The sequence below is a fragment of the Zea mays genome, chromosome 5 (assembly GCF_902167145.1).
Source record: "Zea mays cultivar B73 chromosome 5, Zm-B73-REFERENCE-NAM-5.0, whole genome shotgun sequence".
NCBI classification, from domain to species: Eukaryota; Viridiplantae; Streptophyta; class Magnoliopsida; order Poales; family Poaceae; genus Zea; species Zea mays.
Window position 1 is genome coordinate 225,694,812 of NC_050100.1, and position 144,179 is coordinate 225,838,990.

Consider the following 144,179-nt stretch of genomic DNA (forward strand, 5'->3'; position numbering starts at 1 on the left):
TGAAGATAACGCACTATCTGCGGCCTTCGGGAGCCGAAAAAAGAAGAGGCTAAATAGAGTTTTTGATGCTATTGGATTTATGTACCCTGACTACCGCTACCCGCCACGGGGGCAGAAGAGAAAGAGTGGAACTTCTGGGAAGGATGTTGCTTCAGTCGCCTCAAGCGAGCCCGCGCCGAAGGAGAAAAAGGTGAAGGTTCTTACTCACCGACAGCGCTACATTGAATCGGCCACAGTGCCGGACTTTGGCGATGATACCTCTTCGGCTACTGAAGCCGAAGGACCAGCCCTTACGCAGAGGATTGAAGAGCCGGCTGCAATGCCGAAGGCTGACAAAATTGAAGAACCAAGACCCAAAGAGACAAAAACATTAGAAATTCTAAGCTCTTCGGTAGGAGTGGAGGCGCCGAAGATACAAAAAGATCTGGCAGCAACCCTAAAGAGAAAAAGGATGGCAAGTGTGTTAGATGTGCTGGAGACGATAAAAACTTCAAGCTCTACCCCAGGAAAAATTTCCAAGGCTTCGAAAGCATAGATTGAAACCGAGACAAAGCTGACCAAAGCCGAAGCTACAACGAGCCGGGCCGATGCTGAAACTGGGCCTTCAGAGCCCATCAAAGAGAAATCCTCGGAAATTGAAGAAAAGGCAGCGGAGGAAGAAGCTATAGAACAAATTTTGGCTGAAAAATCTGTCGCTCCTACCCCCGAAGTGTTGAAAGAGAATATTGAATATATTATATGTCATGTTTCGGGAAAAAACTCTCTAAAGAAGAAAAGCGAGAAGCTCAACACTATGCCCAAAAACTGAAATATCCAAAGGGGGCATTGGTATTCAACGGCAGCGAAGAAGAAGATTTCTTGTATTGTCTCCCAGACAGCAAGGAGATTTCTGTCTGTCGGTAGATGAGCAGAAGCTTCGGATTCCCGACACTAGAAGACGGGCTTTTGGTGCTATCGAAAGATGAATTGGCCGACAGTTTAGCATATAATAGTTTAAAGGTGTGAGAATGAATTTTTTGTACTTAAAAACGATTTTTTTTATTTGCTTATACTTAATACCACACTTCTTTTGTAGGGCCTGATTCTTAGCAATGCCCTCAGGGCGCAGAAAATGTCGAAGACGAAGGATGCACTATAGCTCTGAATAATCTTCGTTCCGAAGTAATTGAACTAAAGAACGAAGGTCTTGAAAAAGATAAAATATTAAATTCATCGGTGAGCAAAATAAAAGAAGACGAAGCTACTTCCAAAGCCCAAGCTGAAGCCTAGAAATGTGAAATTGAAGACCTTCGGAAACAGCTTGCTGAAGCAAAATTAAAATGCGTTGTTGCCGAAGCTGAACGAGATGCCAGTGATTACTGGAAAGATTACTGGGAAAATGGTTGCAGAACTTTGCACATCAAAAGAAAAATGTTTTGAAAAATCTATAGAATGTGTGAAAAAAGATAAAAACTAGCTTCGCCAATGTTGGCGCATATTCAAGTGAAGATAACTTCGTACGAAGCGACCCCGAAGGCCTAATTGAGTGGATCAGCAACGAAGCCGAAGCTTTTGAAGAAATTTTGAGCGACCGCGGGGACATTTGTGCCTTCTCTGGTGCAAGAGGAGTTACAGCTATTTTGGAGGAAGCAGGGTGCGAACATGTGAAAATTCTGGCCCAAGCCGAAGCTGCTTTCTCTGTTGACGATACGAAAGACCCCTCGGCCGAAGCAAGCTTAACTGGTGGAAAATTCTTTACTGACGTCTGGGAAAACGGTGGCCGAGGGATGGCCCACGAAATAATAAGGAAGAGCGAAAAAGATACTCATGATGCTAGGGAAGCAACGAAAGCAGCTGAAAAAGCTACGAAACTCGAAAAACGGATAGGTATTGCTTAATGGGTTTTAACTTTATTGTTTATTTTTGTGACTTCGAACTGATTTACATTTTCTACCGCGGCTGAACTATCTCCTCTCCCCGAGCCCTTAGAGTCATTGGCCGACCCAGAGGCAAAGGAATCAGCAGAAATTATTAGCATGGCCGAAACTATTATGGACGAAGTTGTTACCCAGCTGCTGACCGAAGCTGCAGATAAAGTTTTGAAAGAACAAGAATAGCTATTTGTAAAAACATTGCCAAAATATGAATGTAACATTTGCTGGACTATGTTTGTAATATTTGGTGCTCATGGGTTTTGAATGTAATATATAAATGGTTTTGTAATTCATTTCTTTGCGATGCATGAAATTTTTATGTACATACCGTTTTTGAGCCTTCGGCGAAAAAACACATTCCCTTCTTTCATGCTTTGTAAAGAAGAGCTTTTATGCTTCGTGAAAAATCCTCCAATCGTCGCAAAAAACATTAATGCTTCGTCAACAATAGATTTTTTCCTCCACATCAGAACTGATGAAGCTGTATTTCTTCAAAACTTATTTTGTGCCTTAGCACAATTTCACTTTTTCGAAGCATTCTCCGACGATCAACATTGTATCCCCTTCTTGTGCCATTGATGCAACATGATGTATGATGTTATGTTATGCGAAATGATGTGATGATGTTATGTTATGCAAAATGATATTTGTGCCGAAGACACACACACATCCCCATAGTGGAATACACAATCTCTTTGCCGTTTATTTTTCGGCTTCACCGCTTATTTTTCGGTGTATCAGCGCTGACTTTTCGCTGTAAGTTTTGCATTCTCTTAGGAACGTCTTTTGAACTTCTTCGCCTTCTATTTCGGTGGTATTCGCGTTGACTTTTCGCGCTTCGCCTTATATTTCAGCGGTATTTGGCTCTGCATTCCCTTTTTGGAACGACTTTTGAGCAGAAAACTTACACTGCGCTCCCTTAGGAACGATTTTTTGTAGCTTCGACAACTTACGCTGCGTTCCTTAGAACGACTTTTTGTAGCTTCAGCGAGTCTGTGGAGAAGATATATTCCTACTATGGCAAGAACGAAGCTATTACAAGAAATGGAAAATGACGAGAGAAATAAGTTTTCAATAATTGTTCCTGATTAAAAAAGAAAATGGCAATAAATGTAAAAACTGTTTCAGGGGTAGGATATCTCTCAGTAGATATGCTTCGATTCTGGCACAGTACTATTGACTGTACGAGCTTTGGACTCCTCCCTGAAGTCTCGCTGCTGATGGGTCTGTTGGCTCCCTTCTGGCTGCTGGCTTCGTGAATACACAGGTTGTAGTGGTGGCGGAGGTGGAGGTTGTTGCCATGATGCCTGTGGCTGGCTAGCCGAAGCAACAGAAGCCGCAGGATGGTTACCCACATACTCTGGTATGTAGGGTGAGTGATATGAAGCAGTGTGCATGACCTGCTTCAGCTGGTTCTGTTGGGCTGCAGCTTCTGCTATTTCCTTCTGTTTTTGAATGGTGACATGGCACATCCTTGTAGTATGGCCCTTGTCCTCACCACAGAATAGGCAATAAATTTTTCTAGGCTGATCCCCAAACCTTCCTCCGAAGCCCCTGGCGCCTCTGCCTCTTGGAGCTGGCGGCCGAAGATAGCTTTGTTGCTGCCCCGAAGCTTGCGAGGAATATTGTGGCCTCTGTTGCTGACTTCCTCTATCGTCATTCTGGGTGGAGTGGATTGATCTGACGTGCCTTGGGTGGATTCTCCCTCCGAAGCCCCTGGTCATCTCAGAGAACCTGTAGGCTTCCTCCCTTCTTTGACGAAAGTCATTGTCAGCGCGAATGTATTCATCCATCTTTTGAAGCAGCTTCTCCAAAGTCTGTGGAGGCTTTCTAGCAAAATACTGGGCAGTAGGTCCTGGGCGAAGCCCCATGATCATGGCCTCAATGACAATTTCATTGGGCACTGTAGGCGCTTGTGCTCTCAGACGCAAGAACCTTCGGACGTATGCCTGGAGATACTCCTCATGATCTTGTGTGCATTGAAACAGAGCCTGAGCCATGACTGGCTTCGTCTGGAAGCCCTGGAAGCTTGTCACCAGCATGTCCTTGAGCTTCTGCCATGAAGTGATAGTTCCTGGCTGAAGAGAAGAATACCATGTCTAGGCCACATTCTTAACTGCCATGACGAAGGATTTGGCCATGACAGCTGCATTGCCTCCATATGAAGATATGGTTGCTTCATAACTCATCAAAAACTGCTTTGGGTGTGAATGCCCATCATACATTGGAAGTTGAGGTGGCTTGTATGATGGGGGCCACGGGATAGCCTGCAGTTCTGCTGCCAAGGGAGAAGCATCATCAAAAGTAAAGGTATCGTGATTAAAATCATCATACCATCCATCGTCGTTGAACAAGCCCTCTTGATGAAGCTCCCTGTGCTGGGACCTTCGATCTTGCTTGTCTTGAGCAAGGTGACTTACTTCTTCAGTAGCTTCGTCAATCTGCCTTTGAAGGTCAGCTAGTCGAGCCATCTTCTCCTTCTTCTTTTGCACTTGCTGATGAAGCATCTCCATATTTCTGATTTCTTGGTCCAACTCGTCCTCCTGGGGTGTCGGACTGGTGGCCTTCCTCTTCTGGCTTCGGGCCTCTCGAAGAGAAAGGGTCTCTTGATTTGGGTCCAGTGGCTGCAGAGCGGCAGCCCCTGGCGCTGAAACTTTCTTCGGTGGCATGACGAAGGTCAATGCTTGCCGAAGGTGGTCGAAAAGAGTTCACCGGAGGTGGGCGCCAATGTTGGGGACTTGTTCTCAAGTGCTATAAGTTAAGAACAAGGCAACACAAGAAATGTTAAGCGTTAAAGCCCTTCGTCCTTCGAGGCATTATCTCCCTTAGGATATAATGATCTTCGGACAAAGGTTATGAAGGACATACCTTCATCAGTTCAACATACAATAATGAAAAGAGAATCATATGGAATATAAAGAACAACATGAATGATTATGTATTATTATCAACCCATTTATATTTTATTATTATGGAAAAATAGAAATGATATCAAGTTACAAAATGTACCTTTGGCTCGAAAGAAGGTAAGGGTACAAGCGTGACGCAAAAGCAAATGCCAAGTCAGCGTGAACAGTACGGGAGCACTGTTCATCTATTTATAGGCACATGACGCAGCCCATGTAAAATTAGACTCATGCCCTTTACATTTGCTAATGACTCTATAGTAATCCATCGAGGTCTAAATAGCCTTTTCCCTTTTAAGTCGGTTCCCCTTTCTGCTATCATGCCGAAGGTCCCCTGCACATAGCTTCGGCTCTGCGCCAACCTTCGCATTCTTTGTACTTCTTCATATTGTGGTTCTGATCCGAGTTCGAAGGTACCTGTTCATGTATTATACTCCAGAAACATTGTTAAATCATGCTTTTTGAGGACCTTCGGCAGACGAAGGCCCCCAACACTGGTCATGCTCGAAGTGATGAGGAGCTTCGCTTGGCTCGGTAGAGACGTGATGATAGGATGCTTACACTGTTTGAGAACATTTAGCATCACCAGGGCATGTTTTAGCAGCAGTTGCTTGTAGATAGGGCAGAGCACTGAGCCTTCATGTAGTATATCTTTCAGCACACCGGTCTCTTGTGCCTCCAGTTTAGTTAGTTCCGCCCCTCCTCTTTAGACTGTAGTAGTCCCAGCTATCTAGAGTCAAACTTTTGGACTTGTAGTTTCCCCACTCTAGCTAGTCAACCTTGACTTCTCCATACAGATCGTCAGAGTTGGGAGTGTCTAGGAGACAGCGCCACCTATGTGTTCAGCAGTGTCTACCGCTTCAGTGGCAGTATCCAGTGGCGGAGTCGGGATTTCTCTAAATGTAGGGCCCGATATAACACTAACAAAAATTTATATCAGCTAGAAAATCTTAAATCATGCAAATGCATAGATAATGGCACATATGACCATAACGGATTATACGAATTCTCTCATTCCTTCAAAACATATTTGGGCCCCTAGAAATTTTTCTACCCAAGAGTAGGGCCTGAGCCCCAGTGGCCCCATGCCTGTCTCTGCCACTGGCAGTATCTATGTCAGCATTAGCTCCAGCACTAGTACCGGCTCCAGCTCCTCAGGCTTAGACATTAGTTGCTTCTGAGTCAGGCCCTACTGCAGCCTCTACCGTAGATCCTAGATCTGACTCTGACTTGGATCTTGATGATGTGTTTGAGCTTTCTCCTTGCCCTCGCACTGATGCACCTACTGCTTTGCCTTAGAATCAATAGATCAGGGTGTACATTTTGGTGCTTGTGAAAGGGAAATGTTCCCTTGGACCATTTCTATTTTGTTTTGGTGATTAAATGCTCAACACATTGCGTTTAGACTAACATCATCTTGTATGAGCAATGAGCATAGGTAGTTAAAGCAAATTGAGAAAAGAGCACTTCTAGGCTTGAAAGTGGGCATAACACAAATCCATATGGTAGTAAGTGAAAAACGTAAGCTCCGAACATCTAGTCAATTGTTTTCTAGCGACCTTGGCGTCCTCTATAAGTATGTTGGTGATTAGATGTCCAACACATTATTTGAGTACTTATGTGCTAAATATGTGAAAGGTGCAAATCAAAGTAAAAGGTATGTTTCTAGACTTAGTACATTGTTTTTGTGAACTAACATTGTTTGTCTAAGTGCTAGAAACAGTGCCGAAAAGAGAGGAATCAGATTGCAAAAGACTTGGCTGTGAGCAGCAAAACTTCAGCTCAGCCTGACACACCAAACTGTTTGGTGGTGCACCGGACAGTGTCCGGTGCGCCAGCCTGGTCCACGGTGAACTCGCCGCTCTCAGGATTCGACGGCGGCGTACGGCTATAATTCACCGGACTGTCCGGTGGTGCATCGGACTGTCCGGTGAGCCAACGGTCGCCAGCGCAACGGTCGGCCGCGTAATCCGCGGGCGACGCGTGGCCCACAGCAACGGTCGGTTGGGCACACCGGACTGTCCGGTGCGCCAATCGACCCCAAGGACCAACGGTCGGATGCGCCTGATTCGACTGTCCGGTACACTACCCAACAGAAGGCAAGTTTGGCCTTCCAAGTTGGCCTCCAACGGCTCCTAACTGCCTTGGGGCTATAAAATGGACCCCTAGGTGCATGGATGAGTCACCCAAGCATTCACTAAGCATTCTAAGACTCCCACACTCTGTCTCCACGCATTTGATCGATTGTGTTAGTGATTTGAGCTCCGTTCGAGTTGCGAACTCTTTGTGCTACGTTTCAAGCTCAAGTCTTGGATTGTGTGCGTGTGTGTGCTGTGGATTTGTGTGTGTTGCTCTCCTAGCCTTACTCTTTTGCATTCTTTGAGATCTTTATTGTAAGGGTGAGAGGCTCCAACTTGTGGAGATTCCTCGCAAACGGGAGAAAGACTATAAGGAAGAAAGTCGTGGTATTCAAGTTGATCATTGGATCACTTGAAAGGGGTTGAGTGCAACCCTCGTCCATTGGGACGCCACAACGTGGAAGTAGGCAAGTATTACTTGGCCGAACCACGGGATAAAAATCGTGTCACTTGTGTTGCCTTCTCTGTGATTGTTGAACTCGCTTCAAAGCTACTTAGTCGTACTAACACTTTAAACTAAGTTTTGTGGCTATTAGTGTTTGATTTTATAGGATCACCTATTCACCCCCCCTCTAGGTGCTCTCAATTGGTATCAGAGCCATACTCTTCATCTAAGGGACTAACCGCCCGAAGAGATGGATTCTAAGGGAAAGGGGATGGTGGTCAACGACAAGGAAAAGGAGTCTGTCCTCAACGAGCCAAGAGACGACAAGCCTACTGACTCAGGATCGAGTCAAAAGAAGAGATACGTGAAGAAGAAGAGGCGCATCAAGAAGATCATTTACTACGACAGCAATGCCTCCTCTTCTTCACCAAGAGACGACGACGATGACGATTCTTCATCAAAGAAAAAGACGGTTAATCAAAACTATTCTTTTGATTATTCCCGCATGCCGTACAATTCAAATGCGCATCTACTTTCCATTCCCCTTGGAAAACCCCCACACTTTGATGGAGAGGATTACTCATTTTGGAGTCATAAAATGCGTAGTCATCTATTTTCTCTCCAACCTAGCATTTGGGAAATTGTGGAAAACGAAATCCATTTCGATAGTACGTATAACCCTGTAATGATAAAATGAACAAATTCATAAAAATGCACAAGCCACTACTGTCTTGCTAGCTTCACTTTGCAGGGATGAGTACAACAAAGTAAGTGGCTTGGACAATGCCAAGCAAATCTAGGACACCCTTAAAATATCTCATGAGGGAAACGACGCCACTATGATTACCAAAATGGAGCTAGTGGAAGGCGAGCTAGGGAGATTCGCCATGATCAGGGGAGAAGAGCCAACTCAGACCTACAACAGGCTCAAGACCCTCATCAACAAGATCCGAAGCTATGGAAGCACAAGATGGACGGATCATGATGTCGTCCGACTCATGCTAAGGTCATTTACTGTAATTGACCCCCATCTCGTCAATCTTATCCGTGAAAACCCCAGGTACACCAATATGACGCCCGAGGAGATCCTTGGAAAATTTGTGAGCGGGCGCATGATGGTGAAGGAGGCACGATACGTGGATGATGCTTTGAATGGTCAACTACCCATCTACGAGCCGCAACCCATTTCTCTCAAAGCAACAAGCAGCAAGGAGGCGCTACCAAGCAGGGTAGCTCAAGTGGAGGCTGCCGGACTCAATGAAGATGAGATGGCGCTTACCATCAAGCGCTTCAAGACCGCGCTTAAAGGACGCAAGGAGTACCCCCAACAAGAACAAAACAAGGGGAAAGCGATCCTGCTTTAAATGCGGTAAGACCGGTCACTTTATTGCAAATTGTCCCGATAATGATAGTGACCAGGGACAAGAAAAGAGTGGGAAGAAGGAGAAAAAGAAGAACTACAGGAAGGCAAAGGGCGAGGCGCACCTTGGAAAGGAATGGGACTCGGACTGCTCCTCTTCTGACTCTGACAACGAAGGACTTGCTGCCTCAGCCTTCAACAAATCCTCACTCTTCCCCAATGAACGCCATACATGTCTTATGACCAAGGAGAAAAAAGTACATGTTCGGGACACACCCAAGTACACTTCATCTAGTGAAGAAGAATCCTCCGATGATGAAGTAGATTACTCTAGCTTATTTAAAGGTTTAGATAGAGCCAAAGTAGAGAAAATTAATGAATTAATTGATGCTCTAAATGAAAAAGATAGATTGCTAGAGAAGCAAGAAGATATTTTGTATGAAGAGCATGACAAATTTATTAGTGTTCAAAAATCTCTTGCTTTAGAAATTAAGAGAAACAAAATGCTATCCTCTGAGTTGTCTGCTTGCCATGAATCTGTTTCTAGTTTAAGGAGTTTAAATGATGATTTAAATGCTAAGCTAGAGGAAGTTAATAAATCTAGTTCATGTGTAGAGCATGTTGTTATTTGTAATAGATGTAAGGATTTTGATGTTGATGCCTGCAATGAACATGTTGTTTCTATTACAAAATTAAGTGATGAGGTGGCAAGTCTTAATGCTCAACTTAAGACTTGCAATGATGATTCTATTAGATTGAAATTTGCTAGGGATGCCTACACTATTGGTAGTGTCGGCGTTTCGACCCCGGGGGGTCCCTGGACCGACGAGTAAATTGTCGCTGCGTGTCCCAGCCCAGATGGGTCGGCGCGAGATGGAACACAAGGGGGAAAAAGGGAACTGCGACTCGTGTTATCATGCGCCCAGGGCGGATGCGCTTGCAGTAGGGGGTTATAAGCGTTCGCGAGAGAGGGAGAGAGCATGTTCGTCAGCCCGTCCTCCCGCGCGACCACCTTCTCGTACGAGGGCCCTAGACCTTCCTTTTATAGATGTAAGGAGAGGGCCCAGGTGTACAATGTGGGGTGTAGCAATATGCTAACTTGTCTAGCAGAGAGGAGCTAGAGCCCTATGTACATGCCGACGTGGCTGTTGGAGAGGTGTTAGCGCCCTGTGCATGTGATGTCGTGGCCGTCGGAGGAGCGCTTGAGCCCTATAGAAGCACAGCTGTCGGGGCTGTCGGTTCCTTGCTGACGTCTCCTTGCTTCCGTAGGGGGCTGAGAACCGCTATCGTCATGGGAGCACGCGGGGTGCCATCATTACTTGTTTACTGGGGCGAGCCAGATGGGACGCCGGTCTTGTTCCTTGTAGCCTGAGCTAGCTAGGGGTAGGGTAATGATGTACCCCCCTGTAACGTGGTCGGTCCGAGCCCAAGGTCGGGCGAGGCGGTGACTCCTCCAAGGTCGAGGTTGAGTCCGAGCCCTGGGGTCGGGCGAGGCGGAGACCATCTTTCGAGGTCGAGGTTGAGTCCGAGCCTTGGGGTCGGCCGAGGCGGAGACCGTCTTCCGTGGTCGAGGCGGGGGCCGAGCCCTGGGGTCGGGCGAGGCGGAGCTTCCTATGGCGCCTGAGGCTGGACTCGGCTGCTGTCAGCCTCACCCTGGTGGGTGGCACAATAGTCGAAGCAGGACAGGCGGCGCTGTTTTCCTATCAGGTCAGTCAGTGGAGGGGCGAAGTGACTGCGGTCACTTCGGCCCTGCCGACTGAGGAACACGCGTCAGGATAAGGTGTCAGGCGATCCTTCCATTGAATGCTCCTGTGATATGGTCGGTTGGCGAGGTGATCTGGCCAAGGTTGCTACACTGCGAAGCCTGCCCGAGTTGGGCCTCGAGCGAGTCGAAGGTGTGCCCGTTGCTTGAGGAGGCCCTCGGGCGAGGCGTGAATCCACCTGGGTCTACCGTTCCTGCCCGAGGCTGGGCTCGGGCGAGGCGAGATCGTGTCCCTTGAGTGGACGGAGCTTTGACCTGTATTGCGCCCATCAGGCCTTTGCAGCTTGTGCTGATGGTGATTACCAGCCAAGTTTAGGAGTCTTGGGGGTACCCCTAATTATGGTCCCCAACAGGTAGACACCCTTCAATTAAGGATGAACTTGGTTTTCAAAAGGAAACCAAGAACTTAAAAAGCCAAAAGGCTCCCGTTCTCAACAAGGAGAAAGGGAAGGCCCCTATGGCTAGTAGTTCTCAAAAGTGTCATGCCTACATTTATGATAGAAAATTTTCTAGAAATACTTATAGAGACTATGATCATGCTATGATTGCTTCCAGCTCTACTTATGATTGTAGTAGAAATAGGCCTAGGCGCAATCATGTTGTGTCTCATGCGCCTAGGAGAAATAATGTTGTGTCTCATGTGCCTAGGAAAATGTGCAATGAACCCACTACTGTTTTTCATACTTGCAACACATCTTTTATTCTTTCATGTAAGAATGCAAAAGTAGTGGCTAGGAAGTTGGGATCCAAATGCAAGGGAGACAAAACTTGCATATGGGTTCCAAAAACTATTGTGACTAACATTGCAGGACCCAACAAGAGTTGGGTACCTAAAACCCAAGCTTAAATTCCTTGCAGGTTTATGCATCCGGGGGCTCAAGCTGGATTATCGACAGCGGATGCACAAACCACATGACAGGGGAGAAGAAGATGTTCACCTCCTATGTCAAGAATAAGGATTCCCAGGATACAATCATCTTTGGAGATGGGAACCAAGGCAAGGTCAAAGGCTTGGGCAAGATAACCATCACCAACGAGCACTCCATATCGAATGTATTTCTAGTAGAGTCGCTTGGTTACAACCTTCTGTCTGTAAGTCAATTGTGTCACATGGGTTACAATTGTCTTTTTACAAACGTTGATGTATCTGTCTTTAGAAGGAGTGATGGTTCATTAGCTTTTAAGGATGTATTAGACGACAAACTCTACTTAGTTGATTTTTCGAAAGAGGAGGCTGATATAGATGCATGCTTAATAGCTAAGACTAGTATGGGCTGGCTGTGGCATCACCGTCTAGCACATGTTGGGATGAAGAACCATCATAAACTTCTAAAGGGCGAACATGTGTTAGGACTAACCAATGTTTGTTTCGAGAAAGATAGGCCTTGTGCAGCATGTCAGGCAGGGAAACATGTGGGAAGCACTCATCATAGCAAGAATGTGATGACAACATCAAGACCACTGGAGCTTCTTCACATGGACCTCTTCGGACCCGTTGCCTACCTTTGCATCGGGGGAAGTAAGTATGGTCTTGTAATTGTTGATGATTTTCCTCGCTTCACTTGGGTGTTCTTTTTATAGGATAAATCAGAAACCCAAGAGACCATAAAGCGCTTTCTAAGGAGGACTCAAAACAAATTTGAGCTAAAGGTGAAGAAGATAAGGAGCGACAACGGGTCCGAGTTCAAGAATCTGCAAGTTGAGGAGTATCTTGAGGAGGAAGGCGTCAAGCACGAGTTCTCCGCTCCCTACACACCACAGCAAAACGGTGTGGTAGAGAGGAAGAACAGGACACTTATCGACATGGCTAGAATGATGCTTGGAGAGTTCAAGACGCCCGAGCGGTTTTGGTCGGAAGCTGTGAACACAACTTGCCACGCCATAAACCGGCTCCATCTACATCGCCTTCTCAAGAAGACCTCCTACGAACTCCTTACCGGTAACAAACCCAACGTCTCCTACTTTCGTGTATTTGGGAGCAAATGTTACATTCTGGTGAAGAAAGGTAGACATTCTAAATTTGCTCCCAAGGCAGTAGAAGGGTTTTTACTAGGGTATGACTCAAATACAAAGGCGTATAGAGTCTTTAACAAATCATTGGGTTTGGTTGAAGTCTCTAGCGACGTTGTATTTGATGAGACTAATGGCTCTCCAAGAGAGCAAGTTGATCTTGATGACATAGATGAAGATGAATGTTCCAACGGTCGCAATGCGCACGATGGCGATTGGTGATGTGCGACCACAGGAACAACAGGAGCAAGATCAGCCATCTTCCTCAACAATGGTGCATCCTCCAACTCAAGACGGTGAACAGGTACCTCACGAAGAGGGACAGGATCAAGGGGGAGCACAGGAAGAACAAGTGATGGAGGAAGAAGCACCAAGTGCCCCTCCAACTCAAGTCCGAGCAACGATCCAACGACATCACCCCGTTGACCAGATTCTGGGTGACATAAGCTAGGGAGTAACTACTCGCTCAAGATTAGCTAACTTTTGTGAGCATTACTCGTTTGTATCTTCTATTGAGCCTTTCAGGGTAGAAGAGGCCTTGCAGGATCCGGACTGGGTGTTGGCCATGCAGGAAGAGCTCAACAACTTCAAAAGAAATGAAGTATGGAGCCTGGTGCCACGTCCAAAGCAAAATGTTGTGGGCACCAAGTGGGTGTTCCGCAACAAGCAAGACGAGCACGGAGTGGTGACAAGAAACAAGGCTCGACTTGTGGCAAAAGGTTATGCCCAAGTCGCAGGTTTGGATTTTGGGGAGACTTTTGCTCCTGTGGCAAGGTTAGAGTCAATTCGAATATTATTAGCCTATGCTGCTCACCATTCTTTTAGGCTGTTTCAAATGGACGTAAAGAGCGCTTTCCTCAATGGGCCAATAAAGGAGGAGGTATACGTGGAACAACCCCCTGGCTTTGAGGATGACAGGTATCCCGACCACGTGTATAAGCTCTCTAAGGCGCTCTATGGACTTAAGCAAGCCCCAAGAGCATGGTATGAATGCCTTAGAGATTTCTTAATTGCTAATGCTTTCAAGGTTGGGAAAGTCGATCTCACTCTTTTTACCAAGACTTGTGATGGTGATCTTTTTGTATGCCAAATTTATGTCGATGACATAATATTTGGTTCTACTAATCAAAAGTCTTGTGAGGAGTTTAGCAGGGTGATGATGCAGAAATTCGAAATGTCAATGATGGGCGAGTTGACCTACTTCCTTGGGTTCCAAGTGAAGCAACTCAAGGGCGGTACCTTCATCTCCCAAATGAAGTACACTCAAGATCTTCTCAAGAGGTTTGGGATGAAGGACGCCAAGCCCGCGAAGACACCGATGGGAACCGACGGGCATGTCGACCTCAACAAAGGAGGTAAGTTCGTTGATCAAAAGGCATACCGGTCTATGATAGGGTCATTACTTTATTTATTTGCTAGTAGAACGAACATTATGCTTAGTGTATGAATGTGTGCTAGATATCAATCCGACCCCAGGGAATGTCACCTTGTGGCCGTTAAGCGAATTCTTCGATATTTAGTTGCTACGCCGTGCTTCGGGATCTGGTATCCAAAGGGGTCTACCTTTGACTTAATTGGATACGCAGACTCCGATTATGCCAGGTGCAAGGTAGATAGGAAGAGTACATCAGGGACGTGCCAATTTCTAGGAAGGTCCCTGGTGTCCTGGAGTTCCAAGAAACAAACATTTGTTGCCCTATCCACCGCTGAGGCCGAGTATGTTGCCGCAGGACAGTGTTGCGCGCAACTACTTTGGATGAGGCAAACCCTCCAGGACTTTGGCTACAATCTGAGCAAAGTCCCACTCCTATGTGACAATGAGAGTGCAATCTGCTTGGCGGATAATCCTGTTGAACACAGCCGCACTAAGCACATAGACATCCGGCATCACTTCCTGAGGGATCATCAACAAAAGGGAGATATCGATATTTTTCATATTAGCACCGAGAACCAGCTAGACGATATCTTCACCAAGCCGTTGGATGAGAAAACATTTTGCAGGTTGCGTAGTGAGCTAAATGTCTTAGATTCGCGTAACTTGGATTGATCTATAGCATACATGGGTTCTATGACTTTGATCATGTTACTTTATGCATTTACTACATGTGTTATCTATTTGTGGTGCTCAAGTTGTACAAGATCTCCCTGGACCTCACAAGTCCATATGCAAATGGTGCACATATTTAGGGGGAGATGTGCTACAACTTGACCCTTTGAGACTAACCTGGTTGTTTGAGTATACTTGATGTAGTCTCAAAGGTGCATTGAAAGGGAAAAATGAACTTGGACGATGAAAAGACTTCCACTGCACTTCGGTATTCGTGTACTTACTTCCAAGTTTATACTTGCAATTTCATTGCCTTTTGCTCTTTATTGACATTTTTGGTGAGGCAATGGGGTTGAATGGGCCAAAAATGATCCCGTTTTGGTGCTTAATGCCAAAGGGGGAGAAATTAAGGCCAAAGCAAATGGATCAGCCAACCACTTGAGAATTTTGAAAATAGTAGAGTTAGAATTTGATTTTGTCAAAATACTCAAATTACAAAATTTGGTCTCTTGTGGGGGAGAATTTTTGATTATGGGGAAAGGGGGAGTTTTTGGTATTTGATCAATTTTTCTCTTGGAACATCTCTTGATTTGCCCAAACAAGTGTGTTTGACTTAGAGATAGGAAAAAGGAATTGATTTACAAAAACAAACTAAGTGGTGGCAAAGAGTGATCCAAATATGCCAAATCATAAGCAAAAACAATTTGGTCTTCAATTTGATTCAACATTGCACTTCTTTTGTTGCTTTTTGATGTGTTGGCATAAATCACCAAAAAGGGAGAGATTGAAAGGGAAATGTGCCCTTGGGCAATTTCTATAAATATTTTGGTGATTAGATGTACAACACATTATTTGAGTACTTATGTGCTAAATATGTGAAAGGTGCAAATCAAAGTAAAAGGTACATTTCTAGACTTAGTACATTGTTTTTGTGAACTAACATTGTTTGTCTAAGTGCTAGAAACAGCGCCGAAAAGAGAGGAATCGGATTGTAAAAGACTTGGCTGTGAGCAACAAAACTTCAGCTCAGTCTAGCACACCGGACTGTCCGGTGGTGCACCGGACAGTGTCCGGTGCGCCAGGCTGGTTCGCGGTGAACTCACCGCTCTCGGGATTCAACGACGGCGTACGGCTATAATTCACCGGACTGTCCGGTGAGCCAACGGTCGGCCGTGCAATCCGCGGGCGACACGTGGCCCGCAACAACGGTCGGTTGGGCACACCGGACTGTCCGGTGTGCACCGGACAGTGTCCGGTGCGCCAATCGACCCCGAGGACCAACGATCGGATGCGTCTGATTTGGAAGGCGATCGCGCACCGGACAACTACAGTGACTGTCCGGTGGTGCATCGGACTGTCCGGTGCACCACCCGACAGAAGGCAAGTTTGGCCCTCCAAGTTGGCCTCCAACGACTCCTAGTTGCCTTGTGGCTATAAAAGGGACCGCTAGGCGCATGGAGGAGTCACCCAAGCATTCACTAAGCATTCTAAGACTCCCACACTCCGTTTCCGCGCATTTGATCGATTGTGTTAGTGATTTGAGCTCCGTTCGAGTTGTGAACTCTCTGCGCTACGTTTCGAGCTCAAGTCTTGGCTTGTGTGCGTGTGTGTGCTGCGGATTTGTGTGTGTTGCTCTCCTAGCCTTACTCTTGTGCATTCTTTGAGATCTTTATTGTAAGGGCGAGAGGCTCCAACTTGTGGAGATTTCTCGCAAACGGGAGAAAGACTATAAGGAAGAAAGCCGTGATATTCAAGTTGATCATTGGATCACTTGAAAGGGGTTGAGTGCAACCCTCGTCCATTGGGACGCCACAACGTGGAAGTAGACAAGTATTACTTGGCCGAACCACGGGATAAAAATCGCGTGTCACTTGCGTTGCCTTCTCTGTGATTGTTGAACTCGCTTCAAAGCTACTTAGCCGTACTAACACTTTAAACTAAGTTTTGTGGCTATTAGTGTTTGATTTTACAGGATCACCTATTCACCCTCCTCTAGGTGCTCTCAGTACTCCATTGTGCCACCTACCCATATTCGGTCTTCAGTTTTGCCTCAGACTTAGACTCCATCTGTGGAGATTGGTTTGTGTTCATGGTAGACTCATGGCACCAAGCTACTCAACCCTCTAACCATACGACAACGACACTTATGTGGCGATTAGAAGACAAAAGGAACCAAAGAGAATTACGACGTCGTGATCAAGATACACATGACCAGATTCAGATGGTCGACTTCCCCGACTAACAAGTCTATGCTATGTCCAGACTCTAAACATCATGATGGTGAAACTTATCTTGGACAAGCTCACACCACTTCCCATCGAGACAACATGTTGGATCAGGACGACCTGAGTAAAACCGGATATACACAATTACACTATCTCCGTTTTCGAATATTTATTGGCGGCTAGTTTATTTTGAAACTAAACATCGATAAATAAAAAAGAACAGAGTAAGTATAGGTTAATACCACCACAGCTACGATATTGAGTTAGATTGCTGACAAGTACAACAGTAGATAGGAAAGAATAGAAGAACGGCGTGGTCCGACCTACCCGTCCAATATGAATCCAGACTCCAGAGCCATCGAAACTGAAAAATTCTTTCTCTCATTGACCTGCTAAGCTAAAGCCGCCGCACCGCAGCCACATCCTCGACCTCGATAACAAATAAATAAAAATAAAAAGCGGAGTATACATACATATTTCCTTTGATCGTTTTTTTTGCTAAAAGGAAAAAACGAGCACACATATGTATGTAGAATCCGTTTTTTATTTATTTGTTCCAGAGCATATAGGAACAGTAAAATGGTTGGCAGGTAGTAAAACATTGGTCAGAGGTCGCCGTCGACGTGTATTAGTACTAGTAGGGATAAGACTATCCGCAATCGTTATCTCTAAATTTTTCCCTCTATATCACTTTTCTCCCTTATTTTCTCCCCTATTTTTTCATCTCCCGCAGCGATTCCCCCTAAATACTCCCCTATACCCCACTACAATTATAAAATATTATTTTCTATATTAACTACTAATTTTTTATCTACTAATAATTACTCGTGGACCCACAATATAGTGTTTAGGGTGATGAACAGTGACACACTAGATCTGGAGGGAGAGAGAAGGAGGCCGACGCGTAGGGAGCATTATAGGGGCACCACTGGGGTCGTGGAGTGTCCCCTACACTGCGTAGGGGCTGCGTTGCAGTTAGTCTAAAAGGCGGGTCTCTGCGGCCGCTCTACGCTACGCCTCTGGTGCAGCAGCAGCACCCACCGCACCGCCACTGGGCTGCTGCCTTGCAAAAAGTGGGGCGAGTGAAGAAAGCAGGCAGCCATGCTTTTCGGGAGAAGGGGAAGGGAAAAGCAGCCAGCCAGCCAGCCACCACACTACCACAGCAAAGCAAAGCTCGCACCTCGCTGCGCACTCCCACTGCGCTTCTCTTCCTCGCACCAGCAGTCCAGACCAAGGAGGGACGCGGCGGGGGCAGCACCTTTCCTCTTCCTCCTCCCCCAGAAATCAATTCCTCTTCCCACACGATCCATCCGGAGGCGATCCAGCTCTTCGCGCCCTCTCTTCCCCAAACAGGATACATGAGTGTCTGTGTCTCTCTGCCTCGGTTATTTTTTTTTTGTTTTACTTCCGTCCGCCCCCCGCTCCCTTCATTCAAATTTCATCTCAATCAAATCATGTACAAACTGACTTTGTTCAATTCAATTCTGGCTGTTGCAGGGGGAGGCCGCGGAGAGAGCTGATTGATCGGGAAGAAGAAGAAGAACATCGCAATTCACTTGCTCCTGCGGCGGCTGTACTAGGGTAGCCGAGAACCCGCCCATACCCATGGCATCCTCCTCGGGGGGCGGCGGAGGCCGTAGGATGACCCCCGGAGGAGACTCCTCTGCCTCCGCCGGCGGCAGGAGGATCTACCGCACCCAGACCGCCGGCAACCTCGGCGACTCCATATTCGACAGCGAGGTCGTCCCGTCGTCGCTTGTCGACATCGCCCCCATCCTGCGTGTGGCCAACGAGGTGGAGGCCAGCAACCCGCGAGTAGCCTACCTCTGTGAGTAGTAGTAGCAGAATTCGTTTCGTTTTCAGTTTGTCTGCTTCTGCTTCCCTGTGGCCCTCGCAATCAGTCAATCAGTCACTCAATTTGGCCTCCCTCTTCCTCTCCAGGCCGCTTCTACGCCTTCGAGAAGGCGCATCGCCTCGACCCCACCTCCAGCGGCCGTGGTGTCCGCCAGTTCAAAACTGCGCTGTTGCAGAGGCTCGAGAGGGAGAACGATCCCACGCTCAAGGGCAGGGTCAAGCAGAGTGACGCCAGAGAAATGCAGAGCTTCTACCAGCTCTACTACAAGAAGTACATTCAGGCGCTTCAAAAAGTTGCTGATAAAGCCGACAGGTCTGTTTCTTCCTCCTTTATTCTATTGTTATGTACTCCACTTATTAGGCGTTCTACATAAAAATAAAAGTCATTACCCAATCAACTGATCAATTCATCCATCCCCAGGGCTCAGCTCACCAAAGCCTATCAAACTGCAGCCGTGCTCTTCGAGGTCCTCAGAGCCGTCAATGTCTCCCAGAAAATCGAAGTCGATAAGTCGGTAAGCATCACTACCACCTTTCTTGCTGGAGTACCATTGATATATGCATGCAGTAATACTCCCTCTGTCCCAAAATAGTCGTTCATATGGTATTCGTGCTGGTCAAGTTTGCCTAGATTTGAAAATATTAGCAATAATCTAAATAAGTCTATTATGAAAATAGATTCAAAGATATATCTAATGATACTAATTATATACTATAAATATTAAATATTTTGTTATATATCTTTGATCAACGTTAGAAATGGTTGACTCTTCGAAAAGTGATAACAACTACTATTTTGGGACGGGGGACTTCTACTTCGTTGGTTCCATCTTCCTATTGCAGCTCTCTTTAATTCCCTATTCACAGAACACAACCGCCCCTTGCAGATTCTGGAGACGCACAACCAGGTCGAGGAAAAGAAGAAGCTATACCTTCCTTACAATATCCTCCCGCTTGATCCTGACAGTGCCAACCAGCCTATCATGCTCTATCCTGAGGTTACCACCTATTTTATATCAACCTGCTATCGTTCATGTTCTCACAAGATGGTTATGCATTTTTACGCTATGGTTTATATGTTGCCTCGCATGTGTTATCATTATGTGTGTAGATCCAAGCTGCTTTCCATGCTCTTCGTAACACTAGAGGTCTGCCATGGCCCAAGGAACACGAAAAGAAGCGTGATGCACCCAAGGAACACGAAAAGAAGCGTGATGCAGATCTTCTTGCCTGGCTTCAGGCCATGTTTGGATTCCAGGTTATCACACTTGGATGATCTTTTCATCATCTTCTCTGGTTTTGTATCAGATTTTCATGCCCATGACCATTTGTGATCTCTGAATCCGTGCTCTCTAACTTTGCTCATCACTCTGCAGAAAGATAACGTATCCAACCAAAGGGAGCATCTCATACTCTTGCTTGCCAACGTGCACATAAGACAGATTCCCAAATCTGACCAACAACCAAAGGTATCCCCTTAGATCAATATCATATAAAACACATGAGGCACTTCATGTTTGTGGCATTTACCCATTTCTTACTGGTTAATGTTCTCAGTTGGATGACCGAGCACTGGATACAGTAATGAAGAAGCTATTTAAGAATTACAAGAGGTGGTGCAAGTATCTTGGTCGCAAAAGCAGCTTATGGTATGAGATGCTCATGATACTGTCAAGAGCTGCAGTTATATGTTCTGCTCAACACCGATTGGCTCATGAATTGATCATTTCCATTCTAGGTTGCCGACTATCCAACAGGAGGTGCAACAACGCAAACTTCTCTATATGGGTCTTTATCTGCTCATATGGGGCGAGGCAGCTAACCTGAGATTCATGCCAGAATGTCTTTGCTACATCTATCATCATGTATGGACAATCCTGAGTTTTCCAAAATAAGTTTATTGCATTGCATACTTACTAAACTATTGAAGTGAATCTTGCAAGGGTTAATTATTTTAACATAAATAGTTGTATGTAACGACAAAAATTTGATTGAGAAATAGTATGTTTTTAACTTATGCTTATGTGATCTTCGCTTGCACAAAGCTGTTGGCATAACATGAACAATCACGTTCTGTCCGCTTTCACAGTTTCTGAGAATGCTTATGTTAGGTGCAATTTTGCTTCGGTACAAGGACAACCATGCGGAAGAGTTGAATAAAATAGTCTCCCTCTAACTACCTCGTGTACACAGTTCCTCAATACAATATTAGCAATTTCTTCCTCTAGTTATGAAATAGTTATGTAGACAATGACAATGTCCCAAAGATGCAACTTTGACAAATAATTTCGTTTGTAGTTCGGGTTACCCGAAAATTTCGGGTCGGGTCATTCGGGTAATTTAAATTTCGGGTATTGAGAATCGATATCTGAAATTACAACATGTTTTACAATACCCGAAAATTCGGGTACCAGTGGTTTTTCCCCTGCAGGTTCGTACTCTGCCGTGCCACATGCGGCACCGGCGTCGCCTGCCGTGACACACATGTCCCTAGCATTGCTGGACGCGCCGTGCGTGGTCTCGGCATCCCTCGCGTCCCTGTGGTCCCACCATCCCCTATCGTGCCACACAAGGCCTTGACGTCCTCTTCCGGCCTTGCACAACTTCGACGCTCGCTTTTGTGATATCCTGGTCCAAGATTTAATAGAATTAATAGAGTACTCATACCAACAAGGTGCATCTTTTTTTTCAGAAGCCTGTCTCGAAAGAACCTCTAGGTTAAGCGTGCTTGGCCTAGAGCAATCTTGGGACAGTGACTGACCGTGAAGTCTTCTTGGCTGCGCATGAGTGAGGACAAAGTGTGCACAAAATACTCGTGTTGGTTTGTGGGGATGATCTATGGTCCTAGAGGTAGAGATGGCAATGGGGACCCGATCCCCGATTCCCCGCGGGGAATTCCTCTATTAGGGGGCGGGTATGGGACGAATTTAGTCCCCGCGGGGATCTAAATGGGGGAAATTTAATCCCCGTAGGGTTCGCGGGGACGGGGACGGGGAACCATCCCCCGTCCCCGTTCCCCGTGTACCCGCCCCACGAAACTATTTTATCCAAGTTAGTCAATTTACTTGTTAAAATTATAGTAAGAACTTAGTGCATGGCATGTTATAAAATAGAAAACTAAACTCTAAAGTAGATGTCTCTTGTAATTTTCAATCTTGTTTGTTAAATTTGTATTAATTTGATACAATCAATTTAAATTTATCTTTAAATATTGTACTTCTAGCGGGGATAGATTCCCCGCGGGGTTCCCCACGGGGATAAATTCCCCGACGGGGACGGGGATGGGAGAAAAAGCTCCCCCGTGAGCGTTCGCGGGGACGAGGACGGGGAATTTTTGTCCCCGCGGGGACGGGGATGGGAAGCCATTCCCCGACGGGGAAATCCCGTTGCCATCCCTACCTAGAGGGCTACCAGGAGTTAGTACTGCCGGTCCGAGAGTGGACGGGGTGTTACAGTTTCACTGATCCAATGCATGTCTATCAGCGATGTGCACGGGAGCCCCACACGGATCTGATGTCACTTGCACCATGCACGAGCCCATTGTGTTTCGCGGACCCTGTACATGCCTATCATCGTTGTATGGAGGATTGTACATCGACCTGCTCTTGCGACGATTCGTTGGTCTACCACCCTCCTCTCCACCGTCGGGATCCCCGACACATCCATCCGATGGTGACTCGCCACACTGCTAGGGTCCTTCGGCTTGTTGACCGTCTTGTCCTCTCGACGTATGCCTCATTGCCGGTGGTCTCACATATGACACCGTTCGTCTGTCGTGCTCTTGCATCTCCTCACTGGCATCGTGCTATGCAATATGAGTATGAGACCCTGCTTGCCAATCACACATGGCACTTGGTTCAGCGTCCCACCTACGACAACTTTGTGAATAAGGGTGTAATCGGATCAGATACGGACAAATATTACATGTTCCATATTTGTTTTCTTATTTTCTCTTCGGATTCGGATTGGATACAAATATTATTAAGTTGTGTCGGATAAGATTTGAATGGATATCAACATCTTAAATATCCAACTTTGAGAATACAAATATAGATAAAGATTGGATACGGTTCGAATACTGAGTACCTGAACTCATATACGTATCGAATCTCAGCCCTTTTAGACGGATCAAATTCGAATACAGACGGATAATATCTATACCATTTACATCGCTAGTTGTGACTGGCAAGTGGGTGTCCACTCAAAAGGGGCACGCCGCTAGCTCCTTCGACTGGTACAAAGCTCGGTGGGTCCTTCAGTGCTTACTCAACGCCCGAGCGTTGACTATGATGGGACCTTCAGCTCCGTGGTTAAGTCGGCCACTGTCCGCACAGTTCTGTCTTTGGCTCTCTCGCGGTCTTGGCCTATCCACCAGCTGAGCGTTAAGAATGCTTTTCTCCATGACACTTAGACTGAGATAGTGTATTGCAACCGGTCGAGCGGTTTCATGGATCCTGCTCATCCAGACATGGATTGCAAGCTTCACAAGCCATTGTAGGGTCTGAAGTAGGCACCCCGAGCTTGGCACAATCACTTTGCATCCTTCTTGGTCTCCCTAGGCTTTGCCGAGGCTAAGTCGGACAGATCGCTCTTTATCTATCGTCGTGGTGGTGACACTGTCTGGCCCCTTCTGTATGTCGACGACATTGTTCTTACGGCCTCCAGTATTGCCATCTTGCAACGGACCATCTCTGCCTTGCAACGAGAGTTGACTATGAAGGATCTAGGACAACTACATTACTTTTTGGGCATTGCCGTCGAGCACCGTCCCCACGACATGTTTCTTCAGCAACGAATGTACACTCTAGAGCTCCTTGAGCGGGCTGGCATGCTAGATTGCAAGCCTTGCTCCACCCCGGTTGATACACAGGCTAAGGTCTCCTCCGCTGGTGCCCCTGTCAGTGATCCCGCTGTGTACTGGAGCCTTGCTGGCGCTCTCTAGTACCTCACCTTCATTAGGCCAGATATCTTCTATGCTGTTCTGCAGATGTGCATACATGCATGATCCCCGGGAGGCACACCTTACCGTTGTGAAACGGATTCTCTGGTACCTCTAGGGCACCCTCAACTACACCTTCTTCGGCGGTCCTCGGCATCCACACTCGTCGCCTACACTGACATTGACTGGGTGGGTTGCCCGGACACATGTCACTCTACCTTTGGCTACGCCGTCTTACTAAGCATCAACCTCGTCTCCTGATCGTCGAAGCGGCAACCGATCATCTATCGCTCGAGTGCCAAGGCTGAGCGTTGTGCTGTGGCTAACAGTGTGGTGGAGATGTGCTAGCTTAGGCAGTTCCTTCTGGAGCTTCACAGTCCTGTCTCCAGCAGCACCACTGCGAAAATGTCAACGCCGTTTACCTCTCCAACCCCGTTCAGCACCGGCGGACAAAGCATGTTGAGATCGACCTCCACTTCGTCCGCGAGCATGTTGCCATTGGTGTTGTTCATGTCCTTTGTGTCTTGATGACTTCTTAGTTCACTGACATCTTCACCAAGGGTCCCCCTATGCCGGTGTTCTCGGAGGTTTGCTCCAGTCTCGACATCTGTCGTCACTAGAGTGTCGACTGCGGGGGTGTTAGAGTGCATTATTTCCTATTGGGCCTAGGCCTTGTATCCAACCCACTATGGAGCTACTATATGTACCTACACAAGTACAAATCTTCTTGTAATTTGAGTTATTCTTCTCTAATATCGGGGAAAGGATAAATCGAGGCAAGCCTTCTTCTCGCAATTGCCGAGACACTACTTCGTGTTAGCAATATATGTCTATATTTGTAGACCCATGACCTGGTGACTTAGTGAAACAACTCTTACCACTGCACTAGGCCGACCCTTCTTGGCTATAATGAATTCGTGTAAATTTAATATGCTTGCAATGTGCTTAAGTATCAAGACAGCTTGTTTGTTGGTCATGATCGATTGGCTTTGGGACATTACAGTATTTATAAACCACAAGTCTTGCAGTAAGATTATTATTGGTGAGCGTTGACAGTCTTATTTTGTTTCATAACAGATGGCCTTTGAACTCTATGGTATGTTGGCTGGAAATGTGAGCCCGACGACTGGTGAAAATGTTAAACCAGCTTATGGTGGAGAAGAAGAAGCCTTCTTGAAAAGAGTTGTGACTCCAATCTACAAAGTTATAGAGAAGGTACAATTTTAACTTCTTTTGCCCACTGTTATGCCTGCATCATAGTTATATCCTTTGCACCTTTTACATAGGAAGTAGAGAGGAGCAAGACCATGAAATCAAAGCACTCACACTGGAGAAACTACGATGATCTTAATGAGTACTTTTGGTAAGGGCTGATCTGATCACTTAGTTTTTTTTATATAGTTGCATGAACCTGTATATTGAGGAATGCCATGCAACTATTTTTGCACTGCTACTCAGGTCAAGAGATTGCTTCCGATTGGGATGGCCTATGCGATCTGATGCAGATTTTTTCAAGACTCCAAATGTTCCTCTTCACCATGTGGATGGAGTATGTACCTTGTGACAATGAATATACTTACGGCATTTGTCAAATCAATTAGGTTTGAGCTAGGTAATATTTTGTTACATGAGTTATGAGTATCATAATGGGAGCGTTGATAAAAACTAGAGTACTAGACACCTTTATAGCTTTCCATAGACCTGATACTATAGGCATTTGGCAAATATACGTCCGTTCTAACTATTTCTGAGAAGAAACTTCATCCGAGAATGGGAATGTAAAACGTTCTTGAGTGTGCAGCAGTCAAACAAGATTCATCTGATACTAGTCAGTATGTTTTTGCTATTAATGCAAAAAGGCGTTTGCACTATGTAGCAATGTGGGTATGATACTGTACCTAAGCTACTTCTTTTTTTTGTTTTTCATTTGGTATTTTTTGACCTTTTATTTAGCGAAGATTCTTACTAAGGGTTTGATTCTATGCCAAAGTTCAGTTCCAATCAGATGAATTTAAGTCAAGCATAGAGGGAGAACTTTCTACTTTCTAGGGAAGGAGACAAGTTAGCTGCGTGCTCTAGCTTTTGCAGTTTAACCTACAGGGCACACCAGAGCTGGTGAAACGCGTGGATACACTATTTTGATAAATGGTACTGTTGTTTCTTACTTCGTTCCAGGAGGACAGGACTGTGGGTAATGGCAATTGGATGGGAAAAGTCAACTTTGTTGAAATACGGTCATTTTGGCACATCTTCCGCAGCTTTGATAGGATGTGGAGCTTCTTAATTTTATCTTTACAGGTTTGCAATTCTCTGGTTTGTTCGAGTTCTTTTGGTTACTCTTTTTTTCGATGCGATCTGTTTCCTTATCCTTAATTGTTACAATTCATGTATACTTACACAGGCTATGGTTATAATTGCTTGGAATGGTGGCACACCAAGTGATATTTTTGATAGAGGAGTATTCAAACAGGTTTTGAGCATATTTATAACTGCGGCTATACTGAAACTGGGTCAAGGTATGCCCTATGCCCCCTCCCCACCCCTCTCTATGTTCCTTCTTTATATCATGGCAAACGCTAATGGGTACATGCTGTTGGCGGCTTGGCGCTGTTATCTATGAGGATCTTAGTTGCATGTCTAGTTAGCTAGAATTGGCTTGAGTTCTATATGAATTTTAACAGGTGGTTGCTATGCTGTAAATCAACAAAACCTTTTAGTCTCAAGAAAGTTGGGCAGGCTAGAGTTGAAACCCAAGTACCCAACAAAACCCACAATTTAAGGTTCGAACACATGGATAGCTGTTTTCCAGGCACTTTATTCAAGGCAAAATCTTTGGGTATATTCCATCATTTCAAGTCTCCTTTTAATGTCTCTTCCTACATCAACTTTGGTCTTCTCCTATCTCTCTTCCCACTACTATCATGATTTAGGATCTCACTACTCACTGGTGTTGCTTTAGGACCCCCACTACACACTGATGTCTTTGGAGGTTTCTATTTGACATGTCCAAACCATCTCAACCGATATTGGACAAGCTTTTCTTCAATTGGTGCTACCTCTATCCTATCACGTATATCATCGTTCTGGACTCCATCCCTTTTTGTATGTCTATAAATCCAGCGCGACATACACATTTCTGTAACACTCATATGCTGAACATGTCTTTTTTGTAGGTCAATATTCTACACCGTACAACATAGCAGGTCTAAGCGCTGTCCTATAAAACTTGCCTTTTAGCTTGTGTGGTACCCTCTTGTCATAAAGAACGCCAAATGCTTGACACCACTTCATCCACTCTACTTTGATTCTAGGGCTAACATCTTCATCAATATACACGTCTTTGAGCATTGATCCTAAATAATGAAAGGTATCCTTCATAGACACTGCTTGAACTTCCAAACTAACATCTCCTTCTCATATGTAGTAGTGCCGAAGTCGCATCTCATATGTAGTAGTGCCGAAGCCACATATCATGTATTCAGTTTTAGTTCTACTGAATCTATAACCTTTTGACTCTAGTCTCCTGCCACAACTCTATTTCCTATTTATTCCTGTCTGGTTTTCATCAACTAGCACTACATCATTCGCAAAAAACATGTACCAAGGGATATTCTCTTGTACGTCTCTTATGATCTCATCCATCACCAAAGTAAAAAGGTAAGGGCTCAAAGTTGACCCTTGATATAGTCCTATTCTAACTAGGAAGTCATGTGTGATGTTCGAACAATAGTTACAATATTGTTGTATGTTCGAACAATAGTTACAATATTGTTGTATGTTTGAACAATAGTTATAATATGGGACGATAGTTTTTTTGAGGGGAAAAGGCTGTAGGGGAAACCCCTACAACACACTTTTATTAAAACTTTAAAAAAGAGAAATTAAAGGTGGAGTCAAAGAAAACATGAAAGAAGCTATCGATAATTTACCCAAAACAGCAGTCTAGATTTAAGAGGGGTTAAATCTCAACGTTTGCAATTTCAACATATCGTTGAAGCAGCATCGCCAAGAAGGAAAAGGAGCCTCATTCCTAAAGATGAAGTCATTCCTCCACTTCCAAATGCACCATACCACCAGGGCCAGAATTTCCATGAAAAAATTGTGGCCAAAGGCATCCTTGGCGTCTTGAATTATCGAGAAGAAGTCAAGCTCATGATTCCAATGGAAACCCACATAACTTCAGCAGTCTGTACTGAAAGGACAGCAAAACAACAGATGAAAGGCAACAGGTGTGTCTTTGACAATTCTAGGCCATGTGTTGAGGAAGTGCTAAAAGCTGTTAATGTGGAAGGGGGGCTGTGGTGTTTGGCTGGAGCTTCCAAACTCCAGGAACTTGTTTTTGGGTCGGTGCCTACTGGTGCTTTTTTAGCCCTGTAGGTTGTGGTCGCCTTCTTCATTGATGTGGCGCGACGGTTGTATTTGAGGGATGGCGTGTGTGTGTTGGTGTTTGTGTTTCGGGTCACTCTTGACCTTTGTACTTACTTTCTTCCTTAAATGAAATGACGCGCAGTTCTCCTGCGCTGTTCGAGAAAAAAAGATAAGTCGTCTCCTCACACTGCAGGTCACACAGAGTGCAGACAAAGTACTGTCAGGTGCCAGAAAACCCTTTCTTCTGAGGATGTTCTTTGAGTTAATTCTATCTCTAAAGACCAACCATACAAAGATCTTGAATTTCTTACCAGCCTTAGACTGCCAAATCCAGTTAAAGGCAGCAGGGGGCTGAATTGATTGAAAAGTAAGGCTATAGAACTTGGATGAGCTGAAAGTAGAGTTGCCCCACGGATGGGTCCATTTGTCTTTATCAGCTCTAGAATTCTGAAGGTTATTGACAAGCTCATGAAAAGTTTGATATTTCTGAGCAGCATAAGGAGATAAAGGAGTATGGATATTGTGTTCCAGATCCATGTTGGCTAAAAATTCTTGAACCAAACAATCTTTTTTCCTGGCAAAAGAAAAGAGACAAGGAAAAGTGAATTTGGGGGAGATATTGTTAATATGGGACAATTGTGATTATACCCTTCGTTGGCCTTTTAGTTGTGATTTTACCCTCCACATTTTTTAACTTTGTGTTTTTACCCCTCCATTTTAAAAACAAACTACCGTTTGCCCTTGCCTCTTAACGACGTTAGGGAAAGCAAGAATTAGTTATTAAAAATAAAAATATAAGAAGAAATGGGTGAATGGTCCAAACTACCCTCCTATTCTATATGGGCGCAATCCCAGTAGGGGTAAAGTCGCAATTACATAATATAACGAGGGGTAAAATCACAAAAAATTGTATGGGTACTTTTGCCTTTTCGCATCAGATTTAACACTGTCAAATACATGTCACAGCGAGGGGTATGACAAAGCTTTGTTTTCAAAAAAAGAGGGGTAAAATCACAAAGTTGAAAAATGAGGGGCAAAACCATAATTGTAAGACAGAGGGGTATAATCATAAATGCCTCTTACAATATTGTTGTATATGTCCTTAATGAGTCCAATGTACTGCCCACCATATAACATTCCTTGGTATTTTGTTATTAGCCTTCTAGAAGTCAATGAAAACCATGTGTAGTTCCTTCTACTTCATATGCTGCCCATCGCTTGTATTATTAAGAAAATGGCTTCCATGGTTGACCTCCCCAACATGAAACTGAATTGGTTTATATAGATCCTCGTTATTTCTCTCAAACGATGCCTGACAACTCCCACTCATAACTTCATATTTGTTAGTGGATGCACTAACCAGTTCAACCCATAAGTTTAAATTGTTGGGAGAGGGTAGTCAATCCACTTATATGATGGAATAAGTCCTTGTGGTGGTCTTTTTGTCTTTGTGGCCCTTTTTGTCTTTTAGGACAACATCTTAGACTAGAGCATCATAAGGACAACATCTTAGACTAGTTAGGACATCTTAGAGGACAACATCTTAGACTAGAGCATCTTAGACTAGCATCTTGACATATGCTTTGTAAGCAACGGGACTCTTACTCACATCGAGATGATGACACTATGAGTTGGGGCAATTTTCGTGTTTATTTCTCACACACTACACAATGCCATTACCCTTATAAGGGTTGACTTACAATTTATAGCCCGAGGGGCTACAACATATACTTCCTAGAGATGCAAATATGTTGTCCTGCTGCACTAAACTACTACATGAAGAGCATCTCCTTTTGTAGGACAGCACCTTGCTGTAGTCTTTTGACTAGAGGACAACATCTTTATGTAGTAGTTTAGTGCAGGACAACATATTCGCATCTCTAGGAAGCATATGCTGCAGCCCCTTAGGCTATTAAATATGTATCCCAACCCTTAGATGGGTATTGGCATTGTGGTGTTTTGAGAAAATAAACAAAAAATTGTTCTAACTCGTAGTGTCATCCTTTTGATGAGAGTAAGAGTCCCGTTGCTTACAGATGTCACCGGCGTGATCACCGTCGTACCCGACGAGGTGTGCCTCCCCAGGGCACCTCGGGTAGTAGAGACCGTAGTCAAGGGTCCCCGCCAAGGTTATTAAGGCGTTAAGGCGAGACATGGCGACCGACCCCCTTCCAAACGCCTAGGCGAGTTAGGCGTGCGGCGAGGCGACGCCATATGAGGATCGTGTAGGCGAGGATATGCAAAAAAATCCTAACAATCTAACACTTGCAATAGCAAAATTGGTAAGGTTAGAGAATACAATACAAGCCTTTTTGTTGTCCATGCTTTGGTATGTACTCTGCACTTCTCTTTGTTGTTCTTGTAGCATCCATGATCCATCTCTCTTATCGAAGATCCAACCCCTCTTCTTTTCTTTCAAGCTGCAAGCTACATTAACCTATGAATATTGACATATTAAAACAGTAATACATAAAATAGCAGCAGCAGACAGGTATATCAAATTAAACCCACAATACATTGGTGGGAATAAAATAGCAGCAACAACATATGCTAGACTGCTAGTCTTAGTGGCATAATTAGTTCCAGTCCAGCCCCATAATGACTTAGCAACATAGATCAATCAAAAGATTAAAAGACTAGTTGATTAAGTGCACAAGCAGTGAAGCATTGAAGCACTGCACAAAAATAGGTAAGCTGCAAATATGAAATCAGCCAACTCTTAGTGAGTCAATATCCATCTTCGAACTCATCTGGAGCAGCCTCAGTGTTTTCTCCACCAACATCATCATGTGCATCTTCAGAATCAGTCACATCAACATCATCATGTGGATCTTGGTCCTCCTCTTCTTCATTGGCTGAACCAAAATCTTCTTCAAAGTCAAACCTTGAGTGTGAAACTCTTGCACGCTTGTTGGCATTCCTTGGAAGATTTCGGCCTCGCAGCGAGCTTGATGCACCCACAGCTTGATCAACAAGTTCCCATGTAAGGCCATTCTCATCCTCACCACAATCACACCCACGAGCACCTTGAGGCTGCACATAGGAGGAATCAGCCCACTCATTATCCCAATCGAACTCTTCAATGACCAAAGGGTCAAAACCTTTCCCTTTCTTCTCACGCCTTATTTGAAACCTAGTCTTCATCCTTCGGTTGTAGGAAACATAGACAATATCATTCAATCTCTTATGCAGCAACCTATTACGTTTCTTTGTATGGATCTACAAAAGAATAATTTGTTGGCTTAAATTCTAGACACAAGCTAAGAATTAAACAATTAGACAAAGACAACAATACTCACAAACTCAAATCTACTCCAGTTTCTCTCACAACCCGATGATGAAGCGCAAAGACCAACAATACGCCTAACAAACCTTTGAATCTCAATAGCACGCCCACCATATGAACGTCACCAATCAACTTGATTGCCAAATGCGAAATACAACATAAATTTAGATGTTAATGTATAAAACCTGCTGCAATTACAAGACAAGCATCACTTACGTGGGTTCATTGTCTCCAGGTTATTCTTGGCCATTTTGTTTGAGAAGGCCTCTCCTCTAAGAGCTTCATAGTCTAAGGATTGAGCATCAATCTTGGCTCTTGTTTCTTCATCATCCACCATTCTTGCAAGCACATCAAGGAAACAACCTCTTAGTTGGCCAACAGTTGCATCATCATCATCTCGAATGAGAGGATGCAATTTTCCTGGATTCAAATAAAGAGCAGCCCCATACAAAGGATGATCCATTTGTTTCATCCATCGTTTCTCAATAATGTCTATGATTCTCTTAAGTAAGCTTTTCTTGCTATCAATAGCAAAGCTTAGCTTGATCTTCTCTTTTGCATGTTTCATTAGTGCCGCGACCTCTGGCATTGCAGGTTTCTCATCACCATCAACCACTCTAAGTACAATGAGGAGAGGGGCTGAAGCTCTAAGACAATCTTCAACTTTATTCCAAAACTCCACAGAGAGCACAATATCACAAGCCTCCTTACCTGCAGCAGTTTTTGCCAACTTGTTTTCATTCCATTCTTCACTAAGAAATAGGGCCTTCAAAGGATCCTTGTGCTTGTACAAACTTTTCAAAGTAAGGAAAGCAGTGGCAAATCTAGTGGCTGCAACTCTCACAAGATCTGCCCCACCTGTCTTCTCTCTCATTAAACTAAGAATTCTACCGTGCCTATAGATGAAAGTTGTGACACGTCTTGCACGTACAATGGGCTTCTTAAATTCCTTCAAGTTTCCTATGTCTTCTAGCATAAGATCTAAGCAATGTGCAACGCATGGGCTCACAAGGAAGTTGATCAAATGCCTGCCCCTCCTATCAGACCATCCATCTGACATAAGCGTGCAACCATAATGCTTCCATGCCCTCTTGTGTTCCTCCCTCATAGTTGTCAATTTCACAGCATCCTTAAGCAATGGCTGCCCAAGTTGATATGGAGGCTTATAGCCTGAACCAAACTGGGCAGTTGCCTCAACTGCAACCTGAAATTGTCTTGCTGCTGCTGCATTAAATGGCACACCGCATTCATAAAACCACAAAGCCCATTGCATATCCACATAATTCTTCTCCTCTTTGGACTTCATCTTGGATGCAATTGTGGGTTGAGAACACCCTTTACGCCTTTCATCAACTACATCTTCAGGTGATTTCCGAAGCATCTCCACAATTGACTTTTGCTTGCTTGCTTGATTTGCCTTGGTCTTGATTGATGTTGTATCCTTGTACAGATAGGTTGCACGCCTATGTTTGGCTGCAGTCCCTGAACTTGGTTGTACCTTAGAGCCTTGGGATTCTATAGGTGCATCTTGTTGAACTTGAACAGATTCAGCTGCTGCATCCACCACCATTACATCCTCTTCCTCCTCTTGCTGCTCATTATCATCTAGGAAAATAGCTCTTTTCCTTCTTTTGGATTCCAAGTAATCCCTCATCTCCTTTCTAATTGCAGTAGTGGTCTTTGAACATATCTTTGTATTTCCATAGCCACCTGCTAGATGCTGCTTTAGCCTTTTTATCCCTCCGAAAACTATGGTGTCACAAAGGGTGCATGTCACTTGATCTCTATTTGCCAAATATGCCCAATAACCATACTTCCAACCTGGATCATTTGAGCTAGCCTTCCTTGCTTTGTCTGTCTTTGGATCATTTGGCATTGTTGACTGAAGATGGGCTAGCCATTGATTGATGAAGGTGGCAGGGTGCTGTTGGCCTGAGGAAGCAACAGAGCAGTCAGCAGATGAACTGAGGAAGCAGAGGAAGAGGAAGAGCATAGGAAGAGGAAGAGCAGAGGAAGAGGAAGAGCAGGCGAGCAGCAACAGAGCAGTCAGCAGATGAACTGAGGAGTGAGGAAGCAGAGGAAGAGGAAGAGGAAGAGCAGAGTGGCACACCGGATGGAGGAGCCGGTCGCTGGATGGAGGAGCGGCGGCGCGACGCACCGGTTGGAGAGGCGGCACGCCTATTGGAGGAGAGGCGGCGCGTAGGTTGGATGAGAGGCGGCGCGCTGGACAAACCCTAAAACCCTTTCCTGTACGCGCGCGAACTTAAAACTCCCGCGTCCGTTCCCGCGTCCGTGGCGCCCGCGGCACAATTTGGACGCCATGGCGACGCCTAGGCGCGCGGGGACGCCATACGCACCCAAGGTGCGGCGAGCTCGACGCCCAGAAACTACAGCCGCCTGGACGCCTAGGCGTCGCCTAGGCGACGCCATAATAACCTTGGTCCCCGCAACGTAGCGAATAATCCTCTTCACAACCTGCTCATGCTCCATCGTCGGTCGCTGCAGGAACCGACTAACGTAGCCGATGGAGTATGCCAAGTTCGGCCGTGTGTGGACGAGGTAGCGAAGGCTCCCCACAAGACGCCGACACTGTGTAGCATCCACCTCCGTCGTGCTGTTGCGACTCAGTTTCAACCTCTCTTTCATCGGAGTGAGATCTGGATTTGTGCACTTGCTTACACACCTTCTCCCACCAGTCAGCAAAAGCGGACTCATTAGAGGCAGGAGAAAGATTAGTCAGTCCCAATGAAGAAAGAATGTAGTACCAAAATTGCCGCACAAAAATGCAAGTGCAAAGGAGGTGTTGGATATTCTCCGAATCTTTTTTTTTCGAATACGCAGGAGGGCTGCGTATCATTAAATTAAAGTAGAGGGAAAAAGGGCCTGTGGCCCGGGACAAACAGAACACACACAACACAAACACACACTCTAAACACAAACACACACTCACCCTTACAAAGCACACACCACACAGACACATACGACACCCCAACACCCCCGTCTTTTAGTAGGCTATAAGACTTTCCTTTCTCTATCCAGGGTCAAAAAGAGAGCGCAAGTTCTTGGCTCCAGCAGAAACCCACAATCTCATCTCGTCTTTAAATCCATCCTCTAAGGTATTAAGGCAGGGTCGAGCTCCTTCAAAAACACACCTGTTTCGCTGCTTCCAAATACTCCAAGCCCCAAGGATTATCATACTATTAAACCCCCTTTTTTTGCTCTTGGGAATCTTGGTTGAAGCCGTTCTCCACCATTCAGCAAAAACTGAATCTCTTCTCTTAGGACCCACAGAAGAGAGACCAATGGGGGTTAAAATATTATGCCAAAACTGTCTTGTGAAGACGCAATTAGATAGAATATGCTGCACAGTTTCGTCTTCTTGGTCACATAGAACACAAAATTCAGGATGCTGAAGTCCCCTTTTTTTAAGTCTGTCCGCTGTCCAACATTTGTTATTTATGGCCAGCCAAACAAAGGTCTTACACTTAGGCGCTGCCCAGCTCTTCCAAATTCTTTTCCAGGGCTCAAAGGATTCTGCTCCAATGAATAAAGCTTTATAGGCAGATTTGGAGGTGTACAGACCATCGTTGCTAAATATCCACACATGCTGATCATTTGAATTTTGAAGCTGAAAAGATTCAATTACCTCCCATAATTGTAGATATTGCTCAATCTCAGCTAGAGAGAGATTCCTCTGGATATCTTGAACCCAGAAATGAGAGGTGAGGGCCTGCTGCACAGTCCTTACTTTTTTAAACTTCATCGGAACTGCAGCAGCAATAAGGGGAGCTATATCCACAATAGAATACCCATGAATCCACTCATCTTTCCAAAATAAAGTTGAAATACCATTACCAATGGTGGTAGTCACTGCTATCTGAAATAAAGCTCGGGCCTGGGAAGATATTTTAAGATCCAGGCCACTCCAAGGCTTCGAAGGAGCAATTTTTTGTAGCCAAAGCCATCGCAATTGTAGGGCCCAGTTCATCTTTTGGAGATTAGGAATTCCAAGGCCCCCTAAATCAAGAGGCCGAGAGATTTTATCCCAAGCTACAAGGCAATTACCTCCTCTAGCCTCCTTTCTTCCTTTCCACAAGAAGTTCCGTTGAATTTTATCAATGGCTTTGATAACCCATTTAGGAGCATTAAGAGCAATAAATAAGTAAACTGAGATGGCAGAGAGGACAGATTTGATAAGAGTGATTCTTCCCGCAAGATTTAAAAGCTCAGCCTTCCATCCTGGAAGCTTGGCAGCAATTTTATCTATCCAGTGAGCGAGATCCCCAGCACTAAGTTTTTTGCTGCTTAGAGGGAGACCAAGATAGGTTGTGGGAAATTTTTTTGAGGCACATCCCAAGGTCTGAACAGCCAGCGCAGTCCTCTCAGTATTGCACTGAATTGGGTAGGAGAAACTTTTTTGCAAGTTAGTATGAAGACCTGAGGCAACACCAAAACACTTCAAAATTTCTCTGACTACCACTAAGTCCCCAGAAACTGGTTTTACAAACACAGCAACATCATCTGCAAACATTGAAACCCTTTGGCTAATGTTTCTGCCAGCAAGGGGGTGTAATAAACCACACTCATCTGCCCTGATGAATAGGCTATTAAGAACATCCATGACTAGGATGAATAAAAGGGGAGATAAAGGATCACCTTGTCTCAACCCACGCTTGAGATTTATAGGCTGTCCAGGCACTCCATTGACAAGAACTTGAGTGGAAGATGTCCATAGCAGGTTCAAAATCAGATTGCACCAACCCTGCCCAAAACCTAAGTGTCGAAGAATTTCCAGCAGAAATGCCCAATGCACTGAGTCAAAGGCCTTTTTAATGTCCAGCTTCAAGAAAATTGCAGGGATTTTTTTCTGGTGCAACATCTTGGCAGTTTGACTAACCATAATAAAGTTATCATGAATACATCTTCCCCGAATGAAGGCACTTTGATTTGTGCTAACCATTTTATCCAGCTCAGGAGCTAACCTGTTAGCTAGAATTTTAGTGAGAAGTTTCGCAAAACTGTGAACTAGGCTGATTGGTCTAAAATCACCCGGAAGAATAGCCTCAACATGCTTTGGAATGAGAGTAATATATGCTGAATTCAACAAATCGAGCCTTCCAAGAGATCCTTGTTGGAGAAATAAGACTGCAGCCAGTAGGTCCCATTTGATTATGTCCCAACAACATTTATAAAAACGCCCTGTGTATCCGTCAGGTCCAGGGGCTTTATCATTAGGAAGACTTAAAACAGCAGAATTGATTTCCTCCAAAGAAATGGGATTATCAAAATGTGAGAGCTCCAAATTGCCTTTGTGAAAATTAGCAAGGTTAAGACTAAAATTTCGCTCAGACGCTTTACCAATCAGATCCTTATAAAACTGAAACATAGCCTGCTGTTTATCCTCTTGAGAAGTAACGAGATTCTCGTCGACCATCAGTTTATGAATAAAATTCTTCTTTTTCCTGAACCTGGCGTGCGCATGAAAGAAAGCCGTATTGGCATCTCCAGATTTGATAAACTTCACTCTAGACCTTAATCTAGCAATGGTTCTTTCCAAAGAAGAAAGATGCAGACATAATAATTTTAGTTTTTTCCGCAACCACTCTTCAGCTGTCCACAAGGATCTGCTGTCTTGGGCAATTTCCAGAAGATGTAGAGTCATCTTGGCCAAAGCAAGTTGAGTAGAAACATTACCCACAGATTTTTGGCTCCAGGATTGCAGGTCCTTTGCAAGTCTCTTAAATTTAAGGGATAATCTCTGCATGGGACAAGCAGCCAAAATAGAAGCATTCCAGGAACCAGCCACCACCTCCTGAAAACCTTGCATCTTGGGCCAAAAACTCTCAAAATGAAAACGCTTCTTTCCCTTAAAGGTCTCATTAAGCCTTAGGATCAGAGGACAGTGATCAGACATATTAGAGGCAGAACTCTGCAGAGAACAATCAGGAAATAAGTCCTCCCAATCAGAAGTGTAGAATACTCTGTCCAGCTTGACTAATGTAGGAACATCTCTTTGATTTGACCAGGTGAATCTTCTTCCAGTGAGAGGCAACTCCTTGAGGGAGTGATTATTAATCCAAATATTTAAACTGTCCATAAGAGTTCTATTGATATTTGAATTACTCTTGTCATCAGCGCATCTGATCATATTGAAGTCCCCTGCGATCACCCAGGGGCCAGGACAACCGGTTCTGACCAGAGAAAGCTCCTCTAAAAAAGCCAATTTCTCTTCATCTCTATGGGGTCCGTAGACACCCGAGAACCACCAAGCGGTGCTGTTTTCTTTCATAAAACAGACTGATACTGAATGGTCATGAATTTTGGAGTCTATAGCAGAAATGAGCCCTCTACGCCAGGCTATCAAAATACCTCCTCTAGTACCACTAGAAGGTAAGAAAACAAAATCCCCAAACTCTGAGCCAAGACAGGAAGCAACATCCCAGTGAGAGATAGAATTCAGCTTGGTTTCTTGAATACATACAATAGTAGGCATCACACAGTTTATTAATGATCTGAGAGTATCCCTGCGATGAGGGTCATTCAGACCCCTCACATTCCAAACCAGTATAGCAAAATTATTCATTGTGAGATAGAATACAACCATGTGGGGTAATCCACATTACGAGGCTTGCAGCAGCCCATCAGCTGGACAAACGAGGAACTCCTCATCAGGGATCTCCCATCGGAACAAGGTAGCTAAAGCCTTTATCTGACTGACGGAAAGAGGCTTATCAAATTCTCTAGCGCAGCGATCTAGATCATCCGCAGAAACAGGAGCCTCTCCATTTTTCAACCCCAGCTTCAAACAAATAGTGTGAGCCGCTGAGTTCACCCTAAGGGGAGGAAGTTTGGCTACACGTCTTGATCTTCTTGGCACGAAGTTGGGCGGGATAGACTTTCTGGCTTTAAGCTTTGGAGATGAAGGAACCGGCAACACATTTGTGAGGGGCTTTACGATCTTGTTAATGAATGTCATAGCCACCTCCTCCTCTGAAGCTATACGACTTTGCTTGGGGAGTTTTCTTCGAGAATACACTTGCAAGACCTTGCAAGGCTGCTGGACCAGGGTAGGAGATGGCCACATAAAGTCCAAGGAGCTGTGCAGGTTATCATTCTGCTCAAAAGACAAATCATCAGAATCCACTGAGATCTGAGAACCGACTGTGTCCAGATGAGCCAATCCACCATTCTGAGCAGGTTCAGACACCATAAGAGCAGAAGTCAAAGAGTCATGAGCTTCACCAATCTCTGACAGCACCAACGAGTCATCCACTTTTGAATCTGCACGAGATGGCGCCAAAACAGCAGGCACCAAAGCAGAAAACAGGGAGCCAGAACTAGAAACCTCCCACAAGGTAGCAGAGTAACGAAATCTCTCCACCCTAGGCGTCATCCAACTAATATCCGAAGTCATTAATAGCACTGCCTGATTAAACATACGGGCCAAGGCATTAACTGCCGCCGCCCCACCCAAAACGTCCGTATTAAGGCATGCAAGGGGGGACGCCAAAGCAGCCGCCCTTCTGACAGAACCCGAGGAGCCATTCATCAATGAATCAGAGATAAAGGGTCTAACCCCAGGCGCCGTCAGCTCAGCTTCCGAAGCAATCGGGAGAGCGAGGCTATCAACTGGGCCGCCCTTAACAGAGTACCAGAGGTCATTAACTGACGTCTCAACCGAGATACCCTCATTAAAGCATGCATGGGGGGGCACCAAAGCAGCAGACAAACTGCCAGGACCCGAAGAGCCAATCATTAATGAAGCAGATATCAAGGGTCCCATCTCAGGCGCCATCAGCTCAGCGTCCAAAACAATTGGGAGAGCGAGGCTATCAACTGGGCCGCCTTTATCAGCACTAATAGAAACTCGCGGACCAAGGCGAGACTTAACCGAAGCACGAACAGTCAAGTCATGGAAACCGAACCGTCTCTTCCGCTGAACAATATCTCGATCATCATCAGACTGATCCGGCAATGGTGGATGAGAAAGGATTGTCTCACGTACCAGCCGATCATCCAAACATGAAGCCAAAACAGAGATAGGATATACCAGTGATCGGGGATACGACGAATCCACCTCAAAAGCCACAGGTGGTTCCTCAACATGCAGATCTACAATTGCAGGCAACAATGTCGGTACAAGGCACCATGCACGAAGCTTGAAAACAACCCTGTTGTTGTCCTCAAAAGAACTTGGAAGGATCTCATGAATCATACAAAGACCAAATAGAAGACTCTCCACTGTTTCAATCCTCCAAAGATGAGCAGGAGGATCCAACCCTCTTTTCTGCAGTCTATCAGCTGTCCAACATTTATTTCTTATTGCCAACCAAAGAAAAAATTTGCATTTGGGTGGAGCCCAAGTCTTCCATAACCTCTTCCATGGTTCGAAAGTAATCGAACCCATGAAGAAAGCTTTATAACACGACTTCGAAGAGAACTGTCCAGAGGAAGAATGAATCCACACATGTCGATCAGCCTCCTGAGTGAGCACCACTCCCCTTAATGCATCCCAAAGGTTTAGATATTGCTGCAGTCCAGGCAAATTAAGAGGGGTCTCAATGTCACTGACCCACTGCCAGTTTTCAAGAGCATGGGCCACCGTTCTAGAAGAAATAGCCCGTTTCCCAACATTAGCCACAACAACAGGGGCAAAATCTTGGATACGAGACCCATCCAACCACCGATATGTCTAAAATAAGGTATTATACCCATTACCAACCAGGGTAACAATTGAAGAAGTAAAGAATCTCTTGACATGTTGTATAGGCAAGTCCAAACCAGACCACGGCTTGTTAGGATCAGTTTTTTCTAACCATAACCATTTAGCTTGCAGTGCCCAACTTTGGTACAACAGGTTAGAAATCCCAAGCCCACCGAAATTCAAAGGCCTTGTAACAATGTCCCACGAAACAAGGCAATTGCCACCATTTACCTCCTTTCTTCCTTTCCAAATAAATCATCTCTGAATCTTGTCTATAGAATTAATCACCCACTTAGGGATTTTCATGGCTATGAGGGCTGATTTGGTGATCCGGGATCCCGGGAGGATCGGAGGGGATTGAGGGGAAAATTAGTTCATTTCCCCCTCAATTCCCTCCGATCATCTCGGGATCCCCTTGTCACCAAAACAGCCCTGAGAAGGTAGATCGGGATGGCTGAAAGCACAAAGCGCACCATAGCTGTCCTACCAGCAAGACTAAGCAACCGAGCCTTCCAATTAGGAAGTCGGTCCGCAACTTTCTCGACCCAAACCATGAGATCAGATTTTCTGAGCTTTTTATCTGAAATCGGCAGCCCCAAATAAGTGCAAGGAAAAGAGGAAGAAGTGCACCGAAGAATATTGCAGCCCATCTGTACCGCCTGATCATTACACCTGATTGGGATAACGAAACTTTTTTGCAAATTAGATACCAATCCCGTGGCTGAACCAAAGCAGTCCAAAAACGTTTTGACACATTGAAAGTCCTCCTCAAAAGGTTGAACAAAAAGGACCACATCATCAGCATAAATGGATAGTCCGCTTCGGATATTAGCACCCTCCAAGCTGTGCAGCAGCCCCCTATTTTCAGCCAGATTAAACAGACTATTGAGAACATCCATAACCAAGACGAACAACATTGGAGAGAGAGGATCACCCTGGCGAAGCCCTCTCCGGTGCCTAATAGGAATACCAGGAGACCCATTTAAAAGCACTTGCGTAGAAGAAGAGGCCAGAATATTGGAGATCATATTTCGCCACACAGGACCAAACCCAAGATGTGAAAGTACTTCAATCAAGAAGGCCCAAGAGACCGAATCAAATGCTTTGGAGATATCCAACTCCAAGAGCAAACTAGAGACTCTCTTCTTGTGGAGAGATTTAATTGAATGCTGCACCAACATGAAGTTGTCATGAATCGATCGGCCTCTCACAAAGGCACTCTGATTAGATGCCACCAACTCCTGTAGATAGGGTCCCAAACTATTAGCAAGCATTTTGGTGACTAACTTAGCAAAACTATGAATTAAGCTAATTGGTCTAAAATCTCTTGCAGACAATGCATCAACTTTCTTAGGGAGAAGAGCTAAATAAGCTGAATTCAGCATCCCCAACTTGTGAGTATTTCCCTGATGGAGTGAATTAATGGCTGCCAACAAATCTGACTTAATAATATGTCAAGGGCGTAGTGATCAAGGATAGGCGACCCTCGACTACGGAGTTCGTAGTCTCCTGCCGTGTCTTCCAGGACCGAAGGTTATGCCCCTTACGACGGCTGGGCTTGAGAGGAGATAGAGAGAGAGATGGATAATTGTTTTCTTTTTTTTTTTCTCAAGTGCTGATTACATCTATATATAGCCCACGGCTGAAACAGAAAAGGGTAATCCCCTCCTAAATAATAGGCTAGATAACTTCTAACAGAAAGGAGTAATCCCTTCCTAAATAATAGGATAGATATCTTTTATTGCCTTAATCCTAGCGGCTAATTGGTTTGGGCAGCCGCCTCCTGTGCTGCATGCTCGGCTGCCCTGCGTATGTCGCGGGCGCGACGTCGCCTGGAGTAGGGGATGCCGTACATGACATCTCTCCCCCCCTCGACCACCAGCTCGTCCTCGAGCTGGAACGCTGGGTACTTGGCGGAGAAGGCGTCGAGGTCTTCCCATGTGGAGGATGTTGCGGGTTCTCCCTTCCAGCGGATGAGCACCTATCGAACCCCGCGAGCGACGCGAGTGCGCACAGCACGTTCCGGCTCAGGGTTGATGGCTCCATGATGAACAACGGGTAACGGTGGTGGTGTCGCGGGAGGCTCGCCCACCCATTTCTTGAGGAGGCCGACATGGAACACATCATGAAGCTTGGCGCGTGGAGGCAACTCGAGACGTACTGCCACCTCATTGATGAGCTCGGTGATGCGGTACGACCCAAAGAAACGGGGCTGAAGCTTGCTCTTCGGCGCTTGAGAAATGGAAGCCACCGGCCACTGACGGAGTCGGAGGAGCACCCAGTCCCCAACGGCATAGGAGACGTGGCGGTGAGCTTTGTCGTAGTAGCGCTTCTGGATCGCCTGGGCCTGCTCTAGGCGGTGACGGACGTCGGCCAAGAATTCTTCACGTTCGGCCATTGTTTGGGCCACAGCAGCCACACGCGTGTCCCCTGCTTCATATGATCTGATGGTGGGCGGGTCGCGGCCGTATACCACCCGAAATGGTGTCTCCTGTAGAGAAGACTGGTACGCGGTGTTGTATGTATATTCTGCCCAAGGCAGCCACCGCAACCTGTCCCGCGGCCGGTCGCCGGAGAAACAACGTAGGTACATGGCGATGACGCGGTTGGCAGCCTCTGACTGTCCATCGGACTGCGGATGGAATGCCGTGGTCATATGTAGCTTGGCGCCCATGAGCCGCATCAGCTCCCTCCAGAACGTGGAGGTGAACATCGGATCGCGATCGGAAACCATGGATTGCGGCATCCCGTGGAGGCGTACAATGTCGGTGAAGAACGCCTGTGCCACAGACTCAGAAGAGTACGGGTGAGCTAAAGGGATGAAATGACAGTACTTGCTGAAGCGATCCACCACCGTTAGGATGACAGATTTTCCTTTGACCCGGGGCAGAGCCTCGATGAAGTCCAGCCCGACGTCAGTCCACACTCCAGTCGGCACGGGTAGTGGAAGAAGACCAGCCGGTTGCAGATGCTCCGTCTTGAAGTGTTGGCACGTAGGGCAGGCGCGGACGAAGTCCTGGAGGACGCGACACATGTCGGGGAAGTGGAAGTCGCGTCGGAGTCGGTGGAGAGTGCGCTGCATGCCCTCATGTCCATCCCCGTGCACCGCGGCCACGATCTCCAGGAGGAGTGGCGAGGTGGGAGGGATGTACAGCCGGCCATCATAGGTGACCAGCCCGTCGACGAGGCCCCACGGGGCTGTACGGGTACCCGCGGCCAGCTCATCCCGGATGGCGACGAGGGCAGGGTCGAGAGCGTGTGCCTGGCGTAGCCGCTCGATGTAGTCGAAACGCGGGGCCGAGATGGTGAGCACTACGCCGTCAGGTGTGTCCCGGCGGGACAGCGCGTCCGCGACAGTGTTCTGGGCGTCCGGCTTGTATTCCACCTCGAAGTCGAAACCGAGAAGTTTCCTGACCCAATGATGTTGCGGAATTGTCGCGAGGCGTTGGTCGAGGAGGAACTTCAAGCTATAGTGGTCTGTCCGGACCGTGAAGCGCCGTCCCCACAGGTATGGGCGCCAGTGGCGTATGGCGTGCACGAGCCCGATGAGTTCTCGCTCATATGCAGCGAGGGAGCGATGGCGTGGCGCGACGGGGCGGCTGAAGAAAGCTATGGGGTGCTTGTCTTGGAGCAGCACCGCCCCGAATCCGTGCGTAGAGGCGTCACACTCGACAACAAAAGGCCGTGTGAAATCCGGAAGCGCCAAGACCGGGGCCGAGGTGACTGCGGTCTTGAGGGCTGTGAATGCCGCCGCCGCGTCCTCAGTCCAGGAGAACCCCTCCTTTTTCAGGAGCGCCGTTAGGGGTGCTGCGATGGCGCCGTAGTCGTGGACGAACTTGCGGTAATAGCCCGCAAGGCCCAAGAACCCGCGGACCGCGCGGGCGGAACGCGGTTGGGGCCAGTCGGCCACCGCCTGCACCTTGGCGGGATCCATGGCGACGCCGGTATCGGAGATGACGTGGCCGAGGTAGGCGATGGACGACACCCCAAACGCACACTTGGAGCGCTTGACGAACAGCTGGTGTTGTTGCAGCACGGTGAGCACGGCTCGGAGGTGTCGGAGATGGTCGGCCCAAGAGCAGCTGTAGATCAAAATGTCATAAAAAAACACCAGTACGAACTGGCGGAGGAAGAGACGCAGAACGTCGTTCATGAGTGCTTGGAATGTCGCCGGAGCGTTGCACAGGCCGAACGGCATGACGAGGAACTCATATAGCCCATCGTGCGTGCGGAACGCCGTTTTGGCGATGTCGTTGGAACGCATGCGGACTTGATGATAGCCCGAGCGGAGGTCCAGCTTGGAGAAGAACTTGGCGCCGTGGAGCTCGTCGAGCAGCTTGTCAACGACTGGAATGGGAAAGGCGTCCTTGACGGTGATGGCGTTCAGGGCGCGGTAGTCGACGCATAACCGCCACGAGCCCTCAGGCTTCTTGACCAATAGAACGGGTGAAGAGAACGCCAAGGAACTCCGGCGGATGAGCCCCTGGGAGAGCATCGTTGTGCACTGGCGTTCCAGCTCGTCCTTGTGAGTCGCTGGGTAGCGGTACGGCCGCACGGCGACGGCCTGGGCGCCTAGATGGAGGGTGATGCGGTGGTCGCGAGAGCGCGGTGGAGGCAGCCCTTGAGGCTCGGCGAATACGGGGTCGAAGGAGTGCAGTAGCTCGTCGAGGAGGGACGCGGAGGCCGTGGTGGAGCATATGGCCGCCGCGATGGCGCCCTGGGCGCACAGCCAGCAGATCGGGCGCCCCTGCATTATGAAGGACATGGTGCGACGCTTGAAATCCCACGTCACCGGCCCGAGCGTGCCGAGCCACTGGGCGCCCAGAACGACATCATACCCAGCCAGCGGCATGACGAAGAGATCGGTGCTGAACACGTCGCCCTGGACGGAGAACGTGACGTGGTGCAAAACGCCTGGGCAGGTGATTCGCTCGCCGTTGGCCACCGTCGCCGTCATGCGTGGCCGGGCGGAGATAGGGAGCCCCGTGCGGCGTGCTGCGGACTCCGAGATGAAGCTGTGCGAGGAGCCCGAGTCCAGGAGCGCGGAGAATCGGACGCTGCCGATGGTGACGCCGATCTGGAGGGTGTCGATGAAGCGGACCCCAGCGAGAGCGGAGAGGGAGAAACACGGTGACTCCTCGGTGGATGCCCCTGGTGCGGCCCATACGGCGAACACAGGCGCCTCCTTGTCGCCGGGATCCTCCGCTGCCGCGTTGCCGTCCCGCGCGACGTCATCGATCTCCACACCATTGAGGAAGAAAAGGCGGCGGCAGAATCTGTTGTGGCCACGGGTGAACTTCTCATTGCAATTGAAACACAACCCTTGGCGTCGTCGTTCCGCCATCTCCTCCGGTGTGAGACGCCTCTGGTTGCTCTCGCCGCGGCCCTGCTGGGCGACCGCTGGAGGGGCAGGGAGCGCCAGGAGCGGCGCTGTTGCCGGCAGGGCAGCCCGCTGTGCGGGGCCCGGGGGACCGCGCGGTGCTAGCCGCGTTGGTTGCTGTAACAGCCAGTCGCTCTCCATCAGCTCGACTTGGCGAGCCAAGCTTATGGCCGCCAGCGAACTAAGCTCCGGCACGCAGCAACACGATGGGAAGAGAAGCAATTGAAACACTTCTTGCGCAAGTCGACCGGGACAGGCCTTGGCAGGGGCTTCGAAGTTCCAACAGTTCCACGTCGAGCCCGGCGACCTTCCACTCTTATCCAGCCATCGACATCAATCACACCAGCGGTGCCACCAGAAGCGGGATGTTCTGCAGCCAGCAACACCTCCTTGTAGGAACGCCGGGATGCACCGCGAACCAGAGCAGCAGCCGAAGAATGGCCGCCCTCGTCACTCCAGCGCTGGGCCTTTGTGTTAGAATAGGAACCCATCCCCTAATCAGGGGTTGGGAGTGGTATTAAATAGGAAGAGTAACTGGGCCAAGGCCCATTACACAGGGGTATAACGGTCATTACACAGGGAATAGCACTAACCCTAGACGGGTAGTCTAACACCCCCCCGCAGTCACAACTCTATCCTGTACAGATGTTGAGACTGGATCGGAAGTCTAAAAAGACACTCGACGGTAACCCCTTGGTGAAGATGTCGGCGAACTGAAGCGTGGTGGGGACGCTGAGAACGCGGACGTCACCGGCAGCGACACGCTCGCGGACGAAGTGCAGGTCGATCTCCACATGCTTCGTGCGCTGATGCTGCACGGGGTTGGTGGAGAGGTAGACCGCGCTGACGTTGTCGCAGTAGACGAGGGTGGCGCGCTGGAGGGGACTGTGGAGCTCGTGGAGGAGCTGGCGCAGCCAGGAGGCCTCGGCCACACCATTGGCCACGGCACGGTACTCGGCCTCAGCGCTGGAGCGAGAGACGACGGGCTGCCTCTTGGCGGCCCAAGAGACGAGGTTGGCGCCCAGGAAGACGGCGTAGCCGGAGGTGGACCGGCGCGTGTCGGGACAGCCAGCCCAGTCAGCGTCGGTGTAGACCACGAGCTCCGACGTCGGGGATGGGCGGAGTAGGAGACCGTAGTCGAGGGAGCCGCGGAGGTAGCGTAGAATCCGCTTGAGCGCAGTGAGATGGGGCTCCCGCGGAGTGTGCATGTGCAGGCACACCTGCTGGACGGCGTAAGCGATGTCGGGCCTGGAGAACGTGAGGTACTGGAGCGCGCCGGTGAGGCTCCGGTAGGACGTCGCGTCGGCGACCGGAGGCCCGTCGTCCTCAGAGAGCTTCGCCTGAGTGTCGACAGGCGTGGTGCAGGGCTTGCAGTCAGACATGCCAGCCCGCTCCAGGATGTCGATGGCGTACTGGCGCTGGTGGAGGAAGAGACCCTGAGGCCGACGTTCGGCGGTGACGCCGAGGAAGTGGTGGAGGGGCCCCAGGTCCTTCATCGCGAACTCCCGCTGAAGGGCGACGATCGTGCGGTGAAGGAGGTCGGCGGTGGATGCCGTGAGCACAATGTCGTCGACGTAGAGCAGGAGGTAGACGGTGTCGTCGCCGCGCCGGTAGATGAACAGGGACGTGTCCGACTTGGCCTCGACGAAGCCGACAGAGGCCAGGTAGGAGGCGAAGCGGCTGTACCAAGCCCGTGGCGCCTGCTTGAGGCCGTACAGGGATCGGTTCAGCCGGCAAACCAGGTCCGGACGGTCAGCGTCGACGAAGCCGGTGGGCTGGCTGCAGTAGACAGTCTCCGTCAGAGTGCCATGGAGGAAGGCATTCTTGACATCGAGCTGATGGATCGCCCAGTCGCGGGAGAGGGCGAGGGAGAGGACGGCGCGAACAGTGGCGAACTTGACGACAGGGCTGAAGGTCTCGTCGTAGTCCACTCCGGGGCGCTGGGTGAAGCCCCGAAGGACCCAACGGGCCTTGTAGCAGTCGAGGGAGCCGTCTAAGGTCAGCTTGTGGCGAAATAGCCACTTGCCGGTGACCACGTTGGTGCCTGGTGGACGCGGCACCAGGTCCCAAGTGTGGTTGGCCAAGAGGGCCGCGTACTCCTCCTCCATAGCGCGACGCCAGTGTGGGTCGGCGAGGGCAGTGCGAACGGAGGAGGGTACCGGTGAAGCGTCGGGTGGAGTGCTGGTCGTAGCGGCTGCCAGGATGAGCCGGTCGACGGGGCGGAGAACGCCAGCAGCGCGTCGAGTCACCATCGGGTGGACGTGCCCGGGGTCGCGATGGATGGCGACCGGGTGGTATACGGATGACTCGGAGTGAGCCACCGGAACGTCGGGAGCGGCAGGAGGGGCCGGCTCACGGCGGTGATAGACGACGGCGGGGTCGGCGAAGCGGGCCGCGCTCGTCGATGGGCACGCGTCGGGGGGTGCCGAGGTAGTGGCGTGGCCGCGGCGATGGTAGACGAGGGCGGGGTTGGCGAATCGAGCCGGAGTCGACGGGGCCGCGCGTGGCGCAGGCGGGGTCGACGGGGCCGCGCGTGGCGCAGGCGGGATCGCCGGGGCCGTGCGTGGTGCAGGCCGGACCGACGGGGCCGCGCGTGGCGCAGGCGGGGTTGACGGGGCCGCGCGTGGCGCAGACGGGGTCGACGGGGCCGCGCGTGGCGCAGGCGGGGTCGACGGGGCCACGCGTGGCGCAGTCGGGGTCGACGGGGCCGCGCGTGGCGCGGAAGAGGTCGTGGGGGCCGCACGAGGAGCAGGTAACGGCGCAAGACGGGGAGCCGAAGGTGGGGGAGGAAGCGGATCGGACTCGAGGAGGGAGTCAAGATCGGTGGGTGGGGTGGAGCCAGCAAGGGGAAACACATCTTCGTCAAAGACGACATGACGAGAGATGATGATGCGGTGGGAGGTGAGGTCCAGACACCGGTACCCCTTGTGGTCAGGGGAGTAGCCAAGGAATAGACAGCGGGTGGAGCGAGGAGAAAGCTTATGTGGAGTGGTAGCGGAAGTGTTAGGGTAGCAGGCACAGCCGAACACGCGAAGGTGGTCATAGGAAGGGGCTGTGCCGTAAAGGGCGAAGTGGGGGGTAGGGTGGCGTACCGCCTTCGAGGGAAGACGGTTGAGGAGGTGGGTGGCAGTATGCAGGGCCTCTGCCCAGTAGCTGGCAGGGAGAGACGCCTGGAAGAGGAGACAGCGGAGCATGTTAGTGGTGGTGCGGATCATGCGTTCGGCTCGGCCGTTCTGGGCAGAAGTGTAGGGGCACGAGAGACGCAACTGGACGCCATGAGTGAGGAAGAAGGAGCGAGAGGCGTTGTTATCGAACTCGCGGCCATTGTCACACTGCAGAGCACGGACCGGGCGACGAAACTGAGTGGATACCCAGGTGAAGAAGTGTGTGAGGGTGGTGAATGTGTCCGACTTCAAGCGAAGCGGGAAGGTCCAGAGAAAATGGGAAAAATCATCCAAAATCACCAGGTAATATTTATAACCAGAAAGACTGAGTACAGGGGAGGTCCAAAGGTCACAATGAACCAGATCAAAAGCCTGCTCAGCCCGAGAAGAAGAAGTAGTAAATGGGAGACGAGTATGTCGGCCTAACTGACAAGCATGACAGAGACCCTCAAAATGTCCCCTACTACATGAAAGATCGAGACTACTGGTAATCTTGGTCATGACGTCGGGTCCAGGATGGCCGAGACGTCGATGCCATGTGGTGGAGGAGGTGGTGGAGACCAAGGCAGGAGGTGGAGACACGCCGGCGGTGGAGGGCTGGAGCGTGTAGAGAGGCCCCGAGCTGTCACAGCGGGCGAGAAGGGTCCTGGTGGCCAGATCCTTCACAGAAAAACCAGAGGGGTCAAACTCAATGGAACAGGAGTTGTCAGTAGTGAATCGACGAACAGAAAGAAGATTGTGGGTGATGTGGGGAGCTACGAGAACATCGTTGAGGTAAAACGGCCCAGGAAGAACCGAGGCACCTACTGAGGTGACTGGCAGAGTGGAACCGTTTCCAACGACGATCGAGGATGGGTGAGAGGGGAGTGGGGGATGAGAGCGAGAGAGCGTGCCTGCCGTGGGGGTGGTGTGGTACGAGGCACCGGAGTCGATCACCCAGTCGGAGGGGGGTGGGGTCATCGCCATGGTGCTGAAAGCAGCAGCGAGGGAGGTGCTGTCCCAACCACCAGCCGGCGGGGACCAAGGCGTCGAGGTGTGGGTCCCCGGGGGCAGGAGCGCGGGCGGAGCCTGGGGCACGACGGGAACACCATAAGGAGGTGCGCCGTAGTGAGGTGTAGTCAGGAGGGCGGGCGCCGGAGGACGGGGGGTACTCGGTGCCTAGCCCGGCCACATGGCGATGGTCCCGGTCCAGGGGTTGTAGAAGGACGGCCACGCGTGGCCGCCACCCCGGCCGGAGGGACCACCACGAGAGGAGCCGCCGCTCCCACGGCCGCCCTTGCGGGAGCGACGACCCCCGTCGGTCGTGGAAGTCGGACGAGGGGCCGCCGGGACGGCAGGTGGGGGGCGGGTGGGAGCCCCGGTCGACGGAGGACGGGTGGTCTGGCCCCCTGAAGGTGGCTGACCACTGGTAGGAGCGCTGTAGAGGGCCGAGGCAGGAGTGTGTGCCTCATTCGCCATGGTGAGCTCCTCGAGGAGAAGCTCGTTCCGCACGGCGTGGAAGGTGGGGAAGGGCACGCTCCTCTTGATGAGAGCCTTCAGGTGGCCGTAGCGGGGGCTGAGGCCACGCAGGAGGTTCAGCACCAAGGTACGATCGGCAACTGGCTCGCCGAGATCGCGGAGAGAGTCAGCGAGGCCCTTCATCTGGCGGCAGTATTCGCCCACGGAGAGGTCCCCCTGAGAGAACAGGTGGAACTGGGCGTCGAGGTGGAGTGCCCGAGCATCCCGATTCCCGAGGAACTGGTCCTCGAGAGCGAGCCACGCCTGGCGCGCAGTGTCCGCCTGGTCGCGGATGATGTCCTGTAGCTCAACGGTGATGGTGCCGTGGAGCCACGAGAGGACAACGCTGTCCATGAGGCACCAGGAGCGAGGCGGTGGAGCGTCGTGGTCGACGAGGACGTGATCGTCGAGGACGAACCGTCGCAGCGTGAGGAGGACCTGTCCACGCCACCGGGGGTAGTGGGAAGACGCCGGATCCAACACCACGGACACGAGGGCCCGGATGTTGTGCAGACCAGCGGCTTGAGCGTGGAGAGCTGCGATGAGGTCGGTGTCGAGGTCGGAGTCGCGGGGGTCCTCCAGGGGTTCCACCGGGGCGACCGGTGGGCGGCCGAGGAGACGCTGCGTGGTGGCCATCTGGGTGGTCAGAGCGGCAGCCAGAGCACGCTCATGCTCCAGGGCGAGGGAGGCGGCGCGCGCACGCTCCTGCGAGGCCAGCACAACCGCCTGGATCGTGGCGAGGGTGTCGCCGAGGGTGGAGTCGGTACCGGGGGGTGCCGCGAGGGCAGGAAACCCCGGTGGGGAGCCTCGACGGTGGGCCGGGGAAGAGACGTCGCGGATGGGCCGTAGGCCGACGATGTAGGGAGCCTCGGCATCGGCCACGGAGCGGCCGGGGCCCATGGGGTGGGTCTGGCCGGTGGTAGGGAGGCCCAGGGAGGCGACGCCGGCGGCCAGGGAAGTGGGTGCCGTGCCCAGATCCGCGGTCAGGGACGGTTGCACCAGGCCGGCAGGGTGCGGGTCGGGTCGGAGGTCCGCCATGAGCAGAGGGTGAGCAGAGGGCTGCGGCGGTGGAGGCGAAGGGGGAGGAGGGCGCGCTCTGCTGGAGAGGGGAGGCGCGGCTGGCACAGGACAGGGCGCGCAGGCGGAGCGGCGGCTGGGCCGGGCGCAGGGCGGCGTCGGGGTCGGCGCCAGAGCAGCACGGCGCCCAGGCGCGAGTGCGGCAGGGGCGCGTCCTGGCGGCGGCCGTCCAAGGCGGCGCGGCAGCTGCCCCTGGCGGCGCGACGAGCCGCGAGAGCGGGGTCGGGCGGCTCTGTGAAGACGGATGGAGGCCGGCGGCTTCGGTTGGGGACTGGGGCCGGCGGCGGATGGAGGCCGGCGGCTGGGGACGAGTGGGAAGGGGAGGGAGGGAGGTAGAGGGGAGGCCGGCGGCTGGAGGCTAGGGCCGGCGGCGGGAGGGAGGCGCGGCTGCAAGGGGAAGACGTCCCCTGGCGGCTGGCGGCTGTAGCAGGAGGAGAGGATGAAACCCTAAGCTGATACCATGTTAGAATAGGAACCCATCCCCTAATCAGGGGTTGGGAGTGGTATTAAATAGGAAGAGTAACTGGGCCAAGGCCCATTACACAGGGGTATAACGGTCATTACACAGGGAATAGCACTAACCCTAGACGGGTAGTCTAACACTTTGTACGCCCGCCAGGACCGGAGAGAGGAGAAACGGAAGCAGCGACCGACGCCAGGGAGGAAAGAGCGGTGTCCGCCGGCCTTGGAATAAGAACCGGCGTGGGGCTGGTAGAGGAGGAGGCAGGGGCGTCGGCCAAGGCAGGGAGGCGAAAGGATGGAGGAGGGAGTCGAGGAGGCGGGAGGGGAAGCGTCATCCCGCCTGGCTATTCTTGGTACACGGGACAATGAATTATAAAGTAAGTAGGACATAATGGGTCAGATGACACTTGCCTTCACCAGGTTTCTGTTCAGGGAAATCTCCTACAAAACACTCGGGAACCTCGGACTGCTCGTTGTCTACGCAAAGCAATCATTTATTGAACACACTTGGGGAATAACAAAAGAACAACACACCAAACATATGCAACAGAGTGAACACAGGTTCGATAAAAAGGTAAAGACACACATGTGCATTAAAGGTTTTGTGGTAGATCACTATGTCTAGTAGTCTATTGTTTCCTAACTAGGTGTATCTTAGTAAATTACTTAAACAAAGTTATTCCAGGGATGGGATCATACATTAAATGGGATTAGGTCTACAAGGTTAGGCATTTTGAACATTCATTAGGTTTTACCTTTATTTTATTTCCAATGAAATTCCCATAGCCTTATTCTAACCTAGAGACCAACCATAAATTTGAAACATGGAAACAGTGAATGAACATAATTTAAACAGATAGGAAATATTATAATGGACATTTTGCAATTTGAACCACCCAATTTGGAGTTCTTATGACAAAGGTATGAAATTTACAAGTTTTGGGATTTAAAACCCAAATTTAGACCTATTTATGTGATTAAAACAAAATCCAGGGGTCTCTGCAAGAAACCAGGGGCTCAGGCGCAAGAAACCAGGACGACAAGTTGATTCTCGGAAAACCGAGGGGTTCTTTAACAAAAAGACCAAGCGAATGGGTATCGGGCGTTCTATCTCAGATCCCTGCCTCAAGGTTTATTCCAGGAGAAAGAAGCTTGTTATAGAGCCAGTTCAGGATGAGGAGTGTGTGCTTTCTTCACAGCTGCTGGAGTTCAAGAATGATGTCACTGGTCCGATTAATAGTTTGCTGCCTCCTCCTCGAACCACCAATAGAAGGAGGAGGACTGTGCCTGCTAATTTCATTCCCAGGCGTAGCAGGAGGGTGGCCAAGTTTCCTCCAGAATTGGGTTCTAGTTCTGCTGCCCAGGTCTGTAGACAATTGGGTTTTTGTGATGAGATGGAGAACATCTCTCTTGAAGATGCCAACGGTTATGCAAGGTTATTCAAAAATGGACTCTCTGGTAGCCATGTTGCTGCAGTTGCTGCGCTTTTTGGATGGCAGGTGCCTCTTGTGGCGCAGTGTTAGGGCCTGTTGCTGGTTTATCTCATTAGGTGGATGTCTTTATGTCAATGATAGATCGCTGTTTTTTGTGTTGGAATGTGAGAGGCCTTAATGACCGAGCAAAGAGGGATTCTGTTAAATCTGTGGTGGTTGATCTTAGGCCTTCAATCATTTGTTTGCAGGAAACCAAATTAAGTATCGTTTCAGATTATGATATACTCTCCATCCTTGGGGCTGGTTTCAGTAACTTTGTTTTTAAACCAGCTCAGGGATCTAGGGGGGAGTGCTGATTGCTTGGCGTGATGGTACTTTCTCCTCGGTTGCATCTATTATAAAAGATTATTCGATCTCAGTTCAATTCCAGGATGAGTCTGGTGTTGCTTGGTGGTTTACAGGAGTGTATGGGCCTCATCAGGACAGTTACAAACTTTCTTTCCTGCAAGAATTACGAGAAATCAGAGATGTTTGTATTGGACCATGGCTTTTATGTGGTGATTTTAATTTGATTTTCAAGCCCGAGGATAAGAATAATTCCAACATCAATAGGACTTTGTTGGGTAATTTCAGGAGCCTAATTAACTCCATGGAGCTGAAAGAAATTCCTTTGATTGGCAGAAAATTTACTTGGTCGAACCAGAGACAGGATCCCACCCTTGTGAAGCTTTATCATGTTTTTTGCACTTCTAGTTGGGAGGATTTTTTCCCTGATTGTCTGCTGTATAGCAACGCCTCTGTTTGCTCTGATCATTGCCCTTTAACTCTCAAATTTAGAGAGGATTGTAAAGGGGAGGGCAGATTTCATTTTGAAGGTTTCTGGCCCAAGCTCCCTGGTTTCAATGAGGTGGTGGCTGATTCATGGAATCAACCAATGTTGGCAACCTGCCCTTTGGAAAGGCTGTCCCAAAAGCTCAGAAGGCTTGCTAAACAGCTGCAGTCCTGGGGGCATAGAGAGGTGGGAAATGTGAGAAACCAGTTGGGTCTTGCTAGAGAGGTGATGCATAGGTTGGAATCAGCACAGGACTTTAGAGTTTTGTCAGAAGATGAGTTTTGGCTGATTGGGAAGCTGAAGCAACATTGTTTTGTTTATGCTTCTATGGAAAGAACAATTGCACGATTGAGGTCCAGGATTAAGTACCTAAAAGAGGGGGATGCAAATACTAAATTCTTTCATATGCAGGCTCGTTTCAGGAAGAAAAGAAATTTCATTTCATATCTAGAAGATGAAGGAAGAGTGGTCTCTAACCATGAGGATATGCAGGAGGTGCTTGACGGATTTTTTTCCGGTCTTTTGGGTGCTGATTTTCAGAGGCAAAGCACTATTAATTTGTCGAGTTGTCACAGAGAGGCCGTGGATCTCAGTGATCTTGAGTGCCCCTTCTCAGAGAAAGAAGTGTTAGACACAATTGCGTGCCTTCCGTCTGATAAGGCTCCTGGGCCTGATGGGTTTACAGGGAGGTTCTATAAATCTTGTTGGAGTATCATTAAGGTGGATCTGCTGGCGGCTCTGTCTATCATACACCAGGGCAATGTTCAGAGATTGGGACAACTGAATTCCTCCTACATTATTTTGATCCCTAAAAAGATGGATGCTTCGTCGGCTGGTGATTTCAGGCCAATTAGCCTAATTCATAGTGTTGCTAAATTGGTCACAAAATTACTCGCTAATCGTTTGGGCCCTCGTCTGCATGAATTGGTAGAATCTAATCAAAGTGCTTTTATCAGAGGTAGATCGATTCATGATAATTTTATGTTGGTCCAACAATCGATTAAATCCCTTCACAAGAGAAAGGTTGACAGCCTGTTTCTGAAGCTTGACATTTCCAAGGACTTTGACTCGGTATCGTGGGCTTTCCTTCTTGAAGTTTTATCTCACCTGGGTTTCGGTCCTATTTGGCGCAATTTGATTTCAAATCTGCTGGCTTCAACTTCTACGCAAGTGTTATTAAATGGGTCTCCTGGAATCCATATAAAGCATCGGAGAGGTCTTCGTCAGGGAGACCCTCTCTCCCCTATGCTGTTTGTGCTGATCATGGACGTGCTTAGCAGTCTATTTAGGGCTGCTGAATGTAGGGGATTGCTGCATAGTTTGGAAAGGGCAGGAGTCCGTAATAGGCTTTCTATCTATGCTGATGATGTGGTCCTGTTTGTTAAACCTATTGAGGAAGATCTGAAATGTGTTAGATTAATTCTGAATTGTTTTGGGTCAGCCTCTGGATTGGTTACCAATATGAATAAGAGTTATGCTATTCCTATCAGATGTGAGGAGCATGTGGTTCAAGAGGGCTGCAATGTGCTGAGGTGCAGTTTGGCCTCTTTTCCTTGCTCTTACTTGGGGCTGCCAATCTCAGACAGGAAGCTGAAGCGAAATGATCTTAAGATGTGGATAGATAAATTTGCAGATAGACTCCCTAACTGGAAGGCTCGTTTATTGAACCTGGCCGGAAGGACAACATTGGTGCGGTTTGTCTTATCAGCCATCCCAATTTATCTCCTTATTGCCATTAAAATTCCCAAATGGGTTATTAAATCAATTGACAAGATTCGAAGAGGGTTTCTTTGGAAAGGGCGAAAGGAGGTGAATGGTGGAAGTTGTGTTGTTCCCTGGGAGAGTGTGACAAGGCCACTAAGTTTAGGGGGTCTTGGTGTTCCTAATTTGCAATTGATGAGTTGGGCACTGCAGGCTAAGTGGCTCTGGCTAGAGAAGACTGATCCAACTCGGTCGTGGCTTGGTTTGAGTATCCCTGTGCAGCAGCAAGTTAGACAATTTTTTAATGCTTCGGTGATCTCTGTTGTTGGGAATGGGACCAATACTTTTTTCTGGTCAGACAGATGGCTGAATGGGCAGAGGATACAGGATTTTGCACCTGAAGTTGTTAATATGGTGAGCAGCAAGCCATTTAGTTCGAGAACTGTTGCTCAGGCGTTGCATAATTGGCAATGGGTTCGCGATATCACGAATCCTTTATCTTTGATTGGTCTACATCAGTATTTGCAGCTGTGGGATGCTTTAAGTGGAGTGGTGCTTAATCAGGAGGAGGACAGACATGTGTGGGTGCACTCGAGCTCTGGTGTTTTCTCTTCCAAATCTTGTTATTCGGCGTTGTTTATGGGAGCTATTATTTTCCAGCCATGGAAATGGGTGTGGAAGTCGTGGGCACCCCCCAAATGCAAATTTTTTGTTTGGCTGGCGATAAGGAATAAATGTTGGACTGCGGATAGACTTCAGAGGAAAGGATTACCTCACCCGGTGGTCTGTCCACTATGTGATCAAGAGCAGGAAACTATTTTGCACCTCTTGTGCTCTTGCAGTTTCGCTAGACAATTTTGGCATGTTATATTTTCAGCTTTGAGGATGGGTCATCTTACGCCTACTAGGGAGGCGGGCTCTTTTGTGGATTGGTGGGGCAAGGTGCATAGGAGGGTCCCCAAACATATCAGAAAAGGTTTCCATAGTCTCATTATCCTGGGGGCCTGGTGTTTATGGCTGCATCGCAATAGGGCGGTATTTGATGGTGTCAACCCATCATTAAGCACCATTCAGAGGCTTTTCTTGGATGAGGTGGAGTGCTGGTGTATGGCTGGTGCGAAGCAGCTCGAGAGTCTTGGGCTTCTGGCTGCATTTGCTAGGGGGGCTAGGGCTTTTCCTAGTGCATGAGGCTACACTGTTTTATTTTTCTATTTATTTTTGCCTGTTATGGCTTTGTACTTTGGTCCATTTCGGACCTTTCTCTCTTTCAATATAATGACGCGCAGTTCTCCTGCGTGTTCGAGAAAAAAAAAGATCAACGGCCAAGATCAGGTCTGCGGGTAGGCGCGCGCACTGACAGGCGGGCCAGGGCAGTCAGCGGCTCAGGGGGTGAGGGCGGGCTAACCAATCGGGCCCAGCACCAGGGGCGCAGGCGACCGACGAGTGGGACCCAGGGTCAGGGGGCGCCCACGTGAATCGGTATTCAGTGATCTGGGCCGCTGGATCAGAGGCAGACGGTTAAGGTCAAACGCCAGGGGGGTTGGCGGCTTCGGGCGACGGTGAAGTCGCCGGAGACGAGGCAGGTGCAGGCTCCAGGGGGTCTAAGGTCACCAGAGCTGTGGCCAGGACCAATGAGAGGGACCAGACGAACTCGATGGCGGGGCTCTGACCGTGAGAGCGGGGCTGGAAACGGGTGAATGGCGGAGGGGGCGCTCCAGACGGGTCGGGGTCACTCCGACGAGCAATCTCGGCTGTGGGGAAAGGTGATCAAGCGCGTCGAGGCCGGCGCAGGCTTCGGTGAGGGGTGTGGGACACCTAGGATCGAACAGCAAACACGGGGCGAGGCTGAATCAGTCGGACGCCGTGCGGGTGTGGCGGACCGGCGCGACAGAGCTTCGACAAGCTCTAATTCGCCGCAAAGGGAAAGGAATCGGGGCAAAAAAGGCACGGGAACGGTTCCTCACCTCGGGACAGTGCTCGTGGAGGGCTTGGCGCAATGTCTGGAGCTCCGGGTAGACGGCGCGACGGGCGTGGATCAACGGCGAGCTCGGGCGGCGGCGACTGTGCACGAGAGAGGTTGGGAGCGAGTGAAGTGAGGCAGGGGAGAGAGAGCGGGTGCGCGGGGCTCAAAAGGGAGCTGGGGAACTTGGGGCGCGACGAGGCCGACTTTCTTAGCGTGCATGCGCATCGGGGATCACCGCGGTTACGGGGAGGACGGAGCTGACAGGGCGGGTCCACGGTGCAGCGACTCTGGCGCGCTGGGGCGAACGAGTAACGACGCTGACGAGGCAGGCCCCACCGGTCAGAGAGAGAGGGGGCGGGCGCGAGAAGCTGGGCCGATAGGCCGAGCAGGGGCAGGCTACAGGCTGCTTTGGCTTTTCCTTTTTATTCTGAATTTGTAATCCCTTTTCTTTTTTATTTTCTATTTTGAATTCAAATCCAACCAAACCACAAATTCAAAATTGAATATTCCAAACATATGCATCAAACAAAAAGTAAAGTTTAGGCTCAGCATGATGCAACATTTCATGTCTCCCCTAGGTTTAATCTACAAAAGTAGTGATACAATTCCAAATAAAATAATCCAACTCTACTAAAAAGAAGAGAAAAGAAGACTATAGAGAGGACAAAAAGAGGTAACATCCGAATTTGGTAGATATTAGAGAAGAAATTTTATACCCACAAATTCAGTGTATTACAAAGGCAAACATAATGCAAACCATGTACGTGCCAGGATCAGAAATTCAAGTACACAACGATTACATAATTAGACATCATCACACATTGCTCAAAATAAAAGAGGAAATAAGTACTTTATTACATCACGATGTCCAAAACATCCACAAAGTCATTAACTTAAGTCATAATCAAAGTGCTGAACGAAACGCAGTACGATAAGGTCTTCACAGGCAGATGACTGGGGGTTTGCCACTAATCTATTATAGAACTCGTCGTAGTCCTGAAACCTCCTGAAAATACTCCATGTTGCCTTCATCTTCTCCTGAGCACTGGTTGCAATGAGACAACCTGGGGTTTGGTGTTTTTAAGCAAGGGTGAGTACACATCAACGATCTCAGCAAATGTCCCGTTTGGCTAAAGTTGACTAGCTGTATGTGGGGTTCTACTAGTATTAAATACCTGACCAACTAAAAGCAACTGCTTTAAGCTTTCCAAATCCGGGTGTGACACCAAACATGGAGGACAAACATATATATTCAGGTTTGCTACTGATGGAAACTACTCAGCAAAAGCTGCCTATAAGGGATTCTTCATTGGGTCGACCCATTCTGAACATTGGGAATTAATTTGGAAAAGTTGGTCACCACCTAAATGTAAATTCTTCCTTTGGCTAGCTGATTTAAGGTGTTGGACAGCAGACCGTCTAGAGAAAAGAGGATTAAGTCATCCTGACATGTCCTTTGTGTGACCAAGAACAAGAAAATATAGACCATATATTGGTGGGGTGTCTTTGCTAGGAACTTTTGGTTCCAACTGCTTGGACAGGTTAATCTGCAAGGTTTTGCTCCTCAACTGGGGGAAGAGAGCACTATGCAGTGGTGGAGTAGAAATAGTGAACAGTTGCAGGGGATTGCAAAAAAAGGGCTTAATTCTTTGATCACCCTTGGGCTGTGGACTCTCTGGAACAATAGAAATGGTTGTGTCTTTGACAAAATTAAACCCAACTTGGAGGTAGCTATCAGAAGAGCTGAAGAAGAAATTGTTTTATGGAAGTTCGCTGGGGCCAAGTATCTGGCTCTTCTTACAGCTCCCATTCCAGGTGTCTTGCAAGGTCTGACAGAGGGAGTTTGTGGTAACATCAAAGATGAAGATGTTATTTGGTGTTGAGCTGGCGCGTTGGGGCTGTGTAGATGGTGGGTTGTTTAGGTGTTCTACCGTGGATGCTTTTCAGGTATTCTAAGTTGCGGCCACCATAGGGTGCCTTTCCTTTGTGTTTGTACTTGGTCTATTTTTGGACCCTTCTTTCTTTCTTAATTTAATGATACACAACTCTCCTGTGTGTTCAAGAAAAAATGTTTGCAACTTGGTATTTTGTAAAAAAATGGTTGGGATTGTTGAATTATCAAGGTGTCACATAGTCAAAAAATGTTGGGAAGAAATCTCGGAAGGGCCTCAACTCCCTAATTATCTTGGTAGCCTGGGAGATTTGGAAACACAGTAATCTTTGTGTTTTTGAGGGGGCTAGGCCTTGTGTTCAAAGTGTTATGTTGGATATAGTTGAGGAAGGAAATGCTTGGTGTTTAGTTGGAGCTGCTGCCCTTCAGAGCCTGCTCCTAGCTCCTGGTCGTTCCTAGTAGTTGTATGTTTGCGCCCCCTTATCCGTTTCTTCTTCTTAATTGCTATCACACACAGCTCTCCTGAGTTTGTAAAAAAAAAGGGCGTCATATAGTCAGTCTCATTCTCATCAATTGTGAATACAAAACAAGACTGCTGTGCAATAGGGCGAATGGCTACACATGATTTTGCAGTTGATCATGATATCTAAATATCTGTGGACTTCACCTCTATGAGTTTTTTTGGTAACAATGAGAACAGCTAGAGCTTCTGTTGCAGTAACAATATATTTAAAAGTTCTGTGCAAGAATGATGAGATTTATGAGCACATTTATATCAAAATAGCCGGGCAAAAGGATAAAACAATTTACTTAGCACAAAATTGGAGGAGCATTATGTTTGTTGAGATTACAGAAATTGTCACTATCATTTAATCGGGTATTTTGTACTGCAGCAATCTTGGATATCATCTTGAGCTGGAAAGCAAGAAGAAACATGTCTCTTGTTGTTAAGCTACGATACATCTTGAAGTTACTATCAGCTGCTTCTTGGGTTGTGATTTTGCCTGTAACTTATGCATACACTTGGAAGAATCCAACTGGTCTTGCAAGAGCAATTAAAAGTTGGCTTGGTGATGGTCAGAATCAGCCATCATTATACATTTTGGCAGTTGTGATTTATTTGGCACCAAACTTGCTGTCCGCTACACTATTTCTTTTCCCTGTAATTAGGAGAGCTCTTGAGAGATCAAATCTTAAAGTCGTAACATTCATAATGTGGTGGTCGCAGGTATTTCTTGTTTTACCTTTTTAAGCTGATTTTGTTCTTACTACGCTTTAGGTAGTATTGATTAATCTAAAACTTATACAGCCTCGCTTATTTGTTGGAAGAGGAATGCATGAGGGCGCATTCTCCCTTTTCAAGTATGCTTGCCTATCTCAGTTTTTTATTTCTTTTAGTTTACCATTGAATGCCTTTAATGAGTGTTGTTGGCTTGTTGCGCTTGTAGGTATACAATGTTCTGGGTCTTGCTTTTGGCCACTAAATTGGTTGTGAGCTTCTATGTGGAGGTATTATTTGATCAATGTCTTCATTTTTTCTATTGTACATGTGCATCCGTATATTCAGGGGGAATATATATGAAATCCCTAGCATTTAGTTCAAGTTCTAGACCAATTCTTTGCTCCGACAGGAGGATAGATTGTACAAGAGTGAGGCAGTTCAACAATTCTTTAGATGCAAGTTGGGACCTACAGAGCCTTCTTCATGGGGTCTATCTCCTTTGAGCCATGGAAAAGGTTGTGGAAGACTTGGGCTCCCCCAAAATGCAAGTTTTTCCTTTGGTTAGCAATAAGGAACAAGTGTTGGACCGCTGGCAGGCTCCAAAGGAGAGGATTGCAGTACCCGGTGTGTTGTCCCCTATGTGATCAAGAGCAGGAAATAGTCCAGCATATCCTCTGCACCTGCAGTTTTACTAGACAATTTTGGCATCTCATTTTGTCGTCCATCGGGTTAGGTGACCTCACTCCGTTTGTTGATGAACAGTCCTTTGTTGAGTGGTGGGGAAAGACTCTTAAAAAAAGTGCACATGTGCAAGAGGAAGGGTTTCAATAGTGTCATAATTCTTGGGGCTTGGTGCATATGGCTCACTCGTAATAAGGATGTTTTTGATGGAGTGAGCCCTTCCATTAGCTCGGTTAAAAGGTTGTTTTTAGATGAGTTGATAAGTTGGAATAAGGCGGGAGCTAAGCATATAGACAGTCTGGGGCTTATTATTACCTTAAATAGGGTCTAGTGGGGCCTGGCAGCCCTCCTTTTTGCTTTGTTTCACCTTCTTGGGTGGTGGAGAGGAGGCTTGGGTGTTATGTCTTGGTTTTCGGGTCCAGTGTTTTTTTTTTGTTTTTTTCTGCCCTCAGGGCGTTGTATTTCGGTCCACTTAGGACCTTCCTCTCTTAATATAATGATGTGCAGCGCGTTCGAGAAAAAAAAAGAAGTGTAAGTTATGTAGTAGCAGGTCCAAAATTGTGTATGTTAATGGACCTCATGCAAAATGGGCTTAAAAAGTGATTAACATTTAAGCGAATAAAATGTGTATCCTACTACTCTCTATGTGAGTTCTGTCTCATCAAAATCTGCGAAACTTTGTTTATAGTCCCTTGCTCTGTCCGAGGCTGGGGTTAAGCATGTATCAGACAGACCTTTTTTCCTCTATACAAAGATACACAGCTCTCCTGGGTATTCGATAAAAAGAGATTCAGGATAGAGAGCTGTAGATTAGTTGACATTTCCTCCTTTTGTTATTGATAAGTCAAAATTTGGGTTACTCACCTCTCATGTGTACCTATGTCCTATCGTGCAGATCAAACCACTTGTGCAGCCAACAAAAGATATAATGAAGGAGCCAATACGAACATTTAAGTGGCATGAGTTTTTCCCCCATGGTATACCGCGAAATGATGATCTTCTATTAGATATTTTGATATTTGCTTAATTTTCTTTTTAATCTGCAGCAAATAACAACATTGGTGTTGTCATTGCGCTTTGGGCTCCTATTATTCTTGTATGCTTCTTGCCCTTTTTTGTTGTCTTGAATGGTAGGCTCTGTTGCTCCTATTTTGACTTACCCTAGTTGAGTGCTTTAGGTCTATTTCATGGATACTCAAATTTGGTATGCAATTTTCTCAACGCTAATTGGTGGTGTCTATGGGGCTTGTCGCCGTCTTGGTGAGGTTAGTAAAGCTTGCCAATAAATTACTTTATTATTTTGTAGACTGGGGTTGGTTGTGCTTGTTTCATTGTGTGACGTTATATTTTTAGTTATTCTCCTATGCAATCTTCAGCAACAAATGAAATATTTGCTTTCCTATCTGGCCTTTTTTCCCAGTCTCAGTATGCAGTCAGGTTCTGCATCGAAATCTTGTAGCATAATAGATTAGCTCAGTCATGTCCTCAAATTCATCTATTTTTTTGTGTCTATTTGCACCAGTTTTTGAAATCGGTATCACTGGATATGATCTTCAGATTTAAGTGTCACTTTCTTTTAAAATTTTTCTGACACATTTCTCTGTTTGAGTTGATAGAAGCTCAAATTCTTCTGACACACCTCTTTTGTGTGTGTTCATGTGTATGAACACTTAGCTTGTTTCATGCATACAGAGCTTTTGGGCTGCATTGTACTTTTTGATGGTTCTTTATTATTAATTTATAAGTGATCTAACTAACTTACCCTGTGCACTGTTGCTGGTTTCATGAGATCAGATAAGGACATTGGGGATGTTGAGATCTCGGTTCGAATCCCTGCCTAAGGCTTTCAATCAATGCTTGATTCCATCTGACACAAGCAAAAGGAGAGGATTCCGGGCTGCTTTCTCCAAACCTTCTAAGGTGTGGATTCTTTTTTCTAACAGCTTTTACTTGAGCGAAAGGGCCTCTAGCTGAGTTGGTTAGGTGGTCTGAGTAGCACTCCTCAGATCCTGGGTTCGAGTCCCCGTGGGAGCGAATTTCAGGCTGTGGTTAAAAAAAATCCCCTCGTCTGTCCCACGCCAAAGCACAGGTCTAAGGCTCAGCCCCGGTCGTGGTCGTTCTCACATGGGCTTCGATGCCGCTGTGTATGGATGGGGCAGGGGTTCGGGGGGTTTTCTCGACCTGTGCGAGAAGGTCTTCTTCTTAATACAATGCCCGGGGGCTGTCTTACCCATCGCAGGTCGAGTTTTTTTAACAGCTTTTACTTGAGGCTACGTCTAATGTAGATTCTTGCCATGGAAAATATGTATTACACTTTTTTTGTTTGTCACCTGGTACATTTGATTTTTTTAGACATCTGAGGATACCAGAGAACAAGAAAAAATAGCCGCAAGATTTGCTCAGATTTGGAATTTAATTATCACAAGCTTCCGTGAGGAAGATTTGATAGACGACAGGTGCAACATCCTATCTTTACTCATGCATATATAGACTTCTTTGTTTGCCTTCTTGCCAAGGTGTTGTTTATGATATTAAAAAAATGGCAGAGAGAAGGACTTGTTACTTGTTCCATACTGCAAAGATCGTGATATGGATATAATCCAATGGCCACCATTCCTGCTTGCCAGCAAGGTATATTATTCTTGTAACTTGTTTGCCGTCTATTTCTGTGCTATCTATTTCGATGAGTTTTTTTTCCAATTTTTTTATTGACTGTATTTCAGATTCCAATAGCATTGGATATGGCCGCAGATAGTGGTGGAAAAGATCGTGATCTAAAGAAGAGGATGAAATCGGATCCATATTTTACTTATGCTATCAAGGAATGCTATGCTTCTTTCAAAAACATCATATATGAACTAGTGATCGATTCACGAGAGAGAGGGTACATTTGACATTATTATGCTTTCATTCATATTACTACACCCTTGACTGTTAAGGGCTTGTTTGCTTAGAAGGGGATTCCCCTCAATCCCCTCCAATCCCCTTCTAAGCAAACAAGCCCTAAAGCTTAAGTTTTGTTTTGAACCCAATTGATAAAGTTGATATACTATGCGATATTTTCAGTTACATACAAAAGATCTTCGATGCGGTGGATGAGCACATAGCAGAAGAGACTTTGATAAAGGAGCTGAACATGAGTAACCTTCCTACCCTAAGCAAGAAGTTCATTGAGCTGCTTGACTTACTGGTATAAAATTAGTTATCATTGTTCTAATAAATTCAATGTGGAAAATTTTTATTCTCGTTCTTTCAATGCAGGAAAGTAACAACAAAGAAGATCATGATCAGATCATCATATTGTTCCAAGACATGCTTGAAGTGGTTACAAGGGACATAATGGTTGACCAGCTCAGCGAGTACGGAACCTAGAAACCATTCTACACATTTGATGAGTAGCCTTTAATCATCATTTTTTTTCTCGAACGCGCAGGAGAACTGCACACCATTGTATTAAGAAGATAAAGGAAGAATACCAAAATACAGAATACCTTAAAGGCAGAAATAAGCAAAAGAAAAAAAACAGAAAAAGAAGAAAAGGTAAGGAGAAAAAAAAGGAGAAACAAAATAGGAAGAGAAAGAGAGAGGGGGGGGGGTGTGCTGGGAGCAGCATCAACGAACAGGGGTGCTGCGAACAGCACCAAAACATCCAAGCCTAGGGCCACAACCGCCTGAGATCCTTTGCACCAGCCATTCCCCAAAACTTGATATGATCTTGAATCTCAGTGAGGATTTTGTTGATGTTTGGAGAGGCCCCCTTGAATACACAACCATTCATGTGTTTCTGTTACAATGTTATTTACGTTACTGTGTATACCCTCCCTTCTAATGGGCCTTGACCCACAATACTCAGCTATATATATACACTCCCAACCCTGATTAGGGTTAGCGTTTCTCCAACTTGGTACCAGAGCCGGTTTCTCTCTCTTCTCCCCTTCCTCCCACCCCACAACCTCCCCACGCTGCTACAGTCCGCCGCCGGCCGTGCCCTCCCCTACTCGTCGGCGTTGCCTCCTAGCCAGATGCGCTCCCCTTCCTGCCGGACGGTCGCGTCCCCTCCCCCGACGACCGCGCCCCCTCCCTCCGACGCCTCCCGACGGCCGCGACCCCTTCGATGGCACGTGCTTCCCTCCGGAAAGCCGCACCTCTCCGACGGCCTCGCCTCCAGTTGTGACGCCCTCCACGGCCTCTCTGCACGGCCGCCGTCGGCTGCTCCCTCTGGTCTGCGCTACCCCAGGGTCTTCTTCAAGCTCTTGCCGTCCCTGCTTGGCCACAGTGAGCCGCTGGTCGCGCCCTGCCTGTGGTCGACCTCGCCGGCGCCACTCAAGCGCCCTGCGTAGGCTCTCTCCTTCCCTTGCCGGCGCGGCCCCGCCCCCGCGCTTGCCGGTGCGGCCACGCCCCTGCGCATCCCTTTTTTTTGGAAAAATGCAGGAGAACTGCGCCTCAATATATTAAGAAGAAATAAGCCCAGGTCAAAGAGACCTGAAACAGAGTACAAGGCCTCCTTAGGGAGGCCAAAAACACAGGAAACTTGGCCAAAAACACAGGAAACCAAATAATATTATATTATTTGGTTACAAAATGGATATTAAAGAAGTTATTCGGGCATAATGAGAGTTGTTTGGCTGGTGTTTGGCTGGTGCATCAGCTCTGCAGGACCTCCTGCTGCGCCAGCTCCCTAGGGGACCTTAGCAGTTTTCCTGCTGGTAGTCGTTATTGGTCGGGTTGTTACCTTGTGTGTGTGTGGTGCGTTGTGTTATTGCCGGAGGGGTCTCGGCCTAGGGGCCTTTGTAATTAGGGGTTGACAAGTCTTGTCTCTCCTATGTTCTTTTTTTCTTCTTAATATAATGACACGCAGCTCTCCTGCGTTTGTTCAAAAAAAATAATGAGAGTTGTTTCTTTTTTTCTTGTAGGTATAGTCGTTCAAAATTTCTTGGTGTCTCCTATAACAAAAAAACTTGGCCGGGAGGGAAACACCGCCCTCCCGGTATTATGTTAAGAAGAGACCGAAACATGGTCTCGGCCGAGAAAATCCCCGAACCCTGACCCCGCATCACTAGCGGGCCATCACCGTCCACTCTGCAACGGCCCTACCGGAGGGTGGCACATGGGACGTAATCCGATAGCGGGCGAGACATAGCGAGGGGATTTTTTTAACCAAGCCCGAAATTCGCCCCCGAGGGGGATCGAACCCGGGACCTGGAGGTGCTACTCGAAAGCCTTAACCATTACGCTAGAGGCCCTTTCGCTGGTGTCTCCTATAACATGGTGCCATAATGGGGCAGTTTGATCATATTTGGTTGGTAGCTATGTTACCACACATGTTTTGCTATGGTGGCTAACGTTGGTCCACACATTTGTGCCAAGAAAAATAGCCACCTAACCTTAGGTAAAGTTAGGCAAGAAACATGAGTCCATAACATGTGAACCAAAAAGCTAAGAAGTTAGAGATTAAGTTACGGGAGGGACCAAACATTATGTGAGTAAAGCTGTGGCCACCTCAGTTTTGGTGTGGTAAATTAAGTTGCCAACTGAAGATGCCTATCTTATTATGTGAAAACATCAGTGTTCTTGATAGACAAAAATGTTTTTGTTCACAATGAATAGTTTGCAGTTACTCAGGTGGCCACACATAGTTTTTCATCAATATCTTTGGTGATCACAGCTAGGTTCTTGTTGGTTGTTTATTGTATTTTCTTTTGATATATCTATTATTATAATTATCTCTTTGGCAGACTACTGGAATTGATACATGGTGCAAATAATAAAAGATCTGAAGGAATGACATCACTTGACCAACAAGATCAGTTGTTCACGAAAGCTATTGATTTTCCTGTAAAGAAAACCCAAGCATGGAATGAAAAGGTTCTCTTTCTTGTCAGACTTTATTTATTATTTTCTAGTATTAAATGTACTTAATCTTGAATAAAGCTATTTTTGTGATTATGTATATTTATTGGTTTCAGATAAAAAGGCTTCGACTTTTACTCACGGTGAAGGAATCGGCTATGGATGTCCCTACAAACCTGGATGCTAGGAGGAGGATATCTTTCTTTGCTAATTCTCTTTTTATGTCGATGCCAGATGCTCCAAAAGTGCGGCAAATGTTGCCCTTCTCGTAAGTTATACTCACTTTAAGATCTATACTATAACATTCCTAGCTGCCTTTTATGTTTTACTAGTGAGTGATAACAGACTTCGATTTATTATCCATGGAGTTATTATGTTTCTATTTTACTTAGATATTCAACACTATTTTCAGTTAAATAAAGCTTGTTGGCTCTCTTTTATATGTGATATCTCTTTTGAGAAAGAAAGCTCATCCTCACTTAGTGATCAACAAAACATATTAGCTCCAGATGGAAGGTAGTATCTTGTAGATAAACTAGAAGAGAGATGAAAATATCTATACCTGTACACTTTGCACACTTAAACATTTTTTGTTGTTCTTTTGATGAAACTCTACACCTTTATTCCATGAAGTTATTGACTACAAGTGATTTATTGTGTCACAGTACAATCCAAAGCTTTATGGGCCAGTCTTAAATTATCTACATGCATTATTGACTAACATGCGATACAGTTCTATTCATATCCTCAAATCATATTGCTTTCTTTTGTGAACTTTTGTTAACTAGAGTTACTATACATGTTCTAATTACCCTTGTTTTAATTCCTCTTCACTGGGTGGCTATTGCAGTGTCTTGACTCCTTATTATAAAGAAGATGTTCTTTTCTCTTCACAAGCACTAGCAGAACAGAATGAGGACGGAGTTTCCATCCTTTTTTATTTGCAAAAAATCTACCCAGGTTCTTTGCTGAAATTTTGATTGTGGCTAGGCACACCTCAATATTTCCACATTCTTCTGATAATGAAAACAATGTTTTCTATCCAACATCCTTGCAGATGAATGGAAAAATTTTCTTGAAAGGGTGCATTGTGAGAGTGAAGATCAACTCCACGAGACTGAGCATTCTGAAGAGCAGCTTCGCCTTTGGGCATCATACCGGGGACAAACTTTGACAAGAACTGGTACAATCTTTGGCTTCTGTCATAGCTGCTACTATATTTTCTTCTCTCAATGAAACTACTTTGTATATAGTACATGTTTGATAAATTCATTAATTTAATAATTGTTTATTGTTGTGCTTTTTACAGTAAGAGGGATGATGTACTACAGACAAGCTTTAGTCCTTCAGGCTTCCCTTGATATGGCCAGAGATGATGGTATTTTCTGAATACTTGATAGCTGATCCTATTTCGATACTCTAAGTATTTTATGACTATTTCATTATTTGACTTGCTTTCTTCAGACCTTATGGAGGGTTTTAGAGCAGCTGACCTGTTATCTGAATCTGATGAATCACCACTATTGACTCAATGCAAAGCTATAGCTGATATGAAATTCACATATGTTGTATCATGCCAGCAATACGGTATTCAGAAACGTTCTGGTGATCCACATGCACAGGATATTCTGAGATTGATGACCACGTAAGTCTTGATTTAAAATAAAATATGCTGATTGATCCCTGTGGTATTTCATGCTTGCATCACAACTAGGCTATGTTCTATTTACTGAGTACCCACAGGAAAACAGATTATGAACTGTAGTAAAATAGACTATGTTCTTCTTGTACTGATACTGATCCATTTTGGATCTTTTTCTCTTCCTACTTAATGAAAAGATGCGCATGTCTCTTGCGCGTTCGAGAAAAAAAAAGTAAAATAGAGCAAAATTGTGTTTTCACAATATTGTCTCGTCCTCCCAAGATATAAGTGAAAGCAAGAAGAATTGCGTATAATGCATGGCTTGTATTGCATTGCGTTGAGCCTCTCCGGTGGTATATATAGAGTACATATGGCAATATTATATTACAATATCCTAACTACTAAATATATTGTGACATACCTCGCAATCTTAGCGTGAGCATCACATACGATATGTAGAAGTCAAAAGCTAAGATCCGGCAATCGTAGCTACATCACAATTTAATAGTAGCAACTGGAGTAGAAACCGATGATTAGCTCATGCAGACTATAGCCCTTTTCAGTTAACAAAGTAATCGAGGTTGAGGTGGAGGCGGTTGAAGTCGTGGAGGGAGCAGCCACTGCTACCCGAAGGCGGGCAGTTCAGGTGGACGATCTTTCTCAAATGCGAGTACTCTTGACGCAAGGTATGACAAGATGTTGGTGATGAAGACTGAAAGTCGCCTAGAGGGGGGGGGGTGAATAGGCGAAATCTGAAAATTATAAACTTTGACCACACACTTCACCCGAGGTTAGGGTTAGAAATAAATAATAGTGAATTCGGAGTGCGAAAGATAGTTTTTGCTATGAGTTGCTCAATCAATGCAGATAACTTTGGGAGCAAACTCAAGAGATTGTAGCAAGAGAACTTTTGAGAGAGAGAGAGGAGAGGGAAGAAACAAATCGAATGGTGATGATCAACACAAGTGAACACGACGATTTGTTTCCCGAGGTTCGGTTCCAAAGAACCTACTCCCCGTTGAGGAGGCCACAAAGGCCGGGTCTTTTTCAACCTTTTCCCTTTCTCAATCGGTCACTTAGACGTTGGCTGAGTTCTCTGTCGATGGGTATATCGGACAGTCCGGTGGTGCACCGGACACTGCACTGTTCACTGTCCGGTGAGTGCCACGTCAGCTGACCGTTGGGGTCTGGAGCTGTTGACCGTTGAAGTCGTCTGTCCATTTTGTGCACCGGACAGTTCGGTGCGACCTGACATCGCAGACCGTCTCTGAACTTTTGACACTTCAGACTGCGGTGCAGTCGACCGTTGGCGAAGTCGACCGTTGCTCCGTGGGCTCACCGGACAGTCCGGTGACACACCAGACAGTCTAGTGATTTTTAGCGGAGAAGCACTGCGAATTCCCGAGAGCGGCCAGTTCGCTGTGCGCGCCAGCCTAGGCACCGGAGACTGTCAGGTGCACACCAGACACTGTCCGGTGCGCCGCAGGCTGGTGCAAATCTGTTTTGCTCCATGCTTCTAGAATTCCCAAGAGGTATTTTTCTTATGTGTGTATTTGAACTTTATGCATCTAAGAAAATATCAACTAGGCAAACTAGTTAGTCCATAAGATTTGTGATGGACGTTAAACACCAAAATCGATTATAGGAAATGGTTGAGCCCATTTCCCTTTCAAAGACCCAATCAACATGACGAAGACCACTGCAGACAGACAATGCACAAGAGATTGCCCACATGGGATGATAATGTAGATGTAATAGCTAGAGGACACATGAACATGGGTGGTGGTGTTGCGGGCCAAGGAAGAAACATACTAGTAACCCTGTTGTTCGAAGAGGATGTATGTAGTATTCGATGATGAGGGGGCACAGAATCCTAGTGGATTGTGCACAATCAGCTGATCAAACCGAAGTACATGTGAGGTGGGATGGGATGACCGAGAAATGACGTGGGCATTACATGTTCGGTAGATGCTAGTGTAGTCGATGGTGGACGTTGGAGTAGAGAAGGTAGGAGAGCCAAAAGAAGGATGGAGGACCTGCGAGAGAAAACCTTGTTGGACTCGACGTAGAAGTTGACGCTTTAGGGTTTGAGCCCACTGCCTAGGATCTAAACCAAAACTCGTGATACCATCTAGAAGGAATAGAACTGGGTGGAATTGAATTATGTTGCATTGAACCTTGGTAGTATATATAAAACTAGAGTTGTTACGGGAGACTCTAGAATCCATATGTTGCGGAAATACATATGTTGCGTTGGATTTTGCCATAAAAGGGATCGAGTCTAGAATGATTATATACATGATAGGATAGGAGTAGTATCAACTGAAGAAAAACTTGTCCAACATTGGTTGAGATGGTTTGGACATGTCTAACCGAGACCTCCAGAGGCACCGATGCTAGTGGGATCCTAAGGTGCGGTAGTGATGAGAAGAGGAAGACCAAAGTTGACATGGGAAGAAGCAATAAAAGGAGACTTGAAAGAATGGGATATACCCAAAGATTTAGCCTTGAATAGAAGTGCATGGAAAACAACAATGCGATGCAAATGACAAATTGAGTTTAATTTCATAAATTAATCATGCGAGAGTCCTGAGCTGCTCATGACCGCGAGCACGGCTAGTATACTAGTTTTACACTATGCAGAGGTTGTACCATTTACCCACAAGTCATGTTACCCATCCGCCACGGGTTGTACGAGCCCCATACACCTCTACCAAGGAAGCGAGGCAGGGTAACACTACGAGGCTTTTACAAAGTTACACTAGCTTTAGAAAACCCGCTACAGTTTCTAGGGAGCGCAATGCAGGAATCCCCTGTCTGAAAAGCCATCGCAGCAAAATCAACCCGAGAACTTCCCTACACCGACAACTCCCCTACTGCCCTTGCCCCTTTCGGGTAAGGTAGACTTCCACTAGCTTTCCTAATTAGTCAGCCAAGGGCGTCTCATTCCACCCTTGTGGTGGCACATGTTTCTCAAGTTAAGCTCCATGTTCCAATTAACATAATAGTCTTATCATGAACAGAATAGAATAACAATAATAAAGAATGACCATGTGTAATAGTTATCTCAACACCCAAAACCACATATAGAAATAGCCAAGACTACCCAAAAGTTCAGGGGTAAACAAGGTGTAAAGATGACCAAACTAGGGTGACCTATTGGGTCCCATCAAAATTAAGCCTATGCATGCCAAAATGATTATAGAGATCATTATTGGGTAAATAAAAGTGGTCAAGGGCACTACTTGCCTTCAACGAGCTCCTGCTCAGCAATTTCCACCTGTTTGGTACTGGGGTCCTCGTTCACTTGCTCGTCTACTCGAAGCAATACAAACAAACATGGTATAGGAAAAAAATAACATCACACCAAACATGAGAACAGAATGCATAATAATAATCTACGCATCGTAACGAAATCATAGGTTCGAGAATCACTAACTTCGGAGTTACGGATAACAAGTTATGTTTTTCCGAAGTCTTTGTGTTTGGTACAAAAATAAGAGAAAATTCCTTCAATGCCATCGAAACTTATATCAATCCCTTCAATGCCATCAAAATTTATAGCTTCCCTTCAATGCCATCAAATTTAAATTTTAATCTTTTTTTATCGAACGCACAGGAGAACTGCACATCTTATATATTAGAGAGGAATAAAAACCTTATAAAAAGGAGATGTTGCTGAGCAAGTCCCCCAAGGACCCTACATAAACCGTTAGTTTGAAGCTAACGCTGTTAGTTATATTTAAAGCAAATCCCTCCAATGCCATCAAAATCTATACCGATCCCTTCAATGCCACTAGAAATTGGTTCGGTCTATTTGGGTTTTAAAAATTTCAGAATAAAAAAATGGACCAAAATTTTAAAATTCCACGATTTTTAAAAGCTTCTGTCCAATTGTCCATACTTTTTGAAACTCCAAAATTACTTCAATATATTTGCTTCCTAATAATGTTGAAAAAATATTTGAAAACCCGAATTGATCAAATTGTTATAAACGAATAAACACATAGTTTTCTAGGTTCTATAAAAATATATGTACTGAATTTTTTTAAAAAAATATTTAAATACTTTTTAGAACCCAAAAATTTTGAAACGCGGAGTAATTTTTGGTGTTCACAAAAAAATATGTACTAAAGTTTTTGAAAATTGTGGAATTGGTCCATATTTTTTTATTCTGTAATTTTAAAAACCCAAATAGATTAAACCAATTCCTAGTAGCATTGAACGGATTGATATAGATTTTTGATGGCATTAGAGATATTTGCTTTAAATAGAACTAACGGCGTTAGCTTCAAACTAACGACAATGACATTTAAGGGATTAAAATTTAAATTTGATGGCATTAAAGGGAAGCTATAAATTCTGATGGCATTGAAGGGATTAGTATAAGTTTGGATGACATTGAAGAGATTTTCTCCAAAAATAACTAAGTGATTAATTTTAATCTAGGTTTCATGATACAACAGAGTTACTAAATGATAAACAATATTAAAATAAAATTATTGCAACTGGAATGGATTAAAAAGGAGTTAAAATGAATTTTCTAGGAATTAAACAAGATTCTGGAATTATTTTTACACTAAAAATCATTTTCTACATTAATTCCTCTGATTTTATTAACTTTCTGTTCTGCGCGCATAAATACCAGGAAGTTCAGGGGCTGGTTTACAAGAATCCAGGGTCGGTGTGTAATTAATTTGCACAGGGTGTGGACTGCGGGTTTATTCCTAAAATCCCTAGGGTTTCTTACGCAAAATGCCCCGACCGAAGGGGTATCAGCCGACCTGGACCACTCGATCCGAAATTAAGGGATAATATTAGATCCTGGTTAACTCCAACCGGTACACGACGACCGCCCTCAGATGGAGGATCTATGGTCAGGATTCGATGCAACTACACTCAGCTCCCAGTCACCCGATCAGAGATCCACGGTCAAGATTGATCGCGCGAAGTGGTATCACGCCATTTAATCACGACCGTTCAATGATGGATCTACGGCCCAGGCCCCAACTCTCCGGATTTAATCTCAACCGTCGTCACGAAGATCAACGGCCGAGCGCCCGTCTTCTACCTACCTACCTACTGTCAACCGCGGCGGCGCGGCCCTGTTTGGCGGCGGTCCTCGCCGGAGTACGACCCCACGCGCCCCGGAGATTCCCCGGCTATCCTAACCGACGCTACACGCTGAGCAAGAAACTTCTAACCTAAGAGGTGTCTCATCGAGAGTGTCGCGACGGAGCGCCCTGTCCACGACGGGGTGCGAATCGGAAGCTCCCAGTAGACGCCGGCGAGCAATTGTGGTGAGGTGGCACCAGTCCTGAGGCAGGAAAGATCGCGATCACCTCCGGGACAACGTCATGATCACCCCAGACCTGGCACCGAGGCTCGCGCGCCGGTCAACTTGCCGGTCGACGATGGCGGACCCGACCCTGAGCTCGGGGCGGCGGTGGCTACGGTATTGTTCAATGGATGCGGGGGCGAGCGGACGAGAAGAGGGGGGGTCATGATTGGCCGATATTTATGGTCCGAGGGGCCACGACTCCAGCCGGTATCCACCCCGAGATCCTCGGCGGCAGGTACGGCATCACCGGCGAGATCGGCGCGATCACATCGTGAGGGGAAAATCATCCGAAGCAATTAGAAAGCACACTGGCAGATTTAAATGTAGGGTGCTACGGGTTAGAGTGGTTGTTGGATAGCAAGAATCCTTGTAGGTTCTCACTTAAATAATGTGTTGTGGGCTCTCTAAATATTGTTACAGTACCTGCCAGTACCTTTTAGGGTTTTGTGTCCTCCCCTATGTATTTATTCTCTCGTTCCTATTGTAATGGGCCTGGCCCATCTAATTCAGCCTATATATCTATCACCGAACCCGTTGAGTGGGTTTAGGGTAGACTAGGGTGGCGCGCTGGAGGGGCTGTAGATCTCGTGGAGGAGCTGGCGCATCCAGGATGCCTTTGCCACGCCGTTGGCCACAACGCGATACTCGGCCTCTGCACTGGAGCGGGAGACGACGGGCTGCCGCTTGGCGACCTAAGAGACGAGGTTGGCTCCCAGGAACACGGCATAGTCGGAGGTGGACCGACGTGTGTCGAGACAGCCGACCCAGTCAGCGTCGTTGTAGACCACAAGTTTCGACGTCGAGGATGGTCGGAGGAGGAGGTCGTAGTCGAGATAGCATGCCTGTGGTGGGAGTGGTGTGATAGGATGCACCAGAGTCGGTGACCCAGTCAGATGATGGTGGGGCCAACGCCATGGTGCTGTATGCGGCGGCGAGGGCGGCAGGTTCCCAGCCTCCAGCGAACGGGGACCATGGTGTCGTGGTAGACGGCCCCGTAGGCGGGAGCTAAGGGGGGTCAGGGTCGGTGTGGGCACGTCGTACGGAGTCACGCCGTTCCACCTCCGGTTATGTCGTGGTCCTGGGCGCCAACCCCGTCTCTTGGGCCACCAAGCGGCAGGTCGTCGTCTCCCGCTCCAGTGTAGAGGCCGAGTATCGCGTTGTGGCCAACGACGTGGCAGAGGCATCCTGGATGCGCCAGCTCCTCCACGAGCTCTACAACCCCCTCCAGCGCGCCACCCTAGTCTACTGTGACAACATCAGCGTCGTGTACCTCTCCACTAATCCTGTGCAGCATCAGTGCACGAAGCATGTGGAGATCGACCTGCACTTCGTTCGGGAGCGTGTCGCAGCAGGCGTCGTTCGGGTTCTCAGCGTCCCCACAACACTGCAGTTTGCCGACATCTTCACCAAAGGGCTGCCATCGAGTGTATTCCTAGACATTCGGTCCAGTCTCAACATCTGTACAAGCTAGAGTTGTGACTGGGGGGGGGGTTAGAGTACCTGTTAGAGTTTTGGGTCCTCCCCTATGTATTTACTCTCTCGTCCCTATTGTAATGGGCCTGGCCCATCTAATTCAGCCTATGTATCTATCACCCAACCCCTTCTAGTAATCGATCCATGCCTTCTATTTTTATTCCCTTTAGAAGATTGATTTAGGTTCCTTTTTGTGTTCTTTGTTTTTTCTTTAACCATTGCAACACATTGTTTTATGTTACTTGTATCGAAGCCTTGAGCTTCAAAGTGATTGAAAGGAAAATCTTTGGCAGTTATCCTTCACTTAGGGTTGCGTACATCGATGAAGTCGAAGAGCCTAGCAAAGACAAAAATAAGAAAATAGAGAAGGTTTACTACTCCGCATTGGTGAAGGCAGCAGTAACGAAGCCTGATGATCCTGGCCAGAAACTTGATCAGGTACTGCAAAATGGTTTTTAATTCATTGTTAGTCGTGTTGGATTTATCAAATTATATTGTTATGTTTGTACTATAGTTTTTTTACTTCTGCACATGTATATATTGGATCTTCTTTTTTTGTCTGTAGCATATTAATCATGCTAGTTTTTTTTATTTCGTGGATCTGTAATACACCCATTATGGGGCTTGAACCCACAACCAGAAGGTTAAGAGCTTTGTGCTCTACTAACTGAGCTAGGTGGGCTTGACATGGAAGGAGGCAATAAAAATGACTTGAAGATGAAATATATCTAGAGAATATGGGTGTAGAGAAAGCAGTTGTGAGTTGTCTGCCTGAACCGTTGAAATGTATAAGTGTATTGCCTTCTCTCTCCTAACATCTTAATCTTTTGTGTTGAACTGTTTAATGCGTCCACTCTAACATGGTATCAAAGTCAGAGGTATCGAGTTCGAATCCTAGCAGAGGCTTTATTTATGCCTCCACTCCTTTATTTCCATGTTTGTGTCTTACTCTTTGGTTGCACGTGAGTGGGGGTGTTGAAGTATATAAGTGGATTGCCTACCTTCTAACAACTTAAGCTTTTGGGTTGAACTGGTTAGTGCGTTCACTCTAACAACAGTCACATATGGACTTGGATCACACAGTCTGTGCCGTTTCCCTCCTTCACACGATCCTCAACAATCTCATCCTTGAGGTGATTACCAAGGGGGGCTAGGTCCACTCTGAACCTACCACGACCCTCTAAGGCTCTAGCCTTGGTAGACAGCCCCAACACCCCACTACTTCCATTACAACACCTAGGGGTCCGCCTTCGTGCTTGCTTGCACCATTACCCTCGAGGGTTTAATCTAAAAAGGCCTTGCCAAGCTCATGAAAGGAGTTCTTCATGCCCTTCATCTGGCGACATTACTCAGTAATGGAGAGGTCCCCTTGGACGAAGTTACGAAAGGCGATGTCGAGATGAATGGTGTGGGCCTCACCGTTGTCGAGGAACTGCTCCTCAATGGCAACCCAGGTATGGTGAGCAGTGCCGCGGCGCTTGCGGATGATGTCTTGTATCTCGATGGCATGCTTATCAAGGCGTCCTTGAAATGTTGCCTAGGCGCTAAGGCGTGTCCGGAACCTTAGCGTCTAACGCGCCTTGCCATGGAGCGTAAGGCGTCCGCCGCGGCGCAGGGCGTCCGTAGGGCGTTGACGGGGCGTCATCAAGACGTCATTGGGGCGACGCCTTGGCGGAAGGCTGTGGCGGTGATGTGCATGGCGTTGCATCGACAGCATGCGACGACGGTGGAGGAGGGATGTGGGGAAGGGGAAACAAGAGATGATGGCGGCGCATGTGAGGTGAAGAAGAGATGCCGACGACTAGGGAGGGGAAGAAAGATGTTGTCAGTTGCAACTGGAGACTTATGTTTTAACCTAAAACTGGTGTTGGTCAGATAGGCTAGGACAGTTGGGCTATTGGGCTGATTGATTGTGGGTTTTTTTTATTTTTTTCCTATTGCTGCCTACTACTAGGCTAAAATGAGCTTACTAGACTTATGCTACCTTGCTTATTAATTTTGAATTAGTGTTATATAATTGATATTTGATCTAATCGTTTGCATTACTATATAATTAAGGCATCGCTTCGCCTTACTCTTTACCGCCTAAAAGATAAAAAGGGGGTCGGTCGCCTTATATCACCTTATCGCCTTAATAGCTTTGTTTGATGGTGATGATGCTGAGGATCCAGGAGAGGACTATGTTGTCCATCCATTGCCAGGTGATGACGGGACCGTTAGGCATATAACATCGGTGAGGACGTGGCCTTTGATGGCATAGCATTGTAGGGTGAGGAGGATGAGGTCAGGCCAGTGGGCATAGGCACAGGAGACCAGGTCGAGGACCATGGTGGTTGGCGTTGATAGGAGCCTCGTGTGCCCGGGGAACATTGATATCATCGTACTCGAAGGGGTCGACGATGATGACACCCTTGAGTTGATGCTTCGCCTCCGCAAGCTAGCAGGCAAGAGCATCAGTGGCGGCACACTCTTGTATTCAGGCAAGAGCAATAGCCCGCTCGCGCTCCAAAGCAACGTCAACAGTGGACTTGGCCGAGGGGATGCTAACACTGCTTTCTTCCATCTGCATGCTAAATATCGCAAAGGCAAGAATTTTGTTGGTAACCTGCTATCCAACGATGGCCTCATTTTGACAAGACACGAGAATAAGGAGGAGCTACTCAATGACTTCTACTCCAATCTGTTGGGTTGATCAACCGACAGAGAGCGCTCAATTAACCTGGAATAACTCCACATCCCCTCCCATGACCTTTCAATGCTGGACAGTCCTTTTACTGAGGATGAAATCTAGAAATCCATCTCATCCCTGCCTTCTAACAACTTCAAAAGTTTTCCTGTCTAGAATGAAGCTGCCTTCTAACAAGGATCAAATCTAGAAATCCATCTCATCCCTGTCTAGAATTCAAAAGTTTACGAACATCTCCAAAAGTTCTGTTACACCCATTCAATGTGGAGCGAATGAGCTGACCACCATTTCTGCCTTATTACCATGTGCTACAAAAAATTTTCCCTGCACTTACTTGGGGATTCCTCTATCAATCCGTAGGCTTGCTAACTCTGATCTCTTGTCGCTTGTTGATAAAGTTGCTGATAAACTTCCAGGATGGAAAGCCAATCTTCTCAGCCGGGCTGGTCGTCTTGTCATGGTTAAGATAGTGCTGTCTTCTGTCCCTATCTATCTTATGCTTGCATTAGAACTCCCTAAATGGGTTTTTAAGGCAATCGATAAGAGGAGACGAGGCTTTCTTTGGAAGGGGCAAGGTGATGCAAATGGAGGTAACTGTCTCGTGTCCTGGGAAGCTGTCCAGCGGCCTCTCAAGTATGGTGGTCTGGGTATTCTCAACCTGGAGATGTTTGGTTGGGCCTTACGTGCCAGGTGGCTTTGGTTACAGAAGACTGACGCGTCAAGGCCATGGGCTGGTCTCCCTATCCGAGTGCACCGTAATGCAAAGGCCTTCGTTGATGTGGCTATTACCTCAGTGGTAGGCAGTGGTGAATCTGTGAAGTTCTGGTCTGATCGTTGGCTCCTTGGTAAAACTGTGGCTGAATACTGTCCAACCCTTATCCAGGTGATTTCTAGAAGGGATTTAAAGCGAAGAACAGTAGCCGAGGGGCTCACAAATCGTCTATGGGTGTCAGATATTCGGGGAGGATTGTCTGTAATGGTCCTAGTGGAGTATCTACAGCTATGGAACTTGGTTGATGGGGTAGTTCTGCAACCTGACATCGCAGACCAACACATCTGGCGCCTCTCTGCTAATGGTACTTATTGTAGCAAATCGGCCTATGATGCTCTCTTTGTTGGCTCTATCCATTTTGGCCCTTGGCGACGTGTCTGGAAGACCTGGCCCCCCTTAAGATGCAAATTCTTTGTATGGTTGGCAATCAAAAACAGGGTTTGGACAGCTGATCGACCGGCAAAAAGAGGTCTGCCCCATCCAGTTGTTTGCCCTCTGTGTGATCAGGCCGAGGAAACCATCCAGCATATTCTTGTCTCCTGCGTGTTCGCTCGGCAGATATGGACGTCCATACTACACAATTTAGGTCTCCTAGCCATTGTTCCTCAGCATGGATGCACTCGTTTCTCAAATTGGTGGTGCCAAAGTATCAAGAAAGTGGAGAAGAGTCTAAGAAAAGGTCTTAACTCCTTGATCATTTTGGTCGCTTGTGAGATTTTGAAGCACCGTAATGCTTGTGTTTTTGAGGGGGTTGTGCCCTGCACCCAGCGAGTTCAGAGTGCTGTGATTGAGGAGGGCAGCGTTTGGTGTTTGGCTGGTGCATCAGCTCTGCAGGGCTTCCTGCTGCGCCAGCTTCCTAGGGGACCCTAGCAGTTTTCCTGCCGGTGGTCGTTTTTTGGTCGGGTTGTTGCTATGTGTGTGCGTGGTGTGTAGTGTTAATGTCAGGGGGGTCTCGACCTAGGGGCCTTTGTATTTAGGGGTTGACAAGTCTTGTCTCTCCTATGTTCTTTTTTTCTTCTTAATATAATGACACGCAACTCTCCTGCGTTTGTTCAAAAAAAAGTGTCTTTATTAAAGGAAGATCTATTCTAGACAACTTCATGCTTGTTCAACAAACAACTAAATTGTTCCACCAGAAAAAACTTGCTAGAATCCTTCTTAAAGTGGACATCACAAAAGCATTTGACTCGGTCTCGTGGTCTTTCCTTTTGGAAGTAATGAGGCAATTGGGTTTTGGGCAAGTTTAGTGTGATATTGTGTGCAATCTCCTTGCTTCTGAGTCGACTCAAGTTATGCTTAATGGTGAACCAGGTCAAAAAAATCTCATGTGAATAGGACACAAATAGGTCATACGACACTTGCTTTCACCAAACAGATGCTCAAGTTCTTCAACCTTGTAGACCTCGAAGAGTTTGATCTCTTGTTCACCAAAGCTTGATCGTCGGTTCCTCAAAGCTCGAGAACAAATTACATTCTATTCGCGATACGTAGCGAACATGAACATGCACAAGCAAACAAACATATACATATACAATTACATTGCACCAAACAAGGTAACAATTATAAAAACATGCAATACGAGATAGAGTTCGCTTCTCCGGTCACGCGAACAAGGTAACTCTCTGGATGGAAGGCTGAGTTATTGACTAAAGCTGGTCGTAAGGTGCACGTCCAACATGTCCTCACAGGGATGGTGATCTACTTGGTCATGGCTGTTGACCTTCCAGCTTGGGCCCTTAAAGCCATTGATAAGATTCGTCGAGGTTTTCTGTGGCGAGGCCGAAGAGATGTAAAAGGTGGCCACTGTCACGTGGCTTGGGGAATTGTTTGTAGGCCTCACGAATTGGGTGGTCTAGGCATTTCCAGCATGAAAGAACTTGCATGGTCTCTTAGAATGCGATGGCTTTGGCTGGCTAAAACTGAGCCATCTCGCCCGTGGGCCTCTCTTGCTATCCAGGTCCCTAAAAAGGTAAAAGATTTCTTCTCCATGGCTATGCAAACTGAGCTTGGTAATGGGGCTACAACATTTTTCTGGACTGATAGGTGGTTATCGGGTCACAGAATTGCAGAGTTAGTCCCTCGATTATTTGGGATCATTCCTAAGAGACGGGTTAGCAAGAGAACAGTGGTGGATGCTATCTCTAATCAGAGTTGGATTTCTGACATTCAAGGAGCTCTTTCGGTTGGAATTATCAATGAATTTCTCATTTTGTGGGATTTAATTGACTCAATTGTTTTAAGACCTCAAGTTGAAGACAAACATTTCTTCCGTTTAGCTGCAAACGGAAAGTTCTCCTCAAAGGAAGCATATAGGGGTTTCTTTTTGGGATCTTCTGAGTTTGAGCCTTTTCATAGAATATGGAAAACTTGGGCTCCTCCAAAAACCAAGTTTTTTATGTGGTTGGTCGCACACAGGAAGGTTTGGACAGCAGACAGGCTGCAGAAAAGAGGTATGGACCATCCAGAGAGATGTCCACTATGTGACCAGGATCAAGAAACCTTGGACCATATGTTGATCGGATGTGTCTTTGCTCGAGAATTCTGGTTTAAATTGCTTCTTCAAGTGAACCTGCAGTTTCTTGCCCCCCAATCTGAGGATAGTGCTTTTCTTGAGTGGTGGAGAACGTTATGTACCAAAGTCTCTGGAATTGCAAGGGACGGCCTCAATTCTCTAGTCATTCTGGGAGTTTGGACCTTATGGAAGCAACACAATGGCTGTGTTTTTGACAATAAGAGCCCCAGTATTGCTGATGCTATTAGAAGAGTTGAGTTGGAGGTTCACCTATGGGAGATGGCTGGTGCAAAGAAGTTGTCTTTGCTCACCGCCCCCATTCCGGGCATCGCTGCTAGTTAGCTAGCATTGTGGTATTTTGTGTTAGTTTCTTCTTTAGTCTTGGATGGGTTTCTGTATGCCTGTTACTGGCCGCCATAGGCGTCTCAGTTGTTTTTTCTGTAACTGTCCTTCTTCTTTAATATAATATTGCGCAGTTCTCCTGCGCTTTCGAGAAAAAAAATACGGTCACGCGAGGAAAAAGAAACGCTGAAATCAAAGCTACAGAAAGATATTACTTTCGAAAAATCCGTGTAATTGGATACTTAAAACTATATTCTTTTCTAATTTGATTTTAATTAATACAAGTCATCTGTGGGAGATCTCATTTAGCTTTAATCCAATTTATATTCTGAATAGAAAACATATTTTAAACTTGGCAAGTTATATTTTTACACGGAATTTGTATCGTCAAAATAATTAATTTTATAGAAGACGCGGCACACGAGAAATGGATTATCGTGTTCATGTTAAACCAGTAATATTACTTAATTAATTATCATGCGTGATGAAGCGAAATGACTTAATAATGCGTGCGGATAGCGTGCGATACGCGCGGGCAGCGCGTGACAACACACGAATGACGAGCGGACAACGCCACGATGGCGAGCGCATCAAGTGGAACAACGTACAGACAACATGACGACGTGTGCGAACAACGCGCAGGCGGCGGCGTGCACGACCAGTGCGAACGACGCGCGAATTAGCACGCGACCATGTGTGAAATAGCGTATGCGACAGGCGAGAAATACTAAATAGATGTCGTGTCTATACTAAACAAGTATTAATTCAAAAACATTTGAGTTAACATTAATCACATTAACTTGTATTTCTAAAAAATGTAAATTATAACTATAAGTTAGTTTTAAATGAAAAGCTGTTTTTTAATAACTATCGAATGAACAATTAACTAACTAATTAATCAAGATTGCGACATGACAAAATAATATTTTTAACATGTAGACGATATTACTACAAACCGAACACAACTAGAATGGGTCGAATAGGATCTACTGCATAAAATATATTGAATAAATAATCTTTCGCGGATTATAGCCGATGTGGCGCGATCTTTTTTCTCGAAAAACGCAGGAGAACTGCGCCTCATTTTATTAAGTAAGAAGAAAAAGGGTCGGAAAGTACCCGAATACAGGGCCTCCTTATGGCGGCGACCTCCAAAGCAGAACCAACCCCTTGGAAAAACGACGACGAGGAGGGGGTAGAGGCCACAACAGGGTTAAGGGAGAAACAAGCATAAAGTAAATAATCCATACACAACTAAAAGATACAACTTATCTCAGACATCGGTACTAGGAGCAGCTAAAAAGGAAAGACCCTTAGCTCCTGCAACCATCCATTTCTCCCTTTCCTCAGCAGTGGCCTCTAAGATTGTAGTGATATTGGGGAGGGGGCGTCAAACACCACTATGTTTCTGAACTTCCAGATCATCCAGGCTCCCAGAATCAAAAGTGAATTTACCCCCTTCTTGGTCATCTCTGACACAATATCAGCAATACGTTTCCACCACTGCAGGAAGTTTGTGTCATCCTGGAGAGGGGCAAGAATGTGGAGCCCAAATTTCCGAAGAGTGATGTACCAATATAATCTGGAAAAGCTACAAGAAACCAAAAGATGGTTGATGGTTTCAGGCTCTTGGTCACAAAGAGGGCATCTAGGAGGATGATTCAGTCCTCTTTTTTCCAGTGTGGCCACACAAAAGGCCACATGGGACACGAACGCAGAAAATTACCTCTAGTGGGATCAAATGTGGCTGTTGTCTTCCTCCTCACGTACACGCACACAGGGGAGGACATGGCTGAAACCGTCGTGGTGCTGGGGTCACTACTCCGGCCGGGGGTAGGCTCGCCGGCCGCGGGGATGAGGCGGGGCTAGCCGGTCGCGCAAGGGGGCTGGGCGGCTAGGCGGGCCGAGGGTTGGCGCGCAGGGGCACTGCCCTGGCCGGCAGCCACTGGCAGGGAAAGGGTGGAGCGCATGGGGCCGCTGGGAGGGTTGAGCGCCGACCTCAGGACTGCTGGTCGAGCGTCGGGCACGCACTCGTTTGGAGGGCTCGTCTGGTCGGCCACGCATGGGTGGGGAACCAGAGGGAGCCGTGTCGTCTGACACCAATGGGGAAGGTCGCGCGAGGGGGGAGTGGGGAAGAGAGAGGGGGCACAGAGAGAGAAGGAAAACAAAGACGAAGAGGGGGCACCATGGAGAGGGGCTGTCGAGATGGATGGACGCATACGGAGAAGGAAAACAAAGAACTTTCATGGGTAGCAATGGAGAAAACTCACCGGAGAAAATCGTCGATTGGCGATGAATCGGAGGTCCGATTGATGAACCGAAAGCACCAAGACGAAGCACTCGACGAGATGAACACAGTGGTATCCTCGGATTTCGCCGACGATGCACGGATTGAAAATAATTGCTCGCAGAGTTAGAACAGCCCGAACTTCTGCGAGGAACTGACGGCGCTATGGATCTCGACTTGCGAAATGGATCTGATATTTGGAACGGGCTCGGCGAGAGGATTCCGACCATATATATATATTGCTAGGGTTTAAAGATAGTTTATTTTTCGAAATAAGTCATTTTTTAGGAATAAAATAATTCCAGAAAAAGCAGAAATCATATTTAATGCATGAAAAATATCTAGAAGGTTCTAAAAATTATAATAAAATTCCTAGACATGATTTGGCATCCAATGAACTCAAAGAAAACATATTTAGTGCTTTTCAAAATGTTATTAAGTACCTCAAATAAATATATTTTGGTTTTCGGAAAATAAAAAATTATTTCAGAAAATATGAAAATTTACCGAAAGTTTCTATAAGGTATATTAACATGTTTCAAACACCTTTTGCACTTAGAAACACTATGCAACGACATGAATGCAACAACCAAAGCACCTCTAGGGCTCACTTCACTAGGCTTACATCAATATATAACAAAATAATTCTCCATTATTTAGAAAAAAGAGAAGAAAAGCAAGGAAATGAGAGGGTAACACCTGAATTTTGTGGATATCAGAAAAGAAATTTTATACCCCTAAATTCAAGGTGTTACAACTGACCTGCTGTCCAGAGGTAGAAGGCTGACTCTTGTCTAGGCAGTTCTCACTTCAATGATGGTCTATTTAGTTATGGCCATGGACCTTCCTTCCTGGGCTCTAAAGGCTATTGACAAAATCAGGAGAAGTTTCCTTTGCATAGGAAGAAAAGAGGCTTTGGGAGGGCACTGTTTGGTGGCCTGGAACAAGGTTACTAGACCAAAAAGAGCTTGGAGGCTTGGGCATCTCCCACCTATAGCATATGAGTTGGGACCTTAGATTGCGTTGGCTCTGGTTACAAAAAACTGATCCTGACCGGCCTTGGGCAGCCTTTAAAATTCATGTGCATCCTTCAGTTCATGCCTTCTTTTTTGCAGCAGTTTCTTCTGTGGTGGGCAATGGCAGGAATACCCTGTTTTGGGTAGATAAATGGTTAGATGGCAAGAGTTTGTACCATTTGGCACCTCATCTTGTCAAGCTGGTCTCCTCAAGAGCTAATAGAGTGTTCATGATGCCCTCACTATAGGGAGATGGGTGCAAAACATAAGAGGGGCTATCAGTGTTAGTGTGTTAACTGATTTCATCAGAGTCTAGGATCTTGCTACAAATTGGACTTTGCACCCAGGACAGGAGGATAAGCATAAATATTATGCCAAGTCGGCATATGATGGTTTCTTCTTAGGTTCAACAACCTTTAGGTCACGGGAGAGGATTTGGAAAAGTTGGGCTCCTGGAAAATGTAAGTTCTTTATGTGGCTCGTGGCACATGGGCGATGTTGGACTGCTGATCAGCTAGCAAGAAAAGGTCTGCCTCACCCTCAAAGTTGCATGTTATGTTACCATGAGGAAGAAACTATGAACCATTTATTAACATCCTGTGTTTTCTCAAGGGAAGTTTGGTTTAATGTCCTGAAAGTTGTTGGTTTGCAGTACCTTACTCCCAGTCATAACTCTACTTCCTTTGATGACTGGTGGGAGGAAGCCAGTATGACCCTTAATGGCCCCTCCGATAAGAAGCTTAGCAAGGGACTGAACTCCCTTATCATTTTAGGGGCTTGGGCCATTTGGATTCATCGCAATGGTTGTGTCTTCAACGGAGAACAACCTAGCTCTAGCAAGGTCATCAATTGGGTCAGGGATGAGTCTCACCTTTGGTGTAGGGCTGGGGCCCCTGGATTATCTAATATCCTTTTACCCCAGCATACCAATCGGTGATTTGCTTCTTCAGTCTGCAAGATCTTGGGTCCAGTCCTCTTCTTGTATAAGTGCATCTAGACTAAGAGTGTGTGTTTGTGTACAGTTGTATGAGGTTTTTTAACACCCACCCCTTATTTTCTTCTTAATATAATGATACACAGCTCTACTGCGTATTCGAGAAAAAAACAGTGGACTTGGTGGTGGTGATGGCAGCAACAATAAGCGGAGTTGGTTGCAGCGATGTTGTCGTGGAGAAAGCGGCGTCGGGCGGGGCTAGGGCACCATCGGGCTAGAGTGGAGAGCAGGTGGGAGAGTTGCTGCAGGGTGCTAGGGTGGTGGAAGAGTAGTTGTGCCCGTGGCGGCAGGTTATAGGGTAGTGCCTGTGGCGGCTGCAGTCAGGCCAGCGACGTTCGGAGCGGGAGTGTTGCATGTTAGAATACTCGTTTAGGCTATGTTTGGATACTCTAGTATTTATCCCAATACGTGTAAAAAAGTTTAATTTACACTACAATCCCCCTCAACCCATGTGTATTGGGATGAATACCAGAGTACCCAAACAATCACTTAGGGTTTGGAGTTTACCCCGTTTAATTACCCTCTCACCCCTGTGTAATGGGTCTGGCCCAGCTAACTGGGTCTATTAATACAACACCCAACCCTGGTATATAGTTAGGTTACAATTCCAATTTCTCCCTATCCCCACATGGTATAGAAATAGGTTACAATTCCAATTTCTCCCTCCCTCCCTCCATCCTAGCCGTCGACCTGCTCTCCCCTGCACGCTGCTGGCCTTCTCTTCCTGTTCACCGCCGTCGGCACCTTCCAGCCGGTTGTCGCCTCCTCTCCTCCCCTTTGCCAGACCCTTCCCAAGTCGGCCGCCCCTCCCATGTTCCCGACGTCTTCCGCCGCCACCGTCGTGCAGGCCACCGCAACCGTCGCCGCCGCAAGTGCAGGCGTGGCCCCAGCCGTGGAGGTCCCCTCCGCGGTATTCCCACTCACGCTCGGCGCCTCCCTTCTCGAAGCCGATGCCGTCACGGCCCGGGAGCGCACCCACCACCTCGCTGCCCCCATGGCCAGTACCGTCGTCGCGACTCGCGCCGCTGCTACAGCCCGCAAGGAGCTGGACCACGTCGCCCCCACGGCCAACGCCTCCGCCGCGGCCAGCGCCCCTGTGCATGGCCCCCACGCGCCCAGCGCAACTGCCACCACAGCAGCCGTCGTAGCCAGCGCGCGTGCTGTCGGGCTCGGTCTCTCGGGTTACCCGACGTGCAGGGGTGCTTCTGCCACCGCCGGGGGAGCGGGCCCTATCTCGCCGGCACCCACCCCTGGCTTCCCCACCACGCGCCCGCTCGTCGCCGACGCCACCTAGGCTCCCCCGGCGCCCTCCATCGACTCCGCGCTGGTCACCACCATCGCCACCATCCAGGCCGCCGTGGCTGCCTCGCAGAAGCACGAGCGCGCTGTGCCCCTCGCCCTAGAGCAAGAGTGTGCCATGGGCGCTGCCCTGACCGTCTAGATGGCCACCACACAACGCCTCATCCTCGGTCATCCTCCACCTCTGGACTCGATGCTGACCACATCGCCGCTCTCCACGCTCAGGCCGACGGGATGCACAACATACGGTCCCTCGTGTCCATTGTGTTGGACCCAGCATCCACCCACTACCCTTGTTGGCGTGGTCAGGTCCTTCTCACGCTTCGGCGGTATGCTCTCGTCGACAACGCCCTCGACGACCTCGTCGCCCCGCCGTCTCTAGCATGGTGCCTCATGGACAGTGTGGTCCTCTTGTGGCTCCACGGCCCCATCACCGTTGAGCTACAAGACATCATCCGCAACCAGGCGGACACTGCTCGATAGGTGTGGCTCGCTCTCGAGGAACAGTTCCTCAGGAACCGGGCGACTCGGGCATTCCACCTCGACGCCCAGTTTCACCAGTTCTCAGGGGGTCTCTCCGTGGGGGAGTACTGCCGCCAGATGAAGGGCATGGCAGACTCTCTTCACGACCTTGGTGAGCAGGTTGCCGACCGTACCTTGGTGTTGAACCTTCTGCGTGGCCTCAGCCTCGCTACAACCACCTCAAGGCTATTATCAAGCGCTCCTCTCAATGGTTAAGCGCCTTCGGGGGGGGGGGGGGGGGGGGGTAGGCCCGGCACCCTCTGTCGACCGGGGCTCCTGCCCGCCCTCCACCTGCGGCTCCTCGTTCGACTTCCACCGCCGACGGAGGTCATCGCCTCGCAAGGGCGGCCGCGGGGGTGGTGGCTGCACCCGAGGTGGTCCCTTTGGCCGAGGTGGCAGTCATTCTACAACCCCTGAACTGGTACCATCTCCATGTGGTCGGGTCAGTCCTTGAGTGTCTCCTGTCCTCCGGCGCCGGACCTCCTGACAGCGCCTCCCTACGGAGAGCCACCGACGACTCCGGCACCGCCCCAGCTCCCGCCTTCGGGGACCCACCATCTCGACGCCCTTGTTCCTGTTGGTTGGAGGATGGGACCCCACCTCCCTCGTTGCCGCCTTCAGTACCATGGCGATGACCCCACCCCTCCGACTGGGTGGTCGACTCCAGTGCTTCCTACAACACCATTCCCACTGCAGGCATGCTCTCTCGGTCCCATTCACGCCTCCGATCCATCCTCGATCGTCTTTGGAAACGGTTCCACTCTCCCAGTCACCTCTGTAGGTGCCTCGGTTCTCCTTGAGTCGTTCTATCTCAACGACGTTCTCATAGCCCCTCACATCACTCAATCTTCTTTATGTTCGTCGGTTCGCCACCGACAACTCGTTCTTTTGAGTTTGACCTCTCTGGTTTTTCTGTGAAGGATCTGGCCACCAGGACCCCTCTCGCCCTTTGTGCCAGCTTAGGGCCCCTCTACACGTTCCGGCCTTCCTCCACCGGCGCGTCTCCACCTTCCGTCTTGGTCTCCACCATGTCCTCCACCACTTGGCATCGTCGTCTCGGCCATCTAGGACCCGACGTCATGACCAAGCTCACCAATAGTTTAGATCTTTCATGTAGGGAACATTTTGAGGGTCTCTGTCGTGCTTGTCACCTAGGCCGACATACTCGTCTCCCATTCACTACATCTAGGACTGAGCAGGGTTTTGATCTGGTTCATTGTGATCTCTGGACCGGTTCCCTCCACCCCAGGCGACCCGCCTTGCGCTGTTGCTCGTGCCTCTATCCGCGCCACGTGCGGCCTCAATGCCTTCGCTCGCACCTGTACCTACGCCACACTCGGCCTCGACCTCTCCGCTCGCGCCTCTTCTCGTGTCGACCCCGCCTATGCCACGCGTGTCGACCCCGCGTGTTGTCCTCTCCTTGCCCTCTCGCCGATCCATCAGCTCGATGTCAAAAATGCCTTCCTCCATGACACTCTGACGGAGACTGTCTACTGCAGCCAGCCCACTGGCTTCGACAACGCCACTCGCCTGGATCTGGTATGTCGGATGAACCGCTCCATATATGGCCTCAAGCAGGCGCCACGGGCATGGTACAGTCGCTTTGCCTCCTACTTGGTCTCCATCGGCTTCGTCGAGGCCAAGTCGGACACGTCCCTTTTCATTTACTGGCGCGGCGATGACACCGTCTACCTCCTGATCTACGTCGATGACATTGTGCTCACGACATCCATCGTCGACCTCCTACAGCGCACGAACTGCCCTTCAGCAGGAGTTCGCTATGAAGGACCTAGGCCCCCCTCCACCACTTCCTCGGCATCACCGCCGAGCGTCGGCCCCAGGGTCTCTTCCTCCAACAGCGCCAGTACGCCATCGATATCCTGGAGCGGGCTGGCATGTGCCGACTGCAAGCCCTGCTCCACGTCTGTCGACACTCAGGCGAAGCTCTCTGAGGACAATGGGCCCCTGGTTGCCGACGCGACGTCCTACCGGAGCCTGACCAGCGCGCTCCAGTACCTCACCTTCTCCAAGCCATATATCGCCTACGCCGTCTAGCAGGTGTGCTTGCATATGCAGACCCCGTGGGAGCCTCATCTCACCGCTCTCAAGTGGATCCTGTGCTACCTCCGTGGCTCCCTTGACTACGGACTCCTACTCCGACCATCCCCGACGTCGGAGCTCGTGGTCTACACCGACGCTAACTGGGCTGGCTACCCCGACACGCGCTGGTCCACTTCCGGTTATGCCATGTTTCTGGGCGCCAACCTCGTCTCCCAGGCTGCCAAGAGGCCTCTTGGATGCGCCAGCTCCTCCACGAGCTCCACAGCCGCCTTAAGCGCGCCACCCTCCTCTACTGCGACAACGTCAACGCGGTCTACCTCTCCACCAATCCCGTGCAGCATCAGCGCACGAAGCACGTGGAGTTCGACCTACACTTCGTTCGCGAGCGTGTCGCTGCCGGTGACGTTTGGGTTCTCAGCGTCCCCACGACACTGCAATTCGCCGACATCCTCACCAAGGGGTTACCGTCGAGTATATTTTCAAACTTTCGATCCAGTCTCAACATTTGTACTAGATAGAGTTGAGACTGGGTGGTAGAATACCCGTTTAGGGCAGGATTGGAGTGGCTAGAATCCCCTTCTTATTCAAATTTGAATAAGGGGATTATAGCCCCTCCAATCCCCTCCGGTTTTTTGGCTTTCAAACTAGCCCTTAGGGTTTGAGGTTTACCCCATGTAATTACCCTCTCACCCCTGTGTAATGGGCCAGACCCAACTAACTCAGTCTATTAATACAACACCCAACCCTGTGTCTGCGGCGACCAGGTGCACAACAGCTGTCAGAGCTGTGGCGGTGCGGCGGTAGGTGGTGGCAGCTGCGGAAGACCAGCAACAGCAGTGAGGACGGGATCACGACAGCCGCGAAGGACGCCCAAGTGGGAGCCGTGCACCAGCCAGAGGGAGAGAAGAGAGGCACGCTGGCCATGGTGACGGTGGCTGCTGCAAGGGCTAGGGTAGAAGAACCTGTCTCATGGTACCAGAATAGAAGAAAATAGTTCCATACACTATCGGTTGGAGATAGGGCTACATATATAGGCTGGTAGCCCTAACAGGCCTGCCAACAATTATACACTAACAATCTAACAGTTGTGGATATTGCTTGTTCCAAAAATTAATCCATGCGAAAAAAAGTTTTACTTTATAACCTAGAGCTAAATTTAAAAGGTTTTACTTTATAACCTAGAGCTAAATTTCGTGGTTATGCATGCACTATAAATTGTCACTATATGTATTCTAGATTTGTTTAACACTTATGAGGTATGCTGGCAAGATGGTGTAAAGGGAACAATAATTGAATTGATCTATGATATTTCACTAGAACTGTACAAGAAATCTAGAATATTCAAACAGTACCTATTGGAATGAATGTATAAACCTGTTTGCCTATGATCTTTCATCTTTTGCTGCATAGGATATATATAGGATAAAGCTTCCAGGAAATGCAATGCTAGGTGAAGGAAAACCAGAGAACCAGAACCATGCCATAATTTTCACACGAGGTGAAGGTCTCCAAACCATCGACATGAATCAGGTATGCATCATTTGGTTCATTTTGTTCCATGACAGATTATCTGACAGCTTTTTACTATACTATTTTATCATAACAGGAACATTATATGGAGGAGACTTTGAAAATGAGGAATTTGTTGCAAGAGTTTCTGAAGAAACATGATGGTGTGAGATATCCATCAATACTTGGTGTAAGAGAACACATCTTCACCGGAAGGTACACCTTAATTTATGTTTAATTTCTGAGTTTATTAGTGCCATTTAGTTGGACAATCAATGTATAATCTCTTAATCCTTCTACAGCGTGTCTTCTCTTGCATGGTTCATGTCAAACCAAGAAACAAGTTTTGTGACCATTGGACAACGTGTACTTGCCAATCCTTTGAGGTGATTTATCTTTTTTTTCTCGAATACGCGGGAAGGTGATTTATCTTATTATGGACATTCTATATCACATCATTATCCATAGCATTTCATGTTTTGTGGGTTTACTTCACTTGGTTTTTTAGCAAGCTTCTTTGTGATAATTATATGTTGGAGTTTCTTATCAAGATTTTTTATTTGCGATGAACTAACAGTTACCGGAATTTCCATATTAATATTATATGTATTCAGTCAAGTTAGCATGCTTAGCTTGTTTTTTGCTCTGTGAGTACTATAACTCATTAATTGATTTTTTTTTTGTGTGTGTTTATCCCCACAAACATCTTCGTATCCAGAGTTCGATTTCATTATGGGCATCCTGATATCTTTGATCGACTTTTCCACCTCACACGTGGAGGTGTAAGCAAAGCTTCTAAGATTATCAATCTTAGTGAAGACATATTTGCTGGTATGTCATTGTTTCCCCTGCTTCCCATTATTGCTCAATTTCAATGGAAATTATTTTGCTAATATAATTGTTACTTCATGACAGGATTTAATTCAACACTGCGTGAAGGAAATGTTACACATCATGAATACATGCAAGTTGGCAAGGGCAGAGATGTTGGTCTCAACCAGATCTCACTATTTGAAGCAAAAATAGCAAATGGTAATGGTGAACAGACGCTGAGCCGTGACGTGTACCGTCTTGGACATCGTTTTGACTTTTTCAGAATGTTGTCCTGCTACTATACTACTATTGGTTTTTACTTCAGCACAATGGTATAAACGTGTCCCTTGACTTCGCAACTTTCAGAACTGTTGCTTTAATGTGACCTTTGTAACTTTTTCTGCCCTTTCTCAGATAACAGTTTGGACCGTTTATGTATTCCTCTACGGGCGCCTGTATCTTGTCCTAAGTGGCCTTGATGAAGCATTAGCCACTGGAAAGAGGTTTATACACAACGAGCCTCTCCAGGTTGCTCTAGCTTCACAGTCTTTTGTGCAGCTTGGGTTCTTGATGGCGCTGCCTATGATGATGGAAATTGGTCTAGAGAGAGGATTCAGAACTGCATTGAGTGACTTTGTACTTATGCAGCTCCAGTTAGCATCTGTGTTCTTCACATTCTCTCTTGGGACCAAAACTCACTACTACGGAACCACACTGCTACATGGAGGAGCTGAATATAGAGCTACAGGGCGTGGATTTGTGGTGTTCCATGCCAAGTTTGCTGAGAATTATCGATTGTATTCGCGAAGCCATTTTGTGAAGGGCATTGAACTGATGATTTTGCTTATTGTGTATGAAATATTTGGGCAGTCATACCGAGGAGCTATTGCGTACATTTTCATCACATTTTCCATGTGGTTTATGGTTGTCACCTGGCTCTTTGCCCCATTCCTGTTTAATCCTTCTGGGTTCGAGTGGCAGAAAATTGTGGATGACTGGACTGACTGGAATAAGTGGATCAGTAACCGTGGAGGTATTGGGGTGCCGCCAGAGAAAAGTTGGGAGTCATGGTGGGAAAAAGAGCAGGAGCCTCTTAGGCATTCTGGAAAGCGTGGCACTGTTCTTGAAATAGTGCTTTCGTTGCGCTTCTTTATTTACCAGTATGGTCTTGTTTATCATTTGAACATCACCACTCACACGAAGAGCGTTCTGGTAATACACATGTCGTTTAGTATTGCGAGATATCATTCTGATTTATGCATGTACATGATGTACTCATAAGAACATTTATTGATGTTCTTTCCAGGTTTATTGCATCTCGTGGGTCATAATCTTTGTCATTTTGCTCGTGATGAAGGTAAGTTGCTTATCGCTCCGGTCTGTCTAATTTTGATAGAGTTGTACATGTAAAATACATGCATAACCACTTGAAAATGCTGCTGACTGTTGGCTATGTGCTCTGACGTTTGCAGACTGTATCAGTTGGCAGGAGGAAATTCAGTGCAGAGTTCCAGCTTGTGTTCCGGCTGATCAAGGGGCTGATATTCATAACGTTTATCTCTATTATCATAATCTTGATAGCAATCCCACACATGACAGTTCAGGACATCTTTGTTTGCATCCTTGCGTTCATGCCAACTGGATGGGGTTTGCTTCTGGTAAGTTTTAAGTAGATGGTTGCTTTGCATCCTTGCGTTAATGCCAACTGGATCTGGATGACGTGTTGTTGTTGGTTTCAGATAGCACAAACTATGAGGTCAGCTATTTCACATATGGGGCTATGGGGATCGGTCAAGGCGCTTGCCCGAGGCTATGAGATCATCATGGGCTTGCTGTTGTTCACCCCGATCGCATTCCTCGCTTGGTTCCCGTTTGTTTCGGAGTTCCAGACAAGGATGCTGTTCAACCAGGCCTTCAGTAGAGGTCTGCAGATTTCTCGTATCCTAGGCGGACACAAGAAAGACCGGGCTGCACGGAACAAGGAGTGAGTAGCCGAGCAGCGTGAGCCTGGTAGTGCTGACCTACATACAATTCAACCATGCCCCACGTGGCATTATACTTGTACTGGTTATTATGCCAGGTTGTATATTGCAAGGAAAGGAATTCATCTCTGCTAACGTGCCAGATTGTATGTGTGGCAGCAGGTACTCGATCGGTGAGCACTCCTATAGCTTTTTTATTATTATTTATGGGTAAAGTCAAAGAAACTAAGGCACTCGAGTAACCAACATATACGAAGACAATCACAGAAAAATGAATCTAATATATTAAGTTCAACATATGTATCATTTTAAAAAAAACAATAATAGCAGAATGCTCATTCTGTCAGATAGTTAAGCATGTCTTTTAACTGGCAAAGGTAATTAGAACCTTTTCATCATCTATGGTTGAGCAAAGGGTGGGACACTTTATAAAGCATCAAATAAACAGAAGTCAAAAGATAGTACTAAAAGTGTGTAGGTAGGTCACAATTTAGTCCTACATCACCACTTTTTGCAAAGCTCAAGATCTAAGGAACATGAATGTGTTTCCTAAAGGCATATTTGATTGTTGACCCCAAAAATAAACAGCATGCTGTCATTTATTTAGGCTAATGTGGAGACAAAGAATTGCAAACGAAAGTTATGACAGTCAATGTGTTGTAGATATTTGGGAGAACAACTAGGTCTGCATATGGGTTTGCATATGAAACAAATTCAAGCTCCACGAATTCAAATCTGCTGGGAGAAGTATCTTCAAAACAACTAAGATACTAAGATTAAAATCAAAGCGTTATATTACCTCCGTTCTCGAATATTTGTCGCCCGCTAGTTCATTTTTAAACTAAACGGCAACAAATAAAAAAGAACTGAGGGAGTACCATTTATTAAATCAATTAACTTCAGTTTCATCATTTTTCTGAGATGAGCATTTTGAAGAATTTTTAGGGCGCATTCATGGGTGAAGTCGATCTATCTTTAAATCAAAATGTTTGGCAGTTTTATACAAAAACAGAAAGCACTATCTTTAAATCAAAATGTTTGGTAGTCTTATACAAAAACAGAAAGCACATATTGTGATACAAGTTAAGTTTGGATGACAATCATATTCTCGTTATGTCAAGTAGGGTTGGGCATTCGGTCTATTAGGGTAATTCGGTTCGGTCTATTCGGGTTTGTGAAATTTCGGGTTCTGAAAAATGAGAACCGAAATTTTTAAAATAATTTTAGGAACCGAACCTGAATAGACTCGCAATTTTGATTCGGTCTATTCGGTCCACCGAATAGACCCGAATATTAGAGTCTAGTGTTTTTTGTTAAAAGATATACATTGATTAATTAATTAGAAGTACTATTATTACAACAAGTGACTACAAAAAATAGCATACATAGATATATATACTATCGTTAAGATGATATCATTATTTTTTGCTAATAAGTTCATAAATCATATAATAATACCATCATATATTAAGAGCTTTTTATATTTTGGGTTATTTGGTCTATTCGGGTTTTAAAGGTTAGGAACCGAACCCGAACCATACCCCAAATATATAGCACATTTAGGAACCAAACCCGAACCCGAGAACCCGAATAGACCAATAATTCGGTCTATTCGGGTTCGGTTCGGGTTCGGTTTTCAGTTTCAAAATGCCCACCCCTAATGTCGAGCAATAATAATACAACAAAGAATTTCATGAGTTATCTCTACTACTTATTAAGGCTGCAAGGGTAGTCGACTATTCCATGTTCTGCCACCATTCCTGTTCTGCCATTCGCGTTCTGCCACTATTCTCATTTCTTGTTCTGCGTTTCTCATTCCCATGTTCTGTTCTGTCTTTCTCATTCCTCCCTCCCCGCAAAGCCCATTCTCATTCCCTCGTACATCCCACGTCTAGCTAAAATTAAAAAAATCTCATTCCCTCGTACATCCCAAGTCTAGCTAAAATTAAAAAAAAACACATGTCCTCAAGGGGATTTGAACCCGTGATCTCTTAAGCAAAGGCCAAGAGTAGCTACCGCTACACCACATGTGTGTTTATGTCTACATCTATGACAGGAAACACATCTACTACATCTCTCACCAAGCTCACTTGCTACCCTTGCACAATACGTAGTAGTAGATAAGTATCATCGAGATTCTTGAATTATATTTTTGGATGGAGGTAATATTATTTAAAGAGGAGCTTTGCATGCAATTTTTTTGTTTGAATAATGTATTATACTTAAATTCCCTTTTTTGCATGTGTGATATTTTTTCTTCATAATATTTTTTTCCATGGATCAGACTTGTGAGTCATTTTCATAAACCAACGACAAGCATTAATCCATGTTTCTTACTTAAAACTCCGAACAAACACCATCAGCAGGAGGCACTCGCGTTGGCGTCGCTAATCGATGACGAGAAGAAGCTTGGCGACTGTCAGTTCGACCTCTAGAAGCAGTCCTACGTGGTCGCATGCGTCGCTGTGTACGACAAGCTCCCACGAAGCCACTGTTTGGACGCGGTCCAGAGCAGCTGCACCGCGCTGTCCATCGTTAAGAGGGGGGCCTCATGGTTGTCTCCAATGTCGACGACTGTTGGGTTGTTCTGGACATCGCATCCGACGACGACGCCATCACGCGATCCAGCTCATCGTCCACCTAAAGCCCAACCTGCTACGTAAGTCGCTACTGACCGGACATGAATTCTTGTGCATTGGGACGATGCTGACGTTGTGTGAGTGTCCTCGAACATGATGTATGTAGTGGAGTAGCGCATCCGGTGATGCAACGGCCAAGTGTACTACCTCACTGATGAGCCCGGGGTGCACTTCGTTTGGCAGCCCAACCAAGAGTCATCGGTACTCGTCATGTCGTGCGCGTTTGACGACTACTATATCGAGAATTGTGGCGTCATCTTGGCGCTGGAGGTGACGCAGAGGAGGATCGACAACAGTGACCAGTTCGTCATCCTCGCCACCGTCAGGGTAGCTTTTGTGTCGGTCTGACTTTAATTTTCTTCGCAAACACACACACTTACTTTTTTGTTTAAGCAAGAGCGTATGGTGGTGCGTGTCTGATGACTAACGATGTACGAGAGAATTTCTTCCGGCATGTGTGGAACGTGCTCTCCAATGATAAGACCATACAAATCGTGGCATATATCGAAGTCTGCATGATACTGATGGTTGCAATGTATTGGTGAAACAACTAGATTAAAATAACAAAATTTATGTATGGCTAGGATCACAAATTGATTATGAAACATTTTTCTCATAACAATATAACATATATTTTGTATATAAGTTATCGTAGTATACTGGTATTATATATTCCCGTTGCAACGCACGGGCACTCAGCTAGTAAATTTATAAGTCCGCAATCAACAATAAGATTAGATGTACTTTATGACAATTTAAAAATAGTTGAAGCCAACTTGTTGCCTCCCAGACAATAGCAGTACCCTTTTTTGCTGCTCCATCATTTTTGAGCTTTCGATCCAATGTTGTATCTTGATGACTGAGGGCATAGGAACAATCTTTGCTGCACCCAGTCTTTGAAAGGAGTGTGCATTGTTGCACTTCTCTAAATATGTAGACATTTCTATGGACGTGAACCTGGAAAAATATAATTGCCCTGCAATGACTAAAAGAAAAAAGAAAAAACCACAAAATGAAATAAACACACAAAAGAGTTCTGCACAAACCACCATGGGGTCAACTGGATTTTGGAGGGCTAAATAGTAAAATCCTGAGTTCGAAGGTAGACTATAGGCCTGTAGATAATTTCCTTTTTCTGTCAGTCTTTCTAGAACAGAATACAATGCAGAGAAACCAGCAAGGGGGGTGCTGACATAGATGTAGGTGTGATATGTGCGCACAAAGCATATGGTATATGTATTTATTTGGAAAAATAGCATTTTAAAACAGCTCCTTCATACAATTTTTTGCGGCTTAACTATGGCGTAATAAAGTTCCAACCTATGTTCCTACAAACATAAAAAATGCTCACAGCCAAATCTCAAGGATGAAGTTGCCAGCATTCTAATAGAATCACAAATATACCTGGGAATCACGGAAAGTAGCCTCATCCATTGTTAGATTAGATGCCACATCTCCAACATTCTTGCATCTCTCATCATATTTTGTAGAAAGGGATTGGACTTGAATATAGAATCGATAGCTGCGAGTTCATATAAAACAACATTAGAACAAAAGGTGGCCACTCTTACATGCCATTGTACAAGGGACTTCATAGGACATAATCAAAATGTAACACAAATTATAATGCTCAAAAGTCTTCTAGCTAAGTAATATATGGCCACTAAAGATGACCCCATGAGATCTATAGAATTGTAATAATTCTAGGAGAATGTAACATATGCAACCTGTACAAACAATGTGCTTGACATATCACAAAACATAATGATGTAAAAACACAGTTCAATATGATGAGGCCTGAGATATAGAGATTAAGTTCTGTTGCCCTTTTCTGCTTCTGCAAGCACTTCAAAAACAATAAGCATCTTTTCTATGAACCATATGGTTATAAAGGAAATTTGTTGTATTGCAACATATATAGAAGCTATTTTGTGCTTCTATTGTATAATATAATTCGGCTGATAATAACATACCAAAAGAAAACTTGTTTGTCATAGAGATTTAGCAAAGATGAGTTTAGAATACAGATTAAGTTAGAAAGAGAAAGCATCAGTAATTATAGCGTTGTGAATAGTTTGAGCCAACAACAGTTGTTACAATCGAAGTAGACATTATAGTGTTTTCAAAAAATGCAACAGGGAGACATATTTAGGAAACTATAGTTTATAGTAGCTTCTTTTCATATAACATAACTTTTTTTCTTTTCGTGCTATAGCTTCCTAGCATTCTTATCCTTTATTGCAACGTTGTCAAATGAAAACATTTTGCGCCTCTGTTGTTGGCTTCGAAGACACAAAAACATGCATTAAACTACCACTGCAATTAGAATGGATATGGAAGACACTGTTTGGCAAAGTGTCACATTACAAGAATATCTACCAACAAACAATCAGCTCAAATTTAAAACTTCAACATCCAAGTGAGTCAGCCAATCTAGTTCACTACCATATCTGAGACACTTAGGATCCAAGCACAGGTGCGAATAACATCTGACATAATGAATCCAAACCTAGCCAATTTACCCTATTGAGTAGAGGTGTATACGAATCACAAACAAATGCAAGGGTAGTCACTAACTCAATACCTTCTTCATATTCGCCCCCGAGAACTCCCACATGGCCGACTTGTTCTCCGGCGAATCAAGGTGCTGCAAGATTAGGCAAACACAGGTGTACTGGATCTAAGGAGTGGTCACGTACTTAAGAGTTGTGGAGAAGGGCCTAGTGCTGGAGTCAGAGCCCCTAAAGGCGACGGTGGAGTAGCCTACTGCAGCGATCTGTAAGTGAAACTTTCCACAAAGGAGATCGAATAATTATTTTTGGGAAAAGGTGGGGGTAGGGTTTGGGCAGAGAAGAGGTCCGTCCGGAGACGAATCGAGTGAGAGTTCGACGACTTTCGATGCGATGTAAGGCCGAGGTGGCATCGAGGCGCGAGGCACACGACCATTGGCAGCATGGTGGCGTGATCAGTGGGGAGGCGACCAGATGTGGACCTCCGCGATGATTTGGGGGAGGAGGCAGAAGGTGTGGTGGCCGCTGTTGTAGAGGAGCATGCCGTCCTCATGGTCATTGGAGCCGCAAGTGTCATGGAGGAAGGTCGTGCCCCACGGCGTGGTGGGCTGGTGGAGCAAGTCGAGCACGAACGACGACTATGAGGTGGGGAGTTAAGGACGGCGTGGGAGGGATGGGAGCCAGACACAGTGTGGGGTATGGGAGCCGGGCACGAGCTAGCTCAAAGCTCAGTCTAAGGATGAGTTCGCGTCCGTGCCTTCGGCACAGCCAGAGCGCGTCGTACCCGTGAAGCCCGGAGAGCGCTCGAAACGGGATGAGGTTTTAATAAAGAAGATGTATGAATTTTTTTATCGATAGAGAATAATTAACTAAATTAAATAGTAAATGGTATATAACATGTCTATCAAATAATATTCATCTTATTTTCCAGTTTCTACTACCCGGGGATAAAGATCAACAACAGTTATCAAATTATGAAACTTAGAATTTTTAGGTACATCAAATTCATAATGTTGCAACTGAAGCCTTAAGATACTTCTTGCTCGGAAAAATCAGCAGGATAAAACTTTGAAGCAAGAGAGCACACATCATCAATTTTCAATAGCTGAATAAATCCTTAGGATCTAACGAAGCACATAATGTCAGAAGTTCAGTGAAGTTATGATGTCGCTCATAAAAGTAAGTGCGGTGAATAGGTGAAACCCGAAATTTTAACTCAAACAACAAAACTTTATTAGAGATTTATAACTTGAACAGTTAGAACAAGAAAGCTTAGCCTAGGATAAAATCCAAGTTCAATACTTGCTATTGTTGCTTATTAAATGTAAGTGCGGAATTGATCTTTGCAACAATATAGAATTTAAATGAGAAGTGAGGCAAGTAAGAACTTAGAGAGGAAGGGGCAAAACAAATGGCAAACAAAATGCACACTATACAATGGTTTTTTTTACCAGAATTCAATTTTACAAAGAAACCTATTGTATGAAAAATGGACCTAAGCTCATTTGATTAGTGATTTTGGTGTTTAATGATCAACGTAAACACTTGGACTAATGTGTTTGCTAGTGTTTATGTTTAGAGTTTAAATGATGCAACATGGGCTCGAACTGAGGCATTAAGGAGAGCAACATCTCAAAGAAAGCATAAGAAAACTCATTGAAGGCCTACCAAAATCATACAATAGTCAAAGATACAAGACAAGAAAATTCCAAGAAAAGAAACACGATGAAACAAAGAAATGCAGGTTGCACAGAGTGCACTAGACGTGTTAACATGTTAGATTTCATTTACCCCCCTCCCATCTTGCAACTTATGCATATGCTTTAATTTCTTTTAGTATCTCTAGAATATCCTTTTTCATCTAAATATGCATAGAAAAAAGGGGAATCCGGTATATTCATCAAAATGTCTTGGGTTCCTCTTTTGTGTGCTAAAATCAATGTTTTCTATAGGGGGGTTTTTGAAAGGGGGTAATTTTTTCACATTAGGGGAGATTACTTTGATTGGTTATCTATCTAGAGTCATATTTCATTCTAAAGTTTCTCATTAGCTAAAAAACTAAATAAAAGTGACTCTCTAGAGGACATACAAAATATAACAAAGTGTTGAACAATATAAAGATACGAAAAAATACTTTCCTCTCCAACGATAATTTAGGGTGTGTTTTGTTACCATGATAGAACAGGACGAGAGGAGACGATTCCTTAAGATAATATTATTTAGTTCCAAGTTAGGACAGAATAGAGCTAAAAGTTAGGACGTGTTGTACCGATCCGATCATGCTTCGGGCTAACTTTTTTTGGTCCAGCACGACACAAAATAATTTCGGGTTGGGACGTGTCGTGTCTAGATACTAAAAGCTACGTCCAGCCTGGTCCGAAGCATGGCGGGCCAATGATCGTGTTGTGCCGGCCCAAGCACGGCACGAACAAAAAAACTTATATATATATATATATATATATATATATATATATATATATATATATATATATAAATACATCCTTAATATATTTATAACTTTGCTATAGACTAAAAATCATATGAGAAAAAGAAATCAATGTTTTCTATAACTTTTGTGAAGAGGTAAAAAATATTGGAGCAAGAAAGAGAAACCAATGTTATTCGAGGTGTTTGGCCCTCACGGCCTCATGTGAGCTTCCCTTTATGTAGGGGCACCAACGAAGATAAGTAAGAAACTTGTGTGGTTTTGGTTTTTGATATCTCGATAAAAATACCAACGCGTTAACGGGAGTTTGCATCTCTATTGAAAGGGAAATAGACTTACACCTTTTCCTAAATTGATTTTGGTGGTTGAATTGTCGAACACAAATAATTGGACTAACCAGTTTGCTCTAGATTATGAGTTCTACAGGTGCCAAAGGTTCACAACAAACCAATAAAAGGACCGGAAAAGGATTCAAAAATAGAGAGCAAAAGTCAGCCGAAGTGTGCCCTGGTCTGGCGCACCGGACTGTCCGGTGTGCCACCGGACAGTGTTCGGTGCACCAGGGACTCCAACTCCGAACTGCTCACCTTCGGGAATTCTAGAGGCCGCTCCGCTATAATTCACCGGACTGTCCGGTGTAGCACCGGACTGTCCGGTGCGCCAGCGGAGCAACGGCTACTTTGCGCCAACGGCCGTCTGCAGAAGGCATTAAATGCGCTACAGTGCACGCTAGAGTCAGAGCAGAGCCAGATGGCGCACCGGACACTCAACAGTGCGTGTCCGGTGCACCACCGGACTGTCCGGTGGCCCAGAAGACAGAACCTCCAACGGTCGGAATCCAACGGTTTGGTGACGTGGCAGGCGCACCGGACAGTGTCCGGTGGCGCACCGGACTGTCCGGTGCGCCATGCGACAGCAGCCTTCACCAAACGGCTAGTTTGGTGGTTGGGGCTATAAATACCCCCAACCACCCACCATTCATTGCATCCAAGTTTTCCAACTTCCCACACCTTACAAGATCTATAGCATTCAATACAAGACACACCAAAGAGATCAAATCCTCTCCCAAGTCCATAGATCATTCCAAATCAAATAGTGACTAGTGAGAGAGTGACTTGTGTTCATTTGAGCTCTTGCGCTTGGATTGCTTCTTTTTCTCATTCTTTCTTGTGATCAACTCAATTGTAACCGAGGCAAGAGACACCAATTGTGTGGTGGTCCTTGCGGGGACTTTGTGTCCCGTTTGATTGAGAAGAGAAGCTCACTCGGTCTAAGTGACCGTTTGAGAGAGGGAAAGGGTTGAAAGAGACCCGGTCTTTGTGACCACCTCAACGGGGAGTAGGTTTGCAAGAACCAAACTTCGGTAAAACAAATCCTTGTGTCTCACTCGTTATTTGCTTGTGATTTGTTTTTCACCCTCTCTCTCGGACTTGTTCATATTTCAAACGCTAACCCGGCTTGTAGTTGTTCTTAAGTTTATAAATTTCAGATTCGCCCTATTCACCTCCCTCTAGGCGACTTTCAATTGGTATCGGAGCCCGGTGCTTCATTAGAGCTTAACCGATCAAAGTGATGTCGGGAGATCACGCCAAGAAGATGGTGATCGGTGGTGAGAAGTCCGCTACAAGCCACGGGAAGGCTCCATCAAGGGAGTCCGCCAACAAGAAGAAGGATGGGTCCCCTTCACGCATTCGATCGCACAAGATGGCGAGAAGAAGAAGAAAATGAAGAAAGTGGTTTACTACGAGACCGATTCTTTCTCGCCCTCTACATCCGGATCCGACGCCGCGTCCGTCACTTCTAAGCGCCAAGAGCGCAAGAAGTATAGTAAGATCCACATACGCTATCCTCGCATTCCTAAACATACTCCATTACTTTACGTCCCATTAGGCAAACCACCGACATTTGACGGTGAAGATTATTCTAGGTGGAGTGATATGATGAGATATCACCTAACCTCACTCCACAAAAGTATATGTGATGTTGTTGAGTTTGGTGTACAGGTACCATCCGTAGGGGATGAAGATTACGATGAGGACGAGGTGGCTCAAATCGTGCACTTCAACTCCCAAACCACCACTATACTCCTCACCTCTCTAAGTTGAGAGGAGTATAACAAGGTGCAAGGATTGAAGAGTGCCAAGGAGATTTGGGACGTACTCAAGACCGCGCACGAAGGAGACGAGGTGACCAAGATCACCAAGCGGGAGACGATCGAGGGGGAGCTCGGTCGCTTCCGGCTTCGCCAAGGGGAGGAGCCACAAGAGATGTACAACCGGCTCAAGACCTTGGTGAACCAAGTGCGCAACTGAGAGCACCTAGAGGGGGGTGAATAGGTGATCCTGTAAAAACTTAAAACTTAAAGCCACAAAACTTGATTAAGAGTTAGCACAATGAAATCAAGTGGCTAGAGGAGAGCTCTTGTGAAACACAATAAACACAGTGAGAACAAGCACAAGAGACACGAGGATTTATCTCGTGGTTCGGCCAAGTAAATGATGATCACAAAGAAGCACGGATGTAAGGGAGGGAAAAGCAACACACACAAGTCTCAAAAGCAACAGCTCAAACACGCACACTAGTCACAACTTGAGCTCTAAGTTCACACACGGAGTTCTCAACTCAAGAGGAGCTCAAATTGCTATCACAAAGAATCAAACGCGCTAGAATGAAGACTTGGTGCTTAGAGATGATCAAAGAATGCTTAGTGTTCTCCTCCATGCGCCTAGGGGTCCCTTTTATAGCCCCAAGGCAGCTAGGAGCCGTTGAGAGCAATCCAGGAAGGCAATTCTTGCCTTCTATCGGGTGGTGCACCGGACAGTCCGGTGCACCATCGGACACTGTCCGGTGCTGATTTCTTTCCTATTCTGGCGCAGCCGACCGTTGAAGATTTGGAGTCGTTGGCGCACCGGACACTGTCCGGTGCACACCGGACAGTCCGGTGCCCCCATCAGACTGTTGGCTCGGCCACGCGTCACGCGCGGATTGCGCGGCCGACCGTTGGCGCAGTCGACTGTTGGCTCACCGGACAGTCCGGTGCACCACCAGACAGTCTGGTGATTTATAGTCGTACGCCGCCACCGAATTCCCGAGAGCAGCCTTTTCACCAGAGCCAGCCTGGCGCACCGGACAGTCTGGTGCACCCAGACTGAACAACAGTTGGCTGTACACAGCCAACTCTTTTTCCTTTTGTCTTTTCTCTGATTCTAGCACTTAGACAAATATGTTAGTACACAAAAACCAATGTACTAAGTCCAGAATCATACCTTTGTGTTGATTTGCACTTCTTCCACCATTTGGCATAGTTTCATACTTAAACCATTTGTGTTGGCACTTGATCACCAAAATACTTAGTAATGGCCCAAGGGCACATTTCCCTTTCAGCAACCTCGAGAGCAAAAAATGGGATGACCATGAAATGGTCAAGGTTATTCTTAGATCACTCGTTTTTCTTAACCCTACGCAAGTACAATTAATACGTGGTGATCCTAGATACACACTAATGTCTCCCGAGGAAGTAATAGGAAAATTTGTGAGCTTTGAATTGATGATCAAAGGCTCAAAGAAAATCATCGAGCAAGATGGCCCCTCCACGCCCGAAGCACAATCGGGTCGTATTCAAGGCAACAGAGGAGAAGAAGGAAGAGTATACATCAAGTAGACTCCCCATCGACGCCTCTAAGCTCGACAACGAGGAAATGGCGCTCATCATCAAGAGCTTTCGCCAAATCCTCAAGCAAAGGAGGGGGGAAGGACTACAATTCCCGCTCCAAGAAAGTTTGCTACAAGTGTGGTAAGCCCGGTCACTTTATTGCAAAATGTCCATTATCAAGTGATAGTGACAGGGATAACGACAAGAAGGGCAAGAGGAGAGAAAAAAAGAGGTACCACAAGAAGAGGGGCGGCGATGCCCATGTGTGCCGCGAGTGGGACTCCGACGAGAGCTCCACCGACTCCTCCTCCGACGAGGACGCCGCCAACATCGCCGTCACCAAAGGACTCCTCTTCCCCAACGTCGGCCACAAGTGCCTCATGGAAAAGGACGGCAAAAGGAAAAAGGTAAAATCAAGATCCTCCACTAAATATGCATCTTCTATTGATGAAGATAATTCTAGTGATGAGGAGGATAATTTGCGCACCCTTTTTGCCAACCTAAACATGCAACAAAAAGAAAAATTAAATGAATTAATTAGTGCTATTCATGAGAAGGATGAACTCTTGGACTCTCAAGAGGACTTCCTAATTAAAGAAAACAAGAAGCATGTTAAGGTTAAAAATGCTTACGCTCTAGAAGTAGAGAAATATGAAAAACTATCTAGTGAGCTAAGCACTTGCCATGATATTATTGCCAACCTTAGAAATGAAAATGCTAAAATAATTGCTAAGGTTGATTCAAATGTTTGTGGTGTTTCAATTCCCAATTTTAGAGATGATAATGTTAGTTTACTTGCTAATATTGAAGAATTGAATGTCTCTCTTGCTAGCCTTAGAAATGAGAATGAAAAATTAATTGCTAAGGCTAAAGACTTAGATGTTTGCAACGTTAACATTTCCAATCTTAAAAGTGAAAATGATATTTTACATGCTAAGATTGTTGAACTAAAATCTTGCAAACCCTCTACATCTACCGTTGAGCATGTTTCCATTTGCACTAGATGTAGAGATATTAATGTTGATGCTATTCATGATCACCTGGCTTTAATTAAGAAACAAAATGATCACATAGCTCAACTTAATGCCAAAATTAATGAGCATGACTTAGAAAATGAAAATTTTAAATTTGCTAGAAGCATACTCTATAGTGGGAGACGCCATGGCATCAAGGATGGCATTGGTTTCCAAAAGGGGGACAATGTCAAAATTAATGCCCCTCCTAAAAGATTGTCTAATTTTGTTAAGGGCAAGGCTCCCATGCCTCAGAATAACGAGAGTTACATTTTGTACCCTGCCGGTTATCCCGAGCACAAAATTAGGAGAATTCACTCTAGGAATTCTCACTCTGGCCCTAATCATGCTTTTATGTATAAGGGTGAGACATCTAGCTCTAGGAAATCAACCCGTGGAAAATTGCCTAAGAAGAAAACTCCTAATGCATCAAATGATTCAAACATTTCATTTAAGACTTTTGATGCATCTTATGTTTTAACTAACAAATCTGGCAAGGTAGTTGCCAAGTATGTTGGGGGCAAACACAAGGGGTCAAAGACTTGTGTTTGGGTAACCAAAGTTCTTGTATCTAATGTCAAAGGACCCAAAACTGTTTGGGTACCTAAATTCAAGAACTAAATTTGTTTTGTAGGTTTATACATCCGGGGGCTCAAGTTGGATCATCGATAGCGGGTGCACAAACCATATGACAGAGGAGAAGAAGATGTTCTCCTCCTACGAGAAAAACCAAGATCCCCAACGAGCTATCACATTCGGGGATGTAAATCAAGGTTTGGTCGAAGGATTGGGTAAAATTGCTATATCACCTGACCACTCTATTTCCAATGTTTTTCTTGTAGATTCTTTAGATTACAACTTGCTTTCAGTTTCGCAATTATGTAAAATGGGTTACAACTGTCTTTTTATGGATACAGGTGTTACTGTCTTTAGAAGAAGTGATGACTCAGTAGCTTTTAAGGGAGTGTTAGAGGGTCAGCTATACTTAGTAGATTTTGATAGAGCTGAACTCGACACTTGTTTAATTGCTAAGACTAACATGGGTTGGCTCTGGCATCGCCGGCTAGCACATGTTGGAATGAAGAACCTTCACAAGCTTCTAAAGGGAGAACACATTTTGGGACTAACAAATGTTCATTTTGAGAAAGACAGGGTTTATAGCGCATGTCAGGCAGGGAAGCAAGTTGGTGTTCATCATCCACACAAGAACATCATGACGACTGACAGGCCACTCGAACTTCTACACATGGACCTATTCGACCCGATAGCTTACATAAGCATCGGCGGGAGTAAGTACTATCTAGTTATTGTGGATGATTATTCTCACTTCACTTGGGTGTTCTTTTTGCAGGAAAAATCTTGTACCCAAGAGATCTTAAAGGGATTCTTGAGACGGGCTCAAAACGAGTTCGGCTTAAGGATCAAGAAAATAAGAAGCGACAACGGGACGGAGTTCAAGAACTCACAAATCGAAGGCTTCCTTGAAGAGGAGGGCATCAAGCATGAGTTCTCTTCTCCCTACACCCACAACAAAATGGTGTAGTGGAGAGGAAGAATAGAACTCTATTGGACATGGCAAGGGCCATGCTTGATGAGTACAAGACTTTGGATCGGTTTTGGGCGGAAGCGGTCAACACCGCGTGCTACGCCATCAACTGGTTATATCTACACCGAATCCTCAAGAAGACATCATATGAACTCCTAACCGGTAAAAAACCCAATGTTTCATATTTTAGAGTCTTTGGTAGCAAATGCTTTATTCTTGTTAAAAGAGGTAGAAAATCTAAATTTGCTCCTAAGGTTGTAGAAGGCTTTTTACTAGGATATGATTCAAACACAAGAGCATATAGAGTCTTTAACAAGTCCTCTGGACTAGTTGAAGTTTCTTGTGACATTGTGTTTGATGAGACTAACGGCTCTCAAGTAGAGCAAGTTGATCTTGATGAGCTAGATGATGAAGAGGCTCCGTGCGTCGCGCTAAGGAACATGTCCATTGGGGATGTGTGTCCTAAGGAATCCGAAGAGCCTCCACAAGCACAAGATCAACCATCTTCCTCCATGCAAGCATCTCCACCAACTCAAGATGAGGATGAGGCTCAAGATGATGAAAGCAAAGATCAAGAAGATGAGCCACCTCAAGAGGAGAGCAACGATCAAGGGGGAGATGCCCATGATCAAGATAAGGAAGATGAACAAGTTCCAAGACCGCCACACCCAAGAGTCCACCAAGCAATTCAACGAGATCACCCCGTGAACACCATCCTCGACGACATTCAAAAGGGGGTAACTACTCGATCTCGTGTTGCTCATTTTTGTGAATATTACTCTTTTGTTTCCTCTATTGAGCCACACAAGGTAGAGGAAGCACTTCAAGATTCGGATTGGGTGGTGGCGATGCAAGAGGAGCTCAACAACTTCACTAGGAATGAGGTATGACATTTAGTTCCACGTCCTAATCAAAATGTTGTAGGAACCAAGTGGGTCTTCCGCAACAAGCAAGATGAGCATGGTGTGGTGACAAGGAACAAAGCCCGACTTGTGGCCAAGGGGTATTCACAAGTCGAAGGTTTGGATTTCGGTGAAACCTATGCACCCGTAGCTAGGCTTGAGTCAATTCGCATTTTACTTGCCTATGCTACTTACCATGGCTTTAAGCTTTACCAAATGGACGTGAAAAGTGCTTTCCTCAATGGACCAATCAAGGAGGAGGTCTATGTTGAGCAACCTCCCGGCTTTGAAGATAGTGAGTACCCTAACTATGTATATAAACTCTCTAAGGCGCTTTATGGACTCAAGCAAGCTCCAAGAGCATGGTATGAATGCCTAAGAGATTTTCTTATCACTAATGGCTTCAAAGTCGGAAAAGCCGATCCTACACTCTTTACTAAAACACTTGAAAATGATTTGTTTGTATGCCAAATTTATGTTGATGATATCATATTTGGGTCTACTAACGAATCTACATGTGAAGAGTTAAGTAGGATCATGACACAGAAATTCGAGATGTCTATGATGGGAGAGTTGAAGTACTTATTAGGATTTCAAGTGAAGCAACTCCAAGAGGGCACCTTCATTAGCCAAACGAAGTATATTCAAGACATTCTAAACAAGTTTGGGATGAAGGATGCCAAGCCCATCAAGACACCCATGGGAACCAATGGGCATCTCGACCTCGACACGGGAGGTAAATCCGTAGATCAAAAGGTATACCGGTCGATGATAGGTTCCTTACTCTATTTATGTGCTTCACGACCGGATATAATGCTTTCCGTATGCATGTGTGCAAGATTCCAAGCCGATCCTAAGGAAGCTCACCTTAGGGCCGTAAAACGAATCTTGAGATATTTAGTTTATACTCCTAAGTTTGGGCTTTGGTATCCTAGAGGATCCACATTTGACTTAATTGGTTATTCGGATGCCGATTGGGCGGGGTGTAAAATTAATAGAAAGAGCACATCGGGGACTTGCCAGTTCTTGGGAAGATCTCTGGTGTCTTGGGCTTCAAAGAAGCAAAATTCCGTAGCTCTTTCTACCGCCGAAGCCGAGTATATTGCCGCAGGACATTGTTGCGCGCAATTACTTTGGATGAGGCAAACCCTTAGGGACTATGGTTACAAATTAACCAAAGTTCCTCTTCTATGTGATAATGAGAGTGCAATCTGCATGGCGGATAATCCCGTTGAACATAGCCGCACTAAACACATAGCCATTCGGTATCATTTCTTAAGGGATCACCAACAAAAGGGGGATATCAAGATTGCATATATTAACACCAAAGAACAATTAGCCGATATCTTTACCAAGCCACTAGATGAACAAACATTTAACAAACTTAGGCATGAGCTAAATATTCTTGATTCTCGGAATTTCTTTTGATGTTTTGCACACATAGCTCAATAATATACCTTTGATCATATCTCTTTCTTGTGCTATGACTAATGTGTTTTCAAGTATATTTCAAACCAAGTCATAGATTGAAAGGGAATTGGAATCTTCGGCGAAGACAAAGGCTTCCACTCCACTCCATCAAATTACTCACCCTTCGCCATCGCTTCGAGCAACTCTCCAACTTTGGTATGATCTTCACTCTTATGTTATTTACCATATGGAGAGAAAGAAAAAGGGCTTATATTTCACTCAAGTATCCGTTTTTGGCGATTCATGCCAAAGGGGGGGGGGAAGTATTAGCCCAAAGCAAAAGGACCGCACCACCACCAATTTTCAAAAATTTGAGTTAAGAAAAGATTTTTCAATTGGTGAATTTTAAATCGGTATCTTATTTTTGATAGAATTTCAAATTGGTACATCCTCTTCAAAACTAATATCTAAAACCCTCTTGAACACTAAGAGGAGGATTTGATTGAGGGGGAGTTTTGTTTAGTCAAAGGAAAAGCATTTGAAACAGGGGGAGAAAATTTCAAATCTCGAAAATGCTTCTCAAAATCTTATTCATTTACCTTTGACTATTTGCAAGAGGACTTTGAAAAGTGAAAGTCGCCTAGAGGGGGGTGAATAGGGCGAAACTGAAATTCTCAAAAATAATCACAACTACAAGCTGGGTTAGCGTTAGAATTATAATCGAGTCCGCGAGAGAGGGTGCAAAACAAATCGTAAGCGAATAAGGAGTGAGGCACGTGGATTTGTTTTACCGAGGTTCGGTTCTCGCAAACCTACTCCCCGTTGAGGTGGTCACAAAGACCGGGTCTCTTTCAACCCTTTCCCTCTCTCAAACGGTCCCTCGGACCGAGTGAGCTTTCTCTTCTCAAATGCTTGGAACACAAAGTTCCCACAAGGACCACCACAAGATTGGTGTCTCTTGCCTCAATTACAAGTGAGTTTGATCGCAAGAAAGAATCAAAGAAAGAAGAAAGCAATCCAAGCGCAAGAGCTCGAAAGAACACAAGCAAATCTCTCTCACTAATCACTAGGGCGTTGTGTGTAGTTTGGAGAGGATTTGATCACTTGGGTGTGTCTAGAATTGAATGCTAGAGCTCTTGTAAGTAGTTGAAGTGGGAAAACTTGGATGACTTGAATGTGGGGTGGTTGGGGGTATTTATAGCCCCAACCACCAAACTAGCCGTTTGGTGGTGGCTGACTGTCGTATGGTGCACCGGACAGTCCGGTGCACACCGGACATGTCCGGTGCGCCAGCCACGTCACCAGGCCGTTGGGATTCGACCGTTGGAGTTTCTGACTTCTGGGCCCGCCTGGCTGTCCGGTGTACACCGGACAAGTACTGTAGATTGTCCGGTCCACCGTCTCGCGCGTGCCTGACTTCTGCGCGCTTCTGGCGCGCATTAAATGCGCCTGCAGGTGACCGTTGGCGCGAAGTAGTCGTTGCTCCGCTGGCTCACCGGACAGTCCGGTGTACACCGGACATGTCCGGTGAATTATAGCGGAGCAAATTCCCGAAGCTGGCGAGTTCCAGAGCCGCTCTTCCTTGGGGCACCGGACAATCCGGTGAATTATAGCGGAGCGTCTCTGGATTTTCCCGAAGGTGAAGAGTTCAGCGTGAAGTCCCCTGTGCACCGGACACTGTCCGGTGGTGCACCGGACAGTCCGGTGCGCCAGACCAGGGCACACTTCGGTTATCCCTTTTTCTCCTTTGTTGAACCCAATACTTGGTCTTTTTTATTGGCTAAGTGTGAACCTTTGGCACCTGTATAACTTATACACTAGAGCAAACTAGTTAGTCCAATTATTTGTGTTGGGCAATTCAACCACCAAAATTATTTAGAAACTAGGTGTAAGCCTAATTCCCTTTCAATCTCCCCCTTTTTGGTGATTGATGCCAACACAAACCAAAGCAAATATAGAAGTGCATAATACTAGTTTGCATAATGTAAGTGCAGAGGTTGCTTGGAATTGAGCCAATATAAATACTTATAAGATATGCATGGATTGTTTCTTTGATTTTAACATTTTGGACCACGCTTGCACCACGTGTTTTGTTTTTGCAAATTTTTTTGTAAATCCTCTTCAAAGTTCTTTTGCAAATAGTCAAAGGTAAATGAATAAGATTTTGCGAAGCATTTTCAAGATTTGAAATTTTCTTCCCCTGTTTCAAATGCTTTTCCTTTGACTAAACAAAACTCCCCCTAAATGAAATCATCCTCTTAGTGTTCAAGAGGGTTTTGATATGTCAATTTTGAAATGCTACTTTCTCCCCCTTTTGAACACAATAAGATACCAATGTTAAATTTATCAATTGAGAATCATACCAATTTAAAATTCTTTTTTTTAAAATAGGTGGTGGTGCGGTCCTTTTGCTTTGGGCTAATACTTTCTCCCCCTTTGGCATGAATCGCCAAAAACGGAGTCATTAGAGCCCTTAGAATTACTTTCTCCCCCTTTGGTTATAAATAAATGAGTGAAGATTATACCAAAGATGTAGTGATGCTCTCTCCCCCAAAGATGGAGAGTTGCGCGGAGCGACGGCGAAGGATGAGTTACGGAGTGGAAGCCTTTGTCTTCGCCGAAGACTCCAATTTCCTTTCAATACACCTACGACTTGGTTTGAAATAGACTTGAGAACACATTAGTCATAGCATATGAAAGAGACATGATCAAAGGTATATGAATGAGCTATGTGTGCAAATCAACAAAAGAAGTTCCTAGAATCAAGAATATTTAGCTCATGCCTAAGTTTGTTAAACGTTTGTTCATCAAGAGGCTTGGTAAAGATATCGGCTAATTGTTCTTTAGTATTAATGTATGAAATCTTGATATCTCCCTTTTGTTGGTGATCCCTAAGAAAATGATACCGAATGGCTATGTGTTTAGTGCGGCTATGCTCAACGGGATTATCCGCCATGCGGATTGCACTCTCATTATCACATAGAAGAGGAACTTTGGTTAATTTGTAACCATAGTCCCTAAGGGTTTGCCTCATCCAAAGTAGTTGTGCGCAACAATGGCCTGCGGCAATGTACTCGGCTTCAGCGGTAGAAAGAGCTACAGAATTTTGCTTCTTTGAAGCCCAAGACACCAAGGATCTTCCCGAGAACTAGCAAGTCCCCGATGTGCTCTTTCTATTAATTTTACAACCCGCCCAATCAGCATCAGAATAACCAAGTAAATCAAAAGTGGATCCCCTAGGATACCAAAGCCCAAACTTAGGAGTGTAAGCCAAATATCTCAAGATTCGTTTTACGGCCGTAAGGTGAGCTTCCTTAGGGTCGGCTTGGAATCTTGCACACATGCATACGGAAAGCATAATATCTGGTCGTGATGCACATAAATAGAGTAAAGAACCTATCATCGACCGGTATACCTTTTGATCGACGGATTTACCTCCTTCATCGAGGTCGAGATGCCCATTGGTTCCCATGGGTGTCTTGATGGGTTTGGCATTCTTCATTCTAAACTTGCTTATAATATCTTGAGTATACTTCGTTTGGCTTAGGAAGGTGCCCTCTTGGAGTTGCTTTACTTGAAATCCTAAGAAATACTTCAACTCCCCCATCATAGACATCTCGAATTTTTGTGTCATGATCCTACTAAATTCTTCACATGTAGACTCGTTAGTAGACCCAAATATAATATCATCAACATAAATTTGGCACACAAACAAGTCATTTTCAAGAGTTTTAGTGAAGAGTGTAGGATCGGCCTTTCCAACTTTGAAGCCATTTTCTATAAGGAAATCCCTAAGGCATTCATACCATGCTCGTGGGGCTTGCTTAAGCCCATAAAGCGCCTTAGAGAGTTTATACACATGGTTAGGGTACTCACTATCTTCAAAGTCGGGAGGTTGCTCAACATAGACCTCTTCCTTGATTGGTCCATTGAGGAAGGCACTCTTCACGTCCATTTGGTAAAGCTTGAAGCCATGGTAAGTAGCATAGGCTAATAATATTCGAATTGACTCAAGCCTAGCTACGGGTGCATAGGTTTCACCGAAATCCAAACCTTCGACTTGGGAGTATCCCTTGGCCACAAGTCGAGCTTTGTTCCTTGTCACCACACCATGTTCATCTTGCTTGTTGCGGAAAACCCACTTGGTTCCTACAACATTTTGGTTAGGGCGTGGAACTAAATGTCATACCTCATTCCTAGTGAAGTTGTTGAGCTCCTCTTGCATTGCCACCACCCAATCCGAATCTTGTAGTGCTTCCTCTACCCTGTGTGGCTCAATAGAGGAAACAAAAGAGTAATGCTCACAAAAATGTGCAACACGAGATCTAGTGGTTACCCCCTTATGAATGTCGCCGAGGATGGTGTCGACGGGGTGATCTCGTTGGATTGCTTGGTGGACTCTTGGGTGTGGCGGGCTTTGTTCTTCATCCTCCTTGTCTTGATCATTTGCATCTCCCCCTTGATCATTGCCATCATCTTGAGGTGGCTCATTTGCTTGATCTTCTACTTCGTCAACTTGAGCTTCATCCTTATTTTGAGTTGGTGGAGAGGCTTGCGTGGAGGAGGATGGTTGATCTTGTGCATTTGGAGGCTCTTCGAATTCCTTAGGACACACATCCCCAATGGACATGTTCCTTAGCGCGATGCACGGAGCCTCTTCAATACCTGTCTCATCAAGATCAACTTGCTCCACTTGAGAGCCGTAAGTCTCATCAAACACAACGTCACAAGAAACTTCAACTTGTCCAGAGGACTTGTTAAAGACTCTATATGCCCTTGTGTTTGAATCATATCCTAGTAAAAAGCCTTCTATAGTCTTAGGAGCAAATTTAGATTTTCTACCTCTTTTAACAAGAATAAAGCATTTGCTACCAAAGACTCTAAAATATGAAATATTGGGCTTTTTACCGGTTAGGAGTTCATAAGATGTCTTCTTGAGGATTCGGTGTAGATATAACCGGTTGATGGCGTAGCAGGCGGTGTTGACCGCCTCGGCCCAAAACCGATCCGAAGTCTTGTACTCATCAAGCATGGTTCTTGCCATGTCCAATAGAGTTCTATTCTTCTTCTCCACTACACCATTTTGTTGTGGCGTGTAGGGAGAGAACTCATGCTTGATGCCCTCCTCCTCAAGGAAGCCTTCAATTTGTGAGTTCTTGAACTCCGTCCCGTTGTCGCTTCTAATTTTCTTGATCCTTAAGGCGAACTCATTTTGAGCCCGTCTCAAGAATCCCTTTAAGGTCTCTTGGGTATGAGATTTTTCCTGCAAAAAGAACACCCAAGTGAAGCGAGAATAATCATCCACAATAACTAGACAGTACTTACTCCCGCCGATGCTTATGTAAGCTATTGGGCCGAATAGGTCCATGTGTAGGAGCTCCAATGGCCTGTCGGTCGTCATGATGTTCTTGTGTGGATGATGGGCACCAACTTGCTTTCCTGCTTGGCATGCGCTACAAACCATGTCTTTCTCAAAATGAACATTGGTTAATCCTAAAATGTGCTCTCCCTTTAGAAGCTTGTGAAGATTCTTCATCCCAACATGTGCTAGTCGGCGATGCCAGAGCTAGCCCATGTTAGTCTTAGCAATTAAGCAAGTGTCGAGTTCAGCTCTATCAAAATTCACTAAGTATAGCTGACCCTCTAATACTCCCTTAAATGCTATTGAATCATCACTTCTTCTAAAGACAGTGACACCTACATCAGTAAATAGACAGTTGTAGCCCATTTTGCATAATTGAGAAACGGAAAGCAAATTGTAATCTAAAGAATCTACAAGAAAAACATTGGAAATAGAGTGGTCAGGAGATATAGCAATTTTACCCAATCCTTTGACCAAACCTTGATTTCCATCCCCGAATGTGATAGCTCGTTGGGGATCTTGGTTTTTCTCGTAGGAGGAGAACATCTTCTTCTCCCCTGTCATGTGGTTTGTGCACCCGCTGTCGATTACCCAGCTTGAGCCCCGGATGCATAAACCTACAAAACATGTTTAGTTCTTGACTTTAGGTACCCAAATGGTTTTGGGTCCTTTGGCATTAGAAACAAGAACTTTGGGTACCCAAACACAAGTCTTTGACCCCTTGTGCTTGCCCCCAACATATTTGGCAACTACTTTGCCGGATTTGTTAGTTAAAACATATGACGCATCAAAAGTTTTAAATGAAAAGCTATGTTCATTTGATGCACTAGGAGTTTTCTTCTTAGGCAACTTAGCACGGGTTGGTTGCCTAGAGCTAGATGTCTCACCCTTATACATGAAAGCATGGTTAGGGCCAGAGTGAGACTTCCTAGAATGAATTCTCCTAATTTTGTTCTCGGGATAACCGGCAGGGTATAAAATGTAACCCTCGTTATCCTGAGGCATGGGAGCCTTGCCCTTAACAAAGTTGGACAATTTCTTAGGAGGGGCATTAAGTTTGACATTGCCTCCCTGTTGGAAGCCAATGCCATCCTTAATGCCAGGGCGTCTCCCACTATAAAGCATACTACGAGCAAATTTAAATTTTTCATTTTCTATTTCATGCTCGGCAATTTTAGCATCTAATTTTGCTATATGATCATTTTGTTGTTTAATTAAAGCCATGTGATCATGTATAGTATTAACATCAACATCTCTACATCTAGTACAAATAGAAGTGTGCTCAACGGTAGATGTAGAGGGTTTGCAAGATTTTAATTCTACAACCTTAGCATGCAATATATCATTCTTAGTTCTAAGGTCGGAAATAGTAACATTGCAAACATCAAAATCTTTAGCCTTAGTAATTAATTTTTCATTTTCATTCCTAAGGCTAACAAGAGATAAGTTTAATTCTTCAATCTTAGCAAGCAAATCATCATTATCATTTCTAAGATTGGAAATTGAAACATTACAAGCAATAGAATCAACCTTAGCTAACAAATTAGAATTCTCATTTCTAAGGTTGTCTATAGTCTCATGGCAAGTGCTTAGCTCACTAGATAATTTTTCACATTTTTCAACTTCTAGAGCATAAGCATTTTTAACCTTAACATGCTTTTTGTTTTCCTTGATTAGGAAGTCCTCTTGGGTGTCCAAGAGGTCATCCTTCTCATGGATGGCACTAATTAATTCGTTTAACTTTTCTTTTTGTTGCATGTTTAGGTTGGCAAAAAGAGTGCGTAAGTTATCTTCCTCATCACTAGCATTTTCATCACTAGAAGACTCATATCTAGTGGAGGATTTAGATTTAACCTTCTTCTTTTTGCCGTCCTTTGCCATGAGGCACTTGTGGCCGACGTTGGGGAAGAGAAGGCCCTTGGTGACGGCGATGTTGGCGGCGTCCTCGTTGTCGGAGGAGTCGCTAGAGCTTTCGTCGGAGTCCCACTCACGACAAACATGGGCATCGCCACCCTTCTTCTTGTAGTACCTCTTCTTCTCCTTTCTTCTCCCCTTCTTGTCGTCACCCCTGTCACTGTCACTAGAAATAGGACATTTAGCTATAAAGTGACCGGGCTTACCACATTTGTAGCAAACCTTCTTGGAGCGGGGCTTGTAATCTTTCCCCCTCCTTTGTTTGAGGATTTGGCGGAAGCTCTTGATGACGAGCGCCATTTCCTCATTGTCGAGCTTGGAGGCGTCGATGGGTGTTCTACTCGGTGTAGACTCCTCCTTCTTTTCCTCCGTCGCCTTAAATACAACCGGTTGAGCTTCAGACGTGGAGGGATCGTCAAGCTCGTTGATCTTCCGTGAGCCCTTGATCATAAATTCAAAACTCACAAAATTCCCGATTACTTCCTCGGGAGTCATTAGTGTATATCTTGGATTGCCACGAATTAATTGTACTTGAGTAGGGTTAAGGAAAATAAGAGATCTTAGAATAACCTTAACCACCTGGTGGTCATCCCACTTTTTGCTCCCGAGGTTGCGCACTTGGTTCACCAAGGTTTTGAGCCGGTTGTACATGTCTTGTGGCTCCTCCCCTTGGCGAAGACGGAAGCGACCGAGCTCCCCCTCGATCGTTTCCCGCTTGGTGATCTTGGTGAGTTCATCACCTTCGTGTGCCGTCTTGAGCACGTCCCAAACTTCCTTGGCGCTTTTTAGTCCTTGCACCTTGTTGTACTCCTCCCTACTTAGAGAGGCGAGGAGTATTGTTGTGGCTTGGGAGTTGAAGTGCTCGATTTGGGCCACCTCATCCTCATCATAATCCTCATCCCCTACGGATGGTACCTGTGCTCCAAACTCAACAACATTCCATATACTTTTGTGGAGTGAGGTTAGATGAAATTTCATTAAATCACTCCACCTAGCATAATCTTCACCGTCAAAGGTTGGCGGTTTGCCTAATGGAACGGAAAGTAATGGAGTATGTCTAGAAGTACGAGGATAATGTAAGGGGATCTTACTAAACTTCTTACGCTCATGGCGCTTAGAAGTTATGGAGGGCGCGTCGGAGCCGAAGGTAGATGGCGATGAGGTGTCGGTCTCGTAGTAGACCACCTTCCTCATCTTCTTTATCTTGTCGCCACTCCGATGCGACTTGTGGGAAGAAGTCTTCTTTTCCTTCTTCTTCTCCTTCTCCTTGTTGCGGGACTCTCCCGATAGAGCTTTCTCGTTGCTTGTAGTGGGCTTTTCGCTGGTCTCCATTTCCTTCTTGGCGTGATCTCCCGACATCACTTCGAGCGGTTAGGCTCTAATGAAGTACCGGGCTCTGATACCAATTGAAAGTCGCCTAGAGGGGGGTGAATAGGGCGAAACTGAAATTCTCAAAAATAATCACAACTACAAGCTGGGTTAGCGTTAGAATTATAATCGAGTCCACGAGAGAGGGTGCAAAACAAATCGTAAGCGAATAAGGAGTGAGGCACGTGGATTTGTTTTACCGAGGTTCGGTTCTCGCAAACCTACTCCCCGTTGAGGTGGTCACAAAGACCGGGTCTCTTTCAACCCTTTCCCTCTCTCAAACGGTCCCTCGGACCGAGTGAGCTTTCTCTTCTCAAATGCTTGGAACACAAAGTTCCCACAAGGACCACCACAAGATCGGTGTCTCTTGCCTCAATTACAAGTGAGTTTGATCGCAAGAAAGAATCAAAGAAAGAAGAAAGCAATCCAAGCGCAAGAGCTCGAAAGAACACAAGCAAATCTCTCTCACTAATCACTAGGGCGTTGTGTGTAGTTTGGAGAGGATTTGATCACTTGGGTGTGTCTAGAATTGAGTGCTAGAGCTCTTGTAAGTAGTTGAAGTGGGAAAACTTGGATGACTTGAATGTGGGGTGGTTGGGGGTATTTATAGCCCCAACCACCAAACTAGCCGTTTGGTGGTGGCTGACTGTCGTATGGTGCACCGGACAGTCCGGTGCACACCGGACATGTCCGGTGCGCCAGCCACGTCACCAGGCCGTTGGGATTCGACCGTTGGAGCTTCTGACTTCTGGGCCCCCCTGGCTGTCCGGTGTACACCGGACAAGTACTGTAGATTGTCCGGTACACCGTCTCGTGCGTGCCTGACTTCTGCGCGCTTCTAGCGCGCATTAAATGCGCCTGCAGCTGACCGTTGGCACGAAGTAGCCGTTGCTCCGCTGGCTCACCGGACAGTCCGGTGTACACCGGACATGTCCGGTGAATTATAGCGGAGCAAATTCCCGAAGCTGGCGAGTTCCAGAGCCGCTCTTCTTTGGGGCACCGGACACTGTCCGGTGTACACCGGACAGTCCGATGAATTATAGCGGAGCGCCTCTGGATTTTCCCGAAGGTGAAGAGTTCAGCGTAAAGTCCCCTGGTGCACCGGACACTGTCCGGTGGCACACCGGTCAGTCCGGTGCGCCAGACCAGGGCACACTTCGGTTATCCCTTTGCTCCTTTGCACACCAGGGCACTCTTTTATTGGCTAAGTGTGAACCTTTGGCACCTGTATAACTTATACACTAGAGCAAACTAGTTAGTCCAATTATTTGTGTTGGGCAATTCAACCACCAAAATTATTTAGGAACTAGGTGTAAGCCTAATTCCCTTTCAAAAAGAATTTACAAAAGAATTTGCAAAAACAAAACATGTGGTGCAAGCGTGGTCCAAAATGTTAAAAATAAAGAAACAATCCATGCATATCTTATGAGAATTTATATTGGTTCAATTCTAAGTAACCTTTGCACTTACATTATGCAAACTAGTTCAATTATGCACTTCTATATTTGCTTTGGTTTGTGTTGGCATCAATCACCAAAAAGGGGAAGATTGAAAGGGAAATGGGCTTACACCTTTTCCTAAATTGATTTTGGTGGTTGAATTGCCAACACAAATAATTGGACTAACTAGTTTGCTCTAGATTATGAGTTCTACAGGTGCCAAAGGTTCACAACAAATCAATAAAAGGACCAGAAAAGGATTCAAAAATAGAGAGCAAAAGTCAGCCGAAGTGTGCCCTGGTCTGGCGCACCGGACTGTCCGGTGTGCCACCGGACAGTGTCCGGTGCACCAGGGACTCCAACTCCGAATTGCTCACCTTCGGGAATTCTGGAGGCCGCTCCGCTATAATTCACCGGACTGTCCGGTGTAGCATCGGACGGTGTTCGGTGGCGCACCGGACTGTCCGATGTGCCAGCGGAGCAACGACTACTTCGCGCCAACGGTCGTCTGCAGAAGACATTAAATGCGCTACAGTGTGCGCCAGAGTCAGAGCAGAGCCAGATGGCGCACCGGACACTCAACAGTGCATGTCCGGTGCACCACCGGACTGTCCGGTGGCCCAGAAGACAGAAGCTCCAACGGTCGGAATCCAACGGTTTGGTGACGTGGCAGGCGCAGCGGACAGTGTCCGGTGGCGCAGCGGACTGTCCGGTGTGCCATGCGACAGCAGCCTTCACCAAACGGCTAGTTTGGTGGTTGGGGCTATAAATACCCCCAACCACCCACCATTCATTGCATCCAAGTTTTCCAACTTCCCACACCTTATAAGAGCTATAGCATTCAATACAAGACACACCAAAGAGATCAAATCCTCTCCCAAGTCCATAGATCATTTCAAATCAAATAGTGACTAGTGAGAGAGTGACTTGTGTTCATTTGAGCTCTTGCGCTTGGATTGCTTCTTTTTCTCATTCTTTCTTGTGATCAACTCAATTGTAACCGAGGCAAGAGACACCAATTGTGTGGTGGTCCTTGCGGGGACTTTGTGTCCCGTTTGATTGAGAAGAGAAGCTCACTCGGTCTAAGTGACCGTTTGAGAGAGGGAAAGGGTTGAAAGAGACCCGGTCTTTGTGACCACCTCAACGGGGAGTAGGTTTGCAAGAATCGAACCTCGGTAACACAAATCCTTGTGTCTCACTCTTTATTTGCTTGCGATTTGTTTTTCACCCTCTCTCTCGGACTTGTTCATATTTCTAACGCTAACCCGGCTTGTAGTTGTTCTTAAGTTTATAAATTTCAGATTCGCCCTATTCACCCCCCCCCTCTAGGCGACTTTCATCTATCTCATTTAACCTTCCATATTTATATTGCTTCCTTTAGTTGTGTGCTTTACCATTCCTAGCTTAGATTATCGACTAGTTGGTAGAACTAGAACTTAGATTGCATAACTTCATTTTGCGATAGAGATAGCAACACTTAAACAAAACCTTAGCCACACTAGCTTGCTTAGTTATCTGCATAGGTTTTGTTTAAGAGGTAAAATTAGAGTTCTAAATTAGTGCGAGAGAAGTTCTAATTCACCCCCTCTTTGACATCCATGTTTGTTTCATATACTAAGCAGACAAGTATTTTTGGAACATTTGGATGGCTTGGATGCTTTGAGATGATCCTATAACTTGTATGTGATGTTTCTTAGCCCGTTGATGGAGTTGTGCCCGGTTGGATGCATATACATAGGTTGCCCGCTTCAAAATAGTCGTTCGAACCCTACTTCGGCTTCTACATACTCACCGGACATGTCCAGTAGTGCACCGAATAGATCTAGTGTCGTCTTAGAGGTTACCATTGAAAAAGTTGTTAGCCTTTGTCAGTTGTCAAAACTCATCGGCCCCATCGGACATACCACATCAGCTAGTTGTTGGAGTGTTCCCATTGTCGACCGTTGTGCATTGTATATCCGGTGCGCCTTCACTTAACTTGTGCATTTTGACATGCTCTTTGAGTGTTATGTCTGGTGTTCTGACCAGTACTGCACCGAACATGTTTGTTGCCATATTACTGACTTTGATCTTTTTAACACCCTCTCTGAGTGTCGTATCCGGTGGAGTGTTCAGTGCCCAATTTCTCCCAAAGTCAGCCTTCTCTACAAGTCGTATCTGGTGTGTCATCCAGTGCACCACCGGTGTATTATGCGTCGTTTTAAGTTGTTTCTTTACTTGGGCTTGTCGTACCTTGTACCTTAGACTTTTATACAACCTTGTCCCATGTTCAATTTGTCCTTACAAGTCGTTCTCTTGATGCGTTGATCTTTTGAATCACATCCTTTGAACTCTATAAATAATCACTTAGTAAAGTTATCAGTCCAAATAATTGTGTTGGTCATCAATCACCAATACCAGTAGTAAAATGGATCGAGGTCCATTTTTCTTACACCAACATGTGAATTGTTGTGGGTCTTGCGCCGACCAGACATACTAGCTAGGTTGGGTTGGGTCAGGTTTTTTTTTACAGATTGGATCAAGCCAGATCAAGTAGTCGGTGATCATGTCTACTCGAGACTAACCCGTGATTTGGAGTAGAATAGTCTTCGGCAAAACTAGAGATATATCTTGGTAGGACGTCTAAGGTGGCATCTCAGTCAGAAGACAGCGTTTTCTCTAGTGGGGAGTAGTAAGTATATCAACATTGCGAGATAATCATCAGTTCCCTTTTCTCTGGTTTTTGTTCACTGAGAATAGGTTAGTAGTTTTAATCTGATTTACAATTTTTTGCACTGATTATAGTTAGTGCACAGCTAGTAAGTGAACTCAGGTCCAGAGGAGCTTGCAGATCCAGTTAAAATGAATCCATGCTCTGTAGGGCAGATTTATTTGATGAAACCCGTTTGAAGTGACACCTTGAAAAGAGCTTTGTGGTGTGATTTTCTTTACGGTCTGTTCATCTGGTAGATGCCCAAGACCCAACTATTGGTTTCTTGTCACTGGAAATTTGATGTTATTTTTTTCCTGGCTATTTTTTGACGTTCATTAGGATTAGGGTGGATTTGGTTGGCTCGCGTGGCAGCTGGGGAGGGCTCCAAACGCGTCCACTGTTAAAACTACTTGCAGTGAGACGAGGAAGGCAAGCGCTAGCAAGTTTTGGCTGGTGATGATAATACCCAGGCAAACCAATCCAAATGAACCCAAACAGGAGTTGCATTGCATGGTTCCAACTTACAGCACTACCACATGGATAATAACTGCTCAAACTCAGAACTAAGGGGGTGTTTGGTTTAAAGAAGCAATCTATTCTAGAATTTGATGGAACGAACTCATTTCTCATATTATTACTAATTATTAGCCTACGAGGAATGAAATGATAAACTCATCTCATTCCACAAACCAAACAAGAAAGTGATGAATGAGAAGATGATGGACTAACTCATTCTTCAAATCAAACACGCCATAAATTTCTAAAGACATGGTCAAATCCAGAATGGTTTGGACACATCACCAGCCTTCTTCTGTCCTAAAATACTCCAACACATCTGGTCCGCTCCCTTATATTTCTGCATGGCTCCAGCCATAAGGCAATGTTTCTGACGACGCCCCCAAGTTGATGTTACAATTCTTCAGCACAAAATACCATACAGGTTATTGCATTGTTTATAATCTACTTACAAGACAATGGTGACATGCTAGCATCATATCCTTCCCTGGGGATCTAGCTCGGGGCCAAGACAAATGAGGAGAAAAAGGGCTAAACTAAAGCAATCAGCCTTCAATTCCAACAGAGATAGTATGTAATCATATTCCATTTTAAGATAGAACACTTCTGAAAATAATCCAGGACTCGGAACTGATCAACTTGAAAGTTCCCAGCATTCACATAGTTGCCCCTGAAAATGAAAGAATGGAAACCTAACCTTCCAAAGGTGAACATGAATCCATGTACTATGTTAATCAGCTGACGGTTGAATTACATCATGGTTGCACTGCGCTGCAGAGTTAGCGCATGGGGAACAAGCAGGCCCATGAAATTTCATATCATAAACAGATAGAAGTGGGTTTGTCTCCAAAGAAGAACAAGACATCCAAATGTTTCTGTGAAGATGGAATTGTCAAGTTATTGTAATAGACAGAAATGAAGCATGCAATGTGAACTGCAAGCTCAAAAGCCATATATGCATACATTCAAACTCAAGCTATTATAGAGACAAGTCCTTTCATATCCATCCAGTCTTACTAAGTAAATGTGACAGGCAGCATTGAATCATCTTCCCCTTCCCTGGTATAAGCAGTAAACAAGCATGGGGTAGAAACTTTACACAGACAGGTAAGACAGACAAAATCGGAGGAAATAGCAAACCAAGCAAGCATACTGACCATGATCCCTATGATGCGTACTGCGGTGGCGCCCGTGCTGCCATGCTAGCAACCTTAGCCTGCTGCTGCGCGCTATGCACCTTGGCAGATAGGGCGCGGTGGAAAAACTGCTCACGGGACAGTGCACGCACGCTCCTGAGGTAGCCGTCAAAGGGCACGGATCCTTCCTGGATTGCCTTGTCGAGCGCGTAGATGGTGTCCTCGAGCGCCAAATCTGCCGCTGTGCACTGGATCATCTGCCTGGACAGCACATCCGCCGGCTCGATGGCTTCGTCGTCCTCGGTGGCTTGGTTGCTGCCTCTCCTGTTGTTCTGCCTGACCCAGTCCTCCACAACATCGGTGGCCATCATGACGTCCTGCAGGCGCCGCTCGAGCGCTTCCATCTCCTCCCCCATGTTGCGCACACCTTGAGCGACGATGCCTCCCCTGTGCCGCAGCTCGGCCTGGACGGCGAAGAGGGCGTCGACCTCAGCCTCCCGTGCGGTGCGCAGTGCGGCGGCGTCGGCGTAGGCCATGTCGACGAGCTTGGCGACGGCGTTGCGCTTGAAGACCTCGGCGGGGTCCTCCGTGGGGGGCGGGCGGGGGGCGAGCTGGGGCGACGCCGGGAAGCCGGCGGCACCCCCAAGCCTGCTGTAGGAGGGGGAAGGGGAGGCGGCGAGCCGTGGTGGGGGCTGGGTCGGCGAGGGATTCGGTGGCGGAGCCTGTGCGGCGGCAGGAGGGTTCCTGGTGAAGAGGGGCGGGTCGAGGCCGAATAGGTGCGAGAGGGATCGGACGAGGTCGACGAGGTTGGAGGAGGGGAAGACCCAGGAGCGGAGGTAGGGCGCGTTGGCGACGAGGCCGGAGCTGTCGACGAGGCGGTGGTGGGGCTTGATGACCATGTCTCGGGTCGGGGAGAGGAAGACGAGCGGCGGGGAGCGCGGGTAGGGCTCGGGCAGCCAGATGACGGCGGGGAGGTTGTAGGAGGCACCGGCGTGGTGGATGGGGATGGTGCCGTCGGCCTGGAGGAGGTGAGCGGCGCGGCCGTCGTTGTGGGTGAAGAGGGCGGCCTTGGGATGGAGGGAGGGGAAGGCCTCGGCCAGCGCTACCAGGTGGTTGCGGATGAGCCACTTGACGTCCTCGGCGTACGGCAGCGCGGACGGGCCCCGCTGGGAGAGCGCCGTGTTGAGGAACTGCTGCGCGTACTGCGCGCCGCCGGCCGACGAAGAAGGCGGCGGCGAACGAGCCATCGGATCCGAGATAGGGTTTCGATTCCGATTTGCGTGTGTAGTTGAACAAACTAAAACTGTATGCGTGTGTCGTGTGATTCTGGCTGGCCTGCCTGCCTGCCTTGCTGGGGTGCGGTGCGGGAGGGGAGGGCGGGTTTTTTTTCCTTCTCCTTCCTTTCTGCCCATGCGCTGGCCTTGGGTGGGATGGTGTTGTTTTCCTTTATTTTTAAACAAACACATTTGCGCCCGAGTAATTGTAGTATTATCTTTTTATTAGGTGCGTACCCGTGTGTTGCAACGGAGACATATAATAACATAATAACTTAAATATAAAATATGTCTTATATTGTTATAAGAAAATGTTTCATAATCCATTTGTAATCTTAGCCATACATAAATTTTGTTATTTTAATTTAGCTGTTTCACTACTACATTACAACCATCAGTATCATGCAGACTTCGATATATGCCATGATTTGTATGGTCTCATCATTGAAGAGCACGTGCCACACCTGCCAGTAGAAGTTCCCTCGTACATTATCAGTCATCAGGTAGGCACCACCATACACGCTTGCTTAAACCAAAAAACAAGTGTATGTGTTTGCGAAGAGAATTAAAGGCAGGCCGGCACAAAAGCTACCCGACGATGACGAGTGGTCATTGTTGTCGGTCCTCCTCTGCGTCACCTCTGGCGCCAAGATGACGCCATAGTCCTTGATATAGTAGTCGTCGAACGCGCACGACATGGTGAGTACCGATGACTCTTTGTTGTGTTGCCAAACGAAGTGCACCCCGGGCTCATCAGCGAGGTAATACACCTAGCCGTTGCACCACCGGATGTGCTACTCCTCTACATACATCTTGTTTGAGGACACTCACACAATGTCAGCAACGGTCGTCGTCCCAGCGCACAAGAATTCATGGCCGGTCAGTAGTGACTTACGTGGCAGGTTGAGCTTCAGGTGATGATGAGCTGGACGGTGTGACGGCACTGTTGTCTGATGCGGTGCCTAGAACAACCCAAGATTCGCCGGCATTGGTGACGACCATGAGGTCCCCCTGTTTGAGATGGACAACGCGATGCAGCCGCTCTGGACTGCGTCCAAGCGGCGGCTGCGGCGGAGCTTGCCGAACACAGCGACGCATGTGGCCACGTAGTACTGCTTCCAGAGGTTGAACTAGCAGTCGCCAAGCTTCTTCTCGTCGTCGATGAGCGATGCCAACGCGAGCGCCTCCTGCCAGTGGTGTTTGTTCGAGGTTTCCAAGTAAGAAACATGGATTCATCTTTAGCATTGGTTTATGAAAATGACTCATAAGTCAAATCCATGGAAAAAATATTACGGAGAATAAATGTAACACGTATAAAAAAGAATTTAAGTTGAAAACATTATTCAAACAAAAAGAAATTGCATGCAAGGCTCTTCTTTAAATACTACTCCTTCCATCCAAAAATATAATTCAGGAATCTCGTTGATAATTATCTACTACTACACATTGTGCAAAAGTAGCAGGTAGGCTTTGGGAGAGATGTAGTAGATATTTTTACTGTAACAGATATTGACATAAACACATATGTGGTGTAGTGGTAGCTACGAGCACATTTGCTTGAGAGGTCATAGGTTTGAATCCCATTGGGCCACATTTGTGTTTTTTAATTTAATTTTAGCTAGGCGTGGGATGCACGTGGAAATGGGAATGAGATTTGTGGGGAGGGGGGAGTGAGAAAGACAGTGACAGTCGGGAATGGGAATGAGCTTTGTGGGGAGGGGGGAATGGGAATGGCAGAACACTCGCAGAACACCGGGAATGAGAATGGGCTTTGCGGGGAGGGGGAATGGGAATGGCAGAACACAGAATGGCAGCTGTCGGGGACCATAATTAGGGGTATCCTCAAGGCTCCTAATTCTCAGCTGGTAACCCCCATCAGCATAAAGCTGCAAAGGCCTGATGGGTGCGATTAAGTCAGGGATCAGCCCATTCGAGGGACTCGATCACGCCTCGCCCGAGCCTAGCCTCGGACAAGGGCAGCCGACCCCGGAGGATTTCCGTCTCGCCCGAGGCCCCCCTCCAGCGGCGAATATATTTCCGGCTCGCCTGAGGCCCTGTCTTCGCCAAGAAGCAACCCTGACCAAATCGCCGCACCGACCGACCAAATCGCAGGAGCATTTAATGCAAAGGTGGCCTGACACCTTTATCCTGACGCGCGCCCCCCAGCCGGCAGAGCCGAAGTGACCGCCGTCACTTCGCCGCTCCACTGACCGGCCTGACAGAAGGACAGCGCCGCCTGCGCCACTCCGACTGCGGTGCCACTTGACAGAGTGAGACTGACAGGCAGTCAGGCCCGGCCGAAGGCACCATAGGAAACTCCGCTCCGCCCGACCCAGGGCTCGGACTCGGGCTAAGTCCTGGAAGACGACGAACTCCGCTCCGCCCGACCCAGGGCTCGGACTCGGGCTAAGTCCCGGAAGACGGCGAACTCCGCTCGCCCGACCCAGGGCTCGGACTCGGGCTAAGTCCCGGAAGACGGCGAACTCCGCTCCGCCCGACCCAGGGCTCGGACTCGGGCTAAGTCCCGGAAGACGGCGAACTCCGCTCCGCCCGACCCAGGGCTCGGACTCGGGCTAAGTCCCGGAAGACGGCGAACTCCGCTCCGCCCGACCCAGGGCTCGGACTCGGGCAAAGTCCCGGAAGACGGTGAACTCCGCTCCGCCCAACCCAGGGCTCGGACTCGGGCTAAGTCCCGGAAGACGGCGAACTCCGCTCTGCCCGACCCAGGGCTCGGACTCGGGCTCAGCCCCAGAAGACGACGAACTCCGCTTCGCCCGACCCCAGGGCTCGGACTCCGCCCTGGCCTCAGCCGACGGTCTCCGCCTCGCCTGAACCAGGGGCTCGGACTCGACCTCGGCCACGGAAGACAGACTCGACCTCGGCTTCGGAGGAGCTTCCACGTCGCCCAACCTAGGGCGCAGACCAGCCACGTCAACAGGAGGCGCCATCATCACCCTACCCCGAGCTGACTCGGGCCGCAGGGAACAAGACCGGCGTCCCATCTGGCTCGCTCCGCTAGATAGGCAATGATGGCGCCCCGCATACTCTGTGACGACGGCGGCTCTCAGCCCCCTTACGGAAGCAGGAGGACGTCAGCAAGGACTCAGCCGCTCCGACAGATGTCCCTCCGCCAGGCTCCAGCACTCCTCCGACAGCCACGACATCACACCAACTGGGTGCCAAAATCTCTCCGGCTGCCACGACGGCATGTACTTAGGGCGCTAGCTCTCCTCCGCTAGACAAGTAGCACTCTGCTATACCCCCCATTGTACACATGGATCCTCTCCTTACGCCTATAAAAGGAAGGACCAGGGCCCTCTTAGAGAGGGTTGGCCGCGCGGGGACGAGGACGAGACAGGCGCTCGCTCCCTCTCCCGCGTGGACGCTTGTAACCCCCTACTGCAAGCGCACCCGACCTGGGCGCGAGACGAACACGAAGGCCGCGGGATTCCCACCTCTCTCACGCCGGTCTCCGGCCGCCTCGCTCTCCCCCCTTCGTGCTCGCCCTCGCGCTCGACCCATCTGGGCTGGGGCACGCGGCGACATTCACTCGTCGGCTCAGGGACCCCCGGTCTCGAAACGCCGACAGTTGGCGCGCCAGGTAGGGGCCTGCTGCGTGTTGACGAGCAGCTTCCCGTCAAGCTCTAGATGGGCAGTCTCCAGCAACCTTTCCAACCCGGGACGGCGCTCCGTTTCGGGAGTCTTGAGTTCATGTCCCTCGACGGCAGCTACGACATGATACTCCTTCCACCGCCGCGCGACAGCGACAATGGCGGCCGACAGCCCGCCCGCCGGCGGCGGAATCGACGACGTCTTCCCTGCGTGGTGGAAGAACAACCTTCGAGCTCATCGCGCCCTCTTCCCCGCTGACGGAGGGGAAGGCAGGGCAACCAAGGCCAAGCAGGAGGCAGCGCCCCGTCGGCTGTCGAGCGAGTCGACAGCGCCGGCACCCCAACGGGGGGCGCACCGGGTATCGACTTCGCGCTTGAGACGAAGACGAGCGCCGTCTCCCCGCGACACGCCAATCCCGAGCAAGCGGACGACGCCAGCACGCTCGCGAAAAGCTTGCTGCACGTCACCCTCGTACCTGAGACGACGGTGCGGTCAGTCCCCGACGTGACTTTACCGCCGCTCGTCGACCAAGAGGTACCGACCGATTCCCATCCCACGTCATTTGGATTCAGCCTCAACCCGCCTAGCGACTCCGCTTTGGCGGGTGCTCTCGTAGAGGCAAACCCAAACCCTCTGGGGTTTCGTATGCGGTCACCTTGGGACCGGTTGACGGACGTCTCGACCTACGGGCCCTCTGGGTCCGAGGAAGACGACGAGCCCAGCTTCTGTTGGGATTTCTCTGGACTTGGCAACCCCAGTGCCATGCGGGACTTCATGACCGCATGCGACTACTGCCTTTCCGACTGTTCCGACGGTAGCCGTAGCCTTGGCGACGAGGACTGCGGCCTAAGCCGCGAATGTTTCCACGTCGATCTAGGGGGTCCCACCGAAGGCAACCATCTTGGCATGCCGGAGGACGGTGATCTCCCTAGGCCGGTGCCTCGCGTTGACATCCCACAGGAGCTAGCTGTGGTCCCCGTTCAGGCGGGGGGCCATGACCCACAACTCGAGCAAATCCGCGGGGTGCAGGCCAGGCTCGACGAGGGAGCAGGAGCGCTTGAGCCGATCCGCCGGGACGACGGGCAGGCATGGGCGGGCCAGCCTCCGGCCGGAGAAATACGTCATCTACCCCAGGGCTTCCAGCACCGCGTCGCCGACGACGTCAGAGTCAGGCCACCACCCGCGTCTAGTGGGGTCGGCCAGAACCTGGCTGCAGCAGCGATGCTTCTCCGCGCGATGCCGGAGCCATCAACCACCGAGGGGCGGCGAATCCAGGGGGAGCTCAAGAATCTCCTGGAAGGCGCCGCGGTCCGACGGGTCGAGAGCTCTGCCTCCCGAAGGCAGGGGTACCCCTCGGAACCTCATGCCGCGACTTCCCGATTCATGCGGGAGGCCTCGGTCTACACCGGGCGCACGCGCAACACCGCGCCTGCGGCCCCGGGTCGCCTCGGCAACGAGCACCATCACCGCGACCGTCGTGCCCACCTCGACGAGAGGGTGCGCCGAGGCTACCACCCCAGGCGTGGGGGACGCTACGACAACGGGGAGGATCGGAGTCCCTCGCCCGAACCACCCGGTCCGCAGGCCTTCAGCCGGGCCATCCGACGGGCGCCGTTCTAGACCCGGTTCCGACCCCCGACCACTATCACAAAGTACTCGGGGGAAACGAGACCGGAACTGTGGCTCGCGGACTACCGTCTGGCCTGCCAACTGGGTGGAACGGACGATGACAACCTCATCATCCGCAACCTCCCCCTGTTCCTCTCCGACACCGCTCGCGCCTGGTTGGAGCACCTGCTTCTGGGGCAGATCTCCAACTGGGACGACCTAGTCCAAGCTTTCGCCGGCAATTTCCAGGGCACGTACGTGCGCCCCGGGAATTCCTGGGACCTCCGAAGCTGCCGGCAGCAGCCGGGAGAGTCTCTCCGGGACTACATCCGGTGATTCTCGAAGCAGCGCACCGAGCTGCCCAACATCACCGACTCGGATGTCATCGGCGCGTTCCTCGCCGGCACCACCTGCCGCGACCTGGTGAGCAAGCTGGGTCGCAAGACCCCCACCAGGGCGAGCGAGCTGATGGACATCGCTACCAAGTTCGCCTCCGGCCAGGAGGCGGTCGAGGCTATCTTCCGAAAGGACAAGCAGCCCCAGGGCCACCCATCGGAAGATGCCCCCGAGGCGTCAACTCAGCGCGGCGCCAAGAAGAAGGGCAATAAGAAGTCGCAAGCGAAACACGACGCCGCCGACGTGGACCTTGTCGCCGCCGCCGAGTACAAGAACCCTCGGAAGCCCCCCGGAGGCGCCAACCTCTTCGACAAGATGCTCAAGGAGCCGTGCCCCTATCACTAGGGGCCCGTCAAGCACACCCTTGAGGAGTGCGTCATGCTTCGGTGCCACTTCCACAGGGTCGGGCCACCCGCGGAGGGTGGCAGGGCCCGCGACGACGACAAGAAGGAAGATCGCCATGCAGGAGAGTTCCCCGAGGTCCGCGACTGCTTCATGATCTACGGTGGGCAAGCGGCGAACGCCTTGGCTCGGCACCGCAAGCAAGAGCGTCGGGAGGTCTGCTCGGTGAAGGTGGCGGCGCCAGTCTACCTAGACTGGTCCGACAAGCCCATCACCTTCGACCAAGCCGACCACCCCGACCACGTGCCGAGCCCGGGGAAATACCCGCTCGTCGTCGACCCCGTCATCGGCGACGTCAGGCTCACCAAGGTCCTCATGGACGGAGGCAGCAGCCTCAACATCATCTACGCCGAGACCCTCGGGCTCCTGCGTGTCGATCTGCCCTTCGTCCGAGCAGGCGCTGCGCCCTTCCATGGGATCATTCCCGGGAAGCGCGTCCAGCCCCTCGGACAACTCGACCTTCCCGTCTGCTTCGGAACACCCTCCAACTTCCGAAGGGAGACACTGACGTTCAAGGTGGTCGGGTTCCGAGGAACCTACCACGCGGTACTGGGAAGACCATGCTACGCGAAGTTCATGGCCGTCCCCAACTACACCTACCTGAAGCTCAAGATGTCGGGCCCCAACGGGGTCATCACCGTCGGCCCCACATACAAACACGCGTTCGAATGCGACGTGGAGTGCGTGGAGTACGCCGAGGCCCTCGTCGCCGACCTGGAGAGCCTCTCTAAGGAGGTGCCAGACGTGAAGCGTCATGTCGGCAACTTCGAGCCAGTGGAGACGGTTAAGGCCGTCCCCCTCGACCCCAGCGGCGACGCCTCCAAGCAGATCCGGATCGGCTCCGGGCTCGATCCCAAATAGGAAGCAGTGCTCGTCGACTTTCTCCGCGCGAACGCCGACGTCTTCGCGTGGAGTACCTCAGACATGCCCGGCATACCGAGGGATGTCGCCGAGCACTCGCTGGACATTCGAGCCGGAGCCCGACCCGTCAAGCAGCCTCTGCGCCGATTCGACGAGGAGAAGCGCAGAGCCATAGGCGAGGAGATCCACAAGCTAATGGCGGCAGGGTTCATCAAAGAGGTATTCCATCCCGAATGGCTTGCCAACCATGTGCTTGTGAGAAAGAAAGGGGGGAAATGGCGGATGTGTGTAGACTACACTGGTCTCAACAAAGCATGTCCGAAGGTTCCCTACCCTTTGCCTCGCATCGATCAAATCGTGGATTCCACTGCTGGGTGTGAAACCCTGTCTTTCCTCGATGCCTACTCAGGGTATCATCAAATCAGGATGAAAGAGTCCGACCAGCTCGCGACTTCTTTCATCACACCCTTCGGCATGTACTGCTATGTCACCATGCCGTTCGGCTTGAGGAATGCGGGCGCGACGTACCAGCGGTGCATGAACCATGTGTTCGGCGAACACATTGGCCGCATGGTCGAGGCCTACGTCGATGACATCATAGTCAAGACGAGGAAAGCTTCCGACCTCCTTTCCGACCTTGAAGTGACATTCCGATGTCTCAAGGCGAAAGGTGTCAAGCTCAATCCCGAGAAGTGTATCTTCGGGGTGCCCCGAGGCATGGTCTTGGGGTTCATCGTCTCCGAGCGGGGCATCGAAGCCAACCCGGAGAAGATCGCAGCCATCACCAGCATGGGGCCCATCAAGGACTTGAAAGGCGTACAGAGGGTCATGGGATGTCTCGCGGCTCTGAGCCGCTTCATCTCACGCCTCGGCGAAAGAGGTCTACCTCTGTACCGCCTCTTGAGGAAGGTCGAGTGCTTCACTTGGACCCCTGAGGCCGAGGAAGCTCTCGGGAACCTGAAGGCGCTCCTCACAAAGGCGCCTATCTTGGTGCCTCCAGCTGCCGGAGAAGCCCTCTTGGTCTACGTCGCCGCAACCACTCAGGTGGTTAGCGCCGCGATTGTGGTCGAGAGGCAAGAAGAGGGGCATGCATTGCCCGTTCAGAGGCCAGTTTACTTCGTCAGCGAGGTACTGTCCGAAACCAAGATCCGCTACCCACAAGTTCAGAAGCTGCTGTATGCGGTGATCCTGACACGGCGGAAGTTGCGACACTACTTCGAGTCTCATCCGGTAACTGTGGTGTCATCCTTCCCCCTGGGGGAGATCATCCAGTGCCGAGAGGCCTCGGGTAGGATTGCAAAGTGGGCGGTGGAAATCATGGGCGAGACAATCTCGTTCGCCCCTCGGAAGGCCATCAAGTCCCAGGTCTTGGCGGGCTTCGTGGCCGAATGGGTCGACACCCAGCTACCGACGGCTCCGATCCAATTGGAGCTCTGGACCATGTTTTTCGACGGGTCGTTGATGAAGACGGGAGCCGGCGCAGGCCTACTCTTCATCTCGCCCCTCGGGAAACACATACGCTATGTGCTACGCCTCCATTTCCCGGCGTCCAACAATGTGGCTGAGTATGAGGCTCTGGTCAACGGGTTGCGGATCGCCATCGAGCTAGGGGTCCGGCGCCTCGACGCCCGCGGTGACTCGCAGCTCGTCATCGACCAAGTCATGAAGAACTCCCACTGCCGCGACCCGAAGATGGAGGCCTACTGCGATGAGGTTCGGCACTTGGAAGACAAGTTCTACGGGCTCGAGCTCAACCACATCGCTCGGCGCTACCACGAGACTGCGGACGAGCTGGCTAAAATAGCCTCGGGGCGAACAACGGTTCCCCCGGACGTCTTCTCCCGGGATCTGCATCAACCCTCCGTCAAGATCGACGACACGCCCGAGCCTGAGGCGCCCTCGACCCAGTCTGAGGTACCCTCGGCCCAGCTCGAGGTATCCTCGGCACAGCCCGAGGCACCCTCAGCTCGGCCCGAGGCGCCCTCGGTTCAGCCCGAGGTACCCTCGGCCCCCGAGGGTGAGGCACTGCGCGTCGAGGAGGAGCGAAGCGGGGTCACGCCTGATCGAAACTGGCAGACCCCGTACCTGCAATATCTCCACCAAGGAGAGCTACCCCTAGACCGAGCCGAGGCTCGGCGGGTGGCGCGGCGCGCCAAGTCGTTCGTCTTGCTGGGCGATGAGAAGGAGCTCTACCACCGCAGCCCCTCTGGCATCCTCCAGCGATGCATCTCCGTCGCCGAAGGTCAGGAACTCCTGCGAGAGATACACTCGGGGTCTTGCGGCCATCACGCAGCACCTCGAGCCCTTGTCGGGAATGCTTTCCGACAAGGCTTCTACTGGCCGACGGCTGTGGCCGACGCCACTAGAATTGTCCGCACCTGCGAAGGGTGTCAATTCTACGCGAGGCAGACCCACCTGCCCGCTCAGGCTCTGCAGACGATACCCATCACCTGGCCTTTCGCCGTGTGGGGTCTGGATCTCGTCGGCCCCTTGCAGAAGGCACCCGGGGGCTACACGCACCTGCTGGTCGCCATCGACAAATTCTCCAAGTGGATCGAGGTCCGACCTCTGAACAACATCATGTCCGAGCAGGCGGTGGCGTTCTTCACCAACATCATCCATCGCTTCGGGGTCCCGAACTCCATCATCACCGACAACGGCACGCAGTTCACCGGCAGAAAGTTCTTGGACTTCTGCGAGGATCACCACATCCGGGTGGACTGGGCCGCCGTGGCTCATCCCATGTCAAATGGGCAAGTAGAGCGTGCCAACGGCATGATTCTACAAGGGCTCAAGCCTCGGATCTACAACGACCTCAACAAGTTCGGCAAGCGATGGATGAAGGAACTCCCCTCGGTGGTCTGGAGCCTGAGGACAACGCCGAGTCGAGCCACGGGCTTCACGCCGTTCTTCCTAGTCTACGGGGCCGAGGCCGTCTTGCCCACAGACCTGGAATACGGCTCCCCGAGGACGAGGGCCTACAGCGATCAAAGCAACCAAGCTAGCCGAGAAGACTTGCTGGACCAGCTGGAGGAGGCTCGGGACAAGGCCTTACTACACTCGGCGCGGTACCAGCAGTCCCTGCGACGCTACCACGCCCAAGGGGTCCGGTCCCGAGACCTCCAGGTGGGCGACCTGGTGCTTCGGCTGCGACAGGACGCCCGAGGGAGGCACAAGCTCACGCCCCCCTGGGAGGGACCGTTCGTCATCGCCAAGGTTCTGAAGCCCGGAACGTACAAGCTGGCCAACAGTCAAGGCGAGGTCTACGGCAACGCTTGGAACATCCAACAGCTACGTCGCTTCTACCCTTAAGATATTTTCAAGTTGTTCATATACCTCGCACCCACACAAAGTTTAGTCATCAAGGAAGGGTCGACCTCGCCTCGGCAAAGCCCGACCCTCCCTCGGGGGCTAAAAGGGGGGGAACCCCCTCTACGTCGAAATTTTCCTCGAAGAAAGATCTTTTCGGCCAGAATGTCTTTCGTGCTTTTTGACTACTTCGAAAAGTGGATCCTGAAAACGATGGAGTACACGTAAGCAGTCAAGGCTGACCGAGCCGAGGGACTCCTACGCCTCTGGGATACGGATACCTCACTCATCACCTTCTGCGATAAGTAACTCACGTTCGGATAAGTGATTCCGCGGACCGAACAAGTCTTCACGTTCGGAAGCTCTTCCGCCGAAGCGATCCTTCGAGCCTTCTTGACTGCGCCGGTGACAGAACCCCATGGACGGGTGAGAGTGCGCGTAAGCGGCAAGGCCGACCGAGCCGAGGGACTCCTACGCCTCCGGGATACGGATACCTCACTCATCACCTTCCGCGAGAAGCAATTCTCGCCCTCACAAACATCCCTGTTACCGACAAAAAAGTCTAGATACCCGAAACAAGAGGAAAAGAGATGCAGCTTTACAACACAGCGAGGGTGTGTTTTGGCCTCGGCGGCCGCAGGAAACACACGCTACAAGACAATCCGATCCTGCAGGCTCGGGTCTTGACGCTGGAAGGGGGCAGCAGCACCCACGGCATCGACGACACCTTCGGCGAGGTCCGACCTAGCCTCGGACGGCGACGCGGTTCGAGGATCTCCACTCTAAAGGACGACGTCATCGCCACGCCCGGGCAATCGCTGCCAGGGTCTTCTCCGGGAATCCGGCCCGAGCAGGTGGCTCGGCCAGTCACCCCGGGGCCTCGGCCAGCCGTCCTCCAAGGACGTCAGCCCGACTCGAGGCCTCGGCTGGTCAACTCCGGTGTCGGTCCCGCTAACGGACGACCCGGCTAGGCTCCGGCCAACCAGGTTTCCTTTTCGAGCCAACTCTGCCCCTGTTCATGCTGATACCGCTACTCCTGGCCTCGGCTCATCGAAGAGCGGCCAAGGGGTCCCTTTAACTAAGCTAGAGAAGCCTCGGACAACAAGGCCGACCGAGACGAGGGACTCCTACGCCTCCGGGATACGGATACCTCACTCGTCACCTTTACACGGGGCGACTCACGCTTGGTGAAGCGGTTCAGACAACCAACAGGCGAGTCTTAGTGCTCGAAAATGAGGAAAAAACACGGCTCCGTGCCAAAATTACATACATGTTCAGGCCTCGACAGCCACAATGAACAAAAACACTGGCATTCAAAGTGCCATTACAAACGGAACTCCGGTTCCACCTCCGCAGGTACGAACAACCCCACTCGATGGGGGTGGGGCCTGCGGAGCAACAGAAGACCGACGAACGACGCGTCGTCGCCCGCTCCAGCAGCGGCGACGACGACGACTTCTGCTCCGGGGGGCCGAACAGCGGCAGCACTGACCTCAGGGCGGATGCTGCTGCCAAGAGGCCCCCGCCCATGCCCAAACTCGTGAGGCAAGGACGGGCAGAAGGCCGTAGAGTTGGAGGTCCGTCCGTGGGCGGCCCTGGCTATCTCGTCGGCGGAAGAACCTCTTCCAGCTGTCGTGGCAGACGCCGGCGCCGGGAGCGGCTCCGAAGCCACTCGCGTCCGAGAGCCAGGCACGCTGCAGCTGCCGGCGCCACGGACGACGACCGCCCTTCCCTCCGATCACTGAGGGAAGGAGCGGGCCACCGCCCACGCAGGGGCCGACCCCGACTCGGCACACTCCCCTCCCCAGCCCTGGTGATGAAAATCCTTGAGGCTGAGGGAGGGGCAGAGGCCGCAGCCCGACTCGCTTTCCCCCACCATCAAACTGGAGGTCACCATCTTGGGTGACCGCCGGCGGAGGGGTGCAGCCGGGCTGCATGATGAAAATCCTTGAAGCCGAACGATGGCTAAAAGGTACCAACTCCCACGGAGTTGCGTTCCTCCAACGATGAGGCGGAAAGACGGCGGGTATCCCCCATCCGGGGGCTTGGAAGGTGGAAAGACACGATGCATAAGGGAGCGCGAAGACATGGTCGCCTTCCAAAGGGGGTCACCCTCCTTTTAAAGGCGACTCTCCCTACTTGCGCCCCAACCGTCGCGGGCTGAGTCTTCTCCAACACACTCTAAGGTCCTCCCCTGCGGCGCGGGGGCTGGGTTCCACACGTCATGCAAACCGGCTCAGAGCAGAAGAAGCCAAACCGCCGTGCGCGGTGCGCACAACCGCCCAGCGGTTACAAGTGACCCTCCACTTTTGCCCAAACCAAGGGTGAAAGGGGCGGGCAGCCATGCAGGTGGCATGCAACCGCGCCAAGTGGGCGCGCTTCTCCGACTCCCAACACGCCCAGCATGGAGGCCCAGGCCCACGCGTCATGCAGCCGGCGCGCCGAATGCTTCGTGCATGCAACTGCACCGCCACTTGCGCCACCACCGCGCCTCCTCGACTGCGGAACCAATTCCGCGACTCGAGGCGACCCAGCGCACGACCCAGCAGCGCCAGCCTAGCGCGGCGGTCAGTGCGGCCAAAAATGGGCCGGCAGTAATGACGGTGGCAGGCGGGCAGGAGCAGCAGTCACGTCGTCAGCCAAGCTCACGTCCCATCCGGGGGCAGCGAGAGAACCCCTCTCACGGCGTGAAGACAACGCGCCCGTGTTCCGTTCCTCGAACGGCTCGCGCATACGCAACGGCCGCCCCGCCAACCACTCGCCCCGTCGCATTAACTCCGCGGCGGGACAGGCGGCGCCTCTGGCAGGAGAAGCGGGCGAAGCTTCGCCTTCGCCATAATGACCGCGTCAGTAAAGGTACGCCGCGTCGTTCGATTTCGTATCCTTTTCCTTTTTTCCTCTTTCTCTCTCTTGCAACAGGGACCGGGAAAGGGGGATACCCCGAAAAGGATCCTTCCCCGGGAAGGAACCAGGCTCCGAGCCTCCCTACTGATCAGAGGTTCGAAGGCTGGCCCCCCGGAAGGGTTCGACAGCCGCCTCAGATCGCGTGGGCCCTACACTCACTACTGGTCAGAGGTTCGAAGGCCGGCCCCTCGGAAGGGTTCCATGACCGCCTCAGGCTACTCGGGCTCCGCGCCCATTACTGATCAGGGGTTCGAAGGCTGGCCCCCGAAGGGTTCACAGCCGCCTCAGACGCCGAGCGAGGGATGACCATGGGTACGTTCGATACATAACCAAGGCTCGGGCTGCGCTCCCGAGGTACCCTAGGACATTTCCGAGACCAGCGGGAACGATCTTGTAACGGAATCCCATCAGAGGGAGGCATCGAGGCCTCGGACCCCGTCGCCAGGGGACCGGTTCCGGCAGATCACCCGCAGGTACTTTTGGGCGTGCCTCTGGGCCCCTAGCCGACCCCTAACGAACGGGGCACGGACGTCCACTCGGATTACCCGCTTGCAGCTCACCAGAGACACCATGTTCGACGCCCATCGAGGGCAACATGGCGCTTTCCCCCTCCTCCTTGCGGAAAGGCGAAGCAGGGGCGTATGTAAAAAAGCCGAGACTGTCCCTGATCGCCCTCTCGCCCTGTGCAGAGGCTCGGGGGCTGCTCTCGCAAACCCGGCTCCGGCCGAACCGTTGACAGCGTCAACATACCAGCCCGAGAACTTGGGACCCGACCGTACACCCGGGCTACGGCCAGCTCGCATGAGGGAACAACCAGACCAGCCCAAGCATCACGTGAGGCATTAAGACCTCGAAGGAGTGAAACCACTCCTCCGAGGCCTCGGGGGCTACACCCGGCGGGTGCGCTCGCGCGCACCCGCCGGAACAAAACGCAACCGAGAAAGGCTGGTCCCCTTGCAAAAAAGTGCGACGAAAGCCTCCAAGCGAGTGCTAACACTCCCTTCGAGGCTCGGGGGCTACTGTCGGGGACCATAATTAGGGGTACCCTCAAGGCTCCTAATTCTCAGCTGGTAACCCCCATCAGCATAAAGCTGCAAAGGCCTGATGGGCGCGATTAAGTCAGGGATCAGTCCATTCGAGGGACTCAATCATGCCTCGCCCGAGCCTAGCCTCGGACAAGGGCAGCCGACCCCGGAGGATTTCCGTCTCGCCCGAGGCCCCCCTCCAGCGGCGAACATATTTCCGGCTCGCCCGAGGCCCTGCCTTCGCCAAGAAGCAACCCTGACTAAATCGCCTCATCGACCGACCAAATCGCAGGAGCATTTAATGCAAAGGTGACCTGACACCTTTATCCTGACGCGCGCCCCCCAGCCGGCAGAGCCGAAGTGACCGCCGTCACTTCGCCGCTCCACTGACCGACCTGACAGAAGGACAGCGCCGCCTGCGCCACTCCGACTGCGGTGCCACTTGACAGAGTGAGACTGACAGGCAGTCAGGCCCTACCGAAGGCACCATAGGAAGCTCCGCTTCGCCCGACCCAGGGCTCGGACACGGGCTAAGTCCCGGAAGACGGCGAACTCCGCTCCGCCCGACCCAGGGCTCGGACTCGGGCTCAGCCCCAGAAGACGACGAACTCCGCTCCGCCCGACCCAGGGCTCGGACTTGGGCCCAGCCCTAGAAGACGATGAACTCCGCCTCGCCCGACCCAGGGGCTCGGACTCGACCTCGGCCACGGAAGACAGACTCGACCTCGGCTTCGGAGGAGCTTCCACATCGCCCAACCTAGGGCGCAGACCAGCCACGTCGACAGGAGGCGCCATCATCACCCTACCCCGAGCTGACTCGGGCCGCAGGGAACAAGACCGGCGTCCCATCTGGCTTGCTCCGCCAGATAGGCAATGATGGCGCCCCGCATACTCTGTGACGACGGCGGCTCTCAGTCCCCTTACAGAAGCAAGAGGACGTCAGCAAGGACTAAACCGCTCTGACAGCTGTCCCTCCGCTAGGCTCCATCGCTCCTCCGACGGCCACGACATCACACCAGCTGGGTGCCAAAATCTCTCCGGCTGCCACAACGGCATGTACTTAGGGCGCTAGCTCTCCTCCGCTAGACACGTAGCACTCTGCTACACCCCCCATTGTACACCTGGATCCTCTCCTTACGCCTATAAAAGGAAGGACCAGGGCCTTCTTAGAGAGGGTTGGCCGCGCGGGGACGAGGACGAGACAGGCGCTCGCTTGAAGCCGCTCGCTCCCTCTCTCGCGTGGACGCTTGTAACCCCCTACTGCAAGCGCACCCAACCTGGGCGCGGGACGAACACGAAGGTCGCGGGATTCCCACCTCTCTCACGCCGGTCTCCGGCCGCCTCGCTCTCCCCCTTCACGCTCGCCCTCGCGCTCGACCCATCTGGGCTGGGGCACGCGGCGACATTCACTCGTCGGCCCAGGGACCCCCCGGTCTCGAAACGCCGACACCTGGAATACGGCTCCCCGAGGACGAGGGCCTACACCGACCAAAGCAACCAAGCTAGCCGAGAAGACTCGCTGGACCAACTGGAGGAGGCTCGGGATAGGGCCTTACTACACTCGGCGCGGTACCAGCAGTCCCTGCGACGCTACCACGCCCGAGGGGTCCGGACCCGAGACCTCCAGGTGGGCAACCTGGTGCTTCGGCTGCGACAAGACGCCCGAGGGCGGCACAAGCTCACGCCCCCCTGGGAGGGGCCGTTCGTCATCGCCAAAGTTCTGAAGCCCGGAACCTACAAGCTGGCCAACAGTCAAGGCGAGGTCTACGACAACGCTTGGAAAATCCAACAGCTACGTCGCTTCTACCCTTAAGATGTTTTCAAGTTGTTCATATACCTCGCACCCACGCAAAGTTTAGTCATCAAGGAAGGGTCGGCCTCGCCTCGGCAAAGCCCGACCCTCCCTCGGGGGCTAAAAGGGGGGGAACTGTTCCCCCCCTCTACGTCGAAATTTTCCTCGAAAAAAGATCTTTTCTGCCAGAATGTCTTTCGTGCTTTTTGACTACTTCGAAAGTGGATCCTGAAAACGACGGAGTGCACGTAAGCAGCCAAGGCTGACCGAGCTGAGGGACTCCTACGCCTCCGGGATACGGATACCTCACTCATCACCTTCTGTGACAAGTAACTCACGTTCGGATAAGTGATTCCGCGGACCGAACAAGTCCTCACGTTCGGAAGCTCTTCTGCCGAAGGGATCCTTCGAGCCTTCTCGACTGCGTCGGTGACAGAACCCTATGGACGAGTAAGAGTGCGCGTAAGCGGTAAGGCCGACCGAGCCGAGGGACTCCTACGCCTCCGGGATACGGATACCTCACTCATCACCTTCCGCGAGAAGCAACTCTTGCTCGCACAAACATTTCTGTTACCGACAAAAAAGTCCAGATACTCGAAACAAGAGGAAAAGAGACACAACTTTACAACACGGCGAGGGTGTGTTTTGGCCTCGGCGGCCGCAGGAAACACGCGCTACAAGACGAAATTACATACATGTTTAGGCCTCGACAGCCACAATGAACAAACACACTGGCATTCAAAGTGCCATTACAAACGGAACTCCGGTTCCATCTCCGCAGGTACGAACAACCCCACTCGATGGGGGGGGGCCTGCGGAGCAACAGAAGACCGACGAACGTCGCGCCGTCGCCCGCTCCAGCAGCGGCGACGACGACGACTTCCGCTCTGGGGGGCCGAACAGCGACAGCGATGACCTCAGGGCGGATGCTGCTGCCAGGAGGCCCTCGCCCATGCCCAAACTCATGAGGCAAGGACGGGCAGAAGGCCATAGAGTTGGAGGTCGGTCCGTGGGCGGCCCTGGCTATCTCGTCGGCGGAAGAACCTCTTCCAGCTGCCGTGGCAGACGCCGACGCTGGGAGCGGCTCCGAAGCCACTCGCGTCCGAGAGCCAGGCACGCGGCAGCTGCCGGTGCCATGGACAACAACCGCCCTTCCCCCCGATCACTGAGGGAAGGAGCGGGCCGCCGCCCACGCAGGGGCCGGCCCCAACTCGGCACACTCCCCTCCCCAGCCCTGGTGATGAAAATCCTTGAGGCTGAGGGAGGGGCAGAGGCCGCAGCCCGGCTCGCTTTCCCCCACCATCAAACTGGAGGTCACCGTCTTGGGTGACCGCCGGCGGGGGGGGGGGGGGTGCAGCCGGGCCGCATGATGAAAATCCTTGAAGCCGAACGATGGCTGAAAGGTACCAACTCCCACGGAGTTGCGTTCCTCCAACGATGAGGCGAAAAGATGGCGGGTATCCCCCATCCGGGGGCTTGGAAGGTGGAGAGACACGATGCATAAGGGAGCAAGAAGACGTGGTCGCCTTCCAAGGGGGTCACCCTCCTTTTAAAGGCGACTCTCCCTACTTGCATCCCCAGCCGTCGCGGGCTGAGTCTTCTCCAACACGCTCCAAGGTCCTCCCCTGCGGCGCGGGGGCTGGGTCCCACACATCATACAAGCCGGCTCAAAGCAGAAGAAGCCAAACCGCCGTGCGCGGTGCGCACAACCGCCCAGCGGTCACAAGTGACCGTCCACTTTTGCCCAGACCAACGGGCGAAAGGGGCGGGCAGCCATGCAGGCGGCATGCAACCGCGCCAAGTGGGCGCGCTTCTCCGACTCCCAACACGCCCAGCATGGAGGCCCAGGCCCACGCGTCGTGCAACCGGCGCGCCGAATGCTTCGTGCATGCAACTGCACCGCCACTTGCGCCACCACCGCGCCTCCTCGACTGCGGAACCAATACCGCGTCTCGAGGCGACCCAGCTGAAAGGGAAATGTGCCTTTGGGCCATTTCTAAGTATTTTGGTGATTTAGTGACTAACACAAGTGCTTAAATATAAAATGGTGGACAAAGTACAAACCAAGGATAAAGGTATGTTTCTCAGACTTAGTACATTGTTTTATGGACTAATGTATTGTGTCTAAGTGCTGGAAACAGGAAAAATCC

General features: G+C 48.3%; 2 protein-coding genes across 4 annotated transcripts; one reads left to right on the top strand and one right to left on the bottom strand.

Annotated features, from left to right (window-relative positions):
* The first annotated feature begins 18,222 nt into the window (after positions 1-18,222).
* Positions 18,223-94,530, top strand: LOC101202728 (uncharacterized). The gene is made up of 41 exons (NM_001398272.1): positions 18,223-18,574; positions 18,688-18,913; positions 19,022-19,115; positions 19,488-19,598; positions 19,712-19,858; positions 19,977-20,069; positions 20,158-20,249; positions 20,339-20,465; positions 24,617-24,754; positions 24,826-24,902; positions 24,998-25,088; positions 25,715-25,837; positions 25,941-26,055; positions 60,191-60,525; positions 60,607-60,659; positions 60,746-60,806; positions 62,096-62,177; positions 62,247-62,296; positions 62,379-62,465; positions 62,995-63,120; positions 63,553-63,656; positions 63,747-63,831; positions 63,924-64,084; positions 64,267-64,390; positions 64,462-64,559; positions 66,936-67,065; positions 67,167-67,318; positions 67,901-68,010; positions 68,108-68,233; positions 68,360-68,428; positions 68,515-68,695; positions 75,800-75,944; positions 91,408-91,527; positions 91,604-91,722; positions 91,809-91,892; positions 92,225-92,337; positions 92,422-92,651; positions 92,734-93,531; positions 93,626-93,676; positions 93,792-93,977; positions 94,059-94,530. The coding sequence occupies exons 1-41, from the start codon at positions 18,352-18,354 to the stop codon at positions 94,305-94,307; spliced, it is 5,886 nt and encodes a 1,961-aa protein (NP_001385201.1). The 5' UTR covers positions 18,223-18,351; the 3' UTR covers positions 94,308-94,530.
* Positions 94,531-123,805: 29,275 nt separating this feature from the next.
* LOC100304271 (Protein ELC-like) lies at positions 123,806-126,267 on the bottom strand. 3 transcript variants are annotated; one of them, XM_008645680.3, is made up of 2 exons: positions 124,868-126,246; positions 123,806-124,380 (listed from the first exon to the last, which is right to left on the bottom strand). In XM_008645680.3, the coding sequence occupies exon 1, from the start codon at positions 126,091-126,093 to the stop codon at positions 124,876-124,878; it is 1,218 nt and encodes a 405-aa protein (XP_008643902.1). In that variant the 5' UTR covers positions 126,094-126,246; the 3' UTR covers positions 123,806-124,380; positions 124,868-124,875. The 3 variants fall into 3 exon arrangements, with proteins under 3 accessions (XP_008643902.1, XP_008643900.2, NP_001159186.1); XM_008645678.4 differs by lacking the exon at positions 123,806-124,380 and adding an exon at positions 124,414-124,769 and having other exon boundaries at positions 124,868-126,267; NM_001165714.1 differs by lacking the exon at positions 123,806-124,380 and having other exon boundaries at positions 124,586-126,137.
* Positions 126,268-144,179: the final 17,912 nt, after the last annotated feature.

Coding starts and splice junctions, on each gene's coding strand:
- LOC101202728 (NM_001398272.1), top strand. CDS start 18,352: ATGGCATCCTCCTCGGGGGGCGGCGGAGGCCGTAGGATGACCCCCGGA. Junction 19,116..19,487: donor AAATCGAAGTCGATAAGTCG/GTAAGCATCACT, acceptor CGCCCCTTGCAG/ATTCTGGAGACGCACAACCA. Junction 64,560..66,935: donor ATGGTTGACCAGCTCAGCGA/GTACGGAACCTA, acceptor TCTCTTTGGCAG/ACTACTGGAATTGATACATG.
- LOC100304271 (XM_008645678.4), bottom strand. CDS start 126,258: ATGGGCAGAAAGGAAGGAGAAGGAAAAAAAACCCGCCCTCCCCTCCCG.